The sequence below is a fragment of the Perna viridis genome, chromosome 7, assembly GCF_037379345.1.
Source record: "Perna viridis isolate PV_CMFRI_1.1 ecotype Kerala chromosome 7, ASM3737934v1, whole genome shotgun sequence".
In the NCBI taxonomy this organism is placed as follows: Eukaryota; Metazoa; Mollusca; class Bivalvia; order Mytilida; family Mytilidae; genus Perna; species Perna viridis.
The window spans coordinates 29,298,579-29,420,794 of NC_142451.1; the positions used below are offsets into that span (position 1 = coordinate 29,298,579).

The following is a 122,216-nucleotide window of genomic DNA, read 5'->3' on the forward strand; positions in this document are numbered from 1 at the left end:
CGCTATAGATTTTCTGATTTCTGATGGCAATTTCTCTAGGATAACGGGCACTAAGATCAATTCATACATATCCGACGTTTGACCAAGTGTTTCTAATCCACGGATGTAAGACTCAAGTTTATCTCCGTATGCTCTCACACTGTAGACATCATTTGTTGGTGCAGGCAATTTCATGAGCGCTTTCATGTATGCGCGAATCCTTTTACTCGGATTTCCGTATCTGTCTTTGAGTAGATTGAGTGTGGTACCGTAATTTCCGTTGGTCAAAGCAAAACTACTGTTTGTACGGCGCTTCCCTCGAGCTGCGCAAGTAAGTAGCTGATTTTTTGTATGGGTGTCCAAGTGTCATTGGAATGTATTGACGATTCAAAGCAATCCCAAAATGTCTGCCATTTCAGTATATCACCATTGAAGTAAGGTAGGGCTAGTTTCGGGAGTCAATGATTGTTGCGTGAGGGAAATCTAGGACCTGACGGACTCTCATATGTTGCGTTTTCTGACAGGCGAGTATTCGTGGACGTGTTCGCGTACATAATTTGATCTGATGGACAGGTATGCATCTCCGGGACGGGAATGGAGCAATGATTACTCAGTGTATCTATTGCACAAGTGTTCATATCGGCGGAATATGCAGGAGTGGGCGTGTAAGTAGATGCATGTGGGTTGAGTCTGATGGGCGTAGGTTCAACATCTTGCGTAGATTTTGTGTGGTTTTCGTTACTTTGTAATGACTCTGCAAACTTATAATCTAATACATACATGTATTCGTCTGCATCAGTGAGCTCCTGTTCGAAGTCCTCTTCTTCGGATATCTGCTCAAGAATTTTAGCGTTCAAGTCTATGAGAGTTTTCTGTTTCTGTGTCACCGCCTCCTCGAGGGTTTTCACATCGCCGATTTCAATGTCCGGTTTCGCCTTCAGATCATTGAATTTCTGCAGTAGTTTCGTCACGGATCCTCGGTGTCCTGCACAAACTGATTTTAGACTTAGCTTGGATTCCATTTCCAGCGGCACGGCACCATAAAATGTGGTGGAACTCAGTAATAATGCGTTGTTGAAGAAGATAACGTTTACTAGATGTTGTCGTTATGAAGTCCATACAATATGTTTATAAGAATGTCACATAAAGGTGTCATGGATACGACGTTACCATGTCGCTAAGAGTTGGTACTTCGCGTTTTTCCGACAGGGGTGTCCATCCGTATTAATGCCATTTCCCGGAACCCAGTGCCCCTCCTGTTAACAAGAGTTGGTATCCCCTAAATATTACGAGGTGGAGTTCGTATGCATGTATCACATCTAAGATCATAATTTGGAATTAACGATGATGTAATGTCCATTGAAAAAAAAACTAATGTTCGATTGACAATTAACGTGAACTTAACGTTCTTTGAATACACAAGGACCATTCATATAAAATTTCTTGGTAAACGGAGCTCATGGGTAAACAGTTCTATGGAAATGGACCATGTGAAGATTTACTGCGTACCGCTAGATCGTCATTTCTCAGGCGCTCCAGTGGCGACAGTTTCCATTAGGAAATCTGCAAAATAAAAACCTAAAAGCAGCATCAAAAGTTATTTAAATGAAGGGAGGGGGTGTTAAAACATGCACATGATGTAGGTTATAGATGTGTGGGGCCCGCGGTTTGAAAGGCTTCGGTCCTACACTCAAAAAATATTTATATTAAGATAGCGCCCTCTATCGCAAGGCACGCATTAACAAAAAGAATAACTCTAAATTTCTTGTTATTGTATCTTGTTCTCTGTTTTGTATTCTTTGGCCCATAGACTTCTATAGTATACCTTAAATTTTCATGATTTAAAAAAAAAATGACAAGGAGTTTCAACTTTTGACCATGTTTTTCAATTAAAGAAATGTCAAAAATAATTTTTAGGCCCATTTTAGAAGAAAAGGGCACGAACTTTGGTACACCAGGACAGGTCAAACTAAAAATAGACTTTTTCTACTTTCACTTTTATTTTGAGTTCATAAAGTAGACCCCTTTTCTGAAGCATTATTTTTGATGAAAATACTGTTTTACTTCAAGAATAAGTTTTTTGTGTCATAGTTTGATATTTACCCGTACTTTTGATGAAAAATGATAGTCATTTGCCAAGAAACAAAAACAGGAAAAGGCAAATAGGAGGTGCACTATATTTTTTAGTCTCCATGTTTTGACGTACACCCACTCAAGAGTATGTAATACAAGATTGATACCTCGTGGATTGTATGAAACAATAAATAACCATTGATGACCAAATTAAATTAGACTATTTTGATATGAAATTGATATAATCTTTATTATGTCAAATATAAAAAGATATTAAAAAATAATCATAGTCAAAACGAGATCAAAGGTTCGAACAATATTAACACTTATTGAGTGATGAAAATAAAACATATAACCGGACAGAAAAAATATAACACCCATGGTTCTCTTGGCATGTGAAAGTGATGACATGATGTGACCCGATGCATGGCAGGGGTAAAAGCTAAATTCTTATATGACGTGCTTCGAAGCTGTGGTAAAAAAGTGTTAAACACATGACCAACATTTCGTTCAATACATAGGCTGTGTCTTTTCAAGTATATAAAGAAACTAGTGTAAGTAGAATCGAAATAAATCACAAAACTCCATTTTATCACTGCTTTACCACGGGCTGGCCATTTATGTCGTTATTTAAGCCCTCGCTATCACTTATGGTAAAACAGTGTGACATAAATAGCCAATCCGTGGTAAAACAATGATAAAATGGAGTTTCCGTATTTCATTTCCTAGCAGCATTGCATCATATTCTAAAAAAGGAAAGTTTAATCAAGGGAACCAAGATTCTAGCGGAAATAAAAAAAAATGTAATCCAGGGACAAAAACCAGAAATGGAAAATAGACACACACAACATTGAACATGAAATAACGGAAATAATACATACAAAGTAACAAAAGTAAATGAGCACTTCGGACTCCACTAAAACTGGGAGCATGGAGCAAGTGCACCGGCAGGGTAAGCATCCCCTGCTTTTCTAGAAACACCCACCGAGTTGCTTATTATTATATAGTCAGGGTAAATGAAAGAGGAAATGAAAACTATGACACGTTGTACAAATCAGTTTTCGTGGTGCAAATGGATACACCGTAACGATCTAAGATTTCATGATGGCGACTATAATACTTCTGTAGTGATGACTTTAATCTTGTAGCAACATAACCCTGTTCCAGAAGCCTATTTGTTAAACTTCTAGCGCAATACAAAAAGTCTGCGTAGTTTTGGCAAGCTCTGACGATATGAACACTCCATACACAGGTGCTGAAGGGATGTTGCCACAGATGAAAGGAAAGTTGACAATTCTGAATGAAAAGTCATCACGTTTGTCGTAAAGTGTGGTCAATAGTTTTCCTTAAACCATTCTAAGTGTAGGTCAAGATATGAGGTTGATTTTACAGTGTCTGTAGTATACTTTATCTCAAGTTCTTTTGGGGTAGATACGATGTATCAAATCCCCGAAATTAGGATTGTTTAAAGATAATACGTCATCTATATAGCGGAAACTGAGATTAAAGGATCTAGCCAAACGATATTCCTTCTTTCGGATCAAATCAGCTATAACGTCAGCCTCATTAGAGTGAAGGAATAGGTCAGCAAGTAAAGGAACACAATTTGTTCCCATTGGAATGCCAACCGTTTGTTGAAAAACACGTCCACCACACTGGACAAATATGTTGTCGATTAAAAATTCCAGCATTTTGTAAACATTTTCCTCTGTATATTTGGAAGATGAGTTGGAATTATTTCTTACAAAGTATGATGAATCTCTACCAAGAACTATATATTTGTATCTAGAAGTTTCAGAATCCTGTACATAGACGGTAGATCACAGTAATCTTATTTGGTAAAGAAAACATAAGAGGATAGCACAGATTTATGGTTTCGACGATCTCCTCTTTGGACAGTGTGGTAGCAATATAGGTCTTATTACTGCTATTTTTTTCCTACGCCCACCTCTGATAATAAACGTTAGATGTAATACATTTTGAAATAATGTTATTTTGGGCTTTTTCTGCAGGTACGACAACATATTGTCATGTATAGTAGACAGTTTTTTTGCTACATCGGGGTCTTTGAAAACTGATGTAGCATTGACACTCATTGACCTACTTAAACCTTTCAAACGTTTTAAAATTAAATACCTCACAGCCTTTACCCACTCTGACAGAGAATCAATGTCTTCTTGTTCTCGTTTTATCCATTTTCTTGCGTATTTCTCCACGGCATCCATAAGAACTTAGAAATTATTCAGATTTATGGAGCGTGGTTCACAGTACTTAGAACCTTCAGAACGGACCTTATGGAGAGATTCGTTTTCGATGATGTCTAAATCTCCCGTAATATAGTGACTAGGAGGACCATATTAGGCTTTTTGCAAGAACAGTCAGGTGGTTTAGCCTGAAGTCCTCAATGTCGAGGTTCTGCAATAGCATTTTATAATTGAAAATTTTGGATGCAATAGGTGAAGTATAGGAATATGAACTAATCGGTATTGATTTGCCTTTGAAATACGAGGGATTTTTTTTCGTGACGTTTTTGTGATGTCAGTCAAATAATTGCATCTATACTTTTGTTAACAAAGGCCATCACGAAATGGTCTACAGCTCCTGACTTTTGAAGATGTCAATCAAACTTAGGATATGCGACATTTATACAATTTACTAAAAATGATCGAGTAACTTAAGAAAAAAATATGATAAAAACAACAAAAAACAACAACAAAAACGATGAGCCAAGATAATGTAAATATTCATACTTTTCACCACAGAAATGTTGGGAAAAAACTGTAAAACTTAAATAAACCGGTTCCCATCATACCTTTTTAAAAACTTGAAATTGGAAAAAAATATATATTTCAATTTTAACGCAATCATTTGTTCAAAATTAAAAAAAAAGCAGACAAAGATTTTCTTTGGTTCAGACGTTGTACAATTACCAAAAGGATCAGCAAAATAATTACTTCATGAAACATGGTGACACGAAGTTCGGCGACAACCAAACGACATTCTGTCAAATTCATAATACCTGACAAATTATTAATTATTTTATCAATAGATAAACAAATCTGTAAACTTTCAAAACATTAAATGACTGAAAGTTGAAATAAAGAAAGCTTAAATTTCTGTCGTTTAAACACAGTCGGTCAAACAGCGATTAGCGAATGTCGCAACCAATGTTGTCTGACTGAATGAATTATCTTGTGACCATCTTATCAGTATATCATGGAAAGTTTCTGATTTCCACCAAGATAGCAAGGAGGAACGCGCGCCAAATATTGTCAAAACGACAATGTTTTGATCGTATTGAGATTGATAGGGGCACTAAATCATATTTTTTTACAAATGTGAACAATTGAGTCAAATGGTGTAATTATTGGCGATTATTGAGTATCTTTACCCATAATTGAAAGAAATGCGGGTCGAATGGATCAGTTGGATGTTGCAATATTAGTTCCTACTTGTCAAAATGTAGATTGTTGATCGAATGTTGCGAAAAGTTTAAGAAAACACGCCCAGTAAAGATTTACCTTTCAGATTGTAAAATTCGATTACATAATGTATTGCATTATCTTTAGTACGTGCATATGTAATACGCATATATAAAGGACAAATTCTGTGGTATTTATTTCAATAAAATTCCATTATTGCGTTTATATTCTTGTCATTTTTTTCTACGTTGGTCACATTTAATTGGATTGCCTCTTCTAAAGGAAGTACTTTTTTATTATAACTTGACAATTAGAGTTGATGTCACAAAGCATTCCCTTCAGATATTGATTTCGGTTGTCAATCTTGTGCTAGAACAAGTACTTTTTACTACCAAGACTCTGTAGGGGGCGTTTCCTCTCCGCTTTGATAGAGTGTACATGTGTACCGGGTAACCTGACCCATATTATAAAAAGCCAGCTCTTCCTTTTCAGTTCACTATAATAACAAGTGTATTAAAATCACTACTCAAATAAAGGTAACATTTAAAATGGAGACATCAAACTATGATATAGATGTGTGAACAATGTTTGATTGATAAGTATTGTGCTTCTATGAAAGTGGTATTTCCACCGCAGCTTCAAATAATCATGGTTGATTTATCCTATTCTCGGCTTTTACCACTTGTTCAATTATTAAACTACTACAGAGTCTCGATGGCAAAAATCTTCGGTCCAAAATTACTATAAAGAAGGAACCATACTTGGCTTATTATATTTAGTACAACTTTACCCCATGGGGAGACGGTGACACCTTTAAACTCTCTTTGATTTAATCTTGAACAGAAATTTTAAATGTGACTTTTTAAAATCTGATAAGGAAAAAAATCACAATCAATTACCAAAAATGTCATTTTCCTTGTTTTGGTAACTCGTCGCTCTGTTACCATTAATTGAGACTTTCACTTGCCAATTTGTGAAAAGAACCAATGAATTTAATGGTGTAAATCTCTAAAAATAGGACACTTTGTTGGTTTCTTTCAAGTTTTTAAATTTCTTTTAAGTCAGGAACATAGTTCGTAAAGGTTAGAACTACGCTTTTAATAAGACAAAATTTGTTTATCATTAATGCGTTAAATACGATAATTTAATTGATTTGATATGTAACACTTAATGGTAAAATATATAATTGGGTAATATAAACTATAAATATCAACCTTCCACAATGAATACAAGAAGACATCAAATGTATAAAGGTATATTGAATGAAAACACAATTTACAATTAGTCACTATTCTAAAACCAATAACAACAACTGAAGTTCGAAGAATTGGTAGTAGATACAGATAGAAGAGGTGGAAAATTAAGAATTCTGATATGACGTGCTTCAAAGATTTGTAGACCACAGCCATGGTAAAAAAGTGATAAAAGTATAATCAACATTTTGTGCAACACATAGGCTGCGTCTATTCAAATATGTGAAGAAACTAGTCCTGTTAGAATCGAAATAAATCGCAGAAACTCCATTGTATCATTGTTTTACCATGGACTGACCATTTATGTCGCATTGTTTTATCCCCGAGCGATAGCGAGATATTGGAAACCCGGTCTTAGTATTCCTTGGATCAACTGTCTGCTTTGGTGGAGATATTTTTTTGTTTGTTGCAATTATAAAGACATAAGGTACCAATGATAACATTTTAACAAGTTTAAATTTATATAAACATGATTAAAGAACTACCAAATATATACAACATACACGACTTTATACAACTGAATTCCGAACAAGTTCCAGAAAGCTTTGATAAACATCAGAAACAGATTGCCAGGAAATTACACAAAGCTATATTCTTAGGAATCAAAATCTAAAAGAAAAACTTCTCCAGTTATGAAAAGGAAATCATTACTCGAGTGGCAATCAAAATGAGCATTATCTAAGGATAGCGACTAGAAAAAGAAAATGAACAACCATATCAAAGAACATGAAATAACCAAATAAAAACATACACAGAAACTAAAGTAAATGAACAACACGAACTCCATTAAAAACTTGGAGCTTTGACCAGGTTCACTGCTGAGGTAAGCGTCTCTGTTTTTCGAAAACACTCACCAAGTTGCTCTATAATGTCACCTCCGAGGTAGAAAAAAAAGGAAAGGAAAACTAAGACCCAGTGAAAATCAATTATCATAATGCAGATGGAAACATTATAACGATCCGGGAGTTCACAGACTATGTAATTCCTCCCGTCGTGTGACCTCTTAAGGAACTTCGTGTATGATCATTGTACTTCTGAGTGAGAAAAAAATAAAGAATGGATTACAGACTATATTGCCTAGTTGTCATCATTTCTATATCTTATGTTGATATTAAACATTCACTACAATGATGTCTTGCTTTCTTATTTTTTCATGTTCAAATGTTCTACATATTCATCATTTATGCTCTATAGAAAGTCCGTATAAAAAAGATGAGGTAAGTAGATTAAATTCATAATTGGTTTTTCCTTTTTTTTCTCTCGATTTATTAAGATAGAGATAGATTTATATTTTGTTTTTATATGAAAGTTCTAATTGATACAAGTATGAGTAGTAGTCATACTTAAGTAGTACGGTAGTATCGTAAGTAGTACGGTACGATAATATTATACAAATCATTGTTAGTAACTAAAAATTGTATTTTCATTGCTATCCGAGTTATTTTGAACATGTGAAATTTATAATTCAACAGATATATTTCAGAAGCAATATATTGACAGATTACATTTGTTTAATATGTTACTCTTTAGTTCTTGTATTACTGGATTGAATTTGAGTAATTATGTACCAATCCATGTAAAGTTATTATATTTTACGTAACTACAGCCCTTGCATACCTATATTTTTAGAAAGAACATACATTTACCTTTCACATAAAACTACCATATCAAGAGCGATAACTCTTGCAAATTACCAATTTCATACAAACAATATATAAATTTCATCCAAAAAATACAACAACCGGAGACTGTTTATGGGGTCTGTAACTGTTGTTTCTGAATAAGAAATAAAAGTGAATTTGGTGGGTTTTTGACATGCATGAATCAACTCTTTACTTTTTAAAAAAAAGAATACTACTTAAAAATAGGACTGTACTGGTAAAATGAAATAAGACTTTTCTTGCTCAGGCTTATTTATTGATAACCCATGTCTTATATTGATAAATATGTTGGTTCTCATAGATTATTCTCTTGCTTTTTTTAAAATCTTTAATGGGGAAAACAGCAAAAAAATAACTTTCATTTGTTTAATTAATCTATAGCTGTACGTCTTGGAATCTATAGACTTTAACATGCTCCTCCAAGCCTTGAATAGTGTGTGAAACATGTTTATAATGTTTTAAAACAGATATTGCTCTGTTTGTCTGTTCTGCGATTTTTCCCCTTCTGTCGGCAATCTTGTTTAATATGATTAACGTTTGATCGGATATGTTCAAAAGGAGACAACTATGGTAGACCACATGTATATGGACAAAACCTTCTTTTAAAAGTTATTTTTCAAATGCAAGAATGGAAGTAAACATATGAAAAATTGCAGCATTTATTTTCGTATTTTTTGAAAGACAAAAGAATGCAATTCAGGGGCAAAGACCAGACATGGAAAGCATGCAGACACACACATCAAGGAACATAAAATAACCAAAAATATACGGCCCCAACTCGGGCTCCACTAAAAAACTGGGAGCATGGACCAGGTGCACCGGTAGGGTAAGTGTCCTCTGCTTTTCTAGAAACACCCACCGAGTTGCTCATAAAAAGTCAGTCCAGGGTAGACGAAAAAGGAAAGTAAAACTATGAGTTACATATTGTCTACATTGTGTAAGTAGATCTTCTCTGTTTCCTGTTTCCACATTTTGGCCATTGTCCATCTATTTTGATGCTTCTGTGTTATAATTTGTTGTTGTTGTTGTTGTTGTTGTTGTGGTTTTGTTTTGTTTTGTTTTGTTTTGTTTTGTTTTTGTTTTTGTTTTTTTTTTTGGGGGGGGGGTATTTTTATTTTTATTTATTTATTTTTTTTTTTGCGGATATCTAAGCGACACTAAGCTTTTTGACACGCTAACAATTCATTATACAATATCATAACAATAAAACATGTTTCGTGTCATGTCAACGGTTATGCATGCAAGTGTTGCCATGTGAATTTGATCCTTCCGTGCGAAGTCGATGTGAAAGTGTATATTGCACATGCTCGTTACATGCTCGTTGACTATCCTGCTGTTGATACGAAATGTCTATTGATTGACATTAAAATATGATATGTGACTTTGAAAATGAATTTTTATACACATATATGTTCCAGAACACATAACGTGTATTGTCTAAACAATATGTACCTATGTGGTCAGACTGTGCGAATACTTTTCAAAAACATATGTATGTGGTTCAAACTGTACGGGTTAGGACCAAACATGTGTTTTGGCTGGGACATATTATAGTTTTTATTAACGAGGTCTAATAATGGTTTTGTGGTGATAAGACTTGGACAAAGAATTGTCATGTTACGCCTGCTTTCGTTTTGGTCTTAAAGAAGTTTTTCTTATGTCGAACAATAATTCTACCAATCTGCCAAAAAGAATGCTCTTGTGGCGTTAGAGTGGAGCAAAGTTCTTGTGACCATCGATTTAGTTATGCCGTAAACGATTTTCTTCTGAGCATTTCGCTTTGCAATCATGATACGCCTACAATGCATTCAGTGATTAGAGTGATAAGAAGTTCTTGTGACCATTGATTCAGTTATGACATCCATAAGACATCGATACCTGATTTCGGTCGACGACATTGCATTCAGTTATCAAGGGGGATGCGAAAATCTTATGACCACTGAGTCGGTAATATGGCAGCCGCAAAACCGAAAATTTATTTTGTGACGCCCACAATGCATTCAGTACTTTGTGATACGAAGTTCTTTAGACCATTGATTCGGTAATGACAGCCGTAAGACAAAGATACCTGATTTCAGTCGACGACAATGCATTCAGTTTATTACCTTAAGGGTGATACAAAAATCTTGTGACCACTGATTAAGTAATATGACCGCCGTAAACGATTTCAGTTTGCGACCATGTGTCGCTGACAATGCGTTCAGTAATAAGATTGATACGAAGTTCTGTGACAATTGATTCGGTAATGAGAGCCGTATAAGTTTTTTTTTTCTTTTCAATTGCTACTGATAAACGATATTTGCATGCGGATTGATTCAATATGAAAGTCATGAATAGTAGATGATGAACAACATGAGATGATTAAAATAACACGCACATGGAAACAGAAGTACAAATGTAATAAAGTAACCCGGACAAAACGAACTGGGAACATCCGCCGACTTGCTAAAAAATGACACGTCTGGGAACGACGAAAGGGGGGAAACTCCGATATAATGAACAAAGAAGTTTTCTTGTGCAGATGAATAAACCATAACGATTCACGTGATTATGAGTACACTAAAATTGTAGTGCAAATTTCGTAAACTTAGAACTCTGTGGTTCATTATTGCAAATCAATTTTTTCGCGTTTGAAAGTCGTTTTTGATCAAAATACCTTATGTCGCCGATCTATCACTGGAACTTCCCTACCATTTCTGAACATAACACAAAAATATAGTCCAAATGTAATTCCATACCTCTTTTATAACTAGTAAATATGTTTTTGTTTTTTTGCAATTTTTCAGCTCAACAATATTCTATTATTTCTGCAAAAAGAACTGAGATCTAGTCTTCATATCAACTGAACATTAGAGGGACATCTTTTTAGCCTTGAAAGATATTTAGTAATAAATTTGCATTTAGGGAATTTAGTTCTTCCAGTAATGTGTCAAGAAGCATAAAATGTGTTAAGCATGTTCAATTTAACACACTTATCAGTCAAATTCTCCATCCTTTCGTTAATTTTTACAGTGAATATATAGGAGGTGAAGAGCAATGATTTTTACCAAGTAAAATTGGTGGGAAAATTCAAATTCATAAATGTGTCAAGTGTTTGGAAATTTTATGTTCATCAAGGAAATTATTTTCTTAAGCTGATATTGGTTTCATTTGAGTATAACAAAAATATTTTACTATAGTTTTTAACGTTAATGCAAACTAACTTTTAGACAGTTTTAAAAATTTAGGAAAAGGGTGAAATGGAACAAAATTTGTATTTGTGTGTACTTGGATCAGAAGTATTGACATTCAGTTTATACATATTAGGGAAATTGGGGTGATGTTAGCACTAGAGGTTTTGATTCTTGTGAAAATGTAGCAAAAACAAAATTTCAAAGATCACATGATGTAAAATAAAGCATTAGATAATCAAATTTTTGCACTTTACATATTATTAAGAACTGTGTTTTTGCCCTAATATGTATAAACTGAATGTCAATCTATACTACTGATCCAACCTCGCACACAGGGTCAATTTTGTTCCATTTCACTTTTTCCCCAAATCTATAAACTTGTCCAAAGGTTGATGTACACTTAAATTCAAAAAATATTAACAGAGTATTTATATTACACTGTAACACCAATTTCCTTGGGTAAAATCACTGCTCTTCGCTTCCTGTTTATTAAGGGTAAAATATTAATGATAGGAATGAGAACTTGACTGATAAGTGTGTTAAATGGAACATTCTTAAGACAGTTAACACTTCTTGACACATTACTACAAGAACTAAATTCTCTGAATGCAAATTTATTACTAAAAATCTTTCAAAGCCAAAAAGATGTTCTCAAATCTTCAGTTGATATGAAGACTAGACATTCATTTTATTGCAGAAATAATAGAATATCATAGAGCGGAATATATGCAAGAAGAATATTTAATATGTGTTTTCTTGTAGACTCTTATTCAGTGAAATTGACATCCCGAATTGATATTGCAAATGGCGGTATTCAACCAACAACGTGACATGGTTGTCAACTTCGATGTTGAAAGTATTTATTGGCTACTGATAACTATATTTTTTCAAAATTGTTTTTGAAAATGCTTTGAATATACAATGCCAAAATTGAATGAGAATAAAGCTAAAAATACTGTTTTAAGCCTCTAAACGGCTTTGTCGAAGCGATGGTAGCCATGTTGTTTACGATTTGTAAACCTATGACCTTGGTTCCCTTGATTACTCTTGTACATGTGTGTGTATGTGTGTCTGGTCATTTCAGCACGAATTTTCGATAATTATTTACATGCTTTTTTTTTTTTGTTTTTATTTTTGCTGTGTATTAGACCAGAAAGCCATTCAAAGGAAATCAACAACGCAAATTCTTTGTGTCCATTCCAGTCATTTGTGTTTGCCACTAAATCATATCATTGCATTTGTAACATACAAATATCGTATGCTTCAAAAGGAAAAACGATACTTATTTTGTAAGTCATTGGTGCATTTATATCAAGAGTTGTGCCGGTCAGGGGCGTAGCTGCCTATACGCAAATACGGAGTTGCGTACTTTCGGAAAAAGTAACAAAAATAAAAACATATATTTTAAAGATGAAATAAAGGTTTTATGCAATGACTCACTGGGGGCCTTGAGCGACCCCCCACCCAAGACCCCTCGCCGTAATTTTGCGTACAAATAAAACAGGCCTAGCTACGCCCCTGTCGGTCTTATATTCAATAATACAACAGCATTATATTATAGCATGTTGACAGTTTGCCCTTCAGTAGCACCTACCTTTGGTTGCAGTCTTTATCACTTACGTTCAATTTAATACAAGTATCATATCTCAATTTTTATGTGACCTATTTTTTTCGGTTCGCTACTCTTTGTTTCAAGTTATTCAAGTTTAGGCCATGCTTTTTTTGTATTTTGACGTATTTGAGCCATCACACTGATCACGCTTCGGTATTTTTTGCCGATATCGCATTTGATGGAACAAATGGGTGAAATGTACCCGGATACAGAAAATACTTATTGAATAAATGAATTGAAATTCATGTACATGTAAATCTGCCTTTTCATTGTTATACCTTAACATATTTTACACAAATTAGCAACTTCTACATTAATAAACGAGTTGGGGTATAGACATCACGACTGTAGCTAGAACGTGTTAAGAGTTTCCTAGGAAATCAATTTACAGTACATCGAAAATTCACGTACACATGTACTTTCCAATTTGGAAATTCGGTCTTCCAAACAAGCATTTGAGTTATGAATTGACAAACAAGAATTATTCACAGCCCCTTAATGAGCACATTAATGGTGGCACTGAAGTTACCTGTCTACCTCCAGACACACGAGTAGAATCTCCTTCAACCCTTATTCTTCAACTTGTTTCAAATTGAAAAGTCTGAAAGAGTTTTACTTTTGGAAAACAATGCCTTTGATTCAAGGCCAGCTTCAAATCTGATATCGAGAGATGGTTAGAAACCTATAAAAATACAATGTACATTAAAAGTGTCTATAAGCGCAAATCAAGTTAATATTAAAGAAGAGAACAGACACAGCATTCAAGCTTCATACAGCTCTAAATTTGGTTTGTGATTTGGGTTTTTATACGCATAAGTTTCAGATCAGAATGAAAGTTAAATAAGTACTTTAAAATTTACAACTAGACATACATGTGTAAAATAAAGGCTTGGCCCACCTGGTCAAACAACTAATTTTTCTGTACAACAAATATGTTTCAGAAGGCGTATGACTATCAAAAACGAATGCTCCTGGTAGTTTTTTGTAAAGTGTTCATACTTAAGAAAAGATTTTGAGTGTGTGTAAACGGTTTTCAAAATATTTTAATTTCAAACGAGTAACTATGCTTAACACAACGCAATATTAAAATTTAGAGGTTGATAATTAGCTAACAGCTCTACGGTCAACCACATGCAAAGACGGTGAGCGAGGACAGCTGGAAACATAATATACTTTAATTTGCACTTTCGGGCAGCACTAATCTTTATCGCAGTGGTCTTTTATTACGTAAATGGCGACAAACATTTGACCAAATTTTGTTTACAAGATGTTGAAAAGATAATAAATATATAACAGTTAAGGAACAAGAAGTTTGTATAAGGGGCACTACCAGGGACCTATTTTGGTCACGCCTCCTTTTTTATATGATCAACCAAAACCTACCAGCATAAAAGGAGCCGCCCCTCTCTGAGTCACCCACTGTTTATTGTAACAGTAGTGAAACCAAAAATATTTATAGATCTAAATATCATGCTGGTCATTATTTTACAATAAAGATAAATGATTTGATTTTCTAGTTTTTGATATAACTGGCAAAAACTGTAAAATAAAAAATTTAAAGGGCATAACTTCCAAAGAATTAACACATTTTCTTGAAAATCATTTCAAAAATGCTATTTCAGGGGTTAAAACTTCATAAAAGGCCATCCGATTTCTCTGAATTTTTTTACTAATGAGAGGTCTTGTCTCCTCTTTATGATAATGCAGTTAACCTTTTAAAGCTTCTTGCTATAAAAACTGCCAAAATATGAAAAATTTGGCAAAAAAGGCAGTAATTCTAAAACGGGTCGTTGGATCAACTTGAAATAATTTTTAAGGAGGTTCTGAAATTGAATAGTGGAGGTTCAGAAATATTTAAGGAGCTCCTGAAATTGAATTGTGGAGATCATGAAATCGATTTGCAGAGCTCCTCAAATATATTTATGTAGGCCCTGAAATCTTATTTTGGAGGTCCAGATATACTTTAGGAGCTCCTGAAACCAAACTGTGTAACTCCTCAAAATTTTACGGGGGTCCAAAATTATGACCAAATACTTGAAGAGCTCTTGAAATAAAATAGTGGAGATCCAGAAATATTTAAGGAGCTCATGAGATTGACTTGTGGAGGTCAAGGAATATTTGAGAAGCTCCTGAAATCGAACTGTGGAACCCGAAAATTTATGAACGTCCAGAAATATGGAGAGCTCCTAAATCGAACTGTGGAAGTACAGAAAGATTTGAGGAGCTCCTAAAATAAAACATTTATTAAGTGGTTCTAAAATCGAATTATGGAGGTCCAGAAATGTTTATGGAGTTCCTGAAAATGAATTGCAGATGTCCAGAAAATAACCAGAAATATTTAAAGACCTCCTTAAATAAAAGATAATTTTTACTAACTTCTCAAATTCCCTTGTCACAAAATGGCAGATTTAAATTTATGCTAATGATAGACAATTTTTCATTAAAGAAGCAGAGGTGTTAAGGCCTATTTCAGGACCAACAATTTAACATATATTAAGATATAATTTATCAAACTTCATTTTACACTAGTCTTAAGTACCTCAAAACATTTTGTGTCTCCAGGAAGCCAATATACTGGCTTATGTAAAGACTATGTAATTTGAATAGGTAAATATCTAATTTGCTAAGATTTAGTTGATACATTGGTTAATTCGACTATTTCAATTTTAAAATTAATGAAGTATCCTTTTTATTATCCACAAGTGGACACTGGTTAGAAAATAACAAATTTAAGGGGTTTCAATGATATCAAATATTTTGCTAAGATTTAGTTGATACATTGGTTAATTCGACTATTTCAATCTTAAAATTAATGAAGTATCCTTTTTATTATCCACAAGTGGACACTGGTTAGAAAATAACAAATTTAAGGGGTTTCAATGATATCAAATATTTTAAGGCAACTGAATTGCCTAGAACATTTAACATTTTTTGCAAAAGGAGTTTTGGATAATTTTTACATTACAAACACTGACTTTCCATCTATGACATGGATTCAAATTAGTGCTTGACCAAGGTTCAAGACCCTCAATTTCTAATGCAAGACAATTTTAATTGCATTTATCTAGGTCCTAAACAAACAACGTTTTACATTTACTCTTATTGAGGACATTTTCATTTACTTCTAGAGGACATTTCATTAAGGATGTAAAAATGGCTGGGACCTTTCACTCTTTAAAGTATATTTGTACCCCTATATGATTGCCTTGATATTTCAGGCTATTTTGAGCATCTTATTGAGGTTACCAATTACTATACCTATATTTGTGTTTTAAGGAGGTTGACCTAGACTAAGGGGCATAACTCATACAAATCATTGGTACATTTGTTTAAAGCATTTTACATCACTTTCATGTAAACAGTTGATATCATTCTGTTTAAAATGAATGCTTGATAGGCTTTGGTGATATTGAATGTGATACAAACATGGAACTGAGTTATGTCCCTTATCCTAGGTCTACCTCCTAACTCTAAACACCAATGAAATTAAGAAGAAAAGTCATGTGATACATGTGTCACAAAGACCACACCCCTACATCTCTACAGTAGAAGGTCAAACTTAAATAATGTCTGATCAACTTTAAACAGATTATAGACATCAAGCAAAAGTATCTTCAAAGAAAATCATAAAGAAAATGAACTCTGCAGATCTCTACATAGCGAAATTTTATTGTTTTTTGTAATGTAAATTACAAATGTACTTTTTATTATTATAGTTTGAAAAATTAGCACTGGACAAAAGTTGGACAGTCAAATGTACATTGGAAAAATAATTAATAAGCCCTAAACTAAAGATGGTTTGGAAAGGCATTAGATTTAATAAAAAATTCAACATTCTTTAAAAATTCCATAGTTGCTGCTATTTATATTAAAAATTCAGCATGCGTAAGGAAATAAATCTTCCTTTGAAAATGCAAAAGTACTGCTAGAGTTAGACAATTATTTAAAAAAAAAAAATAAAACAATAAGGTAGGTAGGTTTGTTAGTGTAATTGTACTTATTATCACAGGTACTAAATTTCACGATTATTGGTTTATGAACATACTGTAAACGTATTAATTTTCATGGTGTATTAATTTTTGCTTTTTTCGGGATGGACAGAAAATCACAAAAAATAGGACTTGCTAAATTGTTTTTAAGCACTATATAACGCTTATCATTTTATTTAAACCTCAAAAATTCATACCCGTGAATATGTCCACTTGACAGAATATGTGAAAATTAGCATCCGCGAAAATGAATACATTTACAGTATTCACAGGTACTTATTTTCACAGAAATCATAGTTTTTGCATATAGAATAATGGAAGAAAGTACTTATATTTGCGGAGAGCACATGAACATGAAATTCGTGAAAATAAGTATGACACGTAAATGAGTACAATTGAACTGATTTAAGTTTTTTATCAGGCTAGCTGCCCATTGCTCATCCTTGCTTTGCTACTTGTAGCAGTTTTCACAGCACATTCACTATGTTTCAACATTTTTATTGTTGTATTTTTTAGATCTTCACAAGGGACATTATTCAATATTTTCTAGTCACTTCGTCTCTTGACTTTCCTGTATTTTTAGGCATTTTCTTCCCTGATCCATCCTCCAACTCCTTAGCTCTGTAATAATGAGGGGCTACCTCCATCAACCAGCTATTCTCTATTTCTATCACCTTTGAATAAATAAACAAGCAATATGTTAGTTAATGACTACAAGTGCTTTCCATTCAATTAAACTTTAGTATATAAGCTGAGTTGTCAAACAAGAAGTTGTAGTCATTCAAACATTTAGTCAAATTCCACAATATGACACACCTGTATAAAAGCTGGTGTTAAACAATAAAAGGGTGTGTAAAGAGGTTGAAGCAAAACTAATATAATAGTGACAGACAAACAGACATTGGGATGGACTGGGGTAAAACATTAGAATACCACTTATTTGGGGCAGAGGAAAAGATATATGAATCCAATTAAAAAATTTAAATAAGGGTAACAACAAAATAATCAAATACTAATTCAATCCAGAATCAAGTCAAGTGCAAAATAAATCTGGCAAAATTGATATTACACCACTGGAGCAGCTGGTTCCAAAATCAGACAAAAAATAAACAAGAGGCTCCCAGGAGCCTGAATCGTTCACCTGGTTAATTTCTTGTCTTTCAAGGGCAATAATTCTTACAAGGAGCTGTCCAACAATTTTGACTCAATGAACACTTTGGTAGAACTTATCATAAGGATCATTTCATCAATGAAAGTTTCATTCTATTTATTGTAGTTTTCAAGATATTGGCTGAAAACTGCTGAAAACATAACTTTTGCCTTTCAAGGGCAATAACTCCAACAAGGAGTCATCTAACAAGTTTGATCCCCTAAAACTTTCCTAGGTCGTATCATAAGGATCATTTCAGCAATTTAAAGTTTCATTCTATTTATCATAGTTTTCAAGATATTGACTGAAAACTGAAAAAAAAAACATCAATTTTCACCTTTCAGGGGCAATAACTTTTACAAGCAGTCATCTGACAACTTTGATCCCTGAAGACTTGTGAAGGCCTTATAATAAGGGTCATTTCAGCAATAAAAAGAATTTGGCTAAACCTAACGATTTTGGAGATATATGCAAAATACTACTGTCTGACTCCTATGTTCTACTTTTAGTAATGGCAGCCATTTTTTCAACGGATCAAAAATCCCCATATCTGTTCTATGCAGGATACCCCAAGGAACATTCATACCAAGTTTGGTGCCAATTGGTTAAGTAGTGTCAGAGGAGAAAATTTTTGAAAGAATAACATTAAAAATAGCAAAAAAATGTGAACAAAGGGCAATAAATCCAACATGGCTTAACAGATTAAAATGAAAATTAGACCACAGATAGATTTCATGATGCTGAACACTTTTACCCATTGTCAGAATTTGGCTATACCTAACTATTTTGGAGATATATGCGAAAAACTTCTGTCTGACCCCTATGTTCTATTTTTAGTAACGGTGGCCATGTTTTTCCACAGATCAAAAATTCCCACATCATTCTATGCAGAATACCCTAATTAACATTCATATCAAGTCTGGTTCTAATTGGTCAAGTAGTTTCAGAGAAGAAAAGTTTTGAAAATTGTTTAGGAAAATCATATCAAAATTTCAGAATAATTGGTCAACCACAACTAAGTTTATCGCATGGAAACAAAGTGTTCCAAGACAACGACTACACAGACAACAACAGCACCATAGTATTATACAACTCCAAATTTATTGCCGCTGTATAAAATAAAAAAAATATAAAGTATATAAAAAAACACATGTTGATATAATATATAATATAATTGCACTCATAACAAAAATATCCAGAAAAAGCTCTTGTGATACAAAAGTATCCACTCAATATATGGGTGTCAAGGTTGTGCATTTCATTTTTTTCAATTTTTTCTTTGTTTTTTACAGATATATTTTCCTACAATATTTATTATCTTTTTGTATGTATTTCCATCGATAGAATTATTTTGACTTCTTATCGATCAATAAATAATGTATAAGAAAAGAACAATGACAGATTAATACAGAATTCAGAACCATTCATATTCTTTTGTTTTTGATCGATTTCTGGTGAAGACAGCCCAATGAAGACAGCGGCAAGTGACACTGTCTTCACTGGCAAACCAATCAAAAGTGAGGTTGGATGAATGATCTCTTTGAATCATGGAATTACTATTCTTAGCAACTATACAATAACTGATTTTACTGAGGACTTTGTTTTAAGGTATTTATTTTCAACTGACATGACACACATAATCACACAGGCGCATTAATTTGCTCCAGTTATCAACGTCATTCATTCATATAATTTAAGTAATTTTAAACTAAAGGAATATATTCTTTTTCTCGTGAATAGTGAAGATCTGGGATATCTTCCTTTAATGTGAGATATCCCAGATCTTCACTACGCACTCGTTTAAGAACTTAAGTAGCTGTCTTTGTAAGAATCATGCAAAATCTGAAAAATGTGATACACCCCAAAAAAGGCTACATATTTTTATTTTTGTAATTCAGTTGTTTTATGGGTCTATACTATGAAATGTGTAATTATTCATTCAAATCTGCCTACTCTTAGGAGATAATCAACATTAAAAATCAAGTAGATTCTATTGTATTTGAGTGCCATTTACAGAGTTATCTCCCTCAATTTTGAAATCTACAGTGCATTCTATATAATTTTTATCTCCTAAGAGCACGGGTCATATGAAAAACCACATGTTAATTTCTGTTTACTATGACATTTCAAACAAAATATCAAAAATAAAAATATGTAGGCTTTTTACCCATGAATCACATTTTGCATGATCCTTAGCTGGAGTGTTACTTAATAATCTTAATGTAAGTTTCAAGCCCATGATCAGGCAAAACCTCCCTTGTCACAATATAACTGACCTGTCTCATGAATTCTTTCGTAGTAAAAACTAATTCATGATAGATCATCCACCTTGGTCTGTCTTCAAACAAACTACTGTTAGGATGTACCATAACAGTCTGTTGATGTTTAACTGTTCTGTAGTTACCTCCCTTTGATAACCGAGCTGTGTGATAAAAAAATCCTGCAGTAATTGCCTGAAAAAAAATATCAAACAATTACATATGGTATAGAAATCAAACTTTAAGTGTAAGTTTTTGTAAGAATTAGGCAAAATGGGAAAATCAGAAACATGCATGATCCATCAATATAATTTTACTCAAGGATACTTCCTCTATTTGAAAAGACCATTGTTTGATCTCTGCATCACTGGATTTGCTCAGAAATTTTTCCATAGAATGTTAGAAAAATTAGATTTTTGACAAAGTTATCTGCCCTTGAAATGTTCATTTTTCAGTGCATTTTAATGAAATTGTAACTCAGTGTACCAAAATAATATGGAAATTTTATCTATTTTCTTTGATTCTGAGGGAGCAAATTGTCAAATTAAACTTTCAAAATGGTGAGCTTTTTCATACCATGTTTCACTCACTGCCTGATTATTACATATCTAAAGACTGACACATAAATGGGTTGATCATTTGATTGGTTGTAGGAGGAAGTCTCAATTACTTTCTACACATGATACATGAATAGTTCAAAATCTTTTTGTTGGAATTGATGTAAACAATTTGGAAGTTGTTACTAAAGAAATAATTCATGATAGTAATATGTTGGACTCATTTACACACAGGCTTTTATTTTATATCTAGCTTTAGCAAAGGTACAAAATGCCATTTCAAAGGCAAACCCATGTGTAAATGAGAATAACACCATACCTAACATGAATTATTTCTATTCTGATTTGACAAAAAGACTATTTCTGCCTCTGAATAGCCCTGTGGTATCTATTTGGTAATATCTTATTTGATATTTTATAGGACGTCATATTAAAATTAAGCTTTAAATGCAGGAGTTGAGTAGGTCTTCTACAAAGTCTTGCATATTCTTGCTAATTGAGATATCACTCATAACAAATTGGTGATGTCATGATTTGACTGCTAATAGCTCTACCCTTCATAGGAAATGCCTAAAATAATATTAGGCTAATAGCAGATATTTATGCAATTTAAGACAAGAACAATTTATCAATTTAGTAGACACAGCTTTGTACAATTTTTTTTATTTGGTGAATGCGCCATAATATCGGCTCCCTTCCATTTTCAGAATGACGGAAATTTCAAGTCATTTTGTCTCAAAGACAAACAACCTGTCAGTTTCATCATATAGGCCCATGAAACAACTTAATAACCCAAAAAAATGTACCGGTAGCGTTTTTCTGGGGTAAATCACATAGTAAAAAAATTTGCATGATTTTTACGAAGACCTTTCTAATAGCTATTGTATCCCCTGTGGTCACTTCTATTTCTACTCTTTCTAACAAGCCTTCCAACTGATCTCTGACATCTCTAGCTCTCTTCATCGATCGATGCTGTATAAAATTTTCATAACACCACTGTGTGGAATACTCTGTCTCTTCCCATTGCTCATAAACATTGAGCAATGTAATATGATCGCCACCTGGGCGGAAAAAGTTCTGACGAGCCGTATCAGCATGGACAACTTTATCTTTAGGTCGATAGAATACGGCATTGTTCACTGATAACATGGCTGTTATGGTTAAGATTTCTTTTGAGCACTTGTACCTGAAAAATAAATAATAATTTTCAGTATATATTAAAGAATTGATAATGTTATAAACACTGTTAAGAAATTTTTAATTACTGACATCAATCATAGATGTTTATCAAACTGTGTAAGTTTGAGGACTTTGAATTATGGATTTCTCTTTATATTGTAATAAAATGCTCACAGTCCATAATTCAGAATCAAGACAAAAGCCCTGGATAAATGTCCCCCTAGGACAAAAGGCTACCAGACAAAAGCCCTCCATGAGAAATTATTTTATCAATTATGAATAATATTTCTATTAATACAGAAAGTGTAAAATTTGAAATTTGATTTCTTTGCAACTTATACTACATGGACTGATATAAATAAAAAAGTATTAAAACTGGAATTGTAAATTTTAAACAATTATTTCGTTTTGAAATTTTATTTAGTATAAGTTTTAAAGTTTAGATGAATGGTATAATCGATTAGTTATAATGTACTTTGATCTTTGACCTTTCATGATGGTCATAGTTGCTTATTTAACTATGATAACAACTTTCAATTGGTTTGAAATTGAAGTCAATCAGGAAGTAATTAATTGAAACCATTTCATTTTTTGCTTTCATTTCTAAATAGAATGAAAAAAATACAGAAACAAAAAAAAAAAGCAATACAAATATAAAAGGAACACACAACAAAAGAAAAAATACAAAAATACAAAAAAAAAAAAGAAATACATATATTGACATTAAGATGGGGGGGCTTTTGTCCTTGGGGGGGGGGGGGCTTTTACCCAGAGAGCTTTTGTCCATGGGTTTACGTCTGGGGGCTTTTGCCTTGGGCACTTATGTCCTAGACACCTATAACTCAAAATAAATGAAATCTTCTAAAAATTTCAAAGTTTAAAATACATATCTTAATGAGGCATTTTAATAACTGTGTTTACATTCAGTTACCAAGATCTGCACTGACAAAATCTCATTATCAAAATTTGTGATATTGCATAAAAATAAGATTTTTACCAAAATATTTATTCAAAACTTTATATGCACACATTCATACAATAATGATTGAAACAACAAATTTTTTATGTATCTCCATCCATGCGAGAACCAAAAAGTTACACAAGGACATTTAAAAAACCCTCAGTCAAAATATACTTTAGGTAGTTATTGTAGAGACTTTAGATATTTTTGATGGATAGCTATAAATGTAGACCAACACTATAAAAGTATCTTATTTTCCATGATGTTAAATTTCGACTATAAATTGTTTGAACTCTGAACTTACTGTTCTGAAGCCAATATCATTTTGGACATCATTGGATCTACAGGAAACTCAGCCATTCTTCGACCAAGCTTAGTCAATTCCCCATGGTTATTGAGAGCACCAAGGGCATACAACTGCTCAAGTGCAAGGACTAAGGTCTCATGGGGTGGTGGGTCCATAAAGTCAAAATGTATAAGGTCATTAATTCCCAGACTTTTTAACAACAACACAACGTTCCCCAAATTAGTTCTTTGTATTTCTGGTATCGTATTTTCCTCTAATTCATTCTTATATGCCCAGGCTGTGTAGAGTCTAAAACATTTCCCAGCTGACACACGACCTGCTCTCCCTGCTCTCTGGTTTGCTGATGCCTAAAACATTAACTTATCAAAATAAAAAATATATACACCATTGTATGTGAAACATGTTTCCATTCCAAATTTCACTTCCTAAACTATTTAAACAACAGTCCAATTTTGATAATAAAAAAACACAAATATTATTTCATGACAACACCCAAAAAAAAACACAAAAAAAAACACATAGAACTGTGAAAAATATGAAGTTATGATAAATTACAAAAGGATATAAAAGAGGAAACTGAAGAAGAAATAGTAAAAGAAAATCATTTCTAATCATAATAACAGGTGCTAATTAAAAAATAAATTTTAAATTAAAGTAAAATTTTCGTCACATAAGCTTGGTGTTCTATTTCAACGAGTTGCAGTTAAGCTAAAGCACCACACTTGTGTAATAATCAACATTTAAAATATGTTATTTTAACTTGTTGAATAAATAAAATCATTATATAGATAGCAGTATTCCCAGTTAACTAAATTTCAATAGTTTCATATGTGAAACTAATCTGTAATTTCTACCCCAAAAATTTCACCCCAAAAATGTAACAATATAAACATCAATCTGGTGATCACAAAATTAAAATTTTATGTTGAAAATAGCAATTAACTATGAAGATATCTATATAATAAATACGATTATAAATTGGATATTATGAATAACCAATTACTAATGTCAAAATGCTTGAAGGTTTGACTTGTTTGCTGAACAATCTTCATTTTATCATCCACTTCACTTTCATCGCCTGAATATAGCTGAAATATTGCCGCTCGGGCGTTAAACCCCAACAATCAATCAATCAATATGTAAGTAAACATGGCCTTAAATCCGGATGTTATTTCACACTAGTCATTATATTTCGGGTTTTCACTCTTTTCAATTCTAAAATACTAAACATTTAAGGTACTTTACCCTGGATATTGGAGTAACAACCAAAGATTCCATCCCTGTTTTAGCATTATAACTATTCTGTTTACAGAAGCCTGGATCAATTACATACTTAATTCCATCGATGGTCAGAGAGGTCTCAGCAATGTTGGTGGCTAAAATCACCTGAAATATAAACATTTGTCAATCCACTTAAAAAAACAGAAGAATCAGTTTTGTCCCTTATTCCAACAAGAGTGCAAGAAAGAGCAATCAAGGGAACCAAGGTTACAGCGGTAATCAAAAGAATGTAATCCAGGGACGAAGACCAGACATGGAAAACAGACATACACAACAAAGAACATAAAGTAACTAAAATCATACATACAAAGTAACAAAAGCAAATGAGCAACTCCGACTACACTAAAAACTGGGAGCATGGACCAGGTGCACTGGTAGGGTAAGCATCCTCTGTAAGAAAATGTGTTTCTACTATTTATTTTTTGTTTGTGGTCATGGTTAAATGTGAGGTACTTTTAGGGGTAAAATTTCCCCCTCATTTTTTGTGAAAATTGATCTTTGAGTTGAAGCAAATTTTCATTTGTCTCATTAAACTTCTAAACATCCAGCTGAATTGTCACAAAATACCTGTAATGCACGATTTGGCTAACAACATTGGTCAGAGGAACCATTTTTCTTATATTTTATGAAAGAGTCTGCACCAATGTTGACCCAAGAAATACAATTTATCTTGATATTCTTAATCATTTTATTTATTTTATCATAATTCAGGAAGATTTGGATGGCTTCCGTCGGTGCAGACATTGCAAATTTTAATTGGAAGTCCTTTGGACTATCTTGATTAATTCTTAAAATCTATAAATGCTAAGGTCAGGACTGTAAAATAATTTTGAGGACAACCTAATTTACCTATCAAATAGCCCTGTGGGCCACCTAATGAGAAATATAAGTGTCAAATCATGACAGTGCTATAAAACAAACCTTCCTAGCCCCAGGAGGTGTTGGCTCAAATATTTTAGCCTGCATATCTGAAGGTAGGTTTGCATAGATGGGTAAAATAATCAGCTCTTTGATTTTACTACCCAGCTTTCTTGTCCTTTCCTAAAAAAAAATACAGATAACAAATTTTAAATAATAGATGAATATATATACTATATTGTGGGTTATTTTTGCAGGTGTAAAGTTTGGTGATTTTGAGGCAAAAAGGGTTATGAAAAATTAAGTGTTTTTAATCTAGGCAGATGCTAATTGGTGCACTGAGAACTGAAGTCCAGATTAAAAACTTTGCAAAATTTGAGACAGACCACAAAAAATGCCAAAATTACCCGCTATACAGTATGAATAGATAAATAAAATAAAATGAATTGACAAAATTATATTTAACCAATATATAAGAAACTCTTTTTCAAAGTTAACAGCTCACATACTGATTTGTTTACTTTTGTACCTTTTATTTAAAAAAAAAATAAACCCCCCTTCCTTCCCCTAAAACATAATCGTTAAAAATATAAACCAAGTTGCCAAACATGAAGTTGAAGTCAGTTGAGTCTGAAATCCTTTGATACATGTTTAGTCATACATATATTAATCTTTTGCCAAAATATCAAGTTGCTGTGGTAAGCAGTTGCAGAGAAAACTGACATGAAAAGGTGCAAACAGACAAAAGGACCAATGAATGAACAAAAGGACAGATGAACAGATATTTAGGTCAGTATATACCTGCCTTGTTTAAAATCATGAAATGCTTGACTACAGATTATGAAGTCTTTGATATGACTCTGCTAAGGATCTGACCATGAGCATGCTGCAATGAGACCACTAAGGTGCTTATCCCAAATGAATAGAAAAATCTATAACCAGCCAGATCTGGCTCTCATAGGAACTCTCTCAGTAACATTTGATATGACTCTGCTAAAGATCTAACCATGAGCATGCTGCAATGAGACCACTAAGGTGCTTATCAGAAATGAATAGAACAACATACCATTAGCATTTCATTGGATGTTTCAATCTCTTCCTGTCCAGTGAGAAACACCAGGATATCTCCCATGGGCTGTGTAACATGAATCTGTAGCACAGACACAACAGCTGCATCCAAGTAATCAGCCTCAGGAGCTTTGGTGTAAAATATATCCACAGGATATCGTCTTCCAGGGATACGGAAAATTGGTGCATCATCAAAAAACTGTTAAAAATGACAAATTTGGATATTAAAAGTAATGCTATAAGCATTAAATTAAATTGAAATCAAAAAGAAATTTTCATGCATACTAATAGATTTCTTATCAAATGCAAATGTACATGTACAAAACATTTCCAAAAAAATTAACATCACTGAAAGGAATTCCAATTAGTCACATTTTTTTTCTTCAGTAAATACAATATGGATGAGTGTCATTTGTGACACAAACATTTTTACAATATGCTAAATTGTAAAACACAAAAATATTTTTGTTGAAAGAAAATTAGATTTTTGTGTTCCATTTAACTTAAAAAATTCACTCTTAGAAAAAATTTCATTAAACTATCTTGAATAAGACTTATTAATTATTAGTACCAAATACTTATTAAGTATTAAGTAGCAGTCCTTGTAAGAATCATGTAAATTCTGCAAAATGTGATTTTTGTTATTAAGTTGCTTTATAGATCTACATGATGAAATGTATAATAATTCATTCCAATCCGTCTGCTCTTAGTAGATAATCCACATGGAAAATCCAATAGTTTCTATTGTATTCTAGTGTCATTTACAGAGTAATCTCCCTAAATTTGGAATTCTACAGTACGTTCTATATAATTTTTATCTCCAAAGAGCACAAGTTATATGAAAAACCACATGTTAATTTCTGTTCAATACAACATTTCAAACAAAATATCAAAAATAAAAATATGTAGGCTTTCCCATCATAAATCACATTTTGCATGATTCTTACCTGGAGTACTATTTAAATAGCATATTGTTATAACAGTTATAACTGTACCTCTGAGAACTTTTCAGCATCAAGTGTAGCACTTGATATTAAGAGTTTAAGGTCAGGTCTAAATCTAGAAATATCCTTGACAAGTCCAAATAGTATATCTGTATGTAAAGTTCTCTCGTGGGCTTCGTCTATAATCATCACACTGAAAAATATTAAATAGCCTATACTGAAACAACAACTTAAGTTAAATGATGTCAGTGTATATTTATTAAACATAAGAGCAGTAATTTGTAATTGTAATTCTGTTTGGACAAGAATGCTTTGAAATATTAAAAAGCACTGTAATTTTTTCTTTTAGTTTTCTTGGAGTTCTAATCAGACAGCCGGCTTCCATTTCTACCTTGTCCACAGCATCAGACCTGTCACAAGACACCATTTTGAATTTTTTCGGCAACAACTGGGTGCAACTATAATTAGAATCATGTGAGGCTCAGACACAAATTTCAATGTTTTTAAGTGGTTGATAACTAATACTATGTAACCAAATGATTATGGTTGATCCAATGAATGGCCAAATATCATATGACACAGTTTATACATGTCCTTATTGATATATATTTCTTCCATTCTTAAACAGTGATTAACAATGCACATGGAATTAAACAACAGACGTTGATTTCATTACAATGGGAGATTTCCCATCATTTCAGATTTTCCATTTTTTCTACAGATTTCATGGGAGAAACAAATTCTCTTTATTCATATTCTTGATTTAAACTTTTTCTCCAATCTCTATGGTAGAATTTGTATTTTAACAAGCTCGCTAAAGCTCAAATGTAAAAATTAATTTTACCAACTCAAGTGAAGAAGTTATTTAAACTGCTGATTACTGAATTGAAATTGAAAACCTATGTGTGCATTGAAAACTTACCTATAACCAGCCAGATCTGGCTCTGACAGGAACTCTCTCAGTAACATTCCATCGGTCATATACTTAACCACTGTTCTTTCTGATGTGCAGTCCTCAAACCGAATACTGTAACCAACCTTTTTAAAGAGTACAAAAACATTAAACACAACTTCTTTTCTGAAGTATGAATAACTCATTTTGATAAGTCACCTTCCTAGAAAGAGCAAAATTATATTCACATAAGACAGGTGGTCATATATACAGATCAATCTTAAAAAGAATATACAACTCAGGGATATCTAAATAATAATCTTTACAGGAATACAGGTAGTCACTACGACAAGTTGATGATAGCATAGGTAGTTAATAATACAAGTTGATGATAGTACAGGTAATCACTAAGACAAGTTATGATAGTACAAGTAGTCACTAAGACAAGTTATGATAGTACAAGTAGTCACTAAGACAAGTTTATGATAATACAGGTAGTCACTACGACAAGTTGATGATAGTACAGGTAGTCAATAATACAAGTTGATGATAGTACAGGTAATCACTAAGACAAGTTATGATAGTACAAGTAGTCACTAAGAAAAGTTTATGATAGTATAGGTAGTCACTGAGGCAATTTATGATAGTACAGGTAGTCACTGAGGCAATTTATGATAGTACAGGTAGTCACTATGACAAGTTGATAATACAGGTAGTCACTACGACAATTTATGATAGTACAGGTAATCACTACGACAAGTTATGATAGTACAGGTAGTCATTACGATAAGTTGATGATACTATAGGTAGTTAATAATACAAGTTGATGATAGTACAGGTAATCACTAAGACAAGTTATGATAGTACAAGTAGTCACTAAGACAAGTTATGATAGTACAAGTAGTCACTAAGACAAGTTTATGATAATACAGGTAGTCACTATGACAAGTTGATGATAGTACAGGTAGTCAATATTACAAGTTGATGATAGTACAGGTAATCACTAAGACAAGTTATGATAGTACAAGTAGTCACTAAGACAACTTTATGATAGTACAGGTAGTCACTGAGGCAATTTATGATAGTACAGGTAGTCACTGAGGCAATTTATGATAGTACAGGTAGTCACTATGACAAGTTGATAATACAGGTAGTCACTACAACAATTTATGATAGTACAGATAGTCACTATGACAAGTTTATGACAGTACAGGTAGTCACTACCACAATTTGATGATAGTACAGGTAATCAGTACGACAAGTTATGATAGTACAGGTAGTCACTACAACAAGTTTATGAAAGTACAGGTAGTCACTGCGACATGTATATGACAGTACAAGTAGTCACTAAGAATGGTTGATGATAACACAGGTAGTCACTACACCAAATTTATGACAGTACAGGTAGGCATTAAGACAAGTTTATGATAGTACAGGTAGTCACTAAGACAAGTTTATGACAGTACAGGTAGTCACTAAGACAAGTTTATGACAGTACATGTAGTCACTACAACCAGTTTATGATAGTACAGGTAGTCACTAAGACAAATTTATGATAGTACAGGTAGTCACTGAAACAATTAATGATAGTACAGGTAGTCAATAATACAAGTTGATGATAGTACAGGTAGTCACTAGAACAAGTTTATGGTAGTACAGGTAGTCACTACGACATGTATATGACAGTACATGTAGTCACTACGACAAATTTATGATAGTACAAATAGTCACTACAACCAGTTTATGACAGTACAGGTAGTCACTACGACAAGTTGATGAAAGTACAGGTAGTCACTAAGACAAGTTTATGATAGTACAGGTAGTCAATAATACAAGTTGATGATAGTACAGGTAATCACTAAGACAAGTTTATGATAGCACAGGTAGTCACTGAAACAATTTATGATAGTACAGGTAGTCACTATGACAATTTATGATAGTACAGGTAGTCGCTATGACAATTTATGATAGTACAGGTAGTCACTATGACAAGTTTATGAAAGTACAGGTAGTCACTAAGACAAGTTTATGATAGTACAGGTAGTTAATAATACAAGTTGGTGATAGTACAGGTAATCACTAAGATAAGTTATGATAGTACAGGTAATCACTAAGACAAGTTTATGATAGTACAGGTAGTCACTGAAACAATTTATGATAGTACAGATAGTCACTATGACAAGTTGATGATAATACAGGTAGTCACTACGACAATTTATGATAGTACAGGCAGTCACTAGAACAAGTTTATGATAATACAGGTAGTCACTACGACATGTTTATGACAGTACAGGTAGTCACTATGACAAGACAAATTATTTAATGTATGCTACAATAATTTAATCACAAAATATCTTATTTGTAGAACAATGGCTTGTTGAATTAACTATAACCATATTCCTGATATATCAGTGTATTTGTATCAAAATATCTTAAATTGTTGGTTTTTTTTTCATACCTCATTTCCAAGTTTGAATCCCATTTCTTCTGATACTCTGGCAGCAACAGACATAGCGGCAACTCTCCTAGGCTGTGTACATCCAATCTTTTTATCATTCTGACAATAACCCTAAATGAAAATTAATGACAATAAGAATTAAAAACAAACCTATAGCCCCCTTCACCCATGCTAGTAAGAGACTGATCACAGCAAAAGGATTCTTAAGCAAGTCTATAACTAATATAAACCAACTGATTTCTCTGGATGCCTATTTTTGCATTTCATGATGTCAATTCAGTTTCCCTGTAATTTAATTTTGTGAGTTATAAATGCACACTTAAACATAAATTCTATAAATAGACCATAATGTATGAACATATCAATGGTGACTTATTTTTGCAAATTTTTCTTGATTACAAAAATAAGCAAAAACAAAGTGCATGGGAAAATAAATTGGTTTTCAGTATACTTAAAGTGTTTCATATTATAAACAAACTCTATAAATTTCAAAGGTGTGTTAAGCATCAATAGTGTTGTTAAATGCAAGACAGATCAATGATAAGGCCTCTAAGGCCCATTATTATGTTATACTGTTCATTTTCTGTTTAAAACAGTTCAAAATCAATCATTTCAATAGTGTGGGTACTAATTTGGTTAAAAAAAAAGCCTTTTCACTTGAAAACTGACAAAAGGTATAACAAAATGCTTTGCTGGGCACAGCTTCAATTTGACTGCAGTGAACCAATCCTGAACAGTTGGGGCAAGTATGGACACCATTAAAGCTTGATACAGCTCTGAATTTTGATTATAATTAAACATTTAACACAGGATAAGAATTTGACCAGAATCAGTTGTCCTTTTTTTAGGCAATTATTCAAAAGCTGTTCAAGTCACAACCCCTAAAATCAATGCCAGCCTTCCTTTTCTGATATCTCACCTTCTAATATTTCATAAAGATCTACACACTTATACTCAACTTATTGTCTGGACACGAAACGTCTATGGATGATGGATGATGACAGCATGATTTAGCATTTTTGGGGTCATATAAAAACTGCTTATTCTTTATCCAAATAACCTACTTACAGCTTGATATAAATATTGTGGTATCTGAGTTGTTTTTCCTGATCCAGTTTCTCCCTCTATAATAAGAACCTGGTGTTCATCAATAGCATCTATCAAATCTTGTTTGAATGGGTAGATGGGTAAACTTTTCTGCGTTTCTTCAATCGTTTGCTTCTTTTTCTCCCTTTCTGACATTTCGGGATCATCACCCTAGAAATAGAATATGTTTATATAAAAGATTATTTTACATTTACAATTTTACACTAAAAAATCTAATGAAGGTAAGCAAGGACAAAATAAAAAATATTTTCCATAAAATCAGAATTTACAATTCTAGAAATAATAATAGAGGTTTTTTTGTATTTTTTTTTTTTGTGTATACCATGAAAACATGAAAGGATTTGTATAATTAATATTTCTTTTACAAATATTTTTTTTTAACATTTAACATGTTATCATTTTAAGATCGCACATACATTTTTTGTACCATTAAAAACTTTACACAAATAAATGCAATTAAAGCCAGTATTGAAACTACCTAAAATTTCCATAAATACATATCTTTATTATATGTACATGCATATAACTTTGGAGGGTTTTTAATGAACACTTTCCCTTTACTATTATATGTGCTAAACAGAGATGATATAAATATATTCTAGCTATAGGTAAGAGTTGATATTTTGAAGATACATGTATTTAAAAAAATGCCATAATAAAGTGAAACCGGTCTAAAGGCAACTTTTAAAATACAAAAAAATTCTGTCTAAACATGAATTTTTTTATTCCTTTCAAATTACTTTAAACGTATATATGTACATGTATTTTTGAAAATTGGGTAATAAAACACACATCTAAACCAAATAAATTCAAAGGAGTTGGGTTTAGTTTGTTTTGTTTGTTTGTTGGGGTTTAATGCCCGAGCAGCAATATTTCAGCTATATTCAGGTGATGAACATGAAGTGGATGATAAAATGAACATGAAATGATGATGAATTGAAAAATGGGATGGGACACAAGGATAATGGGGTCAACAAATTTTGATTGCCACTGGAAAAAGGGGAAGTGGGTAGGGTCGGGCAATTTAGCCTCCTGTGGCGGAGCCCTATGGTTCCTACTCCGGGAGAATACCACAGTAGGGTTTTTTAACGTGCAAGGAACGGTGTACCACTATGGTTTGCGGTCAGGTTTTCCGTATTATAGCCTGACAACCCCAGCATGTAACACACCAGGGGTACCTCATTCCACCACCTGGGCACACAACTCAGTTGCTCTGTGGGCAGAGCGCCCTAGTCCCCGGCAAAGGTTCTGAGCACTATTTAGTCGCCTTTTACGACAAGCTTAGTGCTGCTGCAGGCCTATTCTTTTGACACCTGAACCTGCACGGTCGAGTTGGGTTTAGAGATTTCACTGTATTATTCATGTGACATGCAGGTCAAATAGGAAATTGTATTTTGCTATTCATTACATGTCACTATAACAAACAATGAATCTATCATACCTTTCTTGTTCCTGGCATCTGTAAAGCTTGGACAAACTCTATTTCCTCGTCCATAATCATATCATAATCTTTGACAGATTTTTTCTCCCTGGCTTTATCCTTGGCATCTTTGGCCCCAAATCTCATCAATGCAGCTCCCACATGTTCCTCTTCCCACCTCTTCTGTTCATAATTTGGTCCCTTTTCTGTTTCATCTTCCTCATATTTTTCTGATGGCTTAACATCATCTTTTGGCATGTAGTAATGGTCTGCTTTTTGTTTTTCACCAGCTTTACGATGTTCTTTAGCTAACTTCAGTACTTTCTTTTTGTATTCTAACTCCTTTCTTTCTTTATCGGTGAGTCTGAAAAAAGTGTCAGTTTAAAATAATATACATACCCCAATAATAATTAAATCCAACAGAGCTGCCTGCATAGACAAAAAAAAGTTTGACAAATAATTACATTAAAATGTGTGTCTTTTCAATATGAGTATAATGTGAGTTATTCATATTCATAGCTTTTCTGTGCACACTGTTAGATATTGTGATATTAACCATTAACAATATTTTGGTAAATTTACTCTAGATTTATATTGTATTGTTCATATCACAACACATATGTTATGCCGGAGCTTGCCGAGACTACTCACACTTTTTGTATCGCACTAGAATTCTAACAAATAGGCTTTTGGTGCAGGGTTATGTTGTTACAAGATTGAAGTCATCACTACAAAAGTTTTATGGTCATCATCATGAACTCGTGGATCGCTACAGTGTATCCGTCTGTGCCATGAAAACTGATTTGTTCAATGTGTCATAGTTTTCCTTTCCTCTTTCGTCTACCCCAGACTTGACTTTTTATGAGCAACTTGGCAGGTGTTTCTAGAAAAGCAGAGGACTGTTACCCTACTGGAGCATCTGGTCCATGCTCCCAGTTTTTAGTGGAGTTCGAGTTGCTCATTTGCTTTTGTTACTTTGTATGTATCATTTTAGTTACTTATGTTCTTTGTTGTGTATGTCTGTTTCCATGTCTGGTCTTTGTCCCTGGATTACATTCTTTTGATTAAAGCTATAATCTTGGTTCCCTTGATTACTCTTAGCACAACACAATAAAAATGTCTGACCTGTATATAATTTTTCTATTATAATAAATTAAGGCCTTAAAATTAAAATGTCTGAGTTTAGGATAACCCCATACTTTATGCCTGTCTATGCAGACTGTACTTTTCATAAAAAAAGAAACAAAAATCCAGACTTTTCTACCTGATGAATTTTCAAGTGTTATACTAAACACTCATATTTTTTGCCTTCAATAAATGCTATACATGTTTGCCATACAAAAAAATGCCTAGGTTCTCAGCCCACTTTTTAAAAAAAAATTGATGTGGGAGAGAGGTATTTTTTTTTGGGGGGGGGGAGAGAAATTTCATTGAATTGAACAATTATGTAAATGTAAAGAATGTTGAGAAGTAAAATACTCCATGGCATCAAAACTTTACTGGAATATGAGATGTGGCAAGAAATAAGAGCCATCTCTACACCAAAAGACAAACTTTCATTTTAAATGATCAATGTTAAATAACAGCCTCATTTGCATCATATTTTTCACCGTTGTTTTCGTGCAGATGATTCTGTTAACTAATTAAAAATCGATTAAGGACTGGATATGAAAATTTGTGGAACAAATATAAAATTTACGAATTTTATCGTAACAAAAATGGCAGATACAGGAGGGTTTTAGGGATGCAGCGGCGCCTGAAAACTTAGCATATTTTTTTTTAGCCTTACTTCATGTCACCAAATAGATACTCTTCGTCAACAATCTCAGCCTCCAAATCTTCTAACTTATCCCTGTGTCTCTTTTTATAATAATCTCGTCTAGACTTTTTACGTAACTCGGGAATGATATTAGATCTGTCCTCTTTCTCTAGCTGTAACCGCTTAGCTGCCTCTTCATATGCCTAAATATATTTACTAAATTATAATGGAGCAAATTTTTTTTGGTCATTTTATTCACAGTTATCTCCCTTAGACCAAAAGAAAAAAAAAATACTTGTGCCAACTTTAACGGATTGACTGGTCTTAATTTTAAGAGTGTACAAATTCTTTTATGAACGTTAATCATCATTGTTTTCACCTTATGAGTTATTAAAAGCACAAGTCCATTGTCAAGTTGCATATGTACATTTCAAATTGATTTTAACATTACAAATGATGCAGCTTACAAAAAAAAATAACATTACACAAATTAAACACTTCTCCAAGCAGCTAACAAAACTTTTATACAAAATTATTCTTCCACCTACACATATTTCTCAGATTTTTACTACATCACTTAACACATTATTTTTTCTATTTATACATTTTTCCTGATTTTGACATCATGTAACAATTACATATTTTTATTTATAACTTATATCTATTTTCTGGTTTTGACATAACGTAATATACACATTTATATATTTATACCTTTTTTTCTGATTTTACTATAACGTAAAATAAATATTTGTCTATTTATGTTTTTTTCTGATTTTGACATCACACAGCATATACATTTTTTTTAATTATACCTTTTTTTCCGATTTTGACATAACTTTTCTTTGATGATCTTTGTCCTTTTCTCTCAATCTATTGGCAAATTTATCTCTCTCCTCAAGATCCTGTAATCTTTCCTGTTCAGAATCACTGGAGTCAGAATCCATTTTGTCATCAGCATCCAGGTCCCTATGAAAATAAAAGATACATCATATACATGTAATACAAAGTCAATTATCTGAGGATTTCTTATGTGCAAGATTTCCAATAATAATTTTCATTGGTTTGTTCTTCCAAGTTAAATGATAAAATTGATTTTCACAAGAAATTTGATTGGCTGTATTACTTGTCAACAGCCTTAAGGAGATAGACCTGGTGTAAGGGACACAACTCCTGCAAATCATTGGAACATTTGTTTTCAGCATTTTACATCAAATATCATGTAAGCATCAAAGTAACTTGGATTGATTTTATTTTCTTTTAAATGGAAGCTTGAAAGGCTTTGGTGAAATTAAATATGATAAAAACACAGCACTGATTTCAAGAGTTATGTCCCTTACCCTAAGTCTACCTCCTTAAATCAGGATTTTTTTTACATGTATTTGCATGTGTTTTTTTTTTCTTTTAAAGAGTTATATTCTTATTTTACATGTATAACCTTACATCTAATTTCCAATTCTGAATTACAAGCATCTATTAAAGACCTAATGGAACAGTTGATTAATCCAGTTCAAGGTACATGTATGTGTGTAGTACTTGCATGACATGTATGTATATGTACATGTACTTGGTACAATTTTTATAAACATGTACAAAGTACAGGATAATACCTGTCTGGATTAGCATCACTTTCATCTGATGATGACTCCTTTTTTCTTCGAAGATGCTTTTGTCTTTTTTCTGCTTTTCTTCTCTGAAAAAAAAAAGATTTAGCAATAATTTAAGAACCTGTATCTATCAAAGTTGTCACAGTCCAATCATATGGTTTTTAAGCATAAACAGGTTCATGATGTAGATTTAACATATACCATACCGTCAACCAAAATTTTAATTTCTCCACTCTTTACAGTGGAGTCACTCATGTCTTCCACTGTGACTCCACCAAAGTAAAAAATGGGATAAAATTGCTCAATTTCAATAGTTTTCAACATTTTTCTGTCCTTCACTGAAATGTTATTAAACTGCTAGAACCATTAAATATACCTTGTTATATGGACAGGAGAAGTTAATTACAGACAATTTTTGAAATGATGACTCAACTGTGGAGAGTGGAGATACTGTGACTCCACTAAAAATATCTCCACTGTGGAGAGTGAAGTAATTAAAATTTGTGTTGACAGTAGTGTATTCATTCTTTCTTGTAATTTTCAGGAAAAATTAGAAGGATGATACATGTAGTATAAATATCAAGAATGTATTATTCACATAGTACATGTACATGTATGGTAAAAAAGACTAGAAAATAAAAAATCCACAACTCTTTATTTGGGATACATTATAGTTTGTTCTAAGAAATTAGTTCAAAGGTTGTTTAGATCATTTTCAGAGCTCTTATTCAACTAGAGAACATAAGATTTTCAAGTACAATTTACATTAAAACTAAAACATCTGCTTTTTAATCCTATACCTTAGGTTGAATACTGTATTCATCATCACTCCCAGATGACACCAACTTATAACTCTGATTTTTCTTTTGCAGCTCTAGAGCTTGTCTCTCTGCAATTCTTCCTGGTTTTTCTGCAATATCTTTCTTTGGTATCTGTAAAAAAAAATAACTTAAATCTAACATTTCACTATGCAACTGAACCACATTTTTATGATGAAAAAAAACTTAGCATGCCATCATTTTTATTCAAATTTTAATCTGACATGATTACACTTTTTTCAAATGCACCTAAATTGCTATATTTTTTTCATGGTTTACTACAAGTAGTCATCAGTGATGTGATGGATCATTGTAAATGTAGATACATGTACATGTATACATAATACAGGTATGAAATACACGAATTTGCACTTATTATTTTGCTGTGAATAACCCCAGAATTGTCTCTAAGTGATGAATTGAAGTCAAAATAACCAATTTTAAATTGTGATGTCTTTATCTTTCAGTAGAAGAAGAGTTCAGTCAAAAATAGTCCTTTGATGACATACTATTTTCAGGACCAAACCAAGTTTTACCATTCATTTGACCTGAATCAAGAATGACTAATAAAGGAAATTTTGCGGACTTCCGGTCTAGTGTTCCTGATTTTTTACTGGTCCTGTCACATTTTTACCAGTGATATCCAACTGTCTAACAAACCTTCAGAAAGACTGTAATTCTATTGCAATGAAATAGATATAATTATCAAATGAAGACATACCTGTATACATGTACCTGTATTTTCAAGTCATGGGATAAGCAATAAGAGCTTGTAACCAGAAAAACTTAAAGGGTAGCAACTACATGTAAATAAGAACGAATATATTTGTACAGATTTAATCCTGATTAAAATGCTTTCAATGATTTTGCAGTATATTGGGCCTCATTGTATCATGGCAGTCCTTAGTTTTCTAGACTGAGAAAAAAAAAGGCCTCTTGAAAGTGGATCTTTTATTTTGTCTAAATTAAATTACTACAACATTTTAAATTTGCACCAATTTACTATTCTGATGCAGCATCTTTCAAACTTAGTATATGTAGTTGCTTGCCAAAAGGTGCTTAAAAATGCTCCCATTGTATCACTGTATTGAAAAGAGGGTTCTCGAAAATAACTTCTTTCAAAAATTTATTTCACTTCAACAACTGTTCAAAGGATCATGCATGGTAACTTTTTTATCCATATTTCATCTTCATTGGACTTCACAGTAATTTTCTGAATATAACCATAGCAAAATGGGAAAATGGCTGAAATCCAGAGTTTGTCCCCTGTTTTCCTGTCGTTAGGAAAACTGGATAAATATGTGGTTTCAAAGTTTACACTTGATCCGAGTTAAAAGATAACAAATACTGAAAATGTGCATTGTTCCATGTTCTTATTCTAGCAATATCACGATGCAGTGAGACTTGTGATATAGTGGGAAAAGTGTACAAATACATATATCGGCAATAAAATACCGAAATTTCAGCAGTGGGACGATTCAAATACATCAAAATCCTAAATCATGGACTCAATGTGAACACACAAAACAAAGGATATCTACATGTAAAATGTAGAGAACCAAATAAAATACATGTAGATTATACTCACATAAATTAAAGCTAAGGTAAACAAGACATCAAGTCAGATAAGCTGTGCCAGCAATCATCAACGGTTCTCCCTGAGATAGCATGATAATGTTAGGTTGTTCCGCAGCATTAATAAAAAGGTTTAATTATTATTATTTACCTTTTCCCATAACTCCTTGGCAAACTGTAAAGTATTTGTGTTGATGTCAACAGCGCCAGTCTCCCTCAATTTTTCAACAAATCCATCAGAACTGGAGGACTTCTTGCAAAGTCCAATCAAATACTGTGAAATATATTTGTCAGATATACCTAAAATGTCATGCAACTTATCGCTAACCCATGTATCTAATGAAGACATCCCTCAACAAGTGTTGTGTCTGTTGAAGGAACGACTTTAAACGATTTCTACTAAGGGGAGATAACTCAGGAAAACAGTGGTGCGTTCGACTTATTTCTTTAGAATCCAGACGTCTGTATTCAATCCTTCACAATTTTACATTCAATTAAATATGTTATTGCTGGATTTATACATATAACTAAAATATTTTTTTGTATTTATGTATAAATTTTGTTCAATATAAATCACACAAGTGTTGAAATGAAGCATTTTACTATTCGAGCGGACCATCATGCGAATAGAAACAAAACGTGCACAACGACACTGATTTGTAAGATTTTCAGCGGATTAACGGTAAATACGAATTTAATAATCCTATAAATGATATTTGTTATCATAGAATGACATATTTATATATAAAACAACACTGGAACCATAAATTTGCCCCTGTTAGAGACGTGGATTGTCAATATCGGCTTTCAGCTATTTCAGTCGGAAAAAGGGGGAGGGATATATTAGGTTCCACTCTCTAGATATGCAACTGCAGATGATTTTATGACATTTTGTGGAATTGTGGAAATAAAGCTATTGAGACACCCAAACAAGCAAATCCAACAATTTTTACTTGTAAAAAGTCTATATTTTTCAAATCCTGACCTTTTCAAGGGCTTTTGGAGATCCATGAAAATGATATTATCTTATATTATATCAAAAAAATCTGTAGCTATGGTAACATAATGGAAAAAATACCTGTTTTAATAACAAATTTTGGGTGCCTTCCCAAATTTTACAGTCAAAAGGCAGGTTTTCTAAAATATCAGGCACTTTAAAACTGCAAGGAAAAGTAAGCAGGCATGCTATTGTTGTGAAAAAAAAAAACGAAAAAATATGTGTACCTTTTTTCTGCCCATTTGTTCATGATTTTAATTCTTAAAGTTGTTGCAAAATTTTGCATTTTTAAAAGACAGCCAGCTGGTACACAGAAGAGAATCCACTGCAGCAAGGACCTGAATTATTATTTCCGGTTAGCTTTAAAGATACATTTTACCCCTCTTTATCTTGACAAGTATTGCATCTTTTAACATTCAAATGCCCAACATGCCACAATCAATATTTCCACCAAGTTTCACCATTTATTTTTAAGTTTTACTAAATCAGACCGGGTCAACTTGGTTGACGAAACAGTGCAACTCAATCGTATCAACTTGGGGTCAGTACCAAGCTGGTTTCGCCAATGTGTTAATTTGTCATGGAATTGTCTACGTAGTATGAAAGTTTATTAAATATTTACATTGTAGTGCTAAATCCACAGCATGCACAACAAAATAAATGTGAGTGACTCAGTCTCGAGTCTTTCAAAACAGCCATTTCCAATTATATACACATGTATACACTTATACATCTCTCTATGTACATAATGTAGTTTTAAATTCACTCTTATCGTTAATTTTAAGTTCGCTAGTTTATTTTGGTTTGGAAATCTTGTATAAATCATGCACAGAGAAAGGTGACAGTATCTTCAGTGTGTTGAAGCTGGTCAGAATATTGTAGAAGAAATAGAACAAACCCTTTAAATGTGCAATGTCTGTAATAGGAACTAGAACTTTTCTGGCAAGATCTGTTATGACTGTAGGTCTCTGAAGGTAACCTTTGCTGTTATCTCCAAGTCTTTTCTGGCTTTATTTAGGTGATGTCTATGAGTAATCCCTTTTGGGATTCGGTCCTGGAGATACATGTATTTTTTGTGAAGGATTGGTCATATTCGTAGTCGTCGAAACAAAAAATGTCTATAAATCTATAAATTGTGATGTGCCTGACTTGTGAGTGAAGCAATGAGTGGAAATCCTATAATGTTGATTTGTTTCAGTACATGTTTTACATAATATTGCCTGCTAATGGACAGTTGTGGAGTAGAATCGTTTTGAAATTTAAGGATGTCAGTGCTAGCTTGATATGTAATTTACAAACTGTGTAAATCACTCCATCATATGCAGTATTCATTATTCATACATTTGAAAAGTCATTATATGCAGGGTGTGAAACTCTTGAAACATTTGACAATTTCTCTGAAAATGAAATTAGAAAACTTACTAACCACTTACAAACCAAATCATGTGAATTGAATATCTTACCAACTAAAATCTTAAAAACATATATGAATGAACTTTTGCCAACAATCACACGACTAGTGAATCTTTTGCTTTCACAAGGAGTTTTTCCTTCCAAATGGAAACAAGCAATAGTAAGACCATTGCTTAAAAAATCTGGGCTTGAACTTACATTCTCCAACTACTGTCATTCCTATCTGAATTAATAGAAAAGGCCACTCTTTATAGACTGAACTAGCATGTAGATGAATATGATCTCCTTCCGAAAAATCAGTCAGCATACCATCAATATCATTCATATGAGTCAGTACTTCTTCGGCTCGTAAATGACATTCTTGACGGCATGGAAAAGCAGGAGATCACTGCATTGATAGCAGTAGATTTAAGTGCTGCCTTTGACACTGTTGACCACAGCATTTTACTAGACATCCATGCATCACTGTATGGTGTGTCTGACTCAGCTTTGTAATGGGTAGATTCCTACTTACGACCGCGTAGTTTCCAAGTTCGAGTAAACTCTAGCACTTCATCAGTTCGTGACCTCAACTGTATGGTCCCCCAGGGAAGTTGTCTTGGTCCGTGTGCTGGTACAACTTTTGATGTTGTGGAACCTACCATCACAGTGTATGGTTTCACAGATGACCACACAGCAAATAGACGATTCAAACCATCACCGAGTGAAGAAATCAAAGCCATTAATGAACTTGTTTACTGTGCCATTACCATCAACAAGTGGATGAATAACAATAAATTGAAAATGAACAGTGCAAAAACTGAATTTATACTCTTTGGTAGCCGTGCCCAGCTTGCAAAATATACCACCACAGAAATTAATATTTGTGATGATGTTATTAAATCAAACTTGTATAAGGTATCTAGATGCTTTTCTTGACAAGTCTTTAGCGTTTGAAGAACATATAAAAAAAGAAATGCAATGCTCAATTATTTTAAGATCAAAAGTTTTCCCTTCCCTATAGGCTTGACCATAGGTCCACATCTTTAGAGAAATTAAAATGACTAGTAGGCGTAGTCATTTGTTGGTGCCATTGAAAACAAAATGTTTATAATTTAACCACAAAAACATTAAACAATATTTTAGAGCTTTTGGGAGTCGATCCATCACCCTTTAAAAAAAGTACAGCAAATTGGATTGCTTTTCCTTGTCAGATAAATACCGAGATCATTAAGACATTGTTGTATAAATTCAGGATTGTCTCCCCCCCCCCCTTCCGATCTTTTTCTAATTTGATTCAACTCTTGATACTTTTAATATTTTATGAAATAAAATGTTCTTAAATTTTATTCATTAAAAAATAGTAGAAATCATTCAGTGTATTTGAATCTTGTTGATTTTGCCAACAGTGATAATCGCAAATTTAATTGTTCCATGATTCCGGGTGTCAAAAGAATAGGCCTGCAGCAGCACTAAGCTTGTTGTAAAAGGCGACTAAATAGTGCTCAGAACCTTAGCCGGGGGCTAGGGCGCTCTGCCCACAGAGCAACTGGGTTGTGTGCCCCAGATGGTGGAATGGGGTACCCCGGACGTGTTGCATGCTGGGGTTGTCAGGCTATAATACGGAAAACCTGACCGCAAACCATAGTGGTGCACCGTGTTGGGAAAGATGTCACATTCCTCGCATGTTAAAGAACCCTGCTGTGGTCTTCGATAGGAGTAGGAACCCTTACAGTCCGCCACAGGAGGCTAAATTGCCCGACCTTACCCATCCCTCCTTATTTCTAGTGGCAATCAAAATTTGTCAATCTTATGATCCTTGTGTCCCATTCCTTTTTTCATTTCATCATCATTTCATGTTCATTTTATCATCCATTTCATGTTCATCGTCTGAATATAGCTGAAATATTGCTGCTCGGACGTTAAACCCCAACAATCAATCAATCATTTTATCATCCACTTCATGTTCATGGCCTGAATATAGCTGAAATATTGCTGCTCGGGCGTTAAACCCCAATAAACAAACAAACAAACAAAACCGTTCCATTATTTGTTTACACACGCGTTTCATTCCCTGACACATTAAACCCCCGGAAATTGCCAATCAAAACATTGTATTATACCATTATAATAAACACACTCACCAATCGTATTGATTTATGAAAGGTATAGGTGATTAATAAGCATGCGTAATTTGGAAATACATTGCCGATTTGTTATGTGTGACGCAAATTTGAATACATGGCGCACACCAAATGAACACATGGCCCTCATTTTGAGTTCATGACGCAAGTAAAGTAACACATGGCGCTGCACCATTTACAAGTTGCATTTCTCAAAAGAAAAAATGACCATTGCCAAGGCAGATGTTGACTTGTTGTGTTCATTAAAAACTTAATGATCATAAACTTCAGCCAGAAGGAAAAGATTTCTTTTATGCATTGGAAATTTTATATGTCTTTTCATCCAATAAGTTACTCTGTTTTACATAATGTTAATTTCCTTGAATGACTATTCACAATTATTTTGTCTTCCCTGAATGACTTTTCACAATTATTTTGTCTTTCCTGAATGACTTTTCACGATTATATTTCTTCTATGAACCTCTGTTTGTAAATTATGACAACTACCTGTACACCTGCATATATATATCTTCATTATGTTTGATTTCTATTGAGATTTTTATTTAATGTTCGTTTTTGCCCTCAAAAACATGTCTTTCTCCATTCCAAAGTTGAAATGGATTATTACCCCCACAAATTTAGTAGATCATAAATTCCTGGTTATTTGCAAAACTACATATACATAGTATGTCCTAACTGCTTACATAGTTTCATGAAATTTAATGCAGTAGTTTCCGATGAGTTGCACTTACAAAAGTGTGATTGACAGATGGACAGACAGACAGGCGAATAACACCAAAAACAATATGTCTCCTGCACTTCAATCCGTTTGTTTCATTAAGTGGCTTGCTGTATTATTTCTGCCCCTTGTTAGTTCCTGCTACAGGATAATTTTCCTTTTATACTATTGTAGATAATGATAAAACTTGCACAGATAAAAGTTTAAGTGACAAAGAAGACATAAAATCATTTCTGATGATTTGGAAATTGTTATAGTCAACTACACTTCAATATATATACACAATGGCTGTATAGATTTTTGCTCAAATTAGCCAGCCCTGTCAAAAAATTGCCAGTCTCGGGCTGGCCACTATTTCTAACTCTGTCTGCCATTAGACTCAAATTGGCAGAAAGTACATTGTACTTACATTTGTAAAACTTGTGTTAAGTGATCAAGTTAAGTGTGAAATTAAGTGGTAAATAATACATATATATAAAGAATTTATTGGACATGTTCAGATGTAGAACCAGTAGTGATTACATTGTATGTAGACAAATACAAAGTAGTTAATACAAATTTTTCTCATACTGTATAGTGGTCTAGATTTTAGACTCGTCAAATTTGTTCGGAAACTTTTACTTCAATGAAACTTGTCTAAACCCTTTTGGAATTTTAAATTTGGTTCGGTTAAAACAGATGTTCTGTTTTCCAAGATTCAAAACAAAATATGTTTAAACTGATGTAAATGGAGTCTTAAAAGTGTCTGGTTTAAACTGGTTTTGTAAATATTTAGTGATTGACAGTAGTTTTGAAACAAGTTGTTTACTAGTTTGAGAGTCACGTGCAATAGGTACATGTACATTATTATCAGCCAGAACTCTTCACAGTGGATTGAGTCATGATTTTTCTCCACGTTTCATTTATTTTTTCTGTATAAAACTCAAATGATTTTAAACTTTTAAGAATCATTAAATTATAAATTTTGTTATGTAAACTGAAGTATTGAACTACAAGCATATATCAAAATGGTGACTCCACTGTGACTCCACTCAAAAAGTAAAGAGTGGAGAAATTAAAATTAGTGTTGTCAGTAGTGTATAAACTAATTGATATGTACTCGTACAATGTCTAACATGCTATTACTTAATTTGCATCTGAGTCATTCCTTCATGGACTTTCCACATCCTGATCTTATTAGCAGTCACATTACAGCTGTATGTAATCCTCTTTCACTGGCTAACATACCTGTTGTGAAAAAAAACTTAATTAATTATCATCAGTACGAATAAGGTTTCTTCATGTACTTGTCCTTTAACATTATCCTTGTACATTTGTACCTTTAACATAGCCTATGATTTAGAAATCAACTCTTTATAAAGGTCACATTGCAATTTCTCATGGTTGATCTTTCTTTACTGTACTTTCACCTACATGTACATGTTCTTTAGTATATACATGTACATGTATCATTGTATTAGTGTCTCATGTTAAAAGAGTTGCTGCTTTGTGTGTCATTATTAATATGTCAATCACATCACAAGTGTAACTTAGAGGTTGAAGTTATAAGCCATGTAATGAAGTATTTTGGTTGATTAATGTTGAAAATTACATGGATGATCCAGGGGTTGGGTAGGCAAGGGGCCATGGGCCTTTTTCTCTTTTTTGCTGAAAATGGCTTCTTCAATTAAAAGAAAACTACATGGTTTCTTTACTATGACCCCTTCAGATTGTCAATATCTTTGGAAACTCATGAAAATGGCCCCTTCTCAAAATTTCCTTCCCAACCACTGGACTGATTTTTCTAATGTTATATATACATGTACATTAGTATAGATACATGTTATTATGTATCATTTTATTTGATACTTTGAAAGAGCTGTGTTTAGTGTGTCAATTTTGATCAATGGAAAATTAACACCTCACACGAAGTTTTAACTTGGAGGTGAAAGTGTTAACCGTGAATGCCACAACCACAATGAGGTGTTATAAAAAAAAAACAATTTTTGGCACATTTGCCCATTCATTGGAAAAAAGTTGTTTATTTATGATGTGATGCCCACCAGTATTTATTTTTTCCATACAAATGTGTATGTACGTCCGTAGTGTTTTTATTTTAAATTGAGTCTTTTGACACGAAGAATTGCTTGTACATGTAATTTCTCCCCCCCCCCTCTTTGCCCCACATACTTAAAGGAATTTCTATGTACACATGTAATGTAATATTAATTTATGGTATTACTATTTCTCCACTCCTACAGAAAAACGGTAATGCTTACTTTTCTTATTAATTGAACCATATATATATAGAAACTGTCATGTATATCAGTATTTCAATTATAAATGATATATATAATATTAATAGTTCAATCATTAAATACTGTACTGATTTGATTATTAATATGCTAGATCCAATCAATATATCAGATTTTAATTGATTGATTTTATCACATTTCCCGAAATTCTCCTTGTTTCACCATTGAATGTAAACATGTTTTTATTCTGTTTGAGGATCAATACTTTGACCTGATTTGAGGACAAAACTTGTTCAATATTTTCTTTGACCATTTGGATTGGGTAACCAGTCATTAGTCAGTATACATTATATTCTATTAATGGTTGAATAATTGTGTTTTGGACCCAGTCCATGCATGTGGTTTAGATGTTTACATTAAGTATTGGGTTCCAATCAGTTGTGTATTGCCATTGTGCCATATCAAGGGGGATTAATTGGTGATATTAATGGAAGCTAATTGTGCTTTTTTTTTTTTTTTTTTTGTAGAAATGACTGATTTGTGACAGTTATCCAGATAGGAGATCTGATGTATTTCAAGTCTTGGTGAGTTGTATAAAAGTTTTATTGTAGAAATTGATTTTTAACAGGAAGGACCTGTCAATGATGATGGTCAAAGGAAGTTTGAAGTGAGCATTTATAGTACGTCTGTTGACATTTAAAGTATAGTCATGGGAACAAATGTAAATGTTAACTTGTGCCATTACTTTGTGGTCAATGTTGTCTCTATTGAAAGATTGTATAATTGACACTTCTATGAAGTGTGTGGTATAATCCCATCATATTTTAGGTCTAAAGTAGTTAGAAAATCACCATGTTTCAATGGATTCAGACATTTATTTTTTACCCCTGTCTTTCACAAGAAAAAGGGCTGTACAAATTGGCATGTCTTGTATTGATCATTGCACTCTCCCTTTTAATTATTATGAGATATTATTCACCCTCCAATCTACATATAAGAATTTATACAAATGTACTATGGCAACAATATTATGACCATCTAACAATATGTGCCCCATATGGTACTGTTATCATCATCCATGTCATTTGTTATCATCCATAGATATTTTGCTTTCCTGTGAAAACTTGAATATAAGTTGGGAGAACTTGGTAAAATTTAGCAACAAGGTTTCATGTTGGTCGATTTTAAGGGGTAATGGCCCACTACAGTTTCGGAGCTATGGGCAAAAACAAACATTTTATATAATTTAACTACTTTAGTATATAACTGGGGTTCTTGCTGAAAACAGACATGCACAACAAAGAACATAAAGTAACTAAAATCGTACATACAAAGTAACAAAAACAAATAAGCAACTCAGACTCCACTTAAAACTGAGAGCATGGACCAGGTGTATCGCTAGGGTAAGCATCCTCTGCTTTTCTAGAAACACCAACCAAGTTGCTCAAAAAAAAGAAGGAGGAAAGGAAAACTATGATATGTTGAACAAATCAGTTTTCAGTTTTACATGGAGGTACGTGTATGACCAGAACATATTCAGAATGAAGCATTTTCTAGTTTACTAACAAAAACATGAGTAAAAGTGAATTGATCTCAATGAAGTTATACCAAAAAGGTGCCATGTGTACTACAAAAGGAAAGTTTTGATGGATTTAAAGGGTAACTGTCCTATTTTTAGGGCAATAACAGTCAAAAAGGGGTCAGATCTTCGTGTACATTTCTTATATCTTACAACTTATTCTACAGTTTTTAGATTACTTTCATCCTTATCAGAATCTCGGAAAACAATTTACCCCAATTTAAATTAAGAGCTGTGTATCAGGTTTGAATGTTGCATTCATACTCGTTCCAACTGCTTATCATACAAACTCTTTGGTCATATCAGGCTGAACTTTTGAAGTATTTAATTGTACATGACTGTGTCTATCATGGGTAAAAAAGCAATACACAAGTTAAAAGTAGTCCAGTAAAGTTCTGAGGGTTAATGAATAAATAAAACTTTTTATATGCAGATCCACATCTTTGTCTGACATTGTATGTTAATATTATCAAATTATACAAAAACTGAAATATTAATTATTATATAATGGAATTTTTGGGGTGATAACAGTTAATCACACAAAGTTAAGCAGCGCCCAGTAATACGACACATATTTTATACAAATGACTCTTTGACCTTGATTGTAATTGCACAACTTTTAGCTGTAAAACGGAAGAAACCTGTTCCTACCCTCGTCCTCTGTTGAAGATCTGGGAATTTTTCCACTTGTGGGAGAAATTCTTTCCCTTTTCACTCATTCCTCTGCACTCCACTTGTCAAAAGACAGAATTTCTCACACTCGTGGCAGAAATCACAGATCATCAATAGATACTCATGTAAGAACATATTATTGTTTCATATACACTTGAATATTTTGAAATATCATTTCCAGGATTAATTGGCAAAAAGCCAACATCCCTTGCATACATGTACCGGTATTCGTAACCCAACATCTGATTATAATCTTTCATTGTTCTTGGGGAAATCCTGACGGGTAATACAAGAAGTTGTTTAAAATTAATATTAACATGTACTTCATGGTTTTTGCTGTGTAAATATTATTAGTAAGAAGTAAACTAAAGTAAGATGAATTGCTTTTATTGCTTTAGTTTAATTATGTTTTTTGGAGAAGTAAATTAGTGGATAAGATATTGTTTCTATTAATAGAAATATAGGTAAACTCTCTTTTTTTGGCTCAAGGTTTTGTTCATTTTAGACATATGTACTATTTCATGTAAAAATCATAAGGGTTAAATAAGTCATAAGTTATGATGTCACAATACTTTTTTTCCGACGCAGTCAGTGTAGTTTTGCTTTTTACCCTTAGACCTTAAAGGCACTCTTCCATGGAAACACAAGTCACCTGCTCGCAATTCTGTTTCCCGATTGGCCAAATACCAATTATTTAGTGGCATTCGAAAAAACTGTATCGAAAATTAAAATTGGGTACCATGTGTAATTTCGGAATGAAATGTTGAAAATTATAAGTAATTGGAACAAATTTAATGCATGCGTCGACTATCTTTATTTTTAAAGATAGTACTTGTCTATTATGACATCTTAACTACCCGGTAATGACTAATTTTACACTCTTTTTTTTTCAGAAATTGGCCAGTCTTTTGATTAATTGAGAGTGATGCATATTAACTGCAGACCAAAAGAAGTCTGTTTTAACTTGCTTCTGATTTAGTCTGGGGTTTTAATGTATTCAGAATAAAATCCATTGTTACCTTCCAAGATCAGTTTCTCTGTAGAGTGTTGTCTAACTAGAGTAAGTTTTTACCATGAGACATTTATAAATAAGTATACCCAGTAACTTTACTTTTAGGTTATTAGTAATAAACAGATATTGATTTACTTTCAAGTCCTTCTCTGAAAAAAATAATCTAAAAGAGTATCTTCAGCCTGTACATCTCTGTCTGGCAATGCTTTATTGGTGATATCATAGTTTTAAATGTATGTACTTCATGATAGCTTCATTTCAAAATTTAGATGGAAGTTATTAAATTTTTTTGCAAGGCTTTAGAATTGAGTATTTACTGATTGAAAGTACATTGTTTTCACTTCGGTAACCTTTGTGATTATAAGGTAGCATGCTGGCTTTGAGTGTGGGAGGTTAGATCATACAAAAAACTAAAATAGGTAGTCACTACTTTTCGTTATGACTGGTTGGATCTGAGCCAGCATAGTATATGAGTTTGAGTGGGTAGGAGGTGCAAAAATCAGTCAACGACTGTCACCTCCAAGATGCTGACCTTTTCTCTGGCATATTTATCAGATTTTCATGAAATTAAGTGTCCTGTTAATGTAAGTCATACCTATTACTTAGTGCATACAAACTAAATCTATCAGGAACAGACTAAATCATACTAAACATAAAGGAATAAGGCATTTTCATGTTTCATACAGGGGGTAGTCCAGGTTTTCAGGGAGGTGGAGAGGGGTCATGGGTCCAGTATGTTTGCCAATCAGGGGGCATTATTGAAAATCAAGATTTTGTGCCCAATGGAAATATCATACTTTTTCTGACATCAAAGGAAGTGTTCAGGACTTCATGGTTGACCTTATCCCTTTGAATATTGGCCTATGACCTAAGACAATGCATTGTCTATATCTTATTCTTCAATTTTATAGGAACAAATGCAAAACTTGGCTCAGAAAAAATGAAGATGTTCTATCTTTAGCTTGTATTATATATAGATTTGATCTATTAAGTATCTTAAACTTGATTAAAGTCATGCTAAACTTAGTCAAATACACTACATTTATTTAAAAATAGTTCTAGAGACATTTTAAACAATTCAGGATATGATATAAAAGGATGTGTTTTGCCAAAGACAAGTAGAATCGACAATTGATCTTTATCTTAAGCGAAAGTTGAATCTTAAAAGGAAAACCTGAATTTCACAATTGATTGAATAAATAGATTAATGCTTGTTTTATTTTTTAGTACTGAGTTCTTTCTGATGCTTTGGATCTCTTTCAAACACTATATTTTTGGCTTAAGTGTAAGTGTTTGTAAGAATCAGGCAAAATGGGAAAAATCAGAAACGTGTATTTCAAAACCCCACCGATCTGACAATGTAGACCATTATTTAGTTTCTGCATCACTGGCTTTGCTCAAAATATTTTCAATAGAATGTTAGAAAATTGAGGTTTTTGACAGTCATCTGCCCTTAAAATGGCCATTTTCAGTGCATTTCAATGAAATTTAAACTCAATGCACTCGATGGTACAAATAATCAAATTAAACTATCAAAATGATGTTGTTTTTTTTCATACCATATTTCACACACTACCTGATTTTTATAGAGACTGACACTTAAAAGAATTGTAATACATATTGCAATATTGGCATTCCTGTCCTGTTAAAATAAAATCAATCCTTTGTAGTTTTTTATGCCTCCACTACAGGATGGGTGTGGTGTGTAGTTTTCCTCTTGTCTATTGTTCTGTCAGTTTGACATTGCACAACAAACACTTTTTCTCAATATTTGCTATAACTGAGTAGATTCTTGGTATGTCATTGTGATATGTTTTTTTCTCCAGTAACAGTAGCATGATAACCTCTGTCTAATCATCGTTGTTATCAACACCTCCATTCATAATTAATCCAGTAATTTGTGGTTTTTATTACCTGAATATCAGAGAGAGATGTACTCTAAGGAGAAATGTCAGGAATCTGCTGACTTGTAGATTTAAGTGTTACTTGGTAATTCATTTCTTGTACATGTAACAGTCATTTTGGCATCTCAGTTTGGCATTATCCAGTATTTGGAGCACCTCTGTCAGGGGGTAAACTTAAAAGAAACCAAATTTTGTAACACTGAAAACAAAAGCAATGGAAGACCTCTACCATGTGTACTCTTGTAGAGGTAAATAATTATTTTGATTCATTTCTTGTACATGTAAGAGACATTGTGACATATCCAATGTCTTAATTGCAATTGCCATGGCGGCCGAGTATGTGCAAAACTCTTGGCTGGTATGTTTTACCCACAGAAGCCAAGTTGCTCACAATTCCAGGCGGGTCACAAAATAAAGAGAATTGTCACTAATCTACAGTTCATTATGATTATACATAAAATACATTTTACAGGATGAAAAGTTATTTTGACCTGAGAAAATTACGAAAATTCACATATACGGTGCGCCCAATCAAGTTATCAGATTCCTTAATACGGATGAGATCCATATGGCACAGGGGAACCACACAATAGGCATCAACAATCGAGGAATTCTCCTTATAACGATAACTTCCTGTTAAGGCAAGTTACACTATCGTCAACAATATACAATCTACCACCTCGGACCATTGTCCGGAACTCAATAACTTCCTGTTAAGGCAAGTTATACTAACAACAATAATTCACAATAATCTCGGACCATTTTGCGGAACCTCGCAACATGTTGGCCGGAATACGAATACTTCCTGTTCAGTCAAATATACGTCAAAACGTCAAACATTATCAACAAAAACGAGTTATCTACCAGTTACAACAAGTTGCAGCTCTCAAAAGCAATATTCCTCTTGCATCACTTGTCTCCAAAAACACATCCCTTAACCACATAGAATAAATTTGATCTTACATTCAGTTTGCAACTGTATATTCCTAAACATTAAATCTCCAATCACACATCGCCCCTTCGTTCCTTTTCTCATCTCCTCATTCTCTTTTTTTGGCCACCTATCCCATTTTATTCCACTACTAAATTTCTATCTTCAATCTTTTTTAAACTGAAAATCAAAGCCCTTATATACTGTTCAACACCAATTTTACACCAACTATGCACCAACTATTGTAATTATCATATCTTACATAACCACCAATTCAACATCAACTTAGCACCAATTTCCAATTAATCAAAAACTTTGTCAACTACTTCAAACAACATCCTAACTTTATACTGTACTTCATCACCTTTCCTATAGTAAATCAGTTTTGAAGCAAACAGGTATAGAAATAATTTTGGTGGCTAATAAGTAGTGCACTATGTACTTAAGCCCAATGTAAATATTTTGCAGAATTTATTTTGGCGTTTTATGACAGACTGCTGAAAAAAAGCACCCTGATAAAATTTTTCACTGTACAGTATAATACTTTTGCATGATGACATGTACCATATCCCCCATTTCCAGGTTCCTTGCTCAACTTCATCCTGTTTACTATATGACTAATATTTTTAAGGTTATGCATTATTGAACCTTTTATAACAGATTTCTCAACGTCCTTAGGAGGGATGCTTAGATATTTGGTGTTTTACTTTTGCATGATGGTTTGTATGGAGTCCCCCCTTTCCAAGTTCCCTGCTTATCTGCTTCCTGTTCACTGTTCAACTTAGTAAATTTTTATATGCCTGTCAAAGACGGGACATATTATGGTATACCATTGTCCGTCCATTGTCTCGTCCACACGGCGGACAATAACTCAAAAACGCTTTCACCAACTTTAATGAAACTATGATGAATTGTTCATATCTATTGACGTAAGCTCCCTTTCGATTTTTGTAAATTTCAGATTTTTCGTTTGGGTGTTATGGATTTTTTTATTTAAAAAAGGGAGATTTTCAAGTTTTCACACAATACTCAAAGACACTTTCACCAACTTTTATGAAACTTTGGTGAATTGTTCATATCTATTGAAGTAAGCTCCCTTCCGATTTGTATAAATGTCAAATTTTACGTTTCTGTGTTATGAAGTTTTACTCTTTATAAAAAGCCTGAAACGACCAAGGAAATTTTATTGGTTGGAAAATCGTTTAAAACAGACCATTTGTTATGATGATCGACTAATAAATATAAAAGGTACTTAGTAACCTTGTCAGAAAAGTATGTTTTAAACAAGATAGATATGTATGGGTGAAATATCAAGACAACAAACTTAGTTGAACTTGAGGTAGCCTTTGTAGTGCCAATTTTTTTGTGCATTTTTTATTTACTTTTTTTTTTGGGGGGGAGGGTATTTGACAGGGCTCACAGTATTTCTAGAAGATCATATAAATTCATTAAAAGCATAAGGACAAGTTAAAAGGGCAACGGCGTATCATTTGCTTTAAGCACAGCTCTTTATTAGGCTGTGCATAATGGAAATTTCCGAAACAGATTTCTCAGCTTATATCGGAGAGAATGCTAAAATATTTGGTATATTGCTTTTGCATGATGATTTGTACTGTGTGTCCCCATTCCAGGTTTCACAGTAATGGTTGAGCATTCTCAGCACAATGTGCCATGCAACATATTGTTTTTTTTTGTTTGTGTGTGTGTTGTTTTAAAGGGGGGAGCATATCTTTGGGTATCCTGCTCAAGATTAACACATTAAAAAATGTATTATAGAAGAAGATGAACTAATCTGTCCTCATTTAAGTAATTAGAAGTCGATTTTTTTCTTTTCAATGACAAGTTGGCAAGGTACCAAAACGCAGACCATTATCCCCAAATTTAGTCATATGATATCATCATTTCCATGTTTATTTATAATTGTAACTGTTTAAATGTTTTGAATTTTAATCACTTTAAAGGTTCAATGTAGTAATGACTTGTATTTGTGCGTAATGTACAGGCTTTACAGTAACCTGTTGGACATAATTGTGTAATGGTAAATGTCTGGTAAATAAGGATTAGAGCAGTTGATACATTGGTCAGCTGGTCTATGTGTACAACAAGCATTCAGGAACTTTTGTTTTGATGGTCTTAATTTCATGAGGAAATATATTAGTTATCAGGTAAATTGAAATTTTTACACATGACGGTAACCTAGACTTTTCTACATGTATAATGCAATAATATCATGGATATAAATTAGGGGTTTCTTTTAAATTAATCACTAAATTGAAAATAAAAATTTATCTAACTGGGCTTTATTTCAAATTTGTTTTATTTAGTACTGCAATATAGAGCATAGAGAAATGTTTTATGCCAACATTGTATTATTTTACTGGCATGGGTTTAATGTGACAATGGAAAATCTCAACTCTCATTACTGGCTATGGTAAAAAAAACTTTTGGCCTTACTTTGTTGTAGAGACTTAATTAAGGTTAGGTGTCAAAATAAGCACCCTTCCACTGGCTCATGACAAGCAAGTTTCATGCAGGGGCATGTCAGAGTCAAACAGAGCATGCCCTGGTGGCCCATCTCATTTTTTATGAATTTTCTGCATATCACAAGGGCAAGTAAACTTCCCTCTGAGCAAGTTTATTTTCAACAAAACTAGCCTGCATGACAAATGTTTTAATTTCTACCCCTTAATGCATTTACATCAAATCAAGGCATCTGACTTCAAAGAGCACAGATAAGTGTATTATGGTAATGTCCAAGTCAATTTGAAATTGTTTGTTATGCTCTTTTTTAAATGGAGGGCCATTAAAGTTAAAATGGGTATAAATAAAACCTTTAGATCATGCTGAGGTCATTGATCTTTTAACTGCAAAGGTGCATTCACCATGACTAAGTTAATGCACTACTGTACAGTGACCACCTGTGAATAAAAATGTATTTATGTCACTATAAAATTATTAACATATTTTTTTTTCATAAAGTTACTGGGCCTGAATGAGACAGGTAAAGCTTTTGATTTTTTTCTTTAAATTTTGAATTTGCTTTGTGCCATTGTAATTTAATGCTGCTTGTTGACAAGTTTTGAGGAGAAAATGTTTAATTAATTTTTTTTTCTCTAGCACAAGTAGTTGGTATGTATATTTAGACACACTGGGACTGGTTTTTAAAGTGCTAGCTTGCAAAACAACAGCCCATAGGTAGGCATGTCTTCCCACTCAGAAACATTATTCCAAGCCAACAAGTTGTCACTCTGTCACCTATATGTCATGTGCTACGCAGAGAAGCAGTGAGGTTGCTACCAATTTTAAAGTCTTTGGTATGACTTGGCCGTGGGATCAAACTCACGACCTCTTGCACTCAGGAACTAAAATGAAGGGAATAATGTGGAGTAGTTACCACCATAAATATTATAAAGCATGTTGGTATGGCATCAGTATGAATATTCTCATACTTGAATTTCTCGAGCTTTTGATCTTAGATGACGCCTCTCACCTGTGCAAGTGTGAACATATTTTCTGACTTTGGGAAACCAAAGCCTTGTCTTTTTGATAGGTCATCTGGCTGACTTTATGTTAGGAGGAGATGTGTTGAATGTCTGGCTGACTTTATGTCAGGAGATATGATGAACATGTAGTGATGCACGCATATACTAATGTTGATATGTTGATCTATATTCTGACCTTAATACACCGATACTGGTGGCAGAGACACATGTCAAGATGATTGTTGTCCTACTTATTTTTTTTTTTTTTAAAGATTATAAAATAAATGTAAATTTACATTTAAGGACTGAATAAATTTTGCTTGGCTTTGTATTTTATCAACTGTAGTGATTTTAAAAAAGAACAAGATAGGGTTCTGTTTAGTTGTACAACTATTTCAATGCCATACTGTTCAGTTGCGTAATTTACTTAGCAACTAAGTACATTAAAGAAGAAAAATTAGATAATATTTAGTTTCTTTATGTTCTTTACATGACAATTTGGTTGCCGTTTGAAGTTTGGACCTATTTCTAGGACAACATATCTTATCTCAGACAAAGTAAGAATTTCTGTTTGTTTAATTTTAAGGATGTTAGACTACTTGTTCAAATTGTAATACATGGTTAAAGGAATATTCAGATCATTGTAATTTATGCCTGTACTTAACTTAAATACTAATCTAGCTTGAATTGTATATACCCTGCATATTATACCCCCACTGCAGCAAGTGGACGGATATATAGTGATAGTTTATGTTTTTAAATGATGTTATGGTTAATAGACTCAATGAAGTGGTGGGTCCAGAAATTCTGAAAAGGGGGAAGGGCATTGACTGATGGTGGCTATCTGTAATTTTCAAAATTCAACCAACTTTTTCAGTCATAAGAGGAAGCTAGGGTCCCCCTTAGATCCACCTATGAAATGAATTGGGGTAGTCCATAGAGTCAGTTAATGTTATGATTTAAGACAATATGTGGTATGATAATTACCCAAAAGTCTAATGTTCTAGACCATTAAGATTGGTAAGTTGCTTTTTTGTATTGTTGAAGATATTGATACTTAGCCATGTAGTCCAAGCATGTGTCAGAACTTATTGTAACATGAATTGAGAATTTTCCTTTGTTTTTTTTCCCCCAAGTAAATATGAGAGGAAGACCAAGTGTGCTCCAACAAGAAATCTTGTATAATACTGCATGAAATGTCACATGTTTCCCATATAACTCATTTGGAAAACAGCCATGCAATATCAAACCTCATTAGCAGAAATATTGCACATGGAAAACTACTCTTCTGACAAAAATGACTCCGTGCAAAACGAGAGCATGAGTTACCTGTACCAGTGTATCTCTCATTTGTTAATTATTGATTATTGGTTGTGATAAATTCATGTCAGAAATCATTTATAGCACCACCGTTCTCATTATCTGAATAGATTTCTCGCCCTGCAGGCTCGAAGTCTATTTGAATAACTCATAAGACCGTGCTATAAATATAACTTATAATCATAATCTTCATTTTGACTGTGGTTAAATAACAAGAAATGATATAACAGTATTATACATGCATTGTTTACAACACCTGTAATATTGATCAACTTTAAAGTGACAGTCTTTGTAAGAATCAGGCAGTTGATTTAAATGAAATCACAAACACTTTGACTGTTTAATTTGACTAATCAAAGAATAAAAGCAAGATCTTTCATATCACATCACTTGGCGTCCATCGTCGTCTGAAATTGTCATCGTTGACAATTTTTCAAAACTCTTCTCCTCTGATACTACTTGATCAATTGGAACTAAACTTGGTATGAATGTTCCTTGGGGTATCCTGCATAGAACTGATGTGGGGATTTTTGATGCGTCGAAAAACATGATTGCCATTACTAAAAATAGAACATAGGGGTCACACAATAGTTTTTCCCATTTATCTCCAAAACGGTTAGATTAAGCCCAATCCTGACTGAGTAAAAGTGTTCAGCATGATGAGATCTATCTGCGGTCAAATTTTCATTTTAATCTGTGTAGCCACGTTGGAGTTTTTGCCCTTTTCTCGACGTTTTTTTGCTATTTTTAATGTTATTTTTTCAAAAATCATCTCCTCTGACACTACTTGACCATTTGGAACCAAACTAGGTATGAATGTTCCTTGGAGTATCATGCATAGAACTGATGTGGGGATTTCTGTTCTGCCAAAAAACATGGCCACCATTACTAAAAATAGAACAGAGGGGTCAGACAGTAGTTTTTCACATGTATCTCCAAAACCGGGTTTAGCCAAATTCTTTCAATAGCTGAAATGATCCTTATGACAAAAGTCTTCAGGCATAAAATTTGTCAGGTGCCTACTTATTACCTTTGACGGGAAAATGACAGTTTTTTGGGGTTTTTTTTTTACAGTTTTCAGCCAATGTCTTGAAAACTATGATTGATTTAGACTTTCATTTACTGAAATGATCCTTATGATAAGTCCTATCAAAATTTTCTTGAATCAAAATTGTTGGACAACTTCTTGTTTAATTTATTGCCCTTGAAAGGCAAAATTGAACCAGGTGAGTGATTCAGGCTCCTGGGAGCCTCTTGTTTTTAATAAAATTGTGTTATAATTTCATTTAAATAATTTCATGGTCAGATAACTCTGTCAACAGCCTCAATTTCTAACATTGTAATGATATAAATTTTCATCATCTCTAGTGATGCAGAGATAAAATTCTGGTGTTTTCAAATAGAGCAAACTTAATCCTTAAGTGAAAGTACATATATAATTTTGATGGGATTTTGACACTTATGTTCCAGATTTTTTTTTCTCAATTTGCCTGTTTCTTACACAATCTGGTACATAAATATGGCACTTTAAGGTAGGAATCATAACTTGTTATTATTAATCACATGAATTGAATTCACATGTCTTCAGTTCATACCTTTGACCCCATGTCTGACCTTTCCACACAGGTAGATAGTTCTATTGATTGGCTTTTAAGTACCCTTGGCTTTTTGTTATGAAAACTTGTTGTAATACTGCAAAGTCTGTGTTATTGATTTACTGGTGAATGGTGCTTTGATTTTTGATAAGTGTACTTGTAATTCAATTCCATCGTTTTATTGGTGAGCATGAAAAGAAGTTTTTGTTTTTATTATGTTTTCTTGTTGATAAATGCAGCAGATGCATATTAGACTGCCTCAACTTCCATTGGTGTTTTTTTTTTTTTTTTTGTTTAAAAAAGTAGCATTAAAATTGAGTCATGGGGTTGTCAAGTTTTGTGAAGCCTGAAAAGAGCAAAGGAATTTTTACAAAATGTTGTTTTTTTGGCAGGTTGGGAACAAATCCTGAAATTAGAGATTACTCCTCATTTAGGGTACTACCCTTAATTAGTTATTTATTATTCACCCATTATGAAATAGAAAGTTTATAAACTGTTATGGTTTAGTTAAAATTGGAAATATGTATTGTATTTATCAAGCATCCAGGGGTGGTCCAGGTAAGGGGGTAATGGGCGTACGCCCCACTTTTCAAAGAAAAAAAAGCCAAAAAAAATACTGTCTTCTGCTAAATATTGTGTTGAATATGTCAATTTATCATATTTATTCATTTGATGTGTCATAATCTGGTTTCCATTTATACTGATAAGTTATCTTTTATTCTTCTTTCGAATATTGTGATTAAGCACCTACTGTACTAGAATAGTGTTTTTCATCTAGTATATTATTTGAATGTAAAAGATACGCAATAATCTTCTCATTCAGAAAAGAAAACATTTTGTGCATTTTCAAATATTAAAATGTGTTTCAGCAATTTTAAGGTGAATCCACGAGTAACTTGAGACGCATTACATTATTGATTTGGGGGTCATCAAAATGACATTACTTAAATTGTAGTTTTTGCACTGCAGTCAATCACATGGAAGGTCTACATGTATGTATATAGATGAAGAATAAAATAGAAAAACACCTGAAAACTTGGTTCATATTACTTTAATGATGTTGAGCTATTTCAATTAGAACATAGTATAGTGTTACCCATGGATGGTTTAGGAAGGTGGAATGATCTGCCCTTTTTGATACGTTTTATAAACGCCCTTTCCTTTTCTGCTAATTAACTCTGAATAAATGATGATAGTTGCAGAATGTGCCTTCAAATTTTCCTCTAACATACTAGAGTGCCTTTTTTACCTGTATTACTCTGCCTTTTTCAATAAGGCCAAAATTAAAATTAAGTTTGTTTCCCCTTGCCCTACCTACCCATTAAAATTGGTCCTGTTGTCATTATTGGACAAGATTTTTTTTTATTTTCAAAGCCAAATTTTCCACTTCTATGATCATGGTTTTTACAGAATCATATGAACTTATAGGGGGGAATATTTTTCCTACCTACCTACCTACCCAAAAAGGAAACAGACATAATTTTACGTGATGCCTAGCTGCAGGGAACCTTATGGTATAGTAAAACCTGACAACAAGACATCTACATCAGTTTTAGTGCCTTTTGAAATTATGTAAACTGAAATGGATATATTTGGCTAGGTTTAACAGTAAAGGATATCTTTCTTGGAAGGAGTTTATGACATGAGTGTTTGTAAACATTCACTTATCATTGACCTTGATCTTTGTTATATCAAACACTTTTTCATCTTGAGTTTTATGAATGATAGGTCAGAACAAACTAGACATAAACTAGCGGTATATATGTCATTAAGGTCACTGATGTTATTGTCTTACACAGAAATGGTCACAGGTAGGAATTGTTACACATTTGTGTAATTCTAATGGTATGTAAACATGATCTTTTTACTTTTTTGTATGGAAATAATTATTTGTTATTTGCTGGAGTATTGACTTACTTTAGGTAAACCTTGTCATTGTTTTCAATACTTCCATGAAACAGAACGGTACTTGATCGACGAGTTTTACTGGGCTTTGTCTGTAGTCAAATGAATTTCAAATTTTATTGAATGACTGTTTGTTTACCACTGAAAACAAACAGCACAATCTGTCTGAAGCAGATACCTTTTGAAGTCCATCATATCAGTCTTTACCTTAGGTGAATGGGAATGGGACCAAATCTACAGTCCAGATGGAATGGTTTCAATGTGCTGTGTTACACTTATTTTATTACAGTTTTCATATCTTTTTTATTTTTACAACTATTAGTTTTACATTTAAAAAATGATGGATTTTTTATACATTTTTATAAAAAAAAAGAAATATTTTAAGTAGTTATTTCATAGTCCAATTCTTCTCAAAGTGGTGGAGTGATGTTCTAAAATGTTCTGAGAATATATTAGTGTATTCATGTCATACTGTCACTTTAAGTGGGATATTAAGAATCTTACACTGCTGAGAGTGCAAGACGGAGAAATCTCAGACACTCAAGGGTAAGATTTCAACATTGATCTCCAATGAGGCTTTGTCAAATTAGAGAAGACTGAACCTCACCTGAGGGTGTATGACATTATCTAATCTTGCTATTTCTAGTGGTATTTGATTCTTTTCTCACTTTTAAAATTAATTTTGTTATTAGTGTGTCATTTCAGAAAGTTCTGCCATTCAAATTCCTATGTATTTACTAGACTTCTTGAAACATCTAGTGTTTTATTTTACCTGTAAGTGAGATGAAGGAAATCTCACAGAGCTAAAAATAAGAATATCAACGAGAAAAAAAAAGACATCCATAAACTGAACCATTAACTTTAATATCTTCCTTGTCCTCTAAATGGTTAAGAAAATGTATTAAATACAAATTGCAAATTACGTATGTTTTACAAATATGACATATTAACTCTACATCAAATCAAAGCTTTTATTTTAGTGGAATATACTGACATGTTTCGTCCTGACTGAAAGTCATGCCCTTTTTTTTTTTCTTCATATTAGTATTTCTAGTCTCCGACTATCAAGACTGAAATAGAACAGGTAAATTGGGGGACTTGTGTATCATGTGCTGTTCAGACTTCACTTACATGTACCTTTTGATGCTGAATGTAAATGCAATTGATTGATTAATATATATGTATTTGCATGAATCATTAGAAATTTTTTATGCTATAGTTTAGCATTTTTTTGGGGGTTTTTTTTATGTGTATCTTTTTCCCTCAGAATTGCCAAACTAACCCACCATTCAGTTTTGTGTGAATTTATGTAAGAATTCTATCCCTTCCCTCATTAGTTTTCCTGTTTAGTGAAAAGTTAAGACATCAAATGTCATATAACATCTGTACTGTATAGAATGCATAAATCTTAATTTCTCAGATAAATTGTTTTGTAATTATGGCACTCTTTCCTTTTTAAGGTATATTTAACATTAAATGAGCCAGTGATATAAGTTGTAACCATGGAAATGGAAGTGCCATTGACCAACGGTATGAACAGTGATGTTCACCTGGAAGCTGATCTCCAATATGAAGCCACACAACATAGGGCTGAGGTGCTTGACAACTTACACAAGTTACGTAAAGAAAACCAATTCTGTGATGCCATTTTAGTCATAGGGCGACATGAAATCCCAATTCACCGTGCTGTTGTTGCATCTTCAAGTACTTTCTTGATGGAGTTATTTGAGAAGTATAAGAATAATAATGAAGAAAAAGAGGGCTTGGTGAAGAATATGATCAAACTGAAGGAAATGGAGCATGAAAGTTTCCTGTATCTGTTGGATTACATGTATACTGGCAGGTGGGTATATTATCATAAAATTTTGATTATTTTAGTTAAGTCGGCCCTGTATACTGGCGTTGCACGCACGAATGCAGAATTTCAGATTATGCATGGGATGTAAATGGACTTTAAGGTCAAGCAAAGCTATGTGAGAATTTTTTGGGGGCTAGAATTGTGAAATCTCAAAATTTCATGCAAACAATCAGCTTGCCATGAATATTTAAATGTAGCCTGGATAAAAATTTTATGATAATCTGAATTGAAAAGTCACGGTTCAAATACAAAGCAAGGAAAACAATGTCAATCATTATAGACAAAATGCATGTTCTTAGGTTTAAAGAAAGCCACATATAATGAATTGAGCTAGAGCACTCCTACTTCTACCCAGCAATGTTAACTTTTAGAACAGTTTGTGTGGGAGATTCTATCTCATTTACGCTGTCTCAAGTGGGAGGTTTTCGTGTAAGAGCAAATATGTGAAGTGAAAACTTTTTTAGTACTGGTAAAGAAAATATATAGTAGTTATAATAAAAAAAAATGACTATTTTTATAAAGGTTATACAATGGTGCATTTATTGTATTTCGCAGTATTTGTTCCATTTTCTATCACTGAAATCTTACATTTTTATGCGGACGAATCTTAATATTTCATTAATTTTGTGAGAGTTTCCCGCTATGGTGGGAGGGTTAACAGATTAGGATGGAATGCAGTGTTCTACTTCTTATTCCATATGATGTATATGTTTTATTATATGTAACTAATTGAAGAATTTTAAAGTCATTTGACCATTTTCATTCTGATAAAAAATATGCTGCATCACATCTAACCAAAAGCAATATTTAGAATTGTTTCAAGCTTGAGTGTTGTTGCTGTTGTTTTTTTTCGTAGTGTTAGTATTTTGACAACTGTGGTTTATCATGCTGCACTATGTGAAGCATTTTATTATTTGTTATTCTGATGGAGGAAACCTTTGAAAGTGTTTTATATTTTAGAGATTAATTGTTTTTTTGTTTTTCAATTGGTAATTGTTTTCGTAGATTTAACTGAATTAAGTTGTTTTTTTTAACTAAGATGAGGTAAATATCAGACTGTTCAGTGTTGTAGGATTCCTATTTCCCGTTACCCGGGGCAAGTTAAATTTGGGTCAGGGAAAGTTAGGTACTTAGTTAAACTTTCCCGTGGCAAGTTGAAAACTTCATATGCTGTAAGGATTTGTTTTGTTAGGAAAGCAGTCATTGACTGTGGGAAAGTTGATTTTATATGGATTTTTCCCGAGGAAACCTCAATTTCTGAAAAATTCTAGAACACTGCTGTTGTAAGGCCAAGTAAACTTAATTGGAAGATTTTCATCCAACCTTCACAAAAAATATGGGGCAGGCATTGGGATTTAATTATTTTATTTTTTAGTTCTTACCAGATATTTGCCTAATTTTAGCTATTTGTAAGCTACATTAGTATCATTTTAGTCACCAGAAAATAAAAAAAATTGTATGTTATAGTACCTCAATACTAGGAACTGATATGAAAAAAATCCTGATTTTGAATTTTTTTATTTTCATCAACTTGAAAATGGAATGAAAATCTAGTAATTAATTAATATTTTCACTCTTTGTACCATTAATGTAGTTATATGTTCTTTATTTTCAATTATCATTGTTTATCTTTGTTTTCTCCATTGTTTTGTTTATTTTTAAGAGTTCAATTTTTGCATATCCATGTACTTTACATTTTTCAAATGAAAATTTTATGATAAATCAGGAATTTTAATATGGTGAAACTATAAAGATTTGTACTCCTGAAATTATACTTTATTATACTTGGTGTCACATAAATAAGATACTGTTAAAATTTGAATAAAAATATTTTCTGCGACTTTATTGACACCTACCGTCGTTTAAATTGTCTTAAATGACTTGCTCATTCGTTTAGCAAAACGGCTTCTCCCTAAACATTAAATCGTTAAATTCTGGTGAGATTTTTATTCTCAGTCCCAATATTTACATTATCAAAAGTCAGCGATGTTTATAGTGATCGGGTTGCTAGGAGATGTTGTTTACGTTTAAATGGTTTGTCCAAAAATCGAAGAACCTAGTATGCATTTCGGCGCTAATTCGGATATCTCAGATTTATTCTGCGCAAACATCATACAACACCGAGAAGTTGATCAAGCAGACGATTGTCACCGGAGTTTGACAGAAACTTATGAACTTTGTTTATAAACAAATTGTCCCATAGAAACCAACATGGTGGATATTAGTATAGGATTTTCCCGTAATAAACGACTCGTTGGAACAATCACTTGATGCATATATGCGAACTATCTTCAGATTAAATAAAAGAGAGACAACTCTAACGGTAAGTCCCGACAGTTTAAAAAATAGAGCTTCAAATCGAAAATGTGCTGTATGTGACGTCGAGTATAATGATATTTACATTAAAAAAAAGACTGAAGATGTACATGTACAAGATATAATAATTATATTTTGTTTCAGATTGTCCATTCCTGGGCCACATGTCAAGGCAGTGTACAAAGCAGCCATCAAGCTGAAAATGGCAGACGCTGTCAGAACCTGTTCACAGTTTCTGTCTGAGAATCTGACTGTGGCAAATTGTTTAGGTATATATGCCTGCCTGTATAGTGATATGGGCAGGCAATGTTCCTATTCTCCTTGTAACAACTTCCTGTGTATTTGCCTTGTATCTTTCCTTTCTGTGAGACAGCTGTTGTCATGGTGATGATGAAGAATGGTTTATTCCAAGGTTATCTCCCTTTAGAGGGATTCCAACAAAAGAAATTGATAAAAAGAAATTAAATAAAATGGTAAGACCCATTGAAAACTAAGAATTTGATTATATTTCACAAAAATTGATCAAAATTCAGAAGTTCCCTTTAGAATAGCAAATTGGTGAATGTTATTTGTTTACCCGTGTGCTTAATTTACCTATGAATGCAGTCATGATAAAATGCGTTGAAATAAAAAGGAAAAAAGATCAACACATTGTTTCAGCTGATTTCCATTTTAATAGAATTTTTTTTCAGTTTTCTTTTGTTTCTTTAAAATTATGTACAGTTATTATCTCACAAAATCCTTTTAATTTATAGAAATGATATCACCATGCCCACTAAATTAAAAATAAGAGGCTTGGAATCTTTTAGACTTAATGAGGTATACCTAGGGTTAGGGACACAACCCTTAAAAATCATTGGAACTCTTTGTATTCAGCATTTTACATCAATCTTATGTAAGCATCTAATTAACCTGGATTAATTTTATTCTGCTTCAAATGAAAGCTTGAGAGGCTATGGTGAAATTAAGTATGATGCAAACATTTCACTGATTTCATGAGTTATGTCCCTTACCCTAGGTCTACCTCCTTAACATACTTTATCCAATTCTTTAATAAAGTGTTTCTTTTGCTTCTTGTATAAAATATATTAAATCATTCCAATCAAGGTAAGTAAATCTGTACAACCCTGAGTTGCAGTGGAATCCCCCTTTTTTGTTGTAAGTAGTGGTAAGTTTTAATACATTTATTTTTGTGTTCTTATTTTATCATCCCTTGGTAATTTATATCACTATTACAAGTTATGCCAGTTTTTAGAAGGCTTGGGGGAAAGAGCCTTTTAGGTTTTTAGGCTGAAAATGGTCTGTTAAGATTTGAAAATTTTGTATGGAATCTTAAAGAATTCTCCCATGAAGACTACTCAAATTTCTTTTTTAACCACTGGTTATGCCTTTATAACAAATGGGTTACTGCTATTTTTAAAAAGGATCATGTTAACTGTTTCTTCATTCTCCTGTTTATAATTGATTTCAGCGGTGTAAGCATTTTCAATTGTACAAAGATACTGTTATGATCTCTTAAAGACCACATGTATCTTCAATCCACTGAAAAGTGTATTTCTAGAATAATTTGTGTCAATATTTTGAATGTTATGATGAAAAAGCTATGAAAAGTCATTGTTCATATACTTTATAGCAAGTAATACATTTAACTTTTGGAGATAATGTTGGTCTTCCATCGATTGAATGACCATTACCTGATGAACATAGGTTCAGATACCTGTGGAATAATAGATAGTTTAAATTTTCTTGGCAAATGTCCATTTAACTCTCTGACAGAGTTCTTCAGGTGGTTGTTATATAATCAAGTGAAGACCAATTAACTTTATCCCTGTGAACATCATCATTGTATGTGCTGTAATATATCTCCCTTAAAAAATTAATAAAACAAATGGTCAACTTAAAAATCTACATTACTGTTTGTTTCTAATTTTGAGTTCTGGGCAGTTTTATTACTTGTAGGACCAGCTGAAAAAATATTCACAAATGATTTAAAAAGAAAATCCTATTAATGAAAACAGTTAGGGCATGCATTATAATTTAAAGTGGGAGTTATTTGTTGTATGAGATTGGCATGTACCCCCCTTTCTGCAACAGAAGACAAGTTTTTCTTTGAACTATACTGAATAGGGGCTGATTAATCATTACTTTTTCAGATGCATGGTTGTCTTGAAGGGAGGTTATCAAGGTATTCGGTATTGTGTCGTACTATTCATTTGATTTGCCGAATTGATTGAAAAAGTAGATTATGTGGTCTTCAGACTTTTTGTAGATCATCAAACACCGTTGAGAAAAATCAGCATTTACATACAATGAATACATTTTTTATTGAGCTCATTATCAACTTGTATAACTAATGAAAGATGTATAATATACAAACTTCATGTTTGAAATTTAAAAGGCGCAAGAAAAATATCTAGGTGTTTTGTCAAGGCAGGTTACACCCTGTTTCATATGAAAATAGGAACCAGTCTAAAGGTTTTGAAGGCATAAGAACTCTGTAATCGTACTTGTAGAAATATTAGTTACACTGCAGAAAAGCAAGTTTTTATGACTGTTGTATATGCTTCTTTAAAATATGATGTTAGATATTCAGCAAATAGAAATATTTCATGAAATATTTGAACAACTCATTAGAACACAAGATCTTGTAACCTACAAAACAACACTTGCATATTGTCACTAGCTAGAGTTCTTAGAACAAAGTTATGAGTCTTTCTGGTATATAAATCAGATTAGATGCTAGTGCACCAATTTAATTTGATATTTTCATCAAAACGAAAACCAATTTCTGGTATTTTTTTCATTGTATCTTTTATGGACTGAGAAAACACTCTGAACAAGTTCTACTCAGCATAATGATTACACAGCTTTATTATCATTGAAGCCCAACTTGCACTTTCATTGCATATCCCAATTCTTCATGATATATTATATAGAAATAAATTTGTATTTATTTAGATACTGAACTGCCATGGCTGCCAATCAGGTACACAGTCATGTGACCTGTTTTAGATCATCACATTCCAGCATCTAAATATACAAATAATCGTTCAGTTCTTTCATGTTTTGTATCACATGATTTTCTTTTCCAGGTGTTAGAAAGGCTGCAGTAGATGATCAGTTGAGGACACATGTCGACTTGTTTATACAAAATAATATCAATACTGTTACTGCCTGTAAGAAGTTCTATGGTCTACCTACAGTCAAGGTTGAAATCATAGGTTGGTACATGTAGTACTTTTTGAGAATTCTCTTTATTATACTGTAGTCGTATTATTTTCGTGGTGCTAATTTTTGCGGTTTCTGTCAATTTGACATATTTGTGGGTATCAGTTTCCTTGGTTTAAAAAAATGATTAAAAAAATCTTTCCTCTTTTGCTACCCAGCACTTGACTTTTTATGAGTAACTTGGCAGTGTTTCTAGAAAAGCAGAGGACACTTACCCTGCTGTTGCACTTGGTTCAGTTTTTAGTGGAGTCCGAGTTTCTCATTTACTTTGTTACTTTGTACGTGTTATTTTGCTTACTTTATGTTCTCTGTTGTTTGTGTCTATTCTCCGTGTCTGGTCTTCGTCCCTGGATTACATTCTTTTGATTTCCGCTAGAATCTTGGTTCCCTTGATTACTCTTACATATTGCTATTACTCTATTTTGTAGGTAAAATTTTTCAAGCTTTTCAGTCCACTGCAAAATTAGTACTCTGCAAAAATTAATATATTTAAAGTATCTCATCTTACTGGAATCATAACTGGTGAAAGCAGGTCTAGATACCATTTGACTTTATTTGTCTGTCTCTCTGTCGTGCTTAGGGGTTCCTACTTTGCTATTTAGTGTATTCTGTAACTCTGTAAGTATAGGGCTGCATAAGGTAGTGTTGCCGAGCTGAGCATTTTGAAATTGGATCACCATTGACATGCATGTTAACCAAATTTAATGAAAATCTGACTCCACTTATATAGAAGAAGGCAAAACATAACCTAAGGCATGACTGAAGGACAACTTGACTGATAAATGCACTTACATATGTACTGGCATATTGTTTGCAGGTTCAATGAGAATAACAATTTGCCAACATTTGTGCTATCAAGTTGATAAATGTAATATTATATAAAATGCTTATTCTGACTTGGCATTGACATCAATAAATATAGAAATGTTTTGAAGAGTAATAATAGAATGCCTGAAAAAAAACCTGCGAAAAAAACACCATAGTGGTCTCAAGGATGCAATGCTTGCCTTGAGTGTTGGAGGTCGTGTTTAATCACCAGACTTGCCATAGTATCAGCAATACACTTAGAGTCAATTAAAAAGTCAGTGTTTGGAATTGCATACCTGTAAATGTTTATTATCAAAGACCTTCTATGTATATTTGAATTGCTTTACTTTGAAAGGTGCAGAAGGAGATTTGATAGTTCCCAGTAACAGTCGTCATCTGTTGGAGCTGACTTTGAACTGGGCCAGAGAGAATATTAATACCCAGAAACCAAGGCTGGATGACCTTACAGAACAGGTGAAATGATTATTTGTAGTTTATATTTTTAGACTTAATATCTTTACATGTATGATACTATTTCTTATGAGTTAGTCATTTTTGGCCGAACAACATATTATTTTTTGCAAATTTTCAACTCCTTAAAGGAGAGAATTACCATGTAAATAACAACTCTGTCATATTTTTCAATTTCAAAACGTAGCAATAATTTCCTAGTTGACAATATTGAGAGGATAAAATACAGGCATTAAAATATGAAATTTTAAAGCATCAGTGTATCGGTATGAAATTTAAACTATTAGAAATTTTAGTTGGTGATGAAATTTATAGCTTTTGTGTCATATTGGATACTTTTAAAAGACTTGTGGTTTGACAATATTCAATGCTATGTCATTTTAAACATGTGTTGAGTAGCCAATATATCGATAAGTATTACTTCTCGTTTACTTGATAAAGTGTCAGTCTCGGTAAGAGTCAGGCAGTGAATAAAAAAATGTATGGGAAAAAAATCACCTTTATGGAAAAAGGTGAAGATTTTCATAATATTTTGATAAGTTGTGTTATAATTTCATTGAGATGCCCTGAAAATTATCATTTCAAGGGCAGATAACTGTCAAAAACCTCATACTTCTAATATTCTATTGAAAATTTTCTGAGCGAATCCAGTGGTGAGGAGATCCAATAATAATTTTTTCAAAAAGCGAAAGCATCCTTGAATGAAATTACATTGTCAGATCAGTGATTTTTGACATGCATGTTTCTGATTTTTCCCATTTTGACTGATTCTTACAAATACTTACACTTGACAGGCTATTGTAAATTAAATTGATATGGTCAGGTAATTGATTCATGATATGTTTAATTTTAACGATAGGTGAACATTCTGTACTTGAACAAAGATAACACATTGACAGACTGCATTAATATAGACGATGAGAGAACTAAGGAGGATGGTGAAGTTCATGATTATAAAATTATCAAAAAAAGACATGTATGTATATTATAGGAATAAAAATGATGTTAGATGAGTTCATCATTGTACAAATGAGACCAACTCAATCACTAATTGAAGCTCAAAGGGCTGCATATAGAGTTTGTGAGTGAATAATCATGTTTATTCACCAATGAATTTCTGGACTACTTTCATTCCATATAATTCCCCAATTTTTTTAAAGGGTTGTATATAAAGTTTTGAATTGAGATAACGAGTTCATACACTGATAAATTACCTATGCTCCTGATAATTCTTTGAAGTTGTTTATTTCATTTGAATATATTTGACATTTTACTGTATCATGAATTCATAAACAATAATAGTCAGACAGTCAAAATCTACATAACAGTTAGTACTGGAAATTAAAACATTTGAAGCTAATGAAAACAAATTTTGTGTAGTGAATGTTCTTATAGCAGGTTGAATGGTTCAAAATGCAATTAAATTTTTGGGAAAATTTTCAGGTCTTGATTTAGTCTATATAGGTTTTCTTTTCCCTCTGTCTCAAGATGTTAGTTCAAATTGGCTACTATATTCAAATTATAACCCAAACTTTTAAGTATCTGGTCACTGAAACTACTGTAGAAATTAGCAATGTATAATTTTATTTCAGAAGTAACATGGTTTCTGATTGTATCAAAAATTTTGTTTATCATCTCATAGACCAAATTTTGTAATGACTGTAAAGTCATCAAATTTTTTAATGATTTTGAATTTTGGTACTTACATTAAATTATAAGGAATGACTGTTATATTTTTAAGGTCTTTTTGATATAACCTCAATGCCTGTGGTGCACACTTTAAAATATACTGCTACGTAGGTTATTTAGTGTGCACCATCTAAATGAGGATATTTCTTCATAGACCAAAAAATATAATAGTCATTCCTTAAATAATTTATAAGTCACTTGAATGGAACCGTGTTTGATATTATAATGTCCTAATGTGCTGCTATTGCAAATCAAAAGTTTTGTTTTTGTCTTGATGAAATTCATTACATAAATGCAATTAATTTATCCATTATTTCACCATTTTGAAAGCAACCTATCTGAATATTATCTTCAGAGCAACCCCATGAAAGGCTTTGAGACTTCACCAAAGGGTCCTTTAGCTGGGAATGTAAAAGTGTTCAGTATTAACCCAGAAAACCCTGTAGACCCAAAAGAATGGACAGTGATAGCCAGCTGTCAGACAGAAAAGAAAACTTTTATGTCACTGTGTATGCTAAATGGTGACTTAGCTGTTTTATTGATACACTGTCGTAAAACAGCTAGTCAGAGTCCTTCAGACAGTGGTTCAGAAGCCCCAGATTCACCAACTGGTAACCCTGAATCTTTTGAGAGGTCTGTGTCCTTGACCCCTTTAGCGACCATGACATCACCCAGATGTGGTTTTGGGCTCACTGTTGTTTCTGGAAAGCTGTTTGCCTGTGGTAAGTTTTATTTGTTTATAAATTGAGTCACTGACTTAAAGTTTGTTTCATCATATTTGTTGTTATTGTCTATAAACACTTTGCTGTTGTGGGAGAACTTGAATATTAGTTGGAGGATCTTTATAATACAGTTCCATACTACAGAATGATGATTGGGGTCAGGATCTTTATTTAATTGTACCACAAGATTCAAATTTATAACCACAAAAAGGAGTTTTTTTTTCAATAACATACTTGGTATAAATGGCCATAACCATTATAGAACTATGGGCCAAAAATAGGTCAGAAGTAACCATGTTCCTAAATCTTGTATAAATTGCTTGCAGTATTTCTTATATGTAATTGCACATTTTAAATATTTCATTTTAGGTGGCTATGACAGAGGAGAATGTATGGACTCCACAGAATTTTATGATCCAAAGACTAACAAGTGGATATCTGCTAGTAATATGTCTGTTCATAGAGGGCGTTTCAACATCGAAAGTGTAAATGGCATTGTGTATGCTGTCGGAGGTTCTAATGGACAAGTTGAACAAAGATCTGTTGAATGTTATAGCCCAGACAATAACAAGTGGACAACTGTTTGTAAAGTGGAAAAAGCTAAAACTTCTCAAGGTATTCATTGCTTTAAATATTTGTTACAAAAGGGATTCTATTAGTCAAATTAGTAGTGGTTTTTCATTTAAAATATATAAAGGAGGGGAATTTATTTCTAATTAAATTAGTATAAACCATGTTTGGGTATTTATGGCAGTTTTGAATATTTTATCATGGAACTACATGTATATGATATGAACTAGTGATATGAAAATTTGTCGTCTTGATTATGACGAATAGTCAGTAAAATCAGATTGGTCAAAAGCACTGTTGTGACATTTCTTACTTTATTCTGCCCAAACAACAGGTGATGTGATAGATGGACAATGGCTAAAATTTTCATCATAATAGGTGCCTTATGTCAAGCATCAAATATTCCAGAGGAGTCATAGAGAAAAGGGTTTTAGAACTCGTGAAATTTGAAAATTGCATAATATCAACTTTCACTATTTAATTTCAACATCATAATAATTAACACTGAACATCCTTATGTTTTTTGCACAGTCTTTCAGGTTTCAATTTAAAGGTCACCATAATTGACGGCCATATGAACTTGAAAGACTATGTTCAAAATATCACACAAGTGTACAATGATGATAAAGTAGGACATGTTGGTATAATGTTGGACAAAATTCTACTTTGAAAACTAGATTAAATGTCTCAAAAGCCTAAATAAATTTGGAATGTGATACTGGTTCAATTCAATTTTGCAATGAAGATAAGTACAAAAAATTCAATTGGTTTATAAATTATAACAACAGACTGGAATGTTTTTAGTCCAAAAAAAAAAAAAAAAAAAATAATTCCTTGTGTATTTCTCCAAAAACTGCGTTTTGGATAAATGCCTGTGACTTAAGAGTGTAATTTTAATGTTTTCAATGAAAAACACGATTTTGTCAGATAAAAAATGCCATATGAATATTTTTGACATTTTAAAAGTCATGGCTTAGCCTAGGTCAAGTACCCCTATGCCAATCTGGCAATGTCTTTCTGTAGTGGGTTTGGTGACTCTGTATCCTAGTCCATCTCCATTTTGCCTCTGTGGCCTCTTGTTGATCACTCCCATATTAATGGGTACTGTTAGATGATTATTGAATTTTTGTCACCAATAACCATCTTACAAAACCTCATCAACATGAGAAAGTATAAACTGCTCACAACTCTAGACAGCTGATGGACTGAGAAAGTGTATCCTGCTCATCACTCTATCCTGGAACAGCACTGAAAATTAATAATAAAAATAACAGTAATCTGAATACATTTTGTTGAATATTTAGTTCTTCTATTATGGCTGTGTAATTTGTCCAAACTTCTTTTGTGCTGAAGAATTAAATGGTTAACAAAAGTTCAATAATGCATTGAAACTTATATATGGTGACTTAAATAGATGTCTTGTTAAGAATGTTTGCTGGTCATGTCAGATTCGCTGACTCCTTTGGATTTATCCATTTCATAACTTTAATATTTTTGCCCTGTAACCCCCACTTTTCTTCTCATAATTCCATTAAACACACCTTAAAATGTCATTTGGGAAGTTTCATGAAATCCTCATTGTTTCTTCAGTATTTTTAATTGTTAGAATTTACTAGAACAGAACCTCTAGAGAAATCCTTTTCCCACCAAAATTTCAAATACATAATCTAAAAAAAAGAGCATGCTGACTAATCTATTTTTTCTTCTTATATGGTTCTGGCATGAAAGGTCTTAAATGATTTTACAACTCTTTGAAGCCCTTGTTATTCTTAATTAGAGTAGCAAACATCCTTAGGACAGGTTTCATGGTACCTGAAGGAGGTAGACCTAGGATGAGGAATGTAACTCTTGAAATTGGTGATATATTTGTATCTCATTTAATTTCACCAGCCTATCAAGCTTCCATTTGAAACAGAATGAAATCAGTCCAAGTTACTTTGGTGCTTACATGAGATTGATGTATAATGATGAATAAAAACGTTACAATGATTTGTAAGAGGTGTGTCCTTAAAACTAGATCAAATTGTAGATAATAATCTTTGCAGCTGGTCAGTTTTTGTTCATCCTTAATTTGATCATTTGTTCTTTTTCTTGATTATATTGAAAGTTTAATTTTATGGTTTATTATGTTAACTACTGAAATTAAAAGTAATCTCTTGGTTCTAGGTTAAATATTGTAATTTACAAAATAAGGAAAACCTTAGAAACTGGTTTCTGAATATTTTTAGACTTGTGCAGGAAAGGTTTATTTTTTCAAACGAAGATTATCAGATGAAAAAGAGATTTCCAACACGAACACTAAATTTCTTTTTAAAATGAACAGTGTCAAAATTCTTAAGACATTAAACAAATAATTGAACAATATCCTGAGGTTAAAATTGAAAATTTGGTTAAAAAAACAAAATCAATTTGAAAAGAATTAGGAACAAATCTTCAGTAAAATTATGAAGAGGAAATCTTCAGTGCATTTATAAATATTTGAAACAAGATGCAATATTGACTTACCTCCCTTCTCGAAGTTCAATGAGATATGGTTCATCTAGAAATCCAGGCATGTATTTAAGGAGAGAGGTGTTAATCATAGATTTTACCTCATCACAGGATAGTGCTAATTTTGACAGGTGAAATTTAAAGGTGTTAAAAGATGACATTTTGGTGACATTTAAATTTTATGAAAATGATTTGTGGAATTGATCTGTTAAATATATTATTGGATTAAAAGTATGTGTGTTAGCCAAAGCTATTGACCAAGTAATTCTTTGTCTTCTGATTTTATATCATAATTTCAGATATATATTGTTGACCGTATTTTTTTATATATTAAATAGAGCCATGATTTTTAAACAACTGGAATAAAATTTGTGGTTATTTAATGGTATGGTTCAGACATTTGGTTTTTATTCGAATATTTGAATATTAGTTGGCTGACCTTTTATCATAAAATTGTATATGGAGGTTCCCAACTACAAACAAAAGGTTGTTTAGGGGATATGGATCCCAACCATTGTAGAATTAGGGGCAAAAAGGGACCAAAAACATACATTTTATTGAATTTAACTAGAAAAATCCAGTAAAAGCATGGGAATGTCTTAAGATATTCTTAATTTCAGTGGTTGTGACTTGAGCTAAGTTAGAATAAGGGGTTTAAAAGGGGCCAGAAGCCAGTATTTTTTTCTGATTTCTGGATAATAGCTTCAGTGAAAGGGAATGAATCTCTCTGAAATTGTACCATAAGGTGTCATACCTACAAAGGAAGGTTTGGATTGATTTTAGAGGTTTCAACTGTAACCATTTTGGAATAAGGAGCCTAATTGATTTTGGTCATATTCTCATCCTGCATCAAAAATCTAATTTTCTAGGATCTTCAGGTTAGGGGTGTAAAAAGCTAAGAAAGGGAAGCACGAAAATTTTGAAGGGTAATATTTATGAAAAATCAAGATATTTTGTTCGAAGAAAAAATCACATTATAAGGGGGCTTATGCCGGGCACACCTTTTCTTAAATCTGCACCACATCCATGTTTTCACAGAATGTTTTCTTTCTGTTGTCCTGGTTAGGAAATATCAATGTACCCCTTAATAGATTCATAGTCAAGACTTGGAAATGTTTAACAAGCATAGTAATAATCATTAAACATTATAGACAGCGGCTAATAAAGGATATCAAATCCTTCTGCTGACATTTTTTTACCTCCCCTTTCAACAAAATGGTTTTTTCTCCGGTCAGTCTGTCTAGTAAATTAGGTTGTTTTCATGAAATGAAAATGAATAGCATTTACCAGGACTTTGTGATTTTTTATGGTTTTTCATCATAAAACAAAAGGCATTTTATATAGGCAGTACGGAAATAAGTATAAAATGAATATCTTGCTTTTGTATCTTATCTTTTCTGCCAAAGTCAGTGTAAAAGTTAACTATTGTGGGATGCCAACTTTTTGGATTTCATGGGATCAGTTAAATACATAATCAGATCGTGTAAAAATAGCAAGATCTAATGGATTCTATAAAATGACAAAAATGTGTTAGACCAAAACAAATTACCTGGAAATGATATACTACATGGGGGTGTAAAATTTGGCATATTTGAGGCAAAAAGTATTAAAAAATATTGGTGTTTCTAATTTGGCAAATGCTTATTTTTATACTGAGAGTAAATATTTTGTGGCATTTATCATGACCCACTGCTAAATTACACCTAAATTAGTACCATGTGGAAATGTACGGTCTGGGTTCTTGCTCACTTCATTAATTTATTTTATCTTTTTTTTTCAGCTTTGATCAGTGTTGGTGGCAAGCTGTATTGTATTGGTGGTTGTGTGGGTCAGAACAGTGTGACTGACTGTGAAGTGTTTGATACAGAGACCAAAACTTGGTCCAAAATTGCACCGTTACCTACAGGTATCACATGGTTTGGAATTTTGATTACGGCCAAATTTTTATGATTTTTATACCACACAAAATGTAAATAAATGTAAATGGAAATTTATTTTGTATGTAAATAGTCCATTAATGGAACTAGTAGAATGTTGTAGAAAATAAATGTTCTTTGAGTAGAGGGTTAACTCCCTTTGCTTGAACTTATTAAACTGGTAAAACTTCCAAATTATGATTATGAAAGTGTGCTACTTTCCTTAGAGTTTTCTATCAAATATCTGATTTGAATATTTTATTTAAAATATTTTATTTTCATTTTTCCATGAAATTGATATACTTTGATACAAAAATTGGAGTTCCAAAATAATTGCCTTTATATAGACCAACCCTTCACTATATGAGAAGGCATTGTTTCTTTCATTTTTTTTTTCACAATATAAAGGAAGTTTGATGTTCTGTAATTTATTTCAGTTGATAACAAACATTCATATACAAATGTTGGAAGAAACGATTCAGCGACAAACTTGCATTTAATTTAATATATTGATAACAGTGTTTTATCGAATGTTCCCTGTGAAATAAATTCTGTAATTTCACTCTTGGACTTTCTCCAGCCAAAACATCACAACTTTGAAACCAGTTCATAAAATTTGAAATTTATGTTGAAAATAGCAATGAATAATTGAGGAAATCTACCGGTATATAATTAATAGGATAATCAACTGGTTATTGTGAATAACCAAAATATGATCACTCATACCAAGAACACTGTAAGATTTAACATGTGCAGAGCAAGTTCTGCACACTCGTTAAATCTAGGCATTCTTCAGCACTCGTTAGTATTATATCTGTCTGCAAAATTGATTTTTTTTTCAGCTCGATACCAGATAGCTGTGAGTTACTTCCAAGGTTTTATCTATGCTATTGGTGGTACAGATGGATGGAATTGTCTTGGGATTACAGAGATCTATGACATCAAGTCCAATAAATGGGTTGTGGGACCAAGTCTGAATGTCAATAGGAGAGGCGCTGGTTGTGATGTTTTAAATGGTAAGACTTTGATAGATGGATTTCCCAATGTAAATTTTCATTGGAATTTTGAAATGCCTATTTTGATTTTCACAAATGTTAAATTTAGCAAACTTTACTTCTTTGTATACTAGTATATAGTGCATAATGTCTGTTGCAACTACCATATGGCTGTTATTTTGGCAGATGTAAATTTAGCGATTTTGAAACAGAAAGATATATGAAAATTTTTGGCATTTCTAATTTTGACAGATGGAAAGTGCCCAGATTAAATATTTGCAGAATTTATTTTGGCATATTTAAATAGACCACTAAAAAACATCAAAGTAAGCATGCCATCAAAATTACCTGCTATATATGGTAACTTATTAGCTTGTCACTGGATTGCTGTTTGACCTTGTTAACCAGTTAATCTACACACAGGATTTTCACTTGTCTATATTTCATTTATATATTTGAAATAACAGAAGAAATTACTATTTAATATGTCTGTCTGTGTAAGAATCAGGCAGTGGGTGAAACATGGTATAAAATAAACCCTTCATTTTGAAAAGTGTATTTTGACTTTTTGTACCATCAAATTCAAGGAAAGAAATACAACATTTTTCATAAATTGAGTTATAATTTCTTAAAATGAATATTTATAGGGCAGGTAACTCTCTCAAAAACATCATTTTTCTAACATTTTATTAAAAATTTCTGGGCAATTGCAGTAATGCAGAGATCAAATAGTGACCTTTTCAAATTGAGAACCATCCTTGAGTGAAATTATATTGTCAGATCAGTGAGTTTTTAAGGTGAATGTCTAATTTTTCCCATTTTGCCTGATGCTTTCAAAGACTTATACTTAATGATTGGGATCAAATACAAAAATATAATCATGTCCTTAAAGCAACATAACTACTGTGAAAGTATAATTGTTCATGGGGTACCAATTTTCATGGTTTTCATGGGTCTGGTAAACCATGAGATTTGGTTCCCAATGAAGAGGAAATTTCCCATTCGTTTGTGTGATAGAGTTTCAAATCCACGAATTCAAGAATCTGTAAACTGATACTTTTTCCCTAAATCATGAAAAATTGGTACCCACAAATAAAAGTACCTTCACAGTAATGAAAGGAAAACATTTGTTATATTTTAGTGATATATCCTAGGATATACTGTATGGTACCATTTGTTTCAGGTAAATTGTATGTTGTTGGAGGAAGTGATGGATCACACAGTCTTAAATCGTCAGAAATTTTGGAGAACAATTCATTCATACTTGGACCTCCAATGAGTATAGGCAGGGCCAATGTTAGTGTTGTGACTTTAAACAATCGTCTTTTTGCCGTGGGAGGATTCAGTGGCAAAAAGTTTCTGGATACATTTGAATACTTGGACTCAAAAAATGATGAATGGAGTGGATACTGCCCAGCGAACAGCAATAACCAGGCCAGACAAGAGAGTGGAAATTCAAGTTAACAGAACATACTCCCTTTTTTCCACATTTCATTGTAAATTACATAAGGGTGCTTCTTTTTTCCCTGTTTTTTTTCATTATTCATTTGTAAATGGTCAACCATCATTTTTTCATTAGTTTTCTTTATGAGAAATGGAGTTATTGTTCTTGATTAGAGGGTACTAACAGGTTCAACAATGTCACATTGGGAGCCAAGAGTTACTTTTGTTTTGCTTTCCATAAACAATAAAATATATATATTTTTTTTACCAATGAAATATCTTTGAATATGAACTTAATTATTGATTTTTGTGTATCAATTTTCATTTTTTTATTGATTAATCAGTTAGCCAACTTTTCTAATGAAATGTCAAGTGCTGGTTTAGAGAGGTTTTTTTTAGAAATGCAATCAGTTTGAAATAAGGTATCTCATTAAGTGTTTGTTCTATATGAAAGACTATTTTCCACATCAAATGTGCTTGTAGTATATTGTGTTCATTGAAATTTAAGAAGTGCAGCTCTGCCTTAAAATCAGGCAGAAGCTTATTACAAATGATTCATGCATTTCTTAATCCCAAATATATATTTAAACAGTTTCATTGATTATCTTGAGATATGAAGAATCATCCCTCCCTGGTTTTTAAGCAGAACCATACTTAAAAACAACTGAATTTTTTCCTGTCAATTATTGCTCAGTATTTGTGATTACATGGTTAATACCCTTGCTAGTTTTCATTTCATTTTTCGCAACTACTTTGTGGCTTTTTTTGTCTTGAAATAGTTTAATTTGTGTCTGAATTATCTTTACAAGTAGGTTCAGTTTTGCATTTATATAGATGTGTTTTTTGTTTTTTGGTTTTTTTTGAAAGGTTAATATTTTTGTGTGTGTTTATGTGTTTATGTAGTCATTTGTTTATTTAGTTATGTCAATAAGATGATAATGATAGAAAAATGAAATGCCAAATGTTTCTTTTCCTGTGTAAATATGATGAAATAGATCCAGTAAAATAATTGAATATTAAGTTAACGTATCAAGACTCAAAAATTTATCTGAGTATGCTTGTGCATAACGATACCAAACTCATTGTATTTATTTATTTATGTGCATCATTTAGTGCTGTCTGTGAAACTATCAAATTTTGTTAATTTTGCTTCTATTCATGGGTTTATTTTTATTCTAACCATGTACAGTTGATAAAACGATATATTTTTCCAGTATTTATTGGGCATTTTAAATGACATTGTACTAAGAACATGACAGTTATGAGGAGACGGCACCGTAACAGCTTTTAAGAACATTATTAGGATATGATGCTTATTTTCAATTCATGTTCTTTCGCTTCTTTTGTGCTGTTGATTGCTCAAACTTTTTTGCATGTTAGAGTTTATTTTATATAATTATATTTGCTTTTAATGAAAAAGTACAAGATTTGTTCACACCAGAAATGCTGTAGTTTAAAATCTAGATCATGGAATGTAATTTTATGCAGTCATATTTATTCGCAGAACATTAATTTTTTTTTTACCAGCAGTAATGGTACAAGATTCAGCTTTTATACCTATAGCATGTTGAACACTGGTATTGGTACATTTACTTTCTTTTGTTCCTTGTGTAAATAGTCTGAGGGTGGCTTTCTATATTCTTGCTCTCTCAGATAGAGTTATAAAGGTTTTTTTAATATATTTTCTTCTAATTTGCTCTTCAGGCTAGTTTCGTATTTGACAAACATTTTCTGTGAATCACTATTTTTGTTTAAAAAAATTGTAGGAGTTAATGGACTTTGTTAGATTATTGGAATTAGGGGACTTTGTTCAACTGTAGAAGTTAAGGGACTTTGTTTCACTCACTGATGTGTGAATATAGAGCTACTGAATTCCTTTTGTGATAATTAACATTTCCTCCCATTGGAGCATTATATAAATTAATAAGAGCCAGTGATTGTTATCTGCTGAAATTTTAAAATCTTATATAGAGTTTCAGTTCTCAACTATATGCAGTAGATAAATAAATTGTAAAAAAAAGAAGAGAAAAAGTTGATTAAAACACCTGGTCACTACTTTTGACAATTAGCATCTGGCTGCAAGATCTGTTAAACCTAGTCATAGCTTCTGTATCAGTTCAGTTAAATCTAAATGAACTTGTAATCTGTAAAATTACTTTTAACTTGCTCAGATGGTCAGGTGTTTAAAAAATATTAGCATCACTTATTCCTGCAGGTGGTTTCTGTTCCAGTGTTCAGGACCTGCTATCGTTCATTGTACATGACTGGCAGTAGCATCACCACAGTTTTCTGCAGTTATAAATCTTCTGTTGGGTCCAGAAAATTCCTCTTTTGATCTCATATATTCTTTGGTGAAATTTCTTAAATAGATTTTAACACTTTTATACTAGGTGTCAAATTCCAAAACCATATGTAAGGATATAAGCATGTTTGCTATGAAATATTACTTTTTTTTTCTGAGTTCACCTATGTATGTGTGCATGTGTGATTTTCCATTCCAGAAACATGAAGGCAGCTTTGTTGGAAAAATTTCAATAGAGTGTTTCAATCATAACTTTATTCAATCATTGCATGTGCTAAGAACTGTTCCTAGTAATTATATATGATTAACTTAAGTTTTTGTTTACATATGTTAACAAGCCAATATTTACCCATGAGAATCACAGGATAAGCATATGGCTATCATATGTTGATTATCATATGTGGCACATTTGGCTGTTTATAGTATTCTGTATAATATTAACCTTTGTATAAAGACCTCCAACCATCAGATGTGACCATAAATTTTATTCTCTATTGAAAGGTCACTTAGTACAGGTTTGACTGTATTTAGAAAATAAGGACATTAAGTAAAATTTTATGAATCAATTTATTTTCCTTCTAGTCGGGTTTGAATGTACATTAAACATGTGACATGAAGTAAACTTGAAAATTTATTGATTTTTCTTCCTATCATAACTGTTGCATGGGATTTGGTGGTGTAAATATACTTCAACAGTTATTGTGTTTGCAATTCTAGGTGTGAAAACAAATGCTGTTTTTTTTTTTTTTTTTTTTGTTTACCAAGGAAATTTGTAAAGGTGATAAATTTCAAACAAAGAAATTGTTAGTAATTTTGTTTTTTGTTTTTGAACAATAATGATTTTTTATGGGGTACTTTTTATTAGGGTATTTCATACATTGCAATTTACATTATAAACGAGTACAACTATAAAGGTTATGAATTATGATGAAATGTTACATTTTCATGAAATATGATCTCTCAATGGTGAAAAGTTTAAATCTCAAATTTTGTACTGTTTTTTTTTGTTTTTTTTCAAAATCATTTGGTCACAGACATATCCTATGTATAGAATTTATAAAAACTTTAATTTTGCAATGTATTGTTTCAGTTTATGCAATTCATTTGATGAAACTATACAATACAGGGTTCAGAATGTTTTCAGGTATTTTGAAACGGACCAAGTAAGTTTGTCGTCATTTATTAGTATTTTGTCTGTGCGACAAAGAGTGTGATATGTATGTCAGTTTTGAACATCTCATCATTAATGGTTTTGTTTATCAGCCATGTCACTGTCAATTTGAAGCTCCTTTGTCATTGGAAACTGCCAATACTTTTATGGTTTCAGAATGAGGTAGAAAATATCAGGCAATAATAACAATGGAAAAACAATAAAGTAGACAATAATTTTTTATTACTAGGACACCATGCCTGTTACACTGTGATTTCTGTGATTTTGGTCAGTTATGTTACTTTTAATTCTTTTTAATTTAACCAAGAGAATGTTTTGGTTTTTGGGGTTTTTTTTTCCCTCCAAAATTTACATTTTTAGAGAAGAAAAAATCAGTTGACACTTGTCACTTAATTACTGGTAGACTTTTCAAATAGCTTTTGAGCTGTAATTTTTCATCTGGTGGGGTTGTTGTCTCTTTGACATATTCACCATATCCATTTTCATTATATTACAATAACCCCTAAAAACTTATAAAGATCACCTTATATTGATAGAGATCTTTATCTTAATAATTTTGCACATTTTACCCTATTGTTTTCATTGTATACTATTCCAAACTCACTATCCAGGGTATGATTATATAAGCTATGTCCTACATTTGTTAAGTTAATAAATCCTGTTTAAATTTACCTGTGTTCATCTTTTTGTGCCAGTTACCTGTGTTCATTTTTTTGTGTCAGTTACCCGTGTTCATTTTTTGTGTCCATTTTTCGTGTCGGTTACCTGTGTGTTGTTTGTGGTGCCTGTTCCTCATGTTCATGAGGCAAGTAACATAATATGTAAATCTGTTGTACAAGACACTCATTTTCATCACTAACCTGTGTTCAGTTTTGTAGAAAGTTACATGTGCAGATCTTTTGTATAAGTTACTGGTGTTCATTTTTTTGTGAAAATAACCAGGCCTCAACTTTGGAGGAACTTACCTCTGATCTATGCCAGTTACACAGGTTCATCAATTAGGCAAGTTGTATTTGTAGATCTTTAGTACCAGTTCCACATGTTCCTCCTTTAGGCAGGTTGCATGTGAAGATCATTAGTACTAGTTCCATATGTTCATCCACTGGGCAAGTTACATGTGAAGGTAATTGTTACCAGTCACACATGTTCATCCATTGGGAAAGTTACATGTGTAGATCATCAGTACTAGTTACCATTTGTTCATTTTATGTGCCAGTTACATGTGTTATTCTGTTGTGGAAGCACAGCACCATTATTGATTGATATGGCTAACATTCTCAACTTTTATGGAACATTTTGCCATTTATGGATATCACTACTTCATACCATGATCAACAACATGTTACCATGGTAACTTATGAATCAACTTCGATCACCTTTTAATTTACTTCACAGTTGACTGTAATGTTGAATTTTATTTTGATTGGTTATGTCGCCTCTTAAAGAACAAAACCTTGATCCCCTGGGTATCCTGGTCACTTTATACATGTAGTGTAAATCTGAAACTATGCTGCACAATCATTACAGAAGTGTTGTACGGTTCAGGGGCCATTGGCCAATTTAAAAGAATAACAACAGAACCTGGTAGCAACTCCCATGAAACAGAAATCGCTGGTTTTTTTTCCGAAACAATGCTTACCTTATCGTACCCCTACAAATTACAGAGCTTTATTTGTTAACTAACTTTTCTTCAAATCAATAAGTACTGGGCTTTTTATTGTTTTCTTTTTCTTTTTTTTTTTTTTTTCTTTTTTTTTTTCTTTTTTTTTTTGTTTTTTTGTTTTTGTTTTTGTTTTGTTTTGTTTGTTTGTATTTTGTTTTTTTGGGGTTTTTTTTGTCATTCAAATACATGTATGGCTTCTCTCCGGGAGTAAAGCGGGGTATTTTGTACTTTTCAAATGCTAGAACATTGCATTTAAATATAACCCAAGAACTACTTTGTTTAAGTCCGAGAGAAAAGCTTTTATAGAAGCATCTTGCATTCTTTTTATTGCCGCTAGAATTTTGATTCCCTTGATTACTCATTCAACAGATCCTGTATATATAAAAAGACATACAAAAGATCAGAGGCTGATTACAACACTAAAACATAATTAATAATCTATTATACGGATGTGTTGTCTGAATTGTAGTAAACACAGTTTTGCACATCTATGTGATCGTTGCGACTATAATTGAAAATGTCACCGTCTAAAGCCTGGTTTGTTTATAAAAAGGCGTTAAACTTTGAACTGGCATACACAGGCAGGACAAGATATGTGCTAAATTATCTTACGTTGAAATTCGCAGACCCTGGAAAAAAGCAACACACCTACCGGTGCACCTGGTCCATACTCCCACTCTTTAGTGGAGTCCGAGTTGCTCATTTGTTTTTGTTGCTTTGTACGTGATTTTTTTTTGTCATTTCATGTTCTTTGTTATGTTTGTAATTTGTGAACTTGCTGCATAAGAAAGAGCGTGTAGTGCATGACAAATCTCCACTTAAATGGTGGAATGAAAACTCTGCAAAATACCCTGAGCATTCTTTCAGTCTTGGCCCGTCAGTATTTGAGCATTCCAGGAACTTCCATTACGTCTGAACGAATACTAGTAGTTACGAAATTAAGAAATCGGCTGTGTTCGATAATATTATTTTCTTGAACAAAACATATATTTCGGATACTAAAACTGCCATATGTAAACAAAATCTACCGGTTAACCGGTTAACCGATCGACAGTTCTTACCTTTAACCGATTATTAACTTCAGATGATTTTGACAACACTAGTAAAAAGTAATAGAATTCACAGTATTAAATTGAATATTTACACCAGTATTGAACGCAATATTGCTATACCAGAAAAAAAAATTACGAACACCTTGTGCACTGCATTCAGGCACCACTGTTAAGCGAAAGAAATGATCGTGAACAGATCGGTATGGTCCATACTGTAACTGGTTTTGAATATACAAAAAGACAATTGCCTATGGAAAGAAGGACAAAGTTCTTGGTGGTTTCACAGGGGCTTGCTCCCATTATCAAACATGCTGCACCACTAGTATTTATAACTAACCTATATACTAGTGGGGCTGCGTATTAAATTTTGAAAGTGGGACCAAGCCCCTGTGGTGGTTTTGATATTAATGAATTGAAGACCTGGGTGAGTTATTTTCATCGTTGTCTCCCCTCGCCGTTCCCCTTTATTTAAAAATCGCCTTAAACCACTCACTGGATTATCAATTTGATCACCAACATTTTTAGGGTATCTAGGCTAGAAACCACTACTTCCACTTCCCATAGGCTTCTATGCAAATTTCACAATATTCAATGGCTTCTCTGGACTTTACCTTAACTTTAACCTGCAGAGGACTATATATCAGCATGATTCTACATGTGTCAGCTCACAATCCTCAGAATGGCATGTGGGGTTAGCAGACTTGCAGTGCAGTACTGGTCACCGGAAGTGAAGTGTCTATAAATAGCATGGGAAGTCCCAGTGTTATCGTAAGATAGGGGTATATTTAGAAATCATTATGGAGATTAGGCTCCACATCACAAGAAGCAAAATGCACCTATAAAATGTACAGAAATGTTTTTCCTTTCAGAAACTGTTTAAATTTTTGAAATAAGATGAGAACTCTTTTCACAGCACTATGAGGAACAGGGGTAATTTCTGCGTAGGACTATTTTTGCGTACGTTCCAAATGCTCATTGGTTGAATTGGTGGTCTGTAACCTCTACTCAGTTGAAAATTGTTCAGATTAGGCGTATTTAATATGACCGTCATTGCTATTTTTTATCACATGGGTGAAGTCACCAGTTTCAACCGATATATCTCAGAACCTGAGGTACAGGAAAATAAATGGGACTTCCTACGTTTAGCTAAAAAAACTCTACAATGTAGAGCTGGTTTTTTTTTATTATTTGGTTGAGGTTGTATGACGACTTCTTATTGGAGTTATTGCCCTTGGAAGATCAAACATGAAGATGACGTATTATCTTTAAACAATCATAACATCGGGTATTTGATACATTGCTTCTACCCCAAAGAACTTGAGATAAAGGATACTACAGACACTGTGAAGTCAGCCTAATATCTTGATCTTGGTAAAAGAAAACTATTGACCAAACTTTACGACAAACGTGATGACTTTTCATTCAAAATTGTCAACTTTCCTTTCATCTGTGGCAACATCACTTTAGCACCTGCGTATGGAGTGTTCATATCACAACACATACGTTACGCCAGAGCTTGCCGAAACTGCGCAGACTTTTTGTATCGCGCTAGAACTCTAATAAATAGGCTTCTGGAGCAGGGTTGTGTTGCTACAAGATTGAAGTCATCACTACAAAATTTTTATGGTCGTCATCATGAACTCGTGTATCGTTATGGTGTATCTATCTGCACCGTGAAAACTGATTTATTCAACGGGTCATAGTTTTCCTTTCCTCGTTTGTCTACCCCGGACTTGACTTTTTATGAGCAACTCGGCGGGTGTTTCTAAACAAGCAGAGGACGCTTGCCCTACCGGTGCACCTGGTCCATGCTCCCAGGTTTTAGTGGAGTTCGAGTTGCTCATTTGCTTTTGTTACTTTGTATGTATGGTTTTCATTACTTTGTGTTCTTTGTTGTGTATGTCTGTTTTCCATGTCTGGTCTTTGTCCCTGGATTGCATTCTGTTGATCATCGCTATAACCTTGGTTCCCTTGATTACTTTTTAACATGAATGAAAAAGTAATTAAAAAGAAACTGTGAATTATTGAAATAGTCTTCATTTGGTTCACGTTGTGACTTCTTATTAGAGTTATTGCCCTTATGATACCAAAATTGACGAATTTCGTGGAGGTTTACGAAGAAAAGTCTGTCGATAGTTAAGTAGCAGTCTTTGTAATATTCATACAAATTCTGTAAAATGTGATACACATAAAAAGTCTACATATTTTTTTTGTTAGTTTTGGTATTAAGTTGCTTTATAGGTCTATATGATGAAATGTATAAGACATTCCAATCTGCCTGCACTTAGAAGATAATCCACATGAAAAATCCAATAGTTTCTATCGTATTTTAGTGTCATTTACAGAGTTATCTCCCTTAATTTTGAATTCTACAGTACATTCTATATGATTTTTATATCCTATGAACAAGGGTTATATGAAAAGCCACATGTTCTTTTCTGTTTACTATGAAATTTTAAACAAAATATCAAAAATAAAATATGTAGGCTTTCCAACCATGAATCACATTTGCATGATTCTCACGTGGGCAGCTACTTAAATGAAATAATCCTTATAATTAGGACTACAAAAGCTAGTCTCAATTTTGACGAAGTTGTATGACGACTCTTGGTTAGAGTAACTGTCCTTAAATGGGGAAAATGTCGGTTTTTTTTGCAGTTTAGACAATAATAGATAGACAGTTGACGAATTGCTTCTTTGGACTTGTGTAGGCAAAAGTCTGCATTGGTTGTAGGATACATTGATTTTGAATCTTTTTGTTGAAACTTGATAATAAACCTTATTGTAACCAGAGCGCTGCACGACCACCTGAAACTACTCGACTGAAATCTGAATACAGGGGCTTGCTCATAGTTGGGCTGCATATTTGATAGCAGGCGCAAGCCCATGTGATTAGCCTTACAAAATATTCACCTGAGTTGTGGTATGTAAAGACTCCTGTGATGAGTTACTGTGCCCTTGAAAGGTATGAAATAGCTATTTTTGCATTTTTAGACCTGTGCATTTCAGTTACTGGAATTCTTTTTAATACATATTTCATAAGACGAAGAAATTAGCTCCAGATACGCGATGCGGAATTTTAGTAGTCATATACAGGACTAATTCCACCATCCTTGACATGCGCGTTTACGACCAAGCTGCAATATTTGACGTCCGTTATCGATCTGTTCACGATTATTTCTCTCACTAGAAATTAACGGGAATAAATATATCGATTCCATATTAATCGTAGTTGGAAAACTGTTTATAGTACAATTGATAAAATGCTACAATACTGTTGTACTCCTAAATATTACCACTATATGGGCTCAATAGTCCATCTTAGTGTAGGGCAATTAAAATGTGTAGTTATCAAAAGCTTGCAAAGGCTCGTAATTTTACTTTTCCTTGAAGGTCATTTCGCTTGAAGACTTAGTTCACTTTTAACGTCACAGAGTTACTACCGACAACGCCGCCGTCGTTTCCCATCCGTCAGCACAGACAGACGTGTATTTCTGCGCTCAAGCATTTATCGACTTCTAACGTCCATAGAATATTGAATTTAGTTCGGGATTCGGGTGAGAATTTGGTTAGGTTATTGTTTATCAGCAAAACGATAATTGATCTTTGATTGTTCTGTCTTTTCAAATAATTGTTATATATTTTCATTATAGTTGTATCGAATGCTAAATGGACCTAATAATTATCAAAGTTAACAACGCACGAAAAAAGTGATATAGCCGGAGACATGAGCATACTATCGGTAGTGCTTTGAAATTGCATTTCGTTCCTACCAAACGCTTCTTAAACATACTACTTGTTTCTTGTTGGCAGTTTCAGAAATGATACGAACAGGGAGACAAAGGAGGAGTTTCAATATCATAAGAAGAGGTCCACTGTTTGCGAATGAATTCCACTACTCATTAGATGCTTGGCAATTATCTAGGGATGCCATGTTGGAGGCCAGGCATAAGAAACAAGGAAAAGTTGGTAAAAAAGGTAAGAGATGAAGTAGTTCAGTGTATGAAAATGAGAAATGAAAAAAAAACAGTGTTTATCCTTCTGTTCCAAGACAATTCTTGTTTTTGAGTTTTCCATCATTGCCCAAGATTTTGCAATTTATCTTCACGCTGATGTTGTAATTTTGAGAAATATAACAATATTTGCATTTATACATGTAGCAGAGAAGAATCATTCAAGTTTTCGGAGTTACTCTCACAAGAGGGGCCAATCATCACTATTTCCACAGTGGCTTTCATCGTTCATGAGTCCATAAAATAAACTACTGGTTATTCAGAAATTTTTGCGGTGTTTTTATTAATGCAAAACAAAAAAATGCAGTGGCTTGACGATCTCGCATTCTACCCGAGTGTCGTTGATTTATTTTTCTTTGACAATTCTTAGGGCACCGCTAAGTGCAATTTTACAACGATTTCAAATACCGTTACAATATTTACTGCAAACACGGAAAATTCGTGATTTTGTATTCTTCAAAGTTGCAAATCCTGAAAATAAATGCAAGCGAAAATTATTTGTGTTTTTCATTTCACAGGTAATTTATGTTTTACTATCGCTATTACTATTGAATATTCACTTTCAGCAAAAAATGATTCTATCACAAACGATGGAAGAAAAGAATTTGAAGCTCCAAAGAATGACTCGATACACGAGGTTTGTACAGAAATGTTTGCTTCTTAAGTACTAGTAAGCGAGGTATTGCCGTAAATTGAAAAGTGCAAAGCATATTTGTTTAACGTTTGTAGTGACTCGAATGTTAACATATATTAAATCATGTCCACGCAGCGGCAGACCTCCGTTCCCGTTTCGGCGCCAGCATTAGTATTTCTCCTACTTCGAAATACCCGTGCAGGTCCGGGTGTCAAAAGAATGGGTCTGCAGCATGCTGGGGTGATCAGGCTATAATATGGAAAACCTGACCGCAAACCATAGTGGTGCACCGTGTTGGGAAAGATGCCACGTTCCTCGCACGTTAAAAAAAAAAAACCTACTGTGGCATTCTCCCGGAGTAGGAACCATAGGGCTCCGCCACAGGAGGCTAAATTGCTCGACCCTACCCACCTCTCCCTATTTCCAATGGCAATCAAAATTTGTCGACCCCATTATCCTTGTGTCCCATCCCATTTTTCATTTCATCATCATTTCATGTTCATTTTATCATCTACTTCATGTTCATCGCCTGAATGTAGCTGAAATATTGCTGCTCGGGTGCTAAACCCAAACAAACAAACAAAACAAACCTACTTCGAAAAGTGGTAGTGGGTGTCCGTCCTTCCATACGCAGAGATGTACCATGCCTTCATCGGTCACTCCTCATACTCTGCCGAATGGAGTTTAATGAAACTTGTTTTTAACTACCAGATGTATGTACTATAGGCATCTGTCTAAGCAAAATTCTTAATTACAGGACTTTTGTCTGTCATGAATAATGTTCCAGTATTCTTTGCCAGGGCCAGATCAAGACACTTTGAAAAGGGGGTGCCAGTCGAGTTTCTTCAGAAAAAGGGGTGCTGGGACATTATTTGCATTTTTTGTCAATTTTACGCTTGCAATTGACAAATTTTCCAATAAAAAGAAGGGATCCGCCCCTGCTTTGCTATCTGTAAGAACTTTGCCTAAATCATTTACAAGTTTTCGTTTGAAAAGGGCTATTTGGTGAACAGTGCTTTATATCTTACTTCAAATTAACAATGTTTACATTCAGGTTGTCCTACCAAAAAGGGATGAAATGGTCAATGATGCCATTAAACAGTTGTGTAGAGATGTAATCGTAGTCGCAGCCAATGAGGTAACAGTAGAAGATGACAGAACAACCGGAAACACAGAAACAGCAATTAGGAACAAAATAGGTAAGGATGAGAGCAGGTTAGTTTAAAAACTTTATTAAAGTTGATGATAATACCGCCGAGCAGAATGAATTTGGTCTTTTGTTAGCAGTTAATTTGTTCGTTTGTTTTATTCTTCAATCCGTTCTAAATTTGTTCATTTTTTAAGATCCTCTACAATTCCAAGAAAGAGGAGATGGAGATGTTATGTGCCAAGACCTCTCTATGAAAGCTGAACCGCCATGTATTGAGCAAAATTTAGAGGTTGGTTACATCCATATCATTTCTTCTTCTTTCATCTTACGTACTTCTGTTCCTCTCGTTTCCTTAAAGGTTTTGACGTTGTTTTTCAATTTGGTAGTTTTAAGAAACAAGCATATATATATAAAAATCAGGCTTTAGGCTTATTCCCTGAAATGATAGTGGTCAAAATCTACTTATTTCCTAGGCAATAGTAAATAATGAAAGAAAGAAAACATTGCATTTTAATCTTTTAAAGATTGGTGTCTCTTTAACATATTCCCCATTTCCACTCTTTTCCATATAAATTATTAGTTTTTTAATACTGTTAATCCTTAACTATAGAGAGAACACCAGATATTGCCAAAGGCCACTACACACACCAATGTACAACTAAATAAGTTTATAAGATTCTGAGTTGTTTTCAAGTAATATATAGTAAATGTTCTTTTCACTACTTACTAAAGTACCAGAAGGTGATCAGCAGGGATTTAAGTTGTTCGCGTATCTCGAAGAGTTTTTCGGTGTTTTGGAGAAAGCCCATAAAGAAACTGGACATGGGGGAAGAGACAGAATGCTGAAGAAAGTCAATGAGGGGTATGCTAATGTCTCGAGGGATAGTATAGAGCTTTTTCTCGCATATTGTGAAAACTGTTGTTTGAAGAAAAAACATTTATCCAAAGGAATAGTCGTGAAGCCATTATCTTCTAGTGAGTTCAATAGTAGGTGTCAAGTTGATTTATTGGACTTTCAATCCAATCCAGATGGTGATTTCAGATTTGTGATGGTTTTTCAAGATCATTTAACAAAGTTTTGTGTGTTAAAGGCTTTAACTTCAAAACGCGCTTCAGAGGTTGCTTTCAACCTAATCGACATCTTTACTTTATTTGGCGCTCCTCATATCCTGCAGACTGACAATGGTCGAGAATTTGCAGCAGCAATCATACAAGAATTAAAACTGATGTGACCGGATCTTGTTATCATACATGGCAAACCCCGACATCCACAGTCTCAGGGCAGTGTTGAGAGGTCCAACGCAGACATACACGACATGATTTCGGCATGGTTGCTAGATAATGGCAGTACAAAGTGGTCTGTCGGTTTGAAGTTTGTCCAGTTGCAAAAGAACTCACCCTTAAACACAGGCATCGGTCGCTCTCCGTATGAAGCCTTGTTGGGAAAAACCGCTACAATAGGATTGTCAGCAGCATTACCCAAGGAAGTTTTAGACAACCTTGAGCGAGAAGAAGACTTGATTTGCTTGACGTCAAAAAGGCCACCAGTAAGTATCATATTTGACAGTACTTAGTTCTAGTATTTTAATTGTTACTTAGTACATTTCATACTATCAATTGATTTCAAATTAAGTCAACACAAAAAATATGGTGAACTCAATTTTTGAATTTATTTGCGCTTCTTAATATGTCACTGATTACTGTGAAGTTACAAATGTTGTGTTACATTGTATGACGTAATGTTAACTTCTAACACAGATCAGCTGACTTTATCAAGATAGTGATCAAATATATCCTTTCAATTTCTAAATATAGTCTGTCAGCGAGGAAAGTGACCTTGACAGTGAGCAGTCAGAGTGTGAGGAACAAGTGCCTGACCAGGATAGAGGGGCTTCTGTTGGAGACGTGACTGCTGAATCAGTAACACTTGAATGTTCATCTGAAACCGGAACCACTGATGTAGCTGATTAGGTACAAGTATTCCAATCATAGATTATTTTTTTTTATTATCGATAGGTTTTTCTTATTCACGTGTAAAATAAATAATCCATTAGAATATATAGTGTCCATGAATTCATTCATTTATTGAAACTTGAGTTTTTCTTTTAGATCACAATTGTTGAGGCTGGTATAGTCCTTTTGCCTGTTCGTCCGTCATACATAGGTTCAATTTCACAGTATCATGATATTTCGTATTTTTGTCACATTCATTCACTTATACAACTTTTATTTCTGCCTCAACAGATTTGTGTGGTGTGTACTTTAGAAACATCAGGCGCGCATAGTTGTGGAAAGTGTAATACCTCCATTCACGTCATTTGTAGTAAAAAATCATAAACTCAGAGGAAGGCTTCGGTAGCAAAGTTCTCTGTCCACACTGCTTTCTTGATACGAGACGTATTCGTCATCGATCAGGGGCAAAGGAAAGGCAGGACAAACAGGCCGCGTCTATGGTGAACAGAAGCAAGAAACTACTTGGTACTCCAGAGGTTGGACAAACAGTAGCAGTGCCAATTCCAATGTATGACCGTGGAAAGGGTGACAGTAAAAATCTACTCGGACGGATAGCTGAGGTATTTATTGGACTAAATATTACAGCATTAATTACATATCATATCAAATACAATTCACGGCCTCGTATTACAAATGTTGCGCCATATATTTTTTCACTTTGTTCGTCCGTCTATTTGTCTGTATGTCAGTGTCAGTTTTGTGAACACTAAAAATTAAAGATATATGACACAGAGGTATAAGCCACACCCTTCCTTGACACAGAAGCAGAAGAATGCTACATCAATTTTATGAAACTACATTTTATAAAAAAAATATGCATTTAAAGGACATGACTAACACATTATCCTTTTTTCAAAAGTAAGCATTTTTTTTTACAGGTATACGAACATGGTCTCAGTAGAATAGCCACCAAGTACGGGGAGCTGAAAGGGAAATACGGTTCAAATGAATTCAGTGTGTGTAAAAGGACATTGTTTAGTGAGAATGATACAAGTCGTGAAACATCTCTAAGTGTTAGAGAGGCTGCAAATAAACAATCAATATCCGGCGGCCAGGGTTTCCAACGTGGTAGCTGCACGACAAAATGCAACACAAACAGATGTAAATGCAGGAAAATGGGAAAGTTATGTAGCAGCAGATGCCATTCTTCCAACACATGTGACAATAAGTGACAAAAGCACTAGCCTTATATATTTCTGTATTATAATGTAAATGTGTTCAATTGTCAATAATTTAATTTCATGAGCTTTGGTTTATTTTAAAAGGCCAAAATTAAAGAAAAAATATGCACCAGGCAATAGGCCTTATTTCCTAGTCTTTAAGCTTAAAGCCTAACACATTTCAGTCAATAAGGTTATTGACTAGTCAATAGCTTATTGCCTAGGCTTTAGGCTTAATGCCTGATTTTGCATATATATATATATATATATATTATTTTGAAGGGTCTATGCTGCTTGTATTAGAATGCAGTGTTTTATTGTGGCATCTTTGTTGTTGATATTTGACGGTTCTTATATGCTTTTGCTGTTGTTCCTGTTTGTTTTGATTTGTTTTTTTTTTGTTTTGTTTTGTTTTTGTTTTGTTTGTTTGGTTTTTTTTGTGTATGTTATCTGCCGAACTCCATACAATTGAAAGAAAATTTCATTGTTTTTGCCAGGTTGACAGTTTCGCTAACACCGAGGAAATTTTACAAGAAAGAGCGAGACTGATTTGTAAAGATGTTATTTCAAAAGCGGTATACCAAGTATCTAAAGAAAACCTGGACAATGTACACAATACAATGAAGTCTCCTGTTACAGAAACATTACAGACCAATGTCAAAGCTAATAGCAGTGGGACATTTGAGACCGTGACAGGAACTCAAAGCCAACAAAAGGTTGGTTTTAAGTATAGTCTAATAAAAACATATCAGATTGTAGCTATTGCAATAATCATGAACACTAAAACGATATATGTATTGGGTCAAGTACTTCTACAGTGCGCTAGGTTACATAGGTATGTAGACGTATAATGGGGGGGAGGTATGCGTTTGACACTTCAGATGAGAATTTTTTTAGTGATTATAATAATTTACGATTAGGAAAAATGCATGTTGTTAAAGTGTAAGAAATAAGGATACTTCAGTAAAGTAAAATTGAGTTTCGGCCGTACATCTAAAATTATGTTTTAGATGAGAACAGAACGTAAGTCTCTCGAAGGTTGATATTTACCGTTCATTTCAAGGAAATTTTCTAATTCGAAATTTCAAATTCGCAGCAAAAACTTAACACAGATAAATGGAAAAAGCTTAAGAAGTTAGAAAAAGCAAAGAAAAAAGACGAAAAGGATCTGCGAAAATATCAAGAGAAAACAGCAAAAAAGTACATCAAAATGGTAAACAAGAAATATAAAGAAAGGAACGAAATAAATGCAAAGTCTTCAAAAAAAGAAATAAAAGAGCAACAGAAAGCATCGAAAAAGGAAAAGAAAGAAAAGAAAAGAAAAGATAAAAATCTGAAAAAGGAAGAAAAGAAAATGGCCAACGAAAGCAAAGGTTAGAAACTTTTAAAATCATTTTTATTTTTGATATTAAGCAGTAAGAGCAAGTAACTTTGAAATTATTGCTGTTCATTATAACAGTCCCCCTAAAAACCAAACAAACAAACAAAAAAAACAGGAACTGTGAAAACGTTAAAAAAAGAATTTGTTGAACGAGAAAGACAGAAATGTATTTCTGTACTCGTAACAATGGCGATGTGGTATCTAAATTTTATCAGTAAATGACAGAGAAAAAAAACCTTGGATTGACAGAATTTCTTATTTATAGATTATCAATGTGCAGTCTTGTTCGCGGACAAAGCCACCGAAAAGGAGAAAAATACCACAAGAAATCTGGCTGCTCCACAACACAATGGAATTAAAAAACTTGGATTTATTGAAAGACTCGGGCAGATGTTTAGATGTACAAGATAAGGAACATCTCATAGCCTGAATATGCCATTACTGACAAAACGACACTATTTTGTTAACTCAAATCATCGTTTTCTGCTACTAACTTAGTATTGTGTAATATATTTGAAATTCATTTTATATATTACATGTTATATGTAGATTATTATATATCCTTTAATTATAATATTATAAATCATATTGCATGTTTATATTACATGTTCCTGATCTAGAGGGGTTCTGGGGGTTTGATCCCCTGTTTTATAGGAAACTTTGGTTGATTTCATGCAAATTTTGACCAAAAATGAACAAATAACAGCCTGGAACGTCCTGTTAAAAATCTCTGGACCCATCCTTGCTTGTACTTTATTATATCAACGCCAGTTCTACCTCTGTGGTTGTATCAAGCTGCACCCACAAAGCATTGTATTCACAATTATTATTATCATTACAAAGTTTTTTATATAGCGCTTATCTAACACAATTAAACATTACACTAAGCGCTTAACATTACACACTCACGAACACATGCACGCGTTTATCCACTAACCGCTATCACACAACATGCACGCGCGAACACACACACACACACACATACACACACCATCACACATACACACTGTATATAATATTAACATAGGCTTATGTATAAACAATAATAATAATAAATTACAAGTACAAGATATATAAATATAAAATATGTAAATTAATATGTAAAGTTTCATAAAAATAAATTGAGTAGAAAGTTAAGTGTTTCAATAAACCAATATTGAAATAATAAAAATCATTATGTGAAATTAAAAACAAGAAAAAAAATAATAATTAGCATTACATAAAATTGCTGTCTAAAAATGCATGGAACGTTTATTAAAAAATCTATGAAATGTATGCAAAAAAGTATATCTATATAAAAGAATCAATATCATTTATTTAAAAATATAGAGTATCTATTGAACGTAAGAATCAAATACTCAATAAATAGTCAGTAAAACCTACAACAGTTAACAGTCATATGCAAGTCTAAAAAGATGAGTTTTGACATTCCGCTTAAAACATAACAGTGATGGCGCATTTCTCAGGTCATAACGTTGCGGCAGCCTTGTCGAAACGTCTTTCGCCGTAGGTCTTGGTTCGAACACGTGGTGGTTTGATGGCACAATAAATATACAGGAGCACTACCACGAAGTGATTTACAAACGTACAATATGATCTTATATTGGCAGCGGTAGTTCACTGGAAGCCAATGTAAATCGATGAGAGTGGGTGTTATATGATCCGTTTTCTTAGTTCTTGATATTAAGCGGGCTGACGTATTTTGCACTGTCTGTAGCTTATTCACTAAATAGTTGGAAGTCCATTCAACAATGAATTTCTGTAATCTAAACGGGATGTGACTAGCGAGTTGACGAGAGTTTTGCATGCATCGTCGGGGATATAGTTGCGGGTGCATCCAATGTTTCTGGTCTGGTGAAAACAAGACTTTGAAATAGCACTAACTTGTTTTTCCATTGTAAGAGATTGGTCGAAAAATACGCCGAAGTTTTTCATACGTGGTACGTCACTGACAACAGTTCCATCGAATGAAAGTTTACAGATGGCAAAATCCTTCACTCGATGTTTATGCGCAAAAACTATCAACTCGGTTTTATGCTAATTGAGTTTTAAGAGATTCGATCACATCCAGTCACTTATATCGGCCAAACACGCTTCGATTCTACTCAATATATCAGTCCAGGTCTTTCGCGGTTCAATAATGAGGTACACCTGGGTGTCTTCAGCATAACATTGATGGTCCATATCATGCTGCCGACATATTTCCCCAATCGGTTTTGAAAAGAGACAATACAATCTAGGGCCTAAAACGGATCAATGAGGAACACCATACTTTAGCCGCATACCTTTGGATAAAACAGAACCAATCGCAATACGCCGTGTTCTAGAGTCTAAGTAAGATCTAATCCAAGCTAGCCATGACCCGGTTATTCCATACGAATATTAAAGACGTTGGAAAAGAATGGCATGGTCTATTACGTCAAATGCAACGGAGAGATCTAACATCACAAGTACGGAACAGTTGTTATCAAGTGCTGTGGTGAGATCATGCTGACTGAAGATTGTAAGAGAAAATTCTGTTGTAGATGAACTTCGACACGTGAAGCGACTACTTTTTCCAACATCTTTGAAACGAAAGACAAATTCGAAACGGGGCGGTCATTTTTTAGTACATTTTTATCAAGACCTGTTTTTTTTCAAGAGCGGTCTAACAATCGCCTCTTAAAAATCCTCGGGAACATGTTGCTCTGCTTAATAACGTTGTCTAAACAAGTTTTTAGCAAAAAAAAAAAAAAAAAAATCGGGATCGGGTCCAATTCACAGGACTTTGCCGGAGCTTTCTGGATAATTTTTTTGAATTTCATCAGCCGACACAGGTGTAGAATTCGTCAGTGGAATACCATCAAAATTTGATGTCGGCTCTCAACACATTACGATTTTCAGAAACATGAGATGCACATAAATTATTTCGGTTCGTTTCTATTTTTCCAATGAAAAATTCACCAATAGTGTCAGCGAGTTGTTGTTGCAATGATCCAATTAAATGAATCCCATTGCTTTATACACAAAAGAAGACTATTTTGTAGTAAAAGTCGACTCACTGACTTAAAACCATTACCACCTAGCCTCGATCCTGTCCTGCAAGTACATTCACAGGCCGTTGTTTCAGACAGAGCCTCATCCCCTGAAACAGGGTCCAATGTGTACATTTCATAATCGTATCTACATCATTTGCTGGTGGGAAACCCTGTCGAAACAAGTTTATTAAGCAATAAATTTACAAAAAAGTATTCTAATATTTATGAATTTAAAAAAAAAACTTAATTAAAAAAAAACAAAAACAAAATATTGTGATAAATATGTTATTAGGTTATTTAAAAGAATTCTATGAAAATAGTTCAGATATAAAATTTCGACATTGCATCAAACAATACGTGTTCATATCAATATTAGTTCTGAAGAATGACCGAAAGTTGTCCCGTTTGGTATGTACGTTCTTCATTAAAGGTATTTGCTCCTTAATGAATTAAGTACTTCTCTGTCTAAGAATCAGGCAAAATGTGTATAAGGTATGGCACATGAAGAAAAGAAAAGCAGAGATTTTATTGTGATTTTTTTTCAAGTATTTTTACCCAATAACCCTCTGAAATAACAATAAAAGTGTTTGAAAAGTCTGACTTTTTTTAAGATATTGGTTCGTCAAGTTGTAATTCTTTTATAGATGTATTTAATATATTGGAGGCAAAAAAAGGCCAAATTGAGAATTATGATGTGCCCCATTGCCCGATTTTCTTAGGTGGAATGGTACTTAAAGTCTGTCCGTCCTAACCACTACATTAAAAACTTCGTAATTTAATTTCAGCTTAATCAGCTGTATAATGGTATATACATACGCTGGTATGATGTTGTGCAAGGCATTTACATAGTGGTATTACATTTAAGCTATCTCAAAATAATATCAAAGTTGAGAGATGTTTACATTTTGTTTTTGTAAAATGTTATAAATCTCATCTTTCTTCTTCCATATGTTTTTTGTTCATCCGCTTAACTTCTACACTACAAATTGATTTCGACTATCCATCCGTGTGTGCGTCCGTGGCTGCATCCTTCCAGCCCGGCTCTAATCCCTAAATGTATAAGTGCCGAAGTACCAATTAGTTTTTTTTACAGAGTTTATATGTAACTGTATAGTTATTACTACTAATTTGCAGTCGGAAGAGTTCGAAAATAAGCGTTCAAGATCAACACATCAGCAAATATAAATGAAAACAGTAATATTTATGGTTAGAAATCAACATTCGTAACAAAGAAGTCACTTTGGCCTATATTTCCCCGCATGAATTGAGGGTATTAATCTCAGATCTTTTAGGAATGGCATTTGGTCCCTCCAAAAATAACATTGATCTTTATTAAACAAAGTATTTAATATAGCCACCGGCGAGGGATAATTGTCGTTTGTGAATGATGAAGGTCTTAATCAAATTCCCGCCTATCCAGCAATATTATCCATGGGCATTTATGTTAAAATGCTGACATTGATTAGAAGGCTCCAGGTTTCGATTTTGTTGTGCTCTTTTGATTATATGATATATATTTTTTTTATAATTCATGCCCGATAAACCAGCACACTTTATATTTTCTGTTTTGAAAAAAAGAATCGATACTATGTGCAAATTAAACCACCTTAATATATTGGATGTTACTTGATATTTCAATACCGGAAAAGCGACATGACTGACTGTACATGTAATATGTTACTACTAGTGATTCAAAAATTGGTTTTTGCAATGATGCTGCTAAACAGTTGTGTAGAGATGTAATCGTAGTCGCTGCCCATGAGGTAACACTTTGTTTTCATTTGTTTTCTTTCTGTTTCATTCAATTTTGTTACATTTCATTAACTTTGTTTTATTTTCCCCTTTCCTTCTGTTTCCATGTTTTGTTTGGACTTATAGTTTCCGTGTCGTTTCTTTTCTCTTTTCATATCTTTCCGTTTCGATGTTTACAACTACCAAATTTCAAGAACAAACACCCAACTGCAGGGGCTTGCTCCCACCATCAAATATACAGCCCCACGGTCAGTTCCGACGGTGACAACTATTTTGATGTTTTTTCTCAATGATAATGACAACTTTTAGTAAAAATATTTTTGTATGAAGTTTAATGTTGAAAGGATTCAGAAATGAGGTTAAGTTCCTTGTCCCAGCGTAGCCATTCAATGCAGGGAGAAGAATTGTATCTATTCTGGATATTCAGCATCACACATCTTGACGCTTCACTGATTATTACACATTTGGTCTATGGACCATCATTATTGTGCTGCTGAGCTCAGCCTGAAACTGTCTATCGCTGTTGCTTTTAATTTTGTTCTGCTGGAATCATGCTTTCATTAAGTTCTTCTCAATCTTTTTTGTATGTCAGTGAACATTTTAATTTGCCTCATAATTGTTGTACATGTATGCTTATAAAAAATGCAATGAATTAGCTAGCCCTCGTCATTTTTCGTAGTAATTTCATTGCTTCAGGTGTGAGCTTGTTGTACGTTATATAGGTCAGACTCAGTACAATTTAGAACGTCACAGAGTTACTACGGACAACGCTGCCGTCGTTTCCCATCCGTCGGCACAGACAGACGTGTATTTTTACCGTAAAGAATTTATTGACCTTCAACGGCCACAGATATCAAGGCTGTGTTTAGTTCGGTTTTTTCTAGTACTAGTTTGGTTAGTTGTTGAATAATATTATCAAAGCGTTGTTTTGTCTGTGAAAAAATCGTGTTTTATAATATTTTCTTTTCATTGTTTATTGAAACCTAAATGTTAACCCAAAGTCTCCAAGTTAACCGAACACAATTATTTAGTAGTATGTTAAAATCAATGTTGAGCATTCTATATTTCGTTTCCCAAAAAAAATGCTCTTTCAAATGTACTACTTTTGCAGTTTCAGAAATGGCACGAACAGGGAGGCAGACGAGAAGTTTCAATATCATAAGAAGAGGTCCGTTGTTTGCGGATGAATTCCACTACTCATTGGAGGCTTGGCAACTATCTAGGGAAGCCATGTTAGAGGCCAAGCATAAAAAACAAGGAGATGTTAGCAGAAAGGGTGAGTGGTTCAAAATGTAAGCAGGCGAGGAAGAACAAAATTACTGAGCTCTCCGGACTTAAATGATCCAATAGGTAATTATTCTGCAATTCATCTTCACAGTGATGTTGTTAGAGATAATGTAGTACTAATTTGCATTTGTACATGAATATGTAGCAGAATAGTAATACTTTTTGAAGTCAACACAACATCTCTCACAAGAGATGCCCGCTATCACTCATTTTTGTTCGGTGGGTTTCGTTATGGAGTCTATCGTCCGATGGTTGAAGGGATTTCTATTTTACTATCATTATTATTTAAAAAAATTAATTTTAGCAGAAAAAGATTGCATCACAAACGAAAGAGGAAAACCATTTGAATCTCCAAAGACTGAATTGACACATAAGGTTAGTTACTACATGTAGTTTTCACGTTCAAACAAAGGATTTGCTTACAAAACAAACGACTAAAAACTGATAGACCCTTTTGTGGTAAGTTGGTGAGCATGCTCAATACAGTTCCGCGAGGTAGGACTTGGATAGAACAAAAGAATTTTCCTCGCGGAAGTGTATATTGAGCATGCTCTACGCATGCTCGTCGACTACCCACCGTTAGCACAAAAGGGTCTATAAGCAGGGGCGGACCCAGACACCTCGAAAAGGAGGAGTGCCAACCCCCCTATACCCCTGTTTGGATCCGCCACTGTATATGTGTACAGCATATTCTTAAATTACAATTACATACAAACGTCAGATATAAAGACATCTAGGCTATTTTTTTTCTTCAAATAACCCAACTAATGTTTACTGTGGATGATGAATCAAAATTCTTGAAGTAGGTAAAATGGAGGTTGCCTAAATCATTTATTTCTACCAGTTTTATTTTCAAATTGTGTGTTTTTTGTGGTGTATTGGTTTATGCATGATTTCAGGCTGCTCATTTACAAGAAGATGAAATGATCAATGATGCTGCTAAACAGTTGTGTAGAGATGTAATCGTAGTCGCTGCCCATGAGGTAACAGTAGAAGATGGTATACCAATCGGGAACATTGAAACAACAACAGAGGACAAGAAAGGTAAAGACGAGAGCAATTTTATGTTTATGAATTTCGTAAGGAAAACAAGCACATTAATTTTGGTTAATATAGTTTGGGCTTTATGTCAAAGATCCAAGGACGATTTTTGTATTTCACAACCATACTCTGTAGCCCAACTAACAAAACAGAGCGTATTTTATATTCTGAAGACAGTTTATCTGTTTACGTTTCGTTTTTTTTTTTTGTTTTTTTTTGTTTTGGTTTGTTGTTTTTTTGTTTCGTTTTTGTTTGTTTGTTATTTTCTTTTCTTGTTTATTTTCTCTTTTCAACCCATTTTAACCTATTTTTTTAATTTTTAGATCTTTTGCAACACACAGAAAGAGGAGATGGTGATGTCATGTTCCAATATACGCCTAACAAAGCTGAACCGCCACGTATTGAGCAAAACTTAGAGGTTGGTTTGTAACTTTTTATCTAACTTTCATCTAGTCAGATTTTATTTCTATTACTTCTTTCCATTTTCTTTTCTATCCTTCTTTAAATTTCTTAGTTCTAACAAACATGTATATATACCTTTCTAGCCTTTTAGCATATTTCATATGACTATAGGTTGTTCTAGTTAGTTATAAAAGCACTGAAACTCGTTAATTGGGTATTCAGTTATTCATAATTGTTGCTTCAACATTTTGTTGTGTCTCTGTTGTTAACTTCTTTTGGTTCCTTTTTATGTTGTGGTTTGTAATCAATGCATTTCATCTTTCCCGCTAGGTTGGTAACTCAATCGACTCTGAGGAAATATTGCGGGAAAGAGCGAGACTGATTTGTATGGATGTTATTTCAAAAGCGGTATACCAAGTGTCTAAAGAAAACCTGGAGAATGTACAGAATACTCTGAAGTCTTCTGTTACAGAAACATTACAGACCAATGTCAAAGCTAATAGCAGTGAGAGATTTGAGACCGTGACAGTAACTCAAGACCAAGTAAAGGTTGGTCCTTAGTAAAGTAAATATATAAAAAAATATCAGAATGGTGCCACTTTTGCAATAATTGAGCATCACTATTATGCATTCAATGCCCCAACTACCATAACATCTTGAATTTGTAACTATATACTTTAATAGGTAGATTAACTACAAGCAAGGTGTGCGTTAGGAGATGAATTCCTCTCAGATGTGTTTTTTATATAAAAATGTTGAAGCGTCAGTTTCGGTGGTGAATGCCCAAATTATGTTCGGACAAAAATATAAGAGTAACTCTTTATTAACTAAACTTTGATATTCAGCATTTTCCTAATTAGGAATTTCAAAGAAGAAAGAGGAAAAGGAACTGCGAAAGTATCAAGTGGAAACGGCAAAAATGTACATTAAAATGGTTGACAAGAAATATAAAGAAAGAAACGAAATAAATGCAAAGTCTTTGAAGAAAGAAATGAAACAGCAACAGAAAGCACCGAAAAAAGAAAACAAAGAAAAGAAGAGAGAAGAGAGAAATCTGAAAAGGGAAAGAAGAAAATGGCTAATGGTTAGTAAAATTCGCATTATGTCAATCTTGAAGTTAAGCGATAAGAGCAAATCAATATTTGCAAGCATGACTATGGTCAGTATTTTCCATTTTTTAAAATTTCCAACGTTTTGCTAAAATTCCTGTTTTTTATATATTATAGCATTATCCAAAAATGTACACTGTGAAAAATGTTAAGAAAGAATTAGTCTGAATAGAAAGATTCAAACATTTTTTGGTTTTCGGCCCAAAGTCGGGGTAGTTTCTTTGTATCTATTAATGACAAAAATACGATGTCTTAAATTTTGTAGATAACAAATGTGCAGCCTTGTGCTCCGAGGAGGTCATCAACGAGGGAATTGCCACAGGAAAGGCCCCACAAGAAAACGGAAACCCAAAACTTGTATTATTTGGAAGACTCGCACAGATATTCACAAGTACCAGAAAAGAAATATCTCACTAAAGTTTAAATGTGCCGTTATAGAAAAAAAACAACAAAGAACAACACTGACAGTGAACTATGAACTACTATTTGTGCAATATGTGAATTTAATTTTCAATAGCAAGTCAAATATTTATAATTATGAGTGATTTTATACATTTTCGCTTTTTATATCTGTATTTTGCTTTGTCATAGATGCATCATTTCATTTATTAACTTACAATGTATTTTTCATATAAATATATATTTTTGGAATGTATTTGTTCTTTCATTAGTACAGAGATAGCACCACATTGCAACTACTAGTATACTGTAGATATGGTAAATTGTATTAAAAAAAAAACTGAATTGTAATCTTACCTGTATACGAGTATAGTATAAGTTTTTACATATTGGCCTCGTATTACTAGTATGTCCAAAAAAACAGTTCTATTGCGTTGAAGATAACTCAATAGAAAAGAAGCAACATCGGGGCCCAATACGGCTCGTCTTGTTTATATTGGCTCCCATTTAGGACCAGGTCGTATTGGTTCTGTTTTCCGTAAATATTTGACTCCATTCCTTATGCCTAGGTCCCGAATTCACGGATCACCGCGCAGGTTCCACTGCGGATAAAATTCAACGCATGATCCCGGACAAGTCACTTTCCGTGTAATACAACAAAGATCCATTGCGGATGCATAACTGTTTATATACGGGTATTCGCATATCTACCATGGATAAATTGAGAAATTGGCTATTTAGCAACAATATCTTTATATGATTTTTTTAATTTATACCCGATAAAACAGCACACTTTATATTTTCTGTTTTTGAAAACAAATTGAATACTATGCGCAAATTAATATTGGATGTTATTTGATATATCAATACTGGAAAAGCGACATGACTGACTGTATGTTGCCAATAGTGATTAAAAAATTGATTTTGCTACATTTTGTTTTCATTTGTTTTCTTTCTGTTTAATTTTTTTTTTACACTTTATCAACTTTGTTTTATTTTTCCTTGTCCTGTTTGGACTTTTAGTTTTCGTTTCGTTTCTTTTCATATCTTTTCGTTTCGATGTTTATAACTACCAAATTTCAAGAACAAACGCCGATTGTTTATTTATTAAAATACAGTTCTTAGAAGTTACAGATGTGCATATTTGCCAATTTAATATGAAGTTGAGTATATCAATGTACAAAGCGAAGAAGTCGTGCACTAGTTCTCGTTAAAATGCCAGTTAACAGACTGACAAAATCGTTCAGCAAATCCTACTCAGGAGCCGGGCGTACGCCCCCTAAAAATCTGTAAGAGAAAAAAATGTTTGCATGAAACCTTAATTTTTCACCGCAAGTTTCACCCAATAATATTTTTGCCTTGCTTTGCACGGCATTTAATTCAATTAACGTTCTGCACCCTAAACTAAAATTCGTGATCCGCCCCTGCTACTCTATGGCAGTGAAGCATGGGACAGAAAACAAGTTTTAGAAAGAGTTCATCTCAAATTCTGCAAACTACTATTAACATCCCCCCCCCCCCATAAAAAAAAAAAAAAAACAAAAAAAAACTGCTTTCATGATAGATGAAGAACTGGGACGTATATCCATATATCCATACATATGTAACAAGCGTAGATTTATCAAATTCAGTCTACAGCTAGAGTAAACCACGTCCGTGAAAAGACAATAAACTAACACAACACTTGTTTTATGTTCAAATCATATCAACTTTATTGATATATAAATCTCATGATCATAAACAGGAGAAAAACATAATTGTTCATGAAAATAAAACACATCAAGTACCATATACAATATTAGTTCTCCTTCCTTAGTTCTGATGATTGTAGTAGTCTTTGTAAGAGTCATGCAAATTCTGTAATATGTGATACACTCCAAAAAGTCTACACATTCTTATTTTTGTTATTAACCTGCTTTGTAGGAGTATATGGTGAATATGGTGAAATGTATAATTATTCATTACAATCTGTCTGTTCTTATGAGATAATCCACATTGAAAAATCAAACAGTTTCTATTGTATTTTGTGTCATTTGCAGACTTATCTCCCATTATATTGAAATTTACTGTGCATTCTATATAATTTATATCTCTTATGAACACAGGTTCTATGAAAATCCACATGTTATTCTCTGTTTACTTTAAAATTTGTAACAAAATATCCGAAATAAAACTATGTAGGCGTTCCAACCATGAATCACATTTTGCATGATTCTTATCTTGAGTGCTACTTTCAAATAGATGAACTAAGTTTTTTTTACTTGTTCGGGTGTCGATGGTGCTAAAATAATTTTTAATTTATCAATATCATTTAAATTTGAGAATCCTATATGATTCTCATTACAGAATAATCTTTAACTTTTATCATCTTGCTCAGCAGTTTTGTTCTGTCCACAAAATAGTTCGAAATGCCTCTTGTCGTCTAGATAATTATAAACTGTACATATATCACAAATTTAGTTATTTGTTATCTCTTTTTAAAACTACGACAATTTAACAGACGAAACACATTATTAATTTGTTTATATAGAAAAAGTTTACTATTTTCATTTATTTTATCAAATTTGTCGTCTGCCAGTTTTTACATAAGCATTAGTTTGTCTTCACCAGGTTGTCGGTTATATTTGAGACATGTTCAAGAGTAGGTAAATCAATATCAGACTCTTGACTTCTGTTACATTCTTTGCATACATAAACCAACTGTACCTAAATATTTATTCAATCTGAATCATTCTAGTTAAAGAGGGTTCAGATTTTCGGATTGAAGTCTCGCGAGATATTTAAGAGTTGGACATTTGATAGAAAAATCTACGGGATCGCGATCTAGCTCTGATCTAACTGCTATGGTGCAAAAAATTTCAAATGCCAGTTTTTCGATGAGTGTTAGTTTCTTTCTTCTATAGGGAATCAATTTCTTTTCCCGCCTTTTTTGCTCTAATTCTCGCTCAATATAAACGGAGGTAAGAGTTGTATGATAAATACATCTCGTGTATGAAACATGCATGAATCCATAGATAATTTTTGGCATATCAAATATGTAGACTTATCAAGATTATTGTGACATTATACAGCTATGAAATAAACACTTTTAGTCCAACTTAAAAACTGCATTAGCTGCCAGATTTGTTCAGTTCTTGATTCTACTGAATTTCGCTGATTCAATGAAATAAGTTTGTAGTGATGCAATTGAAGCAATAAATGTTGATAATACACACAGAATATTGTGAAAGCAACGTTTTTTTTTTAATCAAAGAAGATCGATAGGACTGATCTAATTATTTTTCGCCATTACTTCCGAAAATTGCCGAAAGGACATTCATCTGGTTAAGAATACTTTATCCTTGGTAAAAAAAAATAACAATAATGGATACACAGGAAGTACGTGTTTTGTTTTCATTCATTTCATCTATTTCTTGATTAATATTATTAATATTAATAATATATATTCAATATTAATTAAAAAATATTAATTATTTCAAGTAAATAATGACCATATTTGAGTCGCATTATATCACAATAGGTTAATTCTAAAAGGATCCTTGCGTTGTATTCGAACTTTTTTTCTTTTACAGCTCGAGTCCGTCGGTCTTCCTTGTCGTTGAATAACCACATTCGCTTTGCAATCAGATTTGTTATTAAAGAAGCGACCTTTACAGCACATGCGCGGGTTAAGGTCACCAGAAGTCACATGCATACGAACTTATATAGGTCGATTTTTTGTCTTGCAAGGCAATAAATATATAGACACCTATTTCATGTATGTAATGCATTTTATTTTTGGATATCGAATGACATTGTACAAGAAAAGTACAATTTAGTAGAAATAATTAAAATTTCATAAGGAACAAAAATTAACGAAAATGACAGCTAATGCAGCTTTAACAAAAACTGCTAACGAAAATAAGCATTAAAGCTGAACAAGTAACGATTGATAAGTTGTACATTTCGAATGTTAAATTATGCAATTACTAAATGCGCGCAAAAGGTCGTAGTGATTTCGTAGCTTCAAGCAAATCGCCTGAGTATAGCTGAAACATTGCTTCACGGGCGTTAAACCCCAATAATCAATCAATCAAGTAAGTGTGAGCTTGTTGTACGTTATAAAGGTCAGACTCAGTACAGTTTAGAACGTCACAGAGTTACTACGGACAACGCCACCGTCGTTTCCCATCCGTCGGCACAGACAGACGTGTATTTTTACCGCAAAGAATTTATCGACCTTTAACGTCCACAGATATCAAGATTGTGTTTAGTTCGGTTTTTTCTAGTACTAGTTTGGTTAGTTGTTGAATAATATTATCAAAGCTTTGTTTTGTCTGTAAAAAATCATGTGTTATAACATTTTCTTTTCATTGTTTATTGAATACTAAATGTTAATCAACAATCTCCAAGTTAACCGAACAAAATTATTTAGTAGTACGTTAAAATCAATGTTGGATATTCAGAAATTCTGTATTTTGTTTAAAAAAATGCTTCTTCAAATATATTACTTACCTCTTGTTGGCAGTTCCAGAAATGGCACGAACAGGAAGGCAGACGAGAAGTTTCAATATCATAAGAAGAGGTCCGTTGTTTGCGGATGAATTCCACTACTCATTGGAGGCTTGGCAATTATCCAGGGATGCCATGTTAGAGGCCAAGTATAAGAAACAAGGAGATGTTAGCAGAAAGGGTGAGTGGTTCAAAATGTAAGCAGGCGAGGAAGAACAAAATTACTGAGTTCTCCGGACTTAAATGATCCAATAGGTAATTATTCTGCAATTCATCTTCACAGTGATGTTGTTAGAGATAATGTAGTACTAATTTGCATTTGTACATGAATATGTAGCAGAATAGTAATACTTTTTGAAGTCAACACAACATCTCTCACAAGAGATGCCCGCTATCACTCATTTTTGTTCGGTGGGTTTCGTTATGGAGTCTATCGTCCGATGGTTGAAGGGATTTCTATTTTACTATCATTATTATTTAAAAAAATTAATTTCAGCAGAAAAAGATTGCATCACAAACGAAAGAGGAAAACCATTTGAATCTCCAAAGACTGAATTGACACATAAGGTTAGTTACTACATGTAGTTTTCACGTTCAAACAAAGGATTTGCTTACAAAACAAACGACTAAAAACTGATAGACCTTTTTGTGGTAAGTTGGTGAGCATGCTCAATACAGTTCCGCGAGGTAGGACTTGGATAGAACAAAAGAATTTTCCTCGCGGAAGTGTATATTGAGCATGCTCTACGCATGCTCGTCGACTACCCACCGTTAGCACAAAAGGGTCTATAAGCAGGGGCGGACCCAGACACCTCGAAAAGGAGGAGGGCCAACCCCCCTATACCCCTGTTTGGATCCGCCACTGTATATGTGTACAGCATATTCTTAAATTACAATTACATACAAACGTCAGATATAAAGACATCTAGGCTATTTTTTTTTCAAATAACCCAACTAATGTTTACTGTGGATGATGAATCAAAATTCTTGAAGTAGGTAAAATGGAGGTTGCCTAAATTATTTATTTCTACCAGTTTTATTTTCAAATTGTGTGTTTTTTGTGGTGTATTGGTTTATGCATGATTTCAGGCTGCTCATTTACAAGAAGATGAAATGATCAATGATGCTGCTAAACAGTTGTGTAGAGATGTAATCGTAGTCGCTGCCCATGAGGTAACAGTAGAAGATGGTATACCAATCGGGAACATTGAAACAACAACAGAGGACAAGAAAGGTAAAGACGAGAGCAATTTTATGTTTATGAATTTCGTAAGGAAAACAAGCATTAATTTTGGTTAATATAGTTTGGGCTTTATGTCAAAGATCCAAGGACGATTTTTGTATTTCACAACCATACTCTGTAGCCCAACTAACAAAACAGAGCGTATTTTATATTCTGAAGACAGTTTATCTGTTTACGTTTCGTTTTTTTTTTTGGTTTTTTTTGTTTTGGTTTGTTGGTTTTTTGTTTCGTTTTTGTTTGTTTGTTATTTTCTTTTCTTGTTTATTTTCTCTTTTCAACCCATTTTAACCTATTTTTTAAATTTTTAGATCTTTTGCAACACACAGAAAGATGAGATGGTGATGTCATGTTCCAATATACGCCTAACAAAGCTGAACCGCCACGTATTGAGCAAAACTTAGAGGTTGGTTTGTAACTTTTTATCTAACTTTCATCTAGTCAGATTTTATTTCTATTACTTCTTTCCATTTTCTTTTCTATCCTTCTTTAAATTTCTTAGTTCTAACAAACATGTATATATACCTTTCTAGCCTTTTAGCATATTTCATATGACTATAGGTTGTTCTAGTTAGTTATAAAAGCACTGAAACTCGTTAATTGGGTATTCAGTTATTCATAATTGTTGCTTCAACATTTTGTTGTGTCTCTGTTGTTAACTTCTTCTGGTTCCTTTTTATGTTGTGGTTTGTAATCAATGCATTTCATCTTTCCCGCTAGGTTGGTAACTCAATCGACTCTGAGGAAATATTGCGGGAAAGAGCGAGACTGATTTGTATGGATGTTATTTCAAAAGCGGTATACCAAGTGTCTAAAGAAAACCTGGACAATGTACAGAATACTCTGAAGTCTTCTATTACAGAAACATTACAGACCAATGTCAAAGCTAATAGCAGTAAGAGATTTGAGACCGTGACAGTAACTCAAGACCAAGTAAAGGTTGGTCCTTAGTAAAGTAAATATATAAAAAATATCAGAATGGTGCCACTTTTGCAATAATTGAGCATCACTATTATGCATTCAATGCCCCAACTACCATAACATCTTGAATTTGTAACTATATACTTTAATAAGTAGATTAACTACAAGCAAGGTGTGCGTTAGGAGATGAATTCCTCTCAGATGTGTTTTTTATATGAAAATGTTGAAGCGTCAGTTTCGGTGGTAAATGCCCAAATTATGTTCGGACAAAAATATAAGAGTAACTCTTTATTAACTAAACTTTGATATTCAGCATTTTCCTAATTAGGAATTTCAAAAATTTTCAGCAGAAAAGTTGCAAAGAAGAGCAGAAGATGCTCAAGAATTTGCAAAAAGCAAAGAAGAAAGAGGAAAAGGAACTACGAAAGTATCAAGTGAAAACGACAAAAATGTACATTAAAATGGTTGACAAGAAATATAAAGAAAGAAACGAAATAAATGCAAAGTCTTTGAAAAAAGAAATGAAACAGCATCAGAAAGCACTGAAAGAAGAAAACAAAGAAAAGAAGAGAGAAGAGAGAAATCTGAAAAAGGAAAAGAAGAAAATGGCTAATAGTTAGTAAAATTCGCATTATGTCAATTTTGAAGTTAAGCGATAAGAGCAAATCAATATTTGCAAGCATGACTATGGTCAGTATTTTCCATTTTTTAAAATTTCCAACGTTTTGCTAAAATTCCTGTTTTTTATATATTATAGCATTATCCAAAAATGTGCACTGTGAAAAATGTTAAGAAAGAATTAGTCTGAATAGAAAGATTCAAACATTTTTTGGTTTTCGGACCAAAGTCGGGGTAGTTTCTTTGTATCTATTAATGACAAAAATACGATGTCTTAAATTTTGTAGATAACAAATGTGCAGCCTTGTGCTCCGAGGAGGTCATCAACGAGGGAATTGCCACACGAAAGGCCCCACAAGAAAACGGAAACCCAAAACTTGGATTATTTGGAAGACTCGCACAGATATTCAGAAGTACCAGAAAAGAAATATCTCACTAAAGTTTAAATGTGCCGTTATAGAAAAAAAAAACAACAAAGAACAACACTGACAGTGAACTATGAACTACTATGTTGTGCAATATGTGAATTTAATTTTCAATAGCAAGTCAAATATTTATAATTATGAGTGATTTTATACATTTTCGCTTTTTATATCTGTATTTTGCTTTGTCATAGATGCATCATTTCATTTATTAACTTACAATGTATTTTTCATATAAATATATATTTTTGGAATGTATTTGTTCTTTCATTAGTACAGAGATAGCACCACATTGCAACTACTAGTATACTGTAGATATGGTAAATTGTAGTTAAAAAAAAACTGAATTGTAATCTTACCTGTATACGAGTATAGTATAAGTTTTTACATATTGGCCTCGTACTACTAGTATGTCCAAAAAACAGTTCTATTGCATTGAAGATAACTCAATAGGAAAGAAGCAACATCGGGGCCCAATACGGCTCGTCTTGTTTATATTGGCTCCCATTTAGGACCAGGTCGTATTGGTTCTGTTTTCCGTAAATATTTGACTCCATTCCTTATGCCTAGGTCACGAATTCACGGATCGCCGCGCAGGTTCCACTGCGGATAAAATTCAACGCATGATCCCGGACAAGTCACTTTCCGTGTAATACAACAAAGATCCATTGCGGATGCATAACTGTTTATATACGGGTATTCACATATCTACCATGTATAAATTGAGAAATTGGCTATTTTGCAACAATATCTTTAAATTGAATACTATGCGCAAATTAATATTGGATGTTACTTGATATATCAATACTGGAAAAGCGACATGACTGACTGTCCATGTGATATGTTGCCAATAGTGATTAAAAAATTGATTTTGCTACATTTTGTTTTCATTTGTTTTCTTTCTGTTTAATTATTTTTTTTTACACTTTATCAACTTTGTTTTATTTTTCCTTGTCCTGTTTGGACTTTTAGTTTCCGTTTCGTTTCTTTTCATATCTTTTCGTTTCGATGTTTACAACTACCAAATTTCAAGTACAAACGCCGATTGTTTATTTATTAAAATACAGTTCTTAGAAGTTGCAGATGTGCATATTTGCCAATTTTATATGAAGTTGAGTATATCAATGTACAAAGCGAAGAAGTCGTGCACTAGTTCTCGTTAAAATGCCAGTTAACAGACTGACAAAATCGTTCAGCAAATCCTACTCAGGAGCCGGGCGTACGCCCCCTAAAAATCTGTAAGAGAAAAAAATGTTTGCATGAAACCTTAATTTTTCACCACAAGTTTCACCCAATAATATTTTTGCCTTGCTTTGCACGGCATTTAATTCAATTAACGTCCTGCACCCTAAACTAAAATTCGTGATCCGCCCCTGCTACTCTATGGCAGTGAAGCATGGGACAGAAAACAACAGTTTTAGAAAGAGTTCATCTCAAATTCTGCAAACTACTATTAACACCCCCCCCCCATAAAAAAAAAAAAAAAAAAAAAAAAAAAAAAAAAAAAAAAAAAAAAAAAAAAAAAAAAACTGCTTTCATGATAGATGAAGAACTGGGACGTGTATCCATATATCCATACATATGTAACAAGCGTAGATTTATCAAATTCAGTCTACAGCTAGAGTAAACCACGTCCGTGAAAAGACAATAAACTAACACAACACTTGTTTTATGTTCAAATCATATCAACTTTATTGATATATAAATCTCATGATCATAAACAGGAGAAAAACATAATTGTTCATGAAAATAAAACACATCAAGTACCGTATACAATATTAGTTCTCCTTCCTTAGTTCTGATGATTGTAGTAGTCTTTGTAAGAATCATGCAAATTCTGTAATATGTGATACACTCCAAAAAGGCTACACATTCTTATTTTTGTTATTAACCTGCTTTGTAGGAGTATATGGTGAATATGGTGAAATGTATAATTATTCATTACAATCTGTCTGTTCTTATGAGATAATCCACATTGAAAATCAAACAGTTTCTATTGTATTTTGTGTCATTTGCAGACTTATCTCCCATTATATTGAAATTTACTGTGCATTCTATATAATTTATATCGCTTATGAACACAGGTTCTATGAAAATCCACGTTATTCTCTGTTTACTTTAAAATTTTTAACAAAATATCAAAAATAAAACTATGTAGGCGTTCCAACCATGAATCACATTTTGCATGATTCTTATCTTGAGTGCTACTTTCAAATAGATGAACTAAGTTTTTTTTACTTGTTCGGGTGTCGATGGTGCTAAAATAATTTTTAATTTATCAATATCATTTAAATTTGAGAATCCTGTATGATTCTCATTACAGAATAATCTTTAACTTTTATCATCTTCTCAGCAGTTTTGTTCTGTCCACAAAATAGTTCGAAATGCTTCTTGTCGTCTAGATAATTATAAACTGTACATATATCACAAATTTAGTTACTTGTTATTCTTTTTAAAACTACGACAATTTAACAGACGAAACACATTATTAATTTGTTTATATAGAAAAAGCTTACTATTTTCATTTATTTTATCAAATTTGTCGTCTGCCAGTTTTTACATAAGCATTAGTTTGTCTTCACCAAGTTGTCGGTTATATTTGAGACATGTTCAAGGGTAGGTAAATCAACATCAGACTCTTGACTTCTGTTACATTCTTTGCATACATAAACCAACTGTACCTAAATATTTATTCAATCTGAATCATTCTAGTTAAAGAGGGTTCAGATTTTCGGATTGAAGTCTCGCGAAATATTTAAGAGTTGGACATTTGATAGAAAAATCTACGGGATCGCGATCTAGCTCTGATCTAACTGCTATGGTGCAAAAAATTTCAAATGCCAGTTTTTCGATGAGTGTTAGTTTCTTTCTTCTATAGGGAATCAATTTCTTTTCCCGCCTTTTTTGCTCTAATTCTCGCTCAATATAAACGGAGGTAAGAGTTGTATGATAAATACATCTCGTGTATGAAACATGCATGAATCCATAGATAATTTTTGGCATATCAAATATGTAGACTTATCAAGATTATTGTGACATTATACAGCTATGAAATAAACACTTTTAGTCCAACTTAAAAACTGCATTAGCTGCCAGATTTGTCCAGTTCTTGATTCTACTGAATTTCGCTGATTCAATGAAATAAGTTTGTAGTGATGCAATTGAAGCAATAAATGTTGATAATACACACAGAATATTGTGAAAGCAACGTTTTTTTTTTAATCAAGGAAGATCGATAGGACTGATCTAATTATTTTTCGCCATTACTTCCGAAAATTGCCGAAAGGACATTCATCTGGTTAAGAATACTTTATCCTTGGTAAAAAAAAAATAACAATAATGGATACACAGGAAGCACGTGTTTTGTTTTCATTCATTTCATCTATTTCTTGATTAATATTATTAATATTAATAATATATATTCAATATTAATTAAAAAATATTAATTATTTCAAGTAAATAATGACCATATTTGAGTCGCATTATATCACAATAGGTTAATTCTAAAAGGATCCTTGCGTTGTATTCGAACTTTTTTTCTTTTACAGCTCGAGTCCGTCGGTCTTCCTTGTCGTTGAATAACCACATTCGCTTTGCAATCAGATTTGTTATTAAAGAAGCGACCTTTACAGCACATGCGCGGGTTAAGGTCACCAGAAGTCACATGCATACGAACTTATATAGGTCGATTTTTTGTCTTGCAAGGCAATAAATATATGGACACCTATTTCATGTATGTAATGCATTTTATTTTTGGATATCAAATGACATTGTACAAGAAAAGTACAATTTAGTAGAAATAATTCAAATTTCATAAGGAACAAAAATTAACGAAAATGACAGCTAATGCAGCTTTAACAAAAACTGCTAACGAAAATAAGCATTAAAGCTGAACATGTAACGATTTATAAGTTGTACATTTCGAATGTTAAATTATGCAATTACTAAATGCGCGCAAAATGTCGTAGTGATTTCGTAGCTTCAAGCAAATCGCCTGAGTATAGCTGAAACATTGCTTCACGGGCGTTAAACCCCAATAATCAATCAATCAAGTAAGTGTGAGCTTGTTGTACGTTATATAGGTCAGACTCAGTACAGTTTAGAACGTCACAGAGTTACTACGGACAACGCCACCGTCGTTTCCCATCCGTCGGCACAGACAGACGTGTATTTTTACCGCAAAGAATTTATCGACCTTTAACGTCCACAGATATCAAGATTGTGTTTAGTTCGGTTTTTTTCTAGTACTAGTTTGGTTAGTTGTTGAATAATATTATCAAAGCTTTGTTTTGTCTGTAAAAAATCGTGTGTTATAACATTTTCTTTTCATTGTTTATTGAATACTAAATGTTAATCAACAATCTCCAAGTTAACCGAACAAAATTATTTAGTAGTACGTTAAAATCAATGTTGGATATTCAGAAATTCTGTATTTTGTTTAAAAAAATGCTTCTTCAAATATATTACTTACCTCTTGTTGGCAGTTCCAGAAATGGCACGAACAGGAAGGCAGACGAGAAGTTTCAATATCATAAGAAGAGGTCCGTTGTTTGCGGATGAATTCCACTACTCATTGGAGGCTTGGCAATTATCCAGGGATGCCATGTTAGAGGCCAAGTATAAGAAACAAGGAGATGTTAGCAGAAAGGGTGAGTGGTTCAAAATGTAAGGAGGCGTGTAAGGACAAAATTACTGAGTTCACCAGACTTAACATGACCCAATATGTAACTATTCCAAATTTCTGCAATTCACCTTCACAGTGATGTCGTAACTTGAGAGATATTGCACAATGTAGTATTAATTTGCATTTGAGCATGTACATGTAGCAGAATAGTCATTCAACTTTTCGAAAGTTAGTAGAACATCTCTGACAAGAAGATGCCAGCCATTGCTCACTTTTGTTCGGTGGGTTTCGATATAGAGTCCATCGTCGTGATGGAAGAAGTGGTTTCTATTTAACTATCATAATAGTTATTATTGTTAAATATTCGATTTCAGCGAAAAAAGTTTCCATCACAAACGAAAGACGAAAAGAATTTGAATCTCCAAAGACTGAATTGACAAATAAGGTTTGTACTACATGTAGTTTTCACGTTCAAACAAAGGGTTTGCTTACAAAATAAACGACTAAAAACTTATAAGTGTAGAGCATAATTATTTTTAATCACTTAGAATTCAAATTTTAAAAGCAGATCGAATTGTCATCACATACAAAAATCAGGAATAAAGCTTTTTAGGGCAACATTTCTAAGCCAAACTCTTAATGAAAATAACGCAACTATTGCCCATTATGAATGCTGTTTCAAAATTCCTGAAGGCGGTAAATTGCCTAAACTATTTCAATTTTTTTGTTTTGGTAGTGTATTGGTTCATACATGATTTCAGATTGCTCCATCAAAAGGAGATGAAATGGTCAATGACCCCATTAAACAATTGTGTAGAGATGTACTCGTAGTCGCTTCCCATGAGGTAACAGTAGAAGATGGTATACCAATCAGAAATATTGAAACAACAACAGAGGACAGAAAAGGTAAACAAATACAAAGCAATTTTATGTTTATAAATTTTGTCAGATAACAAAAACTATTTTGGGCTAATATAATTTGGGGTAAATGTCTGAGGACGATTTCTGTATTTCTCATTCTACTTTATCAAATTATATCCGTAACCCAACTCACAGAACATTTGATATATCTGAAGACAGCTTATCTGTTTATGTTTCGTTTGTTGTTTGTTTGTCGTTTTTGTTTGATGGTTTTTTTTTGTTATCTTGTTTGTTCCCCCCTTTAAATCAACCCATTCTAACCTTTTTTATCCTTAGATCCTTTGCAACACAAAGAAAGGGGAGATGGAGATGTTGTTTTCACGGATACGCTTAACAAAACTGAACCGCCATGTATTGAGCAAAACTTAGAGGTTGGTCTTTAATTTTTTTTTTAACTTTCACCTGACCATACTTCATTTCTATTATTATTTTTTTTCATTTCCTTTCCGATCTTCTTTTAGTTTCTCAGTTCTAACAAACATGTATATAGACCTTTCTAGCCTTTTTGCATATTTTATATGACTAAAGATTGTCACAGCTAGTTATAAAAGCACTGAAACTCGTTAATGGGGTATTCAGTTATTCATATACACATTTTATGGTGTCTCTTTTGTCGACTTATGATGGTTCTTTTCATTTGTGATGGTATTCAATGTACTTCATCTTTTTTTTTTATCTTTTCCCGTCAGATTGGTGGCTCCATCGACTCTGAGGAAATATTACGGGAAAGAGCGAGATTGATTTGTTTGAATGTTATTTCAAAAGCTGTTTACCAAGTTTCGAAAGAAAACCTGGACAATGTACAGAATATAGTGAAGATTCCTGTTACAGAAACATTACAGACCAATGTCAAAGCTAATATAAGTGAGACATTTGAGACCGTGACAGGAACTCCAGACCAGCAAAAGGTAAATTTTTTTCAGTAATATATATATATGTCTGAAAAATTCCCAACGATGTTAGAACTGTCAAATTTGCGATGCAATTTTTTTGATCGTTCCCTCCGCGGGACTCGAACTCGTACCGCTGTGTCATCTATGGCAACACCGCCTGCACAAAGTCCAGCGCCCTAGACCACTCGGCTATATTAAAATATAGCTTTCGCTGTATTTTCAGACCTTTCTATACGTTTATATATCTTCCCTGTATCAATTTGATCCGATGGAGCAGTGTAGCGAATAGAGTCGTCACATTCTGAGACGTTTGTATAATATTGATTTGTTGTGACATGCATCATTAATTCGATCCTCTCTCCTACATAATAACATCTAAAATGAACTGTCCCATACTACCATACATTGTGTACTAAGTTACAGTCCTAGATAAATCCTACGAGGAGGAATGACCCGGCCAGCGAAAGCTTTATTTTTATATTGCCTAGCTGACCGAGTGGTCTAGGGCGCTGGACTTTGTGCAGGTGGTGTTGTCACAGCGGTACGAGTTCGAGTCCCGCGGAGGGAACGACCACAAATTTACATCGCAAATTTGACAGTTCTAACATCGTAGGGAATTTTTCAGACCTTTCTATACGCTTATATATCTTCCCTGTATCAATTTGATCCGATGGAGAAGTGTAGCGAATAGAGTCGTCACATTCTAAGACGAAAATATATGTGTGTGTATGTATGTATATAAAATATTAGAACGGTGCAGCTTTTGCAATAATTATGCATGGGCATCAACATTTTCAATGCAGCGACTATCATATTAACGTCCTGAATTTGATAACTTTATGCTTAAGTACAGCTCTGCCTTTTAACCAGACGGGAGCTAATGATTATTCATTTATGTATATCTTAATTCCAAGTATCTTTTGATTTGAAATCCATTAGTAGGTCTCATAGAAATTATTTTCGGCAATAAATAGCGTAAGAAACAGAATTCCGTTTCGGTCGTACATGCTCAAATTCTGTTCAGACAACAATAAAAGAATAATTCTCTATGAGTTAAACTTTGATATTCAGCCTTCGTTTCGAAATTTTTTTCTAATAAAAAAAAAAATCGAATTTACAGCACAGAGTCAGCAAAGAAGAAAAGAAAATGCTTAAGAAATCGGAGAAAGCAAAAAAGAATGAAGGAAGGGAGCTACGAAAATATCAAGAGGAAAAGGCAAAAAAATACATCAAAATGGTAAACAAAAAATATAAAGAAAGGAACGAAATAAATGCAAAGGCTTCGAAAAAAGAAATGAAAGAGCAACAGAAAGCACTGAAAAAAGAAAAGAAAGAAAAGAGGAGAGAAGAGAGAAATCTGAAAAAGGAAAAGAAGGAAATGACCAAAGGTTTGTAAAATGCAGATTGTTTTCAATTTCGAAATTAAGCGATAAGAGCAAATCAATATTTGCAAGCACATTTAGGGTAGGCATTTTTTTGTTTAATTTACAACTATCGTTGTAATTTTTGTTATTTATAATGACAAAATCCCAAAAATAGACACTGAAAAATGTAAAAGAAATGTGAGATTTTGTGTGAAGAAATAAAAAACAAACTGTGTTTCTTGGAGCCAAGTCGGTGTAGTTTCTAATTTTGTATCTATAAATGACATTACAAAAAATGGAACCAATTATAGCCTTAATTCCTAATTTGTAGATAACAAATTTGCAGCATTAATGGCGGAGGAGACCATGAACAAAGAGGGAAATGCTAATGGAAAGGCACCACAAAACAATGGAAACCCAAAGCTTGGATTGATTGGGAGACTTGGAAATTTATTCAGATGTACCAGAAAAGAAACATATCACTAAAGTCTGAATATGCCATTATCGGAAAAACAATGACGATATTTTAATTCATTAATTTATTTATTCAAGACTGTACCGTGAACCAATACATTATGCAATGTTTGAATTCGAATTTCTATACCAAGTCAAATATTTATAATTATGAGTTGTACTATATTGTTATTTTCTTTTCCTACCTGTATTTTGCTTTGTCATAGATGTACTATTTCATGTATTAGCTTACTTTTTATATAAATATATATATTCGTAGAAATTTTGTGTTACAATTTGTTCTTTCGGTACATAATAACTATACTGTAGATATGGTCAAATGCAGCTGAAAAATTTAATAGTAGCCATAACTGTATAGGTTAATATACTTGGTTTTTAAATATAGCCCAAGTACTTTGCCCAAAGACAGTCCTATTGGGTCAAGGATAGCTCTATTGGGCTTAGGCAACGAGTGGGTCTGTTGTTCCGGGTCAGGCCAGGCCGTATTGGTCCTGTTTTCCGTAGTCGTTTAGTAAATCCTTTCTTTAAGTATTGAATGGTCAGTTATATAAATATTTTGTATACAACTGCTAAAGCAAATGTACTTAAAAGTTATCGTTTTACAATATTACACTTGGAATATTGTATTAGATATTAGTCCCAAATTACTCGATCCATATTCGCCTTCAAGCATTGAGCGAACAGTCCGTTGGCATATTGCAATGTTCTGCAAATACATACGTTAATACTTGTCTGAGGATTGGATATGCGTCATATGTTTACCACATACTTAAGTTCAATAGCCTTTAGAAGTCTCAGAAATCATATTTTGCCGAGTTTGCCAGACAAGTAATCTGAAACCCAACAAAAAAAGCAAAACTCCCCAAACCTTTATCGGCCAAAGAAAGTACATGTACAAAAATACCGGTACAGACCTGTTGTAGAGAAAAATGTTGACCTTTGACACTCTGTGTA

At 33.1% G+C, this 122,216-nt stretch overlaps 8 protein-coding genes across 22 annotated transcripts; 7 read left to right on the plus strand and 1 right to left on the minus strand.

The window, feature by feature from the left end:
* Nucleotides 1-16,822: 16,822 nt before the first annotated feature.
* LOC148612177 (pre-mRNA-splicing factor ATP-dependent RNA helicase DHX16-like) lies at nt 16,823-39,784 on the minus strand. The gene is made up of 17 exons (XM_088593388.1): nt 39,510-39,784; nt 37,766-37,897; nt 36,969-37,051; nt 36,174-36,327; nt 35,392-35,564; nt 33,624-33,966; nt 32,144-32,332; nt 31,076-31,186; nt 28,648-28,763; nt 27,777-27,918; nt 26,780-26,980; nt 25,777-25,896; nt 24,820-24,960; nt 23,572-23,921; nt 21,995-22,313; nt 20,589-20,765; nt 16,823-17,836 (listed from the first exon to the last, which is right to left on the minus strand). The coding sequence occupies exons 1-17, from the start codon at nt 39,705-39,707 to the stop codon at nt 17,699-17,701; spliced, it is 3,087 nt and encodes a 1,028-aa protein (XP_088449514.1). The 5' UTR covers nt 39,708-39,784; the 3' UTR covers nt 16,823-17,698.
* A 169-nt stretch (nt 39,785-39,953) lies between these two features.
* Nucleotides 39,954-83,892, plus strand: LOC148612178 (influenza virus NS1A-binding protein-like). 12 transcript variants are annotated; one of them, XM_088593394.1, is made up of 14 exons: nt 39,956-40,040; nt 47,371-47,427; nt 49,988-50,154; nt 55,921-55,942; nt 62,704-63,086; nt 65,562-65,686; nt 68,510-68,638; nt 69,808-69,926; nt 70,783-70,899; nt 71,968-72,334; nt 72,704-72,949; nt 77,175-77,300; nt 78,153-78,326; nt 79,489-83,892. In XM_088593394.1, exons 5-14 carry the CDS (start codon nt 62,746-62,748, stop codon nt 79,767-79,769), a joined length of 2,025 nt encoding a protein of 674 aa, XP_088449520.1. In that variant the 5' UTR covers nt 39,956-40,040; nt 47,371-47,427; nt 49,988-50,154; nt 55,921-55,942; nt 62,704-62,745; the 3' UTR covers nt 79,770-83,892. The 12 variants fall into 12 exon arrangements, with proteins under 12 accessions (XP_088449521.1, XP_088449520.1, XP_088449516.1 ...); XM_088593390.1 differs by lacking the exon at nt 55,921-55,942; XM_088593396.1 differs by lacking the exon at nt 49,988-50,154 and having other exon boundaries at nt 39,957-40,040.
* A 5,489-nt stretch (nt 83,893-89,381) lies between these two features.
* On the plus strand, nt 89,382-113,244 carry LOC148612179 (uncharacterized). Of its 2 annotated transcripts, none has more exons than XM_088593403.1 (14): nt 89,382-89,493; nt 89,750-89,914; nt 90,516-90,586; nt 91,638-91,782; nt 91,928-92,022; nt 95,404-95,622; nt 96,003-96,279; nt 102,168-102,332; nt 102,648-102,718; nt 103,243-103,387; nt 103,708-103,802; nt 104,117-104,335; nt 112,294-112,561; nt 112,852-113,244. In XM_088593403.1, the coding sequence occupies exons 2-14, from the start codon at nt 89,758-89,760 to the stop codon at nt 113,001-113,003; spliced, it is 2,079 nt and encodes a 692-aa protein (XP_088449529.1). In that variant the 5' UTR covers nt 89,382-89,493; nt 89,750-89,757; the 3' UTR covers nt 113,004-113,244. The 2 variants fall into 2 exon arrangements, with proteins under 2 accessions (XP_088449529.1, XP_088449530.1); XM_088593404.1 differs by having other exon boundaries at nt 102,651-102,718.
* LOC148612180 (KRAB domain-containing protein 2-like) lies at nt 92,975-94,111 on the plus strand. Its single transcript, XM_088593408.1, has 3 exons — nt 92,975-93,280; nt 93,549-93,704; nt 93,978-94,111. The coding sequence occupies exons 1-2, from the start codon at nt 93,050-93,052 to the stop codon at nt 93,702-93,704; spliced, it is 387 nt and encodes a 128-aa protein (XP_088449534.1). The 5' UTR covers nt 92,975-93,049; the 3' UTR covers nt 93,978-94,111.
* On the plus strand, nt 94,176-95,407 carry LOC148612181 (uncharacterized). Its single transcript, XM_088593405.1, has 2 exons — nt 94,176-94,306; nt 94,625-95,407. The coding sequence occupies exons 1-2, from the start codon at nt 94,184-94,186 to the stop codon at nt 94,916-94,918; spliced, it is 417 nt and encodes a 138-aa protein (XP_088449531.1). The 5' UTR covers nt 94,176-94,183; the 3' UTR covers nt 94,919-95,407.
* Nucleotides 104,663-105,521, plus strand: LOC148612182 (uncharacterized). Its single transcript, XM_088593409.1, has 2 exons — nt 104,663-104,870; nt 105,161-105,521. The coding sequence occupies exons 1-2, from the start codon at nt 104,706-104,708 to the stop codon at nt 105,317-105,319; spliced, it is 324 nt and encodes a 107-aa protein (XP_088449535.1). The 5' UTR covers nt 104,663-104,705; the 3' UTR covers nt 105,320-105,521.
* On the plus strand, nt 109,440-111,886 carry LOC148612183 (uncharacterized). 2 transcript variants are annotated; one of them, XM_088593406.1, is made up of 6 exons: nt 109,440-109,572; nt 109,802-109,966; nt 110,282-110,352; nt 110,875-111,019; nt 111,337-111,431; nt 111,746-111,886. In XM_088593406.1, the coding sequence occupies exons 2-5, from the start codon at nt 109,810-109,812 to the stop codon at nt 111,360-111,362; spliced, it is 399 nt and encodes a 132-aa protein (XP_088449532.1). In that variant the 5' UTR covers nt 109,440-109,572; nt 109,802-109,809; the 3' UTR covers nt 111,363-111,431; nt 111,746-111,886. The 2 variants fall into 2 exon arrangements, with proteins under 2 accessions (XP_088449532.1, XP_088449533.1); XM_088593407.1 differs by having other exon boundaries at nt 110,285-110,352.
* A 3,867-nt stretch (nt 113,245-117,111) lies between the features above and the next one.
* Nucleotides 117,112-121,518, plus strand: LOC148612184 (uncharacterized). 2 transcript variants are annotated; one of them, XM_088593411.1, is made up of 8 exons: nt 117,112-117,241; nt 117,471-117,635; nt 117,985-118,055; nt 118,372-118,516; nt 118,808-118,902; nt 119,221-119,439; nt 120,545-120,812; nt 121,120-121,518. In XM_088593411.1, exons 2-8 carry the CDS (start codon nt 117,479-117,481, stop codon nt 121,272-121,274), a joined length of 1,110 nt encoding a protein of 369 aa, XP_088449537.1. In that variant the 5' UTR covers nt 117,112-117,241; nt 117,471-117,478; the 3' UTR covers nt 121,275-121,518. The 2 variants fall into 2 exon arrangements, with proteins under 2 accessions (XP_088449537.1, XP_088449538.1); XM_088593412.1 differs by having other exon boundaries at nt 121,135-121,518.
* Nucleotides 121,519-122,216: the final 698 nt, after the last annotated feature.

Bases quoted from the DNA above. Each gene is read 5' to 3' on its own strand.
- LOC148612177 (XM_088593388.1), bottom strand. From the start codon at position 39,707: ATGTCTTCATTAGATACATGGGTTAGCGATAAGTTGCATGACATTTTA. The intron at 28,764-31,075 runs GTATGAAAAAAA...CTCTTTAAAAAG, and splicing joins GATTCAAACTTGGAAATGAG to GTTGGTTACAGTATTCGGTT. The intron at 23,922-24,819 runs GTAAAGTACCTT...TTAATGTTTTAG, and splicing joins TTGTTACTCCAATATCCAGG to GCATCAGCAAACCAGAGAGC.
- LOC148612178 (XM_088593395.1), top strand. From the start codon at position 62,746: ATGGAAATGGAAGTGCCATTGACCAACGGTATGAACAGTGATGTTCAC. The intron at 72,950-77,174 runs GTATTCATTGCT...TTTTTTTTTCAG, and splicing joins AAAAGCTAAAACTTCTCAAG to CTTTGATCAGTGTTGGTGGC. The intron at 78,327-79,488 runs GTAAGACTTTGA...CATTTGTTTCAG, and splicing joins TGGTTGTGATGTTTTAAATG to GTAAATTGTATGTTGTTGGA.
- LOC148612179 (XM_088593403.1), top strand. From the start codon at position 89,758: ATGATACGAACAGGGAGACAAAGGAGGAGTTTCAATATCATAAGAAGA. The intron at 92,023-95,403 runs GTTGGTTACATC...TGTTTTTGCCAG, and splicing joins GTATTGAGCAAAATTTAGAG to GTTGACAGTTTCGCTAACAC. The intron at 95,623-96,002 runs GTTGGTTTTAAG...TCAAATTCGCAG, and splicing joins GAACTCAAAGCCAACAAAAG to CAAAAACTTAACACAGATAA.
- LOC148612180 (XM_088593408.1), top strand. From the start codon at position 93,050: ATGATTTCGGCATGGTTGCTAGATAATGGCAGTACAAAGTGGTCTGTC. The intron at 93,281-93,548 runs GTAAGTATCATA...TTCTAAATATAG, and splicing joins TGACGTCAAAAAGGCCACCA to TCTGTCAGCGAGGAAAGTGA.
- LOC148612181 (XM_088593405.1), top strand. From the start codon at position 94,184: ATGGTGAACAGAAGCAAGAAACTACTTGGTACTCCAGAGGTTGGACAA. The intron at 94,307-94,624 runs GTATTTATTGGA...TTTTTTTTACAG, and splicing joins TACTCGGACGGATAGCTGAG to GTATACGAACATGGTCTCAG.
- LOC148612182 (XM_088593409.1), top strand. From the start codon at position 104,706: ATGTACATTAAAATGGTTGACAAGAAATATAAAGAAAGAAACGAAATA. The intron at 104,871-105,160 runs GTTAGTAAAATT...TAAATTTTGTAG, and splicing joins AAAGAAGAAAATGGCTAATG to ATAACAAATGTGCAGCCTTG.
- LOC148612183 (XM_088593406.1), top strand. From the start codon at position 109,810: ATGGCACGAACAGGAAGGCAGACGAGAAGTTTCAATATCATAAGAAGA. The intron at 109,967-110,281 runs GTGAGTGGTTCA...AATTAATTTCAG, and splicing joins AGGAGATGTTAGCAGAAAGG to CAGAAAAAGATTGCATCACA. The intron at 111,020-111,336 runs GTAAAGACGAGA...TTAAATTTTTAG, and splicing joins AACAACAGAGGACAAGAAAG to ATCTTTTGCAACACACAGAA.
- LOC148612184 (XM_088593411.1), top strand. From the start codon at position 117,479: ATGGCACGAACAGGAAGGCAGACGAGAAGTTTCAATATCATAAGAAGA. The intron at 118,056-118,371 runs GTTTGTACTACA...ACATGATTTCAG, and splicing joins AGACTGAATTGACAAATAAG to ATTGCTCCATCAAAAGGAGA. The intron at 118,903-119,220 runs GTTGGTCTTTAA...TTTTCCCGTCAG, and splicing joins GTATTGAGCAAAACTTAGAG to ATTGGTGGCTCCATCGACTC.